At 34.9% G+C, this 126,624-nt stretch overlaps 12 protein-coding genes and 1 pseudogene across 32 annotated transcripts; 6 read left to right on the top strand and 7 right to left on the bottom strand.

Moving 5' to 3' along the window:
* The first annotated feature begins 9,514 nt into the window (after positions 1 to 9,514).
* LOC129320922 (probable serine/threonine-protein kinase At1g54610) lies at positions 9,515 to 13,975 on the top strand. 2 transcript variants are annotated; one of them, XM_054966603.1, is made up of 8 exons: positions 9,515 to 9,673; positions 9,868 to 10,207; positions 10,336 to 10,620; positions 11,449 to 11,766; positions 12,373 to 12,600; positions 12,671 to 12,771; positions 12,857 to 12,977; positions 13,440 to 13,975. In XM_054966603.1, exons 2-8 carry the CDS (start codon positions 9,881 to 9,883, stop codon positions 13,683 to 13,685), a joined length of 1,626 nt encoding a protein of 541 aa, XP_054822578.1. In that variant the 5' UTR covers positions 9,515 to 9,673; positions 9,868 to 9,880; the 3' UTR covers positions 13,686 to 13,975. The 2 variants fall into 2 exon arrangements, with proteins under 2 accessions (XP_054822578.1, XP_054822579.1); XM_054966604.1 differs by lacking the exon at positions 10,336 to 10,620 and having other exon boundaries at positions 9,518 to 10,207.
* Positions 13,976 to 20,089: 6,114 nt separating this feature from the next.
* On the top strand, positions 20,090 to 24,939 carry LOC129320879 (uncharacterized). 2 transcript variants are annotated; one of them, XM_054966539.1, is made up of 6 exons: positions 20,090 to 20,332; positions 20,751 to 22,284; positions 22,407 to 22,658; positions 23,387 to 23,467; positions 24,193 to 24,594; positions 24,708 to 24,939. In XM_054966539.1, exons 2-6 carry the CDS (start codon positions 21,043 to 21,045, stop codon positions 24,762 to 24,764), a joined length of 2,034 nt encoding a protein of 677 aa, XP_054822514.1. In that variant the 5' UTR covers positions 20,090 to 20,332; positions 20,751 to 21,042; the 3' UTR covers positions 24,765 to 24,939. The 2 variants fall into 2 exon arrangements, with proteins under 2 accessions (XP_054822514.1, XP_054822513.1); XM_054966538.1 differs by having other exon boundaries at positions 20,748 to 22,284.
* A 608-nt stretch (positions 24,940 to 25,547) lies between these two features.
* Positions 25,548 to 28,762, bottom strand: LOC129319322 (protein BASIC PENTACYSTEINE4-like). 5 transcript variants are annotated; one of them, XM_054964354.1, is made up of 4 exons: positions 28,514 to 28,762; positions 28,042 to 28,238; positions 26,889 to 27,024; positions 25,548 to 26,802 (listed from the first exon to the last, which is right to left on the bottom strand). In XM_054964354.1, the coding sequence occupies exons 3-4, from the start codon at positions 26,955 to 26,957 to the stop codon at positions 25,924 to 25,926; spliced, it is 948 nt and encodes a 315-aa protein (XP_054820329.1). In that variant the 5' UTR covers positions 26,958 to 27,024; positions 28,042 to 28,238; positions 28,514 to 28,762; the 3' UTR covers positions 25,548 to 25,923. The 5 variants fall into 5 exon arrangements, with proteins under 5 accessions (XP_054820329.1, XP_054820328.1, XP_054820325.1 ...); XM_054964353.1 differs by having other exon boundaries at positions 28,067 to 28,238; XM_054964350.1 differs by lacking the exon at positions 28,042 to 28,238.
* A 3,286-nt stretch (positions 28,763 to 32,048) lies between these two features.
* On the bottom strand, positions 32,049 to 35,395 carry LOC129320570 (uncharacterized). Its single transcript, XM_054966084.1, has 2 exons — positions 32,492 to 35,395; positions 32,049 to 32,380 (listed from the first exon to the last, which is right to left on the bottom strand). Exon 1 carries the CDS (start codon positions 35,305 to 35,307, stop codon positions 33,652 to 33,654), a length of 1,656 nt encoding a protein of 551 aa, XP_054822059.1. The 5' UTR covers positions 35,308 to 35,395; the 3' UTR covers positions 32,049 to 32,380; positions 32,492 to 33,651.
* A 5,081-nt stretch (positions 35,396 to 40,476) lies between these two features.
* Positions 40,477 to 43,081, bottom strand: LOC129319165 (uncharacterized). Of its 2 annotated transcripts, none has more exons than XM_054964149.1 (2): positions 41,369 to 43,081; positions 40,477 to 40,991 (listed from the first exon to the last, which is right to left on the bottom strand). In XM_054964149.1, exon 1 carries the CDS (start codon positions 42,837 to 42,839, stop codon positions 41,898 to 41,900), a length of 942 nt encoding a protein of 313 aa, XP_054820124.1. In that variant the 5' UTR covers positions 42,840 to 43,081; the 3' UTR covers positions 40,477 to 40,991; positions 41,369 to 41,897. The 2 variants fall into 2 exon arrangements, with proteins under 2 accessions (XP_054820124.1, XP_054820125.1); XM_054964150.1 differs by having other exon boundaries at positions 41,815 to 43,081.
* An 11,299-nt stretch (positions 43,082 to 54,380) lies between these two features.
* On the bottom strand, positions 54,381 to 57,099 carry LOC129320887 (transcription factor bHLH137-like). Its single transcript, XM_054966550.1, has 8 exons — positions 56,455 to 57,099; positions 56,138 to 56,320; positions 55,949 to 56,014; positions 55,769 to 55,837; positions 55,590 to 55,673; positions 55,323 to 55,496; positions 54,975 to 55,111; positions 54,381 to 54,881 (listed from the first exon to the last, which is right to left on the bottom strand). The coding sequence occupies exons 1-7, from the start codon at positions 56,812 to 56,814 to the stop codon at positions 55,019 to 55,021; spliced, it is 1,029 nt and encodes a 342-aa protein (XP_054822525.1). The 5' UTR covers positions 56,815 to 57,099; the 3' UTR covers positions 54,381 to 54,881; positions 54,975 to 55,018.
* Positions 57,100 to 64,781: 7,682 nt separating this feature from the next.
* Positions 64,782 to 67,537, bottom strand: LOC129319288 (mitochondrial phosphate carrier protein 3, mitochondrial-like). Its single transcript, XM_054964306.1, has 6 exons — positions 67,167 to 67,537; positions 66,450 to 66,811; positions 66,311 to 66,354; positions 65,624 to 65,838; positions 65,397 to 65,521; positions 64,782 to 65,198 (listed from the first exon to the last, which is right to left on the bottom strand). Exons 1-6 carry the CDS (start codon positions 67,464 to 67,466, stop codon positions 65,150 to 65,152), a joined length of 1,095 nt encoding a protein of 364 aa, XP_054820281.1. The 5' UTR covers positions 67,467 to 67,537; the 3' UTR covers positions 64,782 to 65,149.
* Positions 67,538 to 71,257: 3,720 nt separating this feature from the next.
* Positions 71,258 to 73,269, top strand: LOC129320633 (acyl carrier protein 1, chloroplastic). 2 transcript variants are annotated; one of them, XM_054966165.1, is made up of 4 exons: positions 71,258 to 71,415; positions 72,215 to 72,313; positions 72,425 to 72,547; positions 72,899 to 73,269. In XM_054966165.1, the coding sequence occupies exons 1-4, from the start codon at positions 71,365 to 71,367 to the stop codon at positions 73,028 to 73,030; spliced, it is 405 nt and encodes a 134-aa protein (XP_054822140.1). In that variant the 5' UTR covers positions 71,258 to 71,364; the 3' UTR covers positions 73,031 to 73,269. The 2 variants fall into 2 exon arrangements, with proteins under 2 accessions (XP_054822140.1, XP_054822143.1); XM_054966168.1 differs by having other exon boundaries at positions 72,877 to 73,017.
* A 2,476-nt stretch (positions 73,270 to 75,745) lies between these two features.
* Positions 75,746 to 83,634, top strand: LOC129320206 (coiled-coil domain-containing protein SCD2-like). 2 transcript variants are annotated; one of them, XM_054965498.1, is made up of 17 exons: positions 75,746 to 76,341; positions 76,666 to 76,838; positions 77,033 to 77,108; positions 77,257 to 77,298; positions 77,388 to 77,450; positions 77,673 to 77,722; positions 77,800 to 77,827; positions 78,204 to 78,278; positions 78,388 to 78,498; positions 78,584 to 78,644; positions 78,845 to 78,961; positions 79,047 to 79,165; positions 79,429 to 79,498; positions 80,371 to 80,412; positions 81,140 to 81,180; positions 81,625 to 81,751; positions 83,298 to 83,634. In XM_054965498.1, exons 1-17 carry the CDS (start codon positions 75,964 to 75,966, stop codon positions 83,435 to 83,437), a joined length of 1,713 nt encoding a protein of 570 aa, XP_054821473.1. In that variant the 5' UTR covers positions 75,746 to 75,963; the 3' UTR covers positions 83,438 to 83,634. The 2 variants fall into 2 exon arrangements, with proteins under 2 accessions (XP_054821473.1, XP_054821475.1); XM_054965500.1 differs by having other exon boundaries at positions 76,203 to 76,341; positions 76,670 to 76,838.
* Positions 83,635 to 88,222: 4,588 nt separating this feature from the next.
* On the top strand, positions 88,223 to 91,040 carry LOC129320256 (serine carboxypeptidase-like 45). The gene is made up of 10 exons (XM_054965604.1): positions 88,223 to 88,551; positions 88,636 to 88,737; positions 88,832 to 88,924; positions 89,250 to 89,342; positions 89,430 to 89,509; positions 89,588 to 89,875; positions 89,956 to 90,080; positions 90,167 to 90,259; positions 90,355 to 90,472; positions 90,633 to 91,040. Exons 1-10 carry the CDS (start codon positions 88,299 to 88,301, stop codon positions 90,786 to 90,788), a joined length of 1,401 nt encoding a protein of 466 aa, XP_054821579.1. The 5' UTR covers positions 88,223 to 88,298; the 3' UTR covers positions 90,789 to 91,040.
* On the top strand, positions 90,783 to 99,603 carry LOC129320255 (dual specificity protein phosphatase PHS1-like). Of its 6 annotated transcripts, XM_054965597.1 has the most exons (12): positions 90,783 to 90,920; positions 91,367 to 91,699; positions 93,135 to 93,191; positions 93,475 to 93,623; positions 94,022 to 94,214; positions 94,642 to 94,818; positions 94,899 to 95,059; positions 95,674 to 96,760; positions 97,460 to 97,606; positions 97,694 to 97,921; positions 98,283 to 98,440; positions 99,068 to 99,603. In XM_054965597.1, the coding sequence occupies exons 2-12, from the start codon at positions 91,625 to 91,627 to the stop codon at positions 99,435 to 99,437; spliced, it is 2,802 nt and encodes a 933-aa protein (XP_054821572.1). In that variant the 5' UTR covers positions 90,783 to 90,920; positions 91,367 to 91,624; the 3' UTR covers positions 99,438 to 99,603. The 6 variants fall into 6 exon arrangements, with proteins under 6 accessions (XP_054821572.1, XP_054821577.1, XP_054821578.1 ...); XM_054965602.1 differs by lacking the exon at positions 97,460 to 97,606; XM_054965603.1 differs by lacking the exon at positions 98,283 to 98,440 and having other exon boundaries at positions 99,068 to 99,236.
* Positions 99,604 to 100,105: 502 nt separating this feature from the next.
* LOC129320257 (chaperone protein ClpC, chloroplastic-like) lies at positions 100,106 to 107,773 on the bottom strand (annotated as a pseudogene).
* An 8,927-nt stretch (positions 107,774 to 116,700) lies between these two features.
* On the bottom strand, positions 116,701 to 126,362 carry LOC129319343 (ADP-ribosylation factor GTPase-activating protein AGD1-like). Of its 7 annotated transcripts, none has more exons than XM_054964377.1 (20): positions 126,107 to 126,347; positions 125,741 to 125,925; positions 124,661 to 124,761; positions 124,192 to 124,262; positions 123,653 to 123,715; positions 123,025 to 123,069; positions 122,246 to 122,311; positions 122,078 to 122,125; positions 121,829 to 121,924; positions 121,700 to 121,741; positions 120,935 to 121,147; positions 120,697 to 120,828; positions 120,359 to 120,583; positions 120,193 to 120,279; positions 119,769 to 120,104; positions 118,941 to 119,086; positions 118,779 to 118,854; positions 117,780 to 117,918; positions 117,444 to 117,690; positions 116,701 to 117,120 (listed from the first exon to the last, which is right to left on the bottom strand). In XM_054964377.1, the coding sequence occupies exons 1-20, from the start codon at positions 126,149 to 126,151 to the stop codon at positions 117,015 to 117,017; spliced, it is 2,469 nt and encodes an 822-aa protein (XP_054820352.1). In that variant the 5' UTR covers positions 126,152 to 126,347; the 3' UTR covers positions 116,701 to 117,014. The 7 variants fall into 7 exon arrangements, with proteins under 7 accessions (XP_054820352.1, XP_054820351.1, XP_054820354.1 ...); XM_054964376.1 differs by having other exon boundaries at positions 117,780 to 117,945; positions 126,107 to 126,346; XM_054964379.1 differs by having other exon boundaries at positions 117,780 to 117,945; positions 125,741 to 125,817; positions 126,107 to 126,345.
* Between the last annotated feature and the right edge of the window lie 262 nt (positions 126,363 to 126,624).

The raw sequence follows: 126,624 nt of genomic DNA, 5'->3' as shown, positions 1-126,624 counted from the left end.
AGGAGTGCAGGGAAAAATCAAAACCTCACACTATGATCACTCAATTCAATTATATTCTATTCAAAGTAATGTGTTTTCAGTTATGGCGTGTTGACTTGTACGTACTTCTTGTTTTCTCGCATATATTTCTACCTTTTATAAGTAAAACTAAACCAGAGTGCATTCATTGTGCATGTAGAATCCAAAACGAATTATGCCATTCATCATTTACAGAATATAGCTTGCTGACTTTTTCAAATCACGCTGCTGTAGTTTTCTTTGCTTTAACTAACATGTATCATTGATGGTCTGAGGATGTTATAATAACCCATTTTGTCTTTTTTTTTTTTATTTTCCATGCATCGAACTTAACGGGACGAAGAAAATGTTGAGTATTGACACCTAATTTGACCATTGATCGCGGTTTGTTAATTTTTTTGACAATTATATACTTTCTATGGTTTATAAATAATACAGTTTATTATATATATATAAGATATATGGGGTTAAAGTACAATTTTATCTCTAAATTATTATTATTAGAGGAGTAATATTACTTCTAAGCTACTCATTATAACAATGTTACTCCTAAATTAATTAAATTGAAGTAATATCGTCGCCACCGTTTAAATGTTCAATAATTGTAACTAGTGGGACTCACTTTTCATAAGTTAAGATGTAAGTTTGCCTCTAAACTATTCTCTCAAGAGTAATGTTTCTCCCTAAACTAATTAAATCTGAGCAATATTGCTCCTGCAGTTTAAAAAATCATAACTAGAGAGAAACAATAAAAAGTATTTTTTGCACAAGTGCCATTCTAGTCCATTCACATCCTTTCTAACATTCAATATTCATGTGAAAGTATTTATCTATATCATGATATTCTCCATCAACATTCTAACGAGTCGTAAACTATACATTGAGAAAAAACTCAATTTTTGTACTAATTTCCTTTAATGACAAGTATGACATTAGTTGAAGTATAAATTCACATTGACAACACTACAAGGGGAGCTCTTGATCCAACAAAAAGTATATAAACAATACTGTCAAGATAAAAATGTTGCTTCTTATCATCTTGACTGAATCAACCTACAAAATTGACTATCATAAATAATATACTCTCTCATATATATTGCAGGCAAAAAAGCCTATACATAGACCGTCATAAAGTGGTTATCCAAAATCAATTCAGCAATTGAAATGCCATAGTCTAGTTGAAATCATGACCTAATTCAATGTTAAATAGAGAGAGATAGTAAAAAGTAGGTCTCACTGGCTATAGTTAATGGACGTTTATGATTTTTAAACTGCAAGAACAATATTGCTCTTTCGAGAATAATTTAAAAATAAAATTGCACCTTAACCCATGAAAAGTAGGTCCTATTAGTACAGTTAACAAACGTTTAAACTGTGGAGGCAACATTGTTCCGATTTAAATAATTTGGGCAATATTATTGTGATAAATAATTTAAGGATAATATTACTCCTCTAAGAATAGTTCAAAAGCAAAATTACACCTTAACTCTTATATATAATATATCTATATATATATATATATAGTATATATATATATGTATGTATATATATAATCAATAAGACAACATTACTCAAAAGATCGAGTCATCGACCCTTGAGAAGTAGGATGACATTCATGTTTGGCAACTTCACAGCTCACGTATTGATTTGGAGTCTTGGATGTTAAACCTTCTTATAGAAGAATGTTATTACCAACAATGGCCTTATGATACCTCAAAGATGTCTTTGACATATTTATTTGATGTGATTACATATTTTATAACTTAAACTTGATACCTTGAAATAAATCAATTCAATTCTCTATACTAGTTGAATCAAATGCCATTGATTCTTATCCATTTGTTTTGTTTTTGGTAGTTTGATTTTAGTTGAAGTTTTTTTTAATAAAAGGCCACAAAAAATGTGAAAATATACAAAGGTTAAGTCATGTTTAATACCATTAGGTTTCTACAATCAGGAGGTGAGTTGTCAAAGATCATAATGGCAAAATTTCCTTGGCATGCATATGAGTCATAAGATTAATACATTTGTTTGCCTCTTTATAAACATGGTGAAAAGTAACCATCCAATCCTTCACAATAAAATTTTAAATTTTCTTAATAATCATTGTAAGTGAAAAATTATTAGAGTGGTTGCATTCAATAAGTGACAGAGCTTTCATGAAATTATAGTAAACATTAATTTTAGAGAACTTCTCCTCCCAGTAAAGATTAAGACCTTTTAAAATTTCTATAAATTTAGTTGTTGTGCTAAGATGATAGCTAAGGTATTTGAAAATTTTTTTAATCTAATTACCCTTATTGTTTCTAATGATGCCTCCACAGATAATAGCACTATTAATGTTGGCCGAATCATTGATGTCAATTCTAACCTCCCCAAGATTTGGAGGGCTCTATTTAGCTTCATATCTAGTGTTTATTTTACCCAACTGGTTGATTTTGGATTGAAGCTAGTGTTAGAGAATGCTATGTCACTATCTTATTTTAATTGAAGCTTTGAGATTTAGTTGGGCTTATGAGCTCATGGATTTTTTTTCATTATAAAATAAATGGTTATATATAAACTTTGTTTAATGAATACAAGTTAGGTTTTTTAGCAAACAAATTGTACGTGACACGCAAAAATTCCATTTATGCATAGAATTTAATTATCAGAATACCATTATATATGAACTTTTTTAATTAATAAAAAGTTAGGTTTTTAACAGACGAATTGTCCCTGTATGCACAAAAGCTCATTTATGCACGAGAGTGTGGTTAAAAGTAAAGCAAAATAAAATTCAAGAATTAGCTTACTAACTTAAGCTAGACGCATCAAATGGAGATATAGTTGAGGACCAAAGATGATGTACTAAAATGAGTACGCACATCATCCTGAACTGCAATAGAAGAATGCTATGTCTTTGAAAGTTGTCCTAAAGATGAGCCTCCATTGCACCTTGATGATGATCAATCCAAGAAAAAGGTCAAGATAAGAGATGAAGAGGAAAATGTTGAAGACGCTATGGATGCTGATTTTGATGTTGATTCTCACATCTCATCAACCATTTCCCCTAAAATAGTTCTTGAAACTTAAGATAACACGTCAGTTCTCATGGTCACTGATAAAGCTTAACCTACCAATGATGGTAAGCATATTGCTATTTCTCCGACATCCCAAAAAATGATGTATGGTAGGGCTAATCTTGCTATATCCCCTATGCCATCCTTCAAGGATAAGCTGCTCAATAAAAAAATTGGGATATCTAAAGATGACAATGATATCAAGCTTAGTAAAGACAATATGACTATAGAGATACAAGATGGTATTCCTTCCATTAATTTCTCCTTTTAGATTCTGGATATGCTTAATAAGAAAATAGGATTCGCTGTGGTTATCAAGCTCTTAGGAAAAACGATAGGCTACAGACAGTTAAGATTGTAACTCCAAACTGTTTGGAACCTTCGGGGCAATTCCAACTCACTAACCTTGACGAGGAGTATTTTTTAGTAAAATTTCAAGATGAGCTTGACTTTTAGAAAGTTATCTTCTCTGGACCGTGGATGATATTTAGCCATTATTTAACTGTTTAGCCATGGACGCCTACCTTTAAGCCTCAAAACCATGCCATTAATCAGGTTATTGGTTGGGTTCGTCTCCCTGGGTTACCAGCTAGGTATTATCATAAAAGTATCATTCGCTCCATTGATAGCATTTTTGGGCAAGTCATTCGTATTGATGACAACACAGAGTCAGACGAGGGTTTGCAAGATTAGCTGTTATCATTGACTTGAATAAGCCGCTCACATCATAAATTTAAGTTGATGAAGAGATCATCTATGTAAAGTATGAAGGTCTTTCACTAATTTGCTATGACTGTGGACGCTACAGCCATCTCGAAAATAGTTGCCCAGAAAAAATGGAATCCTCGACGAAGCATCAGCAGCCTTCAGTGATCTCAGATCCTCCGATCACCATAGCCATTTATAAGCAGACCAAGTATGGTGAGTGGATGCACGCGCCAAAGCCCAGGCATAGGTACATTAGGTATGATAGGTTTGATGGAGGTCAGAAACGTGACGAGGTTGTTATTAGCAATGGCATAGCAATGTCCTCAAGGTTTGAAGCACTTCATATGGCAAAAGACAGAGAGGATCAAGGGCACAAAGTGTGCGACTATCCTAAAACCGTTACTAATGGGGAGGCCTCATCTTCACGATGTAAACTAAAAGAGACAAAAGTCTATAAAAAAAGTAGACGCAGGACAACAACAAAAGGATAGCCATGGGACCATTCCTAATAAAGAATGCATTTTCAACACTGCTGCCTACAAAGCCGTTCAAGCTCCCACATCATTGGATAAAGAAAATAATCAAGTCATTATTATGTGTGACGAAAGAATTCACTTGAGAATCCAACCAGACTCAAGCCATCTTTCATATTTAGGCCATCTTGATGTAACACAAGCCCATTTAATGTTTAATGGCCAGACAAAGCCTCAGCCTAAGCCTCCTAATCCACGTACCTCAGCTAAAGGCATTCCACTCTCCTCTTGGCTTCAAATTCATAACTTCAAGGACAAGCCTAAAGGGAATTCTTCTAGCCTTTCAGTCAAATTATTGAAAGAAATCGCATGAGGTCTTCAGGAGAAAGACCCCCAGATGGTTAATGATGAAGACATAGATATGTTGGTGAAGAAGTTGATTTTAGCTCGGCTTCTGAGCACTAATTATTTGTTTTATGTCTATTTTTACATAGAATTGTCAAGCATCCTTTAATAAAAGGTTCCTATCTACCATGAAATCTTTTATTGCTTGCAATAAACCTGACATTTTTATTATTATTGAACTTAGAATCTCAGGAGTGAAAGCTGATAAAGTCATCAAAAGACTCGGTCTTCCTTTTTCCCATAGAATTGAAGCTTTGGGATTCTCTAGAGGAATTTAAATTCTTTGGACAGATAAAGTTAAAGTTAATATCATAGCTAATCACTTCCAGTTTGTACATATGGAGATTTGTTTCATAAAAGACAAAAGCAATTTTTTCTTCACAGCAATTTATGGAAGCCCAGGTACTTGTTTTTGAAAATTCCTTTGGCAAGATCTATCCAATGTTGCTCCTCCCTCTAATCTTCCTTGGCTTATGGTCGAAGATTTTAATGCCATTTTGCATAGTGATGACCGAATTGGGTCTACTAGAAGAAAAATTAATAGATAACTAGCTTTTTAAATCTTTCATATAGAACATTGGGCTCATTGACATGGGCTTTAATGGCCCAAAACATACCTGGCAAACGGGTACACTAATGATACGCTTGGATAAGGCTCTTTGCAATCAAGCCTAGCTTGGTTGCTACAATTCTAATTGGGTAGATCATCTCTTAAAATTTTGTTTAGACTATAGGTCCATTTTGATTCACTTGGGATTATGTAAGCCTATACCCCATAGCAAACACTTCAAGTTCTTAGCTTGTTGGGCTTCTCATCCAGATTTTCCTAATTTAGTTCAAAAAAATTGGGACCCAAATCATGATTCAGCTCACAATATTCAAGTCTTTGCATCTAAGGCCTTTACCTGGAATAAATCCATTTTTGGTGATATTAGTAAAAGGAAGAGGAGATCGCAAGTAAGGATTCTGGGAGTGCAGTGAAAATTAGAATCTTCTCCTTCATCACCTTTTTCTCCTTGATCTTGATATTCATTTAAAGGAAGAATTTGAGGAAGTTTGCCTTCAAGAGGAATTGCTATGGCTTCAAAAATCTTCCACGAACTGGGTTTGCTTGGGAGATCGTAATACCTCCTTATATCATACTCAAGCACTTATTCGCCAACATCAAAATAGAATCACTTAGCTTAAATCTAATGATGGGTCCTAGATCACGAATGAACTCTCACTTTTAAATATGGCTCGAAGCTATTTTAGCAATTTGTATACTATTAAGGACCCCATTTTCACGCCTTATCTAATTAAAGGTATGTTCCCAAAACTTTTGAACTCCTCCTTTTTGGATTGGCTAAAATTATCTCTTATGAGGAAGTTAAACAAGCCCTATTTGCTATGAAACCACTGAAGGCTTCTGGAGCTGATGGTCTCAACCCTTTTTTCTTTCAAAATCAATGGGATTTAGTGGGGCATAGTGTTTTCAACTTCGTTAAAGATCTTTGGCTTGGTAAACCTCTTGACCCCTGGCTAAACAAGACACTAATTGCTCTCATTCCCAAAGTAAATATACCATAACATATGAGAGACTTTTGCCCAATTAGCCTTTGTTTAGTACCATACAAAATTATCACCAAGGTTATTGCTAATCGTATAAGTAAATTATGCCTTCAAGTGTGATGCCTTATCAAACTAGTTTTGTGCAAGGTAGAAACATCATTGATAATATCATCATTACCCAAGAAGTTGTGCACTCCATGAGGAAAAAGTCAGGTCATAATGGTTGGATGGCCATTAAAGTGGATTTAGAAAAAGCTTTCGATAAGTTAAGATAGGATTTTGTTGAAGAAACTCTCAATGATGTGGGGCTGCCTGGGGTTACGGTAAACTTAATCTTGAATTGTATTTCCACCCCCTCTATGCAACTAATACAAAATGGTAAGCCTGCGAGCCCCTTTTATCCTAAGAGGGGTATTAGACAAGGGGATCCCTTATCTCCACTTATTTTTTTGCTTTGTATGGTGCGACTCTCACAAGCAATCATGACTAAAGTAAATAAAGATAATTGGCATCCTATCAAACTGGGCCAGAGAGGAGTTTCCCTCTCACATCTTTTCTTTACAAATGATTTAGTTCTCTTTAGTGAAGCTTTTGAGATTCAAGTCAAAATTATTGACAGAGTCTTACAATAATTTTGCATATCCTTAGGACAAACTATTAGTCAAGCCAAAACCCAGATTTATTTCTCAAAAAATATGGATGATCGCACTTGTAATGCAATCTGCAACAAACTAGGCTTTAAGAGAACTGATGCTTTAGATACCTTGGTGTGCCTTTAATCAATGGCAGAGTCACCACTAGAACTTACAATTATATCCTTGAGAGGCTCTACAAAAAGTTAACTAGGTGGAAAAGCAAATCATTATCACTTGCTGGTAGAATCACTCTCACCAAGTCGGTTCTCTCTTTTATACCCTTTTATACCATACAAAGTGCCAAATTACCATCTTCTAGCTGTTTAGCTATTGAAAAACTTATCAAAAAATTTGTTTGGGGTTACACTGATGATCATCATGGAGTTAATCTTGTAAGATAGAAAGAAGTATGCCAATTATTATTCAATGGTGGTATCGGACTCACTGATATTAAAGCACAGAACAAGGCTTGTCTCTCCAAATTAGCCTACCAAATAGTTGTTAAGCCTAATCTGTTTTGGGTCTAGGTCTTAAGAGGTAAATATGGCATTAAAGGCCTTACCCCCTACTTAAAGCATAAACGTAAACCTTCTTATCTCTAGAAAAATATCTCTGAAGTTTGGGGGACACAATGATGCATGTTAAGTAGAACCTAAGCAGTGGGAAACAAATTTGGTTCTGGAGCGACTTTCGGATCGACGACTCTGGGCCTCTTAACCTTCTCTCATATGTTGATATTGATCAATTTGCAAAATCGAAACCAATCTCAGATTTTATTGATGAATATAGGCAATGGAAATGAAATTTGTTTCAAGACTTCCTTCCCCAATCTATTCTATGTGAGATCAAGGATTATACTATTGACGTCAATAGTACTAATTAGCCTTCTTGCACATGGCACTTAACTTCCTAAGGTAATTTTACTGTCAAATCTGCTTATATAGCTTACCAATCTTTGAACTAGAACAATCAAGATGAAAAATGGAAACTTATTTGGAAGTTGCCTATCGCGCAACGAGTTCAAACCTTTATCTGGCTTTTGTTCAAAGGTAAACTCCTCACTAATGCAAAGAGATTTTGAAGAAAGATGACCCAAGATCAAGGATGCAATCCCTACAAGTTACCTTGTGCTATTGAAAGCATTAATCATGTCTTCAAAGATTGGTCATTTTCTGATCACGTTTGGAGGAAAATTATGCCAACGGACATTTTCAAAGAATTTTCTAAAGCTAATATTGACGTTTGGCTGCTTAACATTTTTCAGTCCCCTCTTCTTGGCAACTCTTCAAAATAGGAATCAGAAGTGTTTGCTGGAAACTTTGAAAAGCTACAAACCTTCGAATCTTCACTGATGCTGACTTCACTGTGGACTCTTTCCTTGTCCAAATCAGAGCCATTGTTAACGTCACAATTAAAGCCCTTACCACCTTTAAGTCTTTGATGTAATCTTGTTCTATCTTTGATTCTTCAATTTTGTACGGTGTTCTTTTAAGCCAATGAAATCCCCTTTTCACTCGGGGAAAAAAAATGAGTACGCACATCTTACAGCTTTTCAGTCGAAACCAATCTCAGATTTTATTGATGAATATAGGCAATGGAAATGAAATTTGTTTCAAGACTTCCTTCCCCAATCTATTCTATGTGAGATCAAGGATTATACTATTGACGTCAATAGTACTAATTAGCCTTCTTACACATGGCACTTAACTTCCTAAGGTAATTTTACTGTCAAATCTGCTTATATAGCTTACCAATCTTTGAACTAGAACAATCAAGATGAAAAATGGAAACTTATTTGGAAGTTGCCTATCGCGCAACGAGTTCAAACCTTTATCTGGCTTTTGTTCAAAGGTAAACTCTCACTAATGCAAAGAGATTTTGAAGAAAGATGACCCAAGATCAAGGATGCAATCCCTACAAGTTACCTTGTGCTATTGAAAGCATTAATCATGTCTTCAAAGATTGGTCATTTTCTGATCACGTTTGGAGGAAAATTATGCCAACGGACATTTTCAAAGAATTTTCTAAAGCTAATATTGACGTTTGGCTGCTTAACATTTTTCAGTCCCCTCTTCTTGGCAACTCTTCAAAAATAGGAATCAGAAGTGTTTGCTGGAAACTTTGAAAAGCTACAAACCTTCGGATCTTCACTGATGCTGACTTCACTGTGGACTCTTTCCTTGTCCAAATCAGAGCCATTGTTAACGTCACAATTAAAGCCCTTACCACCTTTAAGTCTTTGATGTAATCTTGTTCTATCTTTGATTCTTCAATTTTGTACGGTGTTCTTTCAAGCCAATGAAATCCCCTTTTCACTCGGGGAAAAAAAATGAGTACGCACATCTTACAGCTTTTCAGTCATTACATCATTTATTGCGAGGGGCTGGTTGGTGGAAGTCACTTTGATTTCCCTCCAATATTTTAATGCCCCTCTCTCATGGTCACAAACCCAAGCCACTGTAGCATTTTCATTTTGGGAAGTCAATTAGTTATATCTAGTTAATCAATGAGCTCAAAGGCGAATTAATGTAATTAGAGACTTGCAATGTGATTAACTATTCTTTTGGGTCATTTTGTGGCAGAGGAACTCAGCTTGACTTTTTTTTTTTTTTTTTTCGGCCTCCAAGATCTATGACCTTATCATGCTGTGTCGTTTTGGATTTTTGTAGCTCTGCAGTCTCCAGTCTTCCCCGTTTCGGTTTCACTGACAGCTCCATCTCGGACTTTCGGAAACAGAGAGTGGCAATTCCGTTATTGTTTCCGAAGCTATGGCTGGTTTCCTCATGTTCCTCTCGTAGTAGAGAATCAGAACCCCACTCCGGTGAGTCCTTCCTTTTGTTCCTTCTAAGTGAACTTGTCCTTACCTTCCCCATTCGCGGGCTTTTCCAATCCCCACCTTTGCCTACCCAGTCGGCGATCGCTGGCAATTTCTGTCCTCCTTGCTTTATCGGAATCTGCCGCCTGCGAGACTCCTCATTTTTTGATTCCCATGTGATCTCGATTCCCTGCTACCAGACGAAGCTGACGGATGGGTTGCGTGCTCGGAGTGGCAAGGGACGATGCAGGCCGCAGGGCGGGCTCCGGAGCTCGGAACCGTCGTGAGCAAAACTGTGCTGCTGACGGAGGTAATGCTGTTAGGGTTGGGAGCGAAGGGACAGCGAAGGAGAAGCAAAGGACTGGGCAGCACGGCGGCGAATTTGTTGATCAGTTCCCGGGACCGGAACGACGGAAACCTAGTCTTGATCCTTGCGCTCAAACCCAACAGGGGTGGCCATCTTGGTTGATGGCTGTGGCTGGCGACGCAATTCGAGATTGGGCTCCTCGGCGCGCCAACACGTTCGAGAAACTCGCGAAGGTGATCAGAGAGATTGACTTTATTTCTGTGATTGCCGAATCTCTTTTCCTTCTTCTTCTTCTTCTTCTTTTTCGCAAATTGAAAGTTTAAGAGTGTTAGAATGCATTTTTTGTGTCTTGGGTTTTCAGATTGGACAAGGGACGTATAGCAATGTATATAAAGCGAGAGACCTTCTTACCGGAAAGACAGTAGCTCTAAAGAAAGTTAGGTTTGATAATCTGGAGCCAGAGAGTGTGAAGTTCATGGCGAGAGAGATTCTTGTTTTGAGGCGGCTTGATCACCCAAATATCGTGAAACTCGAGGGCTTGGTTACTTCTAGAATGTCATGCAGCCTTTACTTAATATTCGAGTATATGGAACATGATCTTGCTGGGCTTGCTGCTGGGCAAGGTGTTAAGTTCACTGAGCCTCAAGTACGACAATTTTAAGCTCAAGTTTGTTCGCTGTGATAGTATTTCCCATCTGATTGGGTTTTTTTTTTTTTTTTTGTGCCTTTTAGTTTGGGCATACTAGCTATAGTTGAGCTTTCATCCTTCGGTGGTGTTGTGATTTTATAGTGTTTTAGGTTAACATTTTGTTTCCTTGCTAAGTTTAGACTCGACTCCTATATTATTTTCAGTGATTATCAGTATGGGGTGTAGGTGTTTGATGTTGCTCTGAGATTTCTGGGTTGTATTGGGTCCCATGCATTGTTCTATACATGTTTTGTTTAGGTATTTTTCATATCCATATGATGCGTAAAGATTTTGGTATGATGCTTTTTAGTTACATTCCTCCTTAATGCAACTGTATTGAAAGTTCCTCTGACATATGCCTCCATAAAGCAAGGTCATTTAACTTTTACTTTATTTATTAGGATGTGAGTACTGAGTACTGAAATGAAGGAACTTTCCTCCTCTTTGTCAAGAACGTCTGCAGTTCTATATCTACAAATACTGATACAAGGTGCCTAATTGGATATTGAATTGTGATGCAACCGTGGTTATGTTATATCTCCCCCCTTGAAGTGTTTTTTTTTTTTTAATCAAGTAGTGTTAATGGCTAACAAATCGGGATCCATTATTTGCTTCGTGAAATTTTTATTCTTGATATGATTATTTGAGGAGTTTTGAAATCATTGATGCCTGATGAAGTGTCAAAGAGGTTCTTCTCATTTGTTCATCTAAAGGAGGGGGGGGGGGGAGATAGAGGGAAGTCATAGTAAAAGGCTGATTTGTTTCTCAGTATTTTCTCTTTGGCAGGTGAAATGCTATATGAAGCAATTACTCTCTGGCCTTGAGCATTGCCACAGCAAAGGTGTCTTGCATCGTGATATCAAGGGTTCCAATCTGCTTATTGATGATGAAGGAATCCTTAAAATTGCAGATTTTGGACTGGCAGCTTTCTATGATCCTGAGCACAAGCAGCCCATGACAAGTAGAGTTGTTACGCTTTGGTATCGTGCTCCTGAGCTTCTTCTTGGGGCTACATACTACGGTGTTGGTATTGACCTTTGGAGTGCTGGCTGCATCTTGGGAGAGTTGCTTAATGGGAAGCCAATCATGCCTGGTCGAACAGAGGTCTTGCTTTTCGTATTGATCCTGTTTTCTAGCTTTTAATACTATCATATCTATTGCCTTCTAAACTGCCTTTAAATATGTTATGTGTATAGTGCCAGTTTGATACCCATTTTATCTTATCATTTTGTTCTATTGTGTGTGTCTGGGGAGAAGGTTGACTTCTTACTGTTTTATTTGATACTTTTTAGTTGGTGGGAAAGCTATGGGCTCATGTTGAGCTGTTTCATCAACCTGATTAGTTATTTTCTTGATGTCACTGAGTTGTCATTTTAATGGATTAGATGAGATTCATCAAACGTAAGATGACTAGATTAAAGACCAAGACAATAGAAGGAAAAAGTTAACTGAAGCTGAGAACCTTTTTAAATATTTTTGGAGAGTGAACTGCAAATTAGTTTATGAATGTTTTCACTGTAAACACTGTACCCACTAGTGGCTTGTGTATGGCTAAGTTTCTATAACTCCTGAATGTAAACTTTGATATTTCTGTTTTACAATTAATTAGCAAATCATTTCTGCAATCAATTCATTATCATGTACTTTTTGCTCTTCAATTGCATTTTTCAGGTTGACGTTTGACTGATTTTGAATCTTTTTTCTTGATAGGTTGAACAACTGCACAAAATATTTAAATTATGTGGCTCTCCATCTGAAGATTACTGGAAGAAATTTAAATTGCCAAATGCTACGCTCTTCAGGCCACAGCAGCCATATAAACGATGCATTTTGGAAACCTTCAAGGATTTCCCTCCTTCTTCCGTACATCTAATATCTACTCTTCTTTCAATAGATCCTGATGATCGTGGCCGTGCCTTGGCTGCTCTAAATAGTGATGTGAGTGGTGACTGTGGGATTAACTTTATGTTTGAGATGTAATACATTTACAAGCTTTTTCTCTCTGCAGTTTTTTACCACCGAGCCCTATGCTTGTGAACCATCAAGTTTGCCAAAGTATCCTCCCAGCAAAGAATTGGATATAAAACTGAGAGATGAAGAAGCTAGAAGGTTCAAATTCTTTTCTTGTGTTTGATAACTTCTGGTACTGATTTCGTCTAGGTGCTGACAATGATAGGATTTGTTTCACTTTCAGACAAAAAGCTCTAAATGGGAAACATAATGCTATTGATGGTGCCAAAAGAGTCAGAGTACGTGATCGTGGTCGGGCAATTCCAGCCCCAGAAGCCAATGCAGAGATCCAATCAAACTTAGATGTACGTTAGATGTGTTCATTATTATTTTATTTTTGAGTTTCCCTTAAACTGGCCTCAGCTCACTTAGATATGCAGTTATGAAGTTTTTAAGTCCTCTGCCTTCAACCAGTAACTCATGCCTATGCCGTATGCTTTTATGATTGCGGGCCCGGGCTTCCCTTTGACTGCATTGATTTTCGTGAATCCTTGTCTTTCTGGGCAATCAATTATAATACTGATCAAGATGTTAGACACAGTTTCTTCAGCATGCTTTGGATTCTCTGATCTTAGGTTAGCCTGACAGTTTAAATGTATATTGTTTTCAACGAGTCTTTATTTTATTTCAACCTAAGTCATAAAACTTCGCGAGTCACGTTATTTTATCGGATCACTCATGGTAAATTGAGCTTTGGACTTGAGCATATTTTCCAATTTGCTGCCTGGAACAACATCACATGTCACGTGTTTCTCACTGAATTGCAGAGGTGGAGAGTGGTGACACATGCAAACGCAAAAAGCAAGAGTGAGAAATTCCCACCACCTCATCAAGATGGGGCCGTTGGATATCCATTGGGTGCATCTCACAAGGGACCTGTCTCATTTGGTGCCACTGAAACGGATGCTTCCTTTAGCTCCGCAATATTTAATTCAAAACCTGCAGGACCTTGCAGGGGTAAGAAGACAAAGAAAACAGATTCATCATGGAAACTCATGCGTCCATTCAAATAATCAATTCATCAAGTAGGCCTGTAAATGGATTTTTTGTTACTTTTGGGGCAAATAAGTCTCTGCCGTTCTTGGCATTTCGAGGTGGGGCCTGAATTCTTTTCCCCCACTTTCATATTGCTACCATTTTAATTTTGTTTTTGGTTCATTTGATATATATAGTTTTTGCTGTATAATGTACGACGGGATCCTTAGTTTTGTATATTTAGGTTAGGATGGAATCATGGAATCCCTTTGCTGTACAGTTCCCAGGAACTGCCTCATCTCCGTTTTGACCCGCCAGTGTTCTTGAAGTTGGAAAGCAGCCCCCCCCCCCCCACCCCCAAAAAAAAGTAAGCAATAAATTTATTTCCATTTGTCATTTTTGATATTTTCAACTTAGAAGTCTCCTGTTCCATGCAAGATTAACGATAAGCACCAATTTACATGCAAGATTTTTAAACCGTAAATTGTTTTGAAAAAGTTAAATGATGAATTCATCTTTTAGGAGGGATAGTTACAAAATTATTGTTATTTTATATTACATTTATATTAAAATAGAACTTATTTAAAATATAAAAATCGAACTTGACATATTTACTCACCCTCAACCAAGTAACCTCTCATTTTTACAAAATTTGATTCTTAGAAGTGCCTGTTTGATTTCTGTTCTCAAAATCTGTTTTTTTATTTTTAAAAATAAAAAAACTTATTTAGATAAGTATTTTAGATTTAATTATTTTAAAAATGTTTTCATTTTTTGTTTTTAAAAACAAAAAAAACATGTTAAATATGTTTTCATTTTATTTTTCTTGCTTTAAAATATATTGTTGGTTTAATCAATTTTTATCATAAACAATCACTATGAATCACCTGCAATTATCGCTATTAATATATATTTTCTTTTGTTAATTGCTTTTGAATTAATATAATTAAATATATTTTCGTTTTTTATTTTTAAAAATAATTCCAAAAATTTAATTACAAAACAGTTCTTAAAAACACAAAATGAGAAAAGGTCCTTAATTTTTTTTTTTTAAGTTTTAACTTCTCAAAAAATTATGCTTTACATTTTTCTCATAACTAATAAGAAAGTAATACGCTTGCACCCGCTTTTACTTTCCTAATATTAATGATATTTGATATAACATTTTTGTGTTATTAATTTTATTTCCAGTTTACATCTGGAAAATTAAGAAAGTAATACACGAGTGGTGGGATTTTTATAAATTTTATATTATAAAATAATAATAATTTGTATTAGGCATAGTTTATAAATATTATGTTGTACAAATGCACTCCTTCTAGTTTCATTTTTAATAAAGTTGGAGGAGAATGGTTTTTCTTATCTTATTTATAAGTTACATTATTAAATTTTTATTATACAATTTTTTTTTTACTCTCATTAAATATTTGTTATAGGAAGTACTCTATATTACTAAAGTATGTATTTTTTATGAATTAAAATATGTATATTTAATATGAATAAAATCATAAACTTATTAAATTTTTAGATAGAATTAATAAGTTAAAGTTTTGTTAGTTTTAGTGAAATATATTAAAAGTGACTTACAAATAAGATTAAATGAAATATTTATTTCTTTTTATACAAATGCATTTGGAAAGAATTACAATCTAGTTTTAAATAAAAAAATTAATTATTTCTTCAGTGTATTTATAAATCAAATATTTTTATTTATATTTTAAATTCCAATATATAAATTATTAATTTTTTATTTGAACCAATATATAATTTTCCTGATGCATTAACATTGCCCCCGTCAAGTTACGTAATACGTAGGCTGCTAAAGAAGGCATTTCCTTTTTTTTTTTTGGACCAACAAAGAAGGTGCTTCCTTAAACAAAATGTCGTTATCTGTCCCCTTGGGTGATGTTTGGGGTGAGGTAGCGCCCGGGGGGGTGGAGTGGGAATGAGATTGGCTTTTTTTCCATATTTGGTACATGTCAATCCCATTCCTAAGGAGAGCTCTATTTCCTCAAATGAGGGAATGGCCAAACTTACCTTACACCATGGAAATGGATTTTTTATGACAAAACCATCCTTCTTTAATAGTTTTTTAGAACAAAAACATCTCTTTAGTTTTTGCTCTCCCCTTTCCTCCTCTTGAATTTTCTTTTAAAATTCCCACTCTCATTCATTCGTCGACTCTCTTTAATCTTCTTCATCTTAAATTTTATAGTTGTCGACCTATCATAGTTGACTCCCTTTGATCTACATCCTCAGTCATCCAATCTCACATATCTGCCTAAACTTAATCTTGTAGAGTCCATCCACCGTCCAATCTCTCTTTCAAATATCATAGGTCAAGTCATCTAGATCGTTTCATTAACCAACAAATGGGTGGGTGACCCTTCTTGCTTGCTTGGCCATCAAAGAAAGGATAGATGTGAATTGGTTTCAATATTAGAGTTGCTAGTTGATTGAATTTGGAGAGAAGTGAAATCGTCAATCTCATTCTGATACTCATCTCAACTTTATCGTCGAGCCCCCCTCTTATCATTCTCATCTTTACTATTCAGCTTCAATTTTCATTTGAGGAGGAAGCTTCATCATTCTTATCATCCTCTTCTTCCTTTATTGTTGGATTTCCTCAAATTTGATTTAGGGTTATGTTTATTGTCTTCTGCTGACTACAAAAAGTCTAGAACCTTCTTCATGATGACAAGGGAAGTGAAAGAGAGAGGAGACTTGGAAGTAGGGGTGTTCATGGGACGAGACGAGTTCAAGATACTCCTGTCTCATGTCCCATCCTGAAAATAGATTGAAACTGAATTTTTATCTTGTGTCCCGTCCCATCCTATTAGTAGAGTTGGTAAACGGGCGGGCTTAGCCCATATGGGCTCGGCCCTTATGGGCCCAGGCCCTAAAGCTTGGTTACCCCAATTTTATCCTAAAATTAAAGCCCGGCCCTTATTCATAGGGTTCAAGGTCGGGCCCGTAAATTCGGATAAGAATAAAATAAAATTTAACATTAAAATTTATTTAGAATATTTTAAAATTTAACATATATCAAGCCAAAGTCTCATATAATCTAAAAAATGAACAAAAAATTTAAAAGTCTAAATAAGATGAAGGCAAACATCATCATCAATCCTAATCAAAATCTCCCACATTGTCATCTATAAATAAAATATTAAAACTCAGATGTAGGTCCACTTGTGAAAGATAGAGGCGGAGACTCAATATTAATTATTTCTGCAGCTTCTTCATCATCACCTACAATAATTATTAATTAAATTATTTTATTATCAAATATATATCTATACATATATCACAAGATAAAATATAAAAATTACTATAACATGTGACAAAACAATTCAACCAATTGCTGGTACAAACTACAAATCAATATTTGTACATTATCTGGAAAGAGGTGAAAACAATACTTTGTGAATAGTAAAACGGGTTTCACGGGCCGCTCAGGCCCGAGCCCGTTTTTCTAGGGCTTAAAAAGGTCAGGCTTCAAAGCCCAATTACCCTAAAAAATGCCAAATTTTTAAGCCCAAACCTTTATTAAAACGGGCTTAAACGGGCGGCCCATCAAACCCGACCCTTATTCCTAACTCTACCTATTAGGAATCGGGATGAGATCAGGAAGTCCCATCATCTCGATAAATCAAATAATATAAAAAAATTAAATAATAACATTTATTAAAATTTTAAATTATATAATTTATTAAGTTTAAAATTAAAACAATACAAGTATATAAATCACAACAATTTAAAGTCAATTATTGAATTACATTAATCACAACTACACATTATAATAGTAAATACAAATAATCTCTAGGCTATAAGAGTAGCAACAACTGACAACCCAAGCACAACATCAAATTATTGTTCTTTTACTTTAGTTAAGATGTGCTAAACTAATTATTTTTTTAAAAATAAAGCAAGAAATATGATATACATAAAAGTTATTAAATAGATAGATATAAGAATAAATTATATTAATATAATTTATATATTATACAAAAAGATATCATCTTGTTTACTCTATGTCAATGAAATTATTAATATAAAAAACTTTATTTTTATATAAGCATTGAAACTATAATTAATATAAGTGTAAATTATATTAATATAGTTAATACTTAATGTATATTTTTAAAATAATAAATAACATATATAATATTCGAGATGGGACAGGACGTCTTGGTAGTAATCCTCTATCCCATCTCATCCCGTTTCGAACTCTTTTCTTATCCCGTCCCTCAAAATCTCATTTTGATATCATTGGGACGATATTGAGCCAATCGAAAAGGATACAAGTTGAATACCCCTGGCTAAAAGGAGACATGGGTTCTTTTTTTTTTCTTTTTCTTTTTTCCATTTAACAATGAAAGCGCATTATGGTATTTTGGCAATATAATTATAGATATCAAATAAAAATAATATCATTATTTCATTGATATATCAAACATATTTTTAAATTTCATTTTCACCCTCATTTCTACTCCTACTTCATCATTCTTAATCCCACTTGATCAAAAATCCTTCCACATACCTTCCATAAAAAAAAAATGACTCCACATACCAAACAAGGCCTTAAGTCTTTTGATTGTGATTTATTTATTAGGTTAAATTTCATTTTTGCTCTTGATTTATATCTTTAGAGCATTTAGTATCCTATACTTTATTTTGGTCCAAATAACCTCTTAAACTATCAAAAATAAATCATCTAATATCCTACCATTAAATGATGCTAACAGATGTTAAGTTTGCATAATTGATAGCCTATATCTCAGCCATGTGTCATTGGGTTGACTGTTTGTCACACATGGCATACATGTGGCATGCCACATCCGTTATTCTTATTATGAAAACTTGAATGTCCATATTCTCTGTAAACATTTGCCTAATCTCTTTTTATTCTTTGATGGAGTTTATCTTAAGCCATACATCGCATTCAACAACCACTTGCAGAACAAAGTGAAACCAATCAACAAAAACAAATTGAAAACCCATAAATTAAAGGTAGAACAAAATGAAACCAATGCAAAAATTGAAAACAAAAGGCAAAATCACTTGCACAAATTGGACCCAAATAAAAAGCCAAGAAACTCATAAATCTATAAAGGAACCCAAATCTCTAAAAGAATGAGAGGAATATAGAAACTCACATAGAAAACACAACATTATATTTAATCAAAACTAAAAATCAAGCCATATTTAAATAATCAAAATTAAAAATAGAACTAATTGAAGGCACGTCATAGTCAAGCTTCTTAAAAGTCAAGACTCGTGGATAAATCAAATCCAAAACCATTAATGAGAAAATATAGGAATCAAGCCATATTTTTAATTTATCCCATATACCAAGGGGAAAAAAAAACAAAGATCAGAGTTTCAATTGAACAAAACCGGTAGTGATTGTTTGGATGCCATAGTCAAGTGTCACATGCAACAAAAGAAAACCCATATTTGAAACCCATATTTGCTTCGTTGTTGGATAGTTGTACAGGTACTCCACGACGGTGCTAGGGAGGATGTTGACAGTTTTCATGATGGCATTGTCCGCTTAGAATTCATGAGATCCATTAGATCTAAAGCGTGAATGCAAAACCATGAGATCCCCCAAATCTAAACCACGACGAACACGGATCCATCACTAAGAAGAGGTCTTGTGACGACAAACATGATTCCCAGAGCTCGGCAAATGCAAATCCCTCTTCAATTAGGGAGCCGTAGAACTCGTTGATGATTAGGGAGCCAAAGGGGATGTTCCCATTAGTTTCAACTTCCCCCATTGGATGCATTGAAATTGTTAGGTTGGATGGGTTTCATTCTTAGCCCGGGGGATTTGTTGGAGACAAGGGAGAAAGAGGATATTTTTTTTTTTAAGAAAAAAATTACGACCAAGCTTGCCATGTGGATGCCGCATATATCATATGTGGGCCTTACATCTTTGAGATAACTGACGTTGGCCTTGGTTTAGCAGTAAGGTGTTTGATGAACATTTTTTTAAAGTGTAATGTGAAGAATGACCTAAAGTAGAATATAGGACAATGAATACTTCTAAAAAAATAGTTTAAAAATAAAAAATGGACTTTATTCCTTTTTTATTTGATAATTGTTTTGTAGACAATTGAGACGTTTGCATGTACATTTACACGAAATGCAATTTTTTTTATTCGATACCCGAAACGTAAGTTAAACATTTTTTAACAAAGAATTATCATAAACAAAATGTTAATTTTTATGACCTATATTTTAGTAATTCCATAATGTGCATGCCTAACATGCAAATAAACATAGTCAAAATTTCAAGATATTGAATCAATAAATAAATGGCAGAGACATGGATGGATGGATACGTAAAGATGAAAGTGGGGTGCAAATTGGAAGCACACGGAGAAGATGTGGTTTCCTTTTTACAAGCAGTGGTTTTCTAAGGTACAAGCGCAGACAACCAGAAAATTGTGGCTGAGCCATGCCCCACATTCCCTTCCTTTCTTCTTCTTCCCACGCTTCCTACAAATCATTCCTCCCTCCCACGTTTTACGTCAGCCATGGAAAATCCCTACACTCCTCAATCCTACCAACATCGTTTTCGTCTTCATCCTCTTTGATTCCATTTCCCTGTGACTTCCCGATTCCAGATTCTGCCCCATTTTTCTGGATTCTTGTTTCATTTGCGTTTCCTCTGGTGCGTCTTCTTATCGCGCCCCTGGCCCCTTTCTTACTTTCCTCTTTGCTCTTTGTTCGAGTTTCGAGTAACAGGAAGCCATTATCACTGATCCATCTTTTGGATACACGGCTAGGATGATGGAATAAACCCATTTTTCCCCAACAACGAATCGGAATACTTTGTAGTGTCTATTTAGTTTTCCTTGTGATTGCTGTTTAAGTTTTCATATGGTTGAACTTAGGCAGCTAATTCCGAGGTTCTCAACTTATGTCTAACTTCTTGATATCCACTACTTGCCAATATATGATAAAGTGGAGGGCGGAATTTTTAAGCTTTCTGATTTTTCTTATAAATAATATTTTGGTACCTAACTACTACACCAGCAAAAAAGCTGATGAATAAACATGTTTTTTTTTTTTTTGCAATAATTCAGCAGGAGATCGCATCTGGTTTGATAATGCTGTCCATAAGGCTTCACTATTTGCATTTTGACATGGAATGAGGATGTCTGGGTCTGCTCAGTAAGAGTGACCTGTTTCACAAGAGGGTGTAAGGTCATATTCCGCTGCACAGGAGTTGGGCTGCTTGGTTTTCCTGGTACAGTTGGTAAATGAAATTACCAATTCATGTGCATCAATGTGCTTGAAACAAGGCGTTGATTAAAGAGGGTGAGTGAAGAAAGAAAGTTCAACTTGAAATTTTTGAAGAACTGTGTTCTCAAAACAGAAATGGGGTTACCGCATATACCTTCAGGCTGTGTTGCCGAAGAGGTGGCATCATCACTGGGCACTCTTGTGCAAACCCCGCCAAGAATTGCCAACTTTAGCAGCTATAATTTGAATGCATTGCCTGGAGAAGACCTAAGTAATTGCATGCATCTTGATAAGCTCATCACTGAGAGGAAAACAGTTACAGACCTTTCAAAGGAATCATGTTTTTCAAAAACGCCTAATGATGGTAGCTCCAACCCGCAAAAATTGAAGCTCAACTCCATGGAACGAATTGGCAGGTTGTCTGCCAAGGCTGGGCATCAGACTACACATGTACCTGCTTCAAGGACTGTAGGTTTCCAACTAAGGGCATTATCTCCCTCTGTTAATGATTGTGGTGGAAATGGATATCCCTCAACCCTTCGTAATGTTAACAGAGACGCAAGTGAGGCTACTAATGTCAGAAAGCGATTATTGTCGCCCTTGAATGGGATGCTTTCTGCAGACCATTTTAAAGCAGATCCTCTGGACATTGACAGTGGCACATATAGTGCTTGTCCAAACAGTGGTGATGACAATTATAAGGCTCCTGTTCTGCAAGAATATAAGAAGGTTCATATTTCGAACTCTGACTATCTCCAGACTCCTATATGGTCTCAATCTTGCTTTCTGGGTACGGCAAATTCATCCAGTACTGACACTGGAGAAAACCATGTCCTACCCATTTGTGATCTTTCGCTTTGCAAAGATGAGAAGCCATGTTCTTATATTAAACTTGATAGTCCTGAAGAGACAACTAACATAAGTTCCGAAACGGCAGCATTGTCTATACCTCACAAAAAAGTGTCGACGCCAACTTCCTTCCCTTTATCTCCTCTAGGTCCAAAATTTTCTGAAATAACGAAGTTGAGAGGAGAACGCAGGGATGTTACAATTATGTTGGATGATGACAATGTCAATTTAAAGGACATGGAACTGTCACTTGGTAGAACTCTTACAGGCCTTTTATCTGCCCAGAAGGAGGACAACTTTAGCATGCCAAGTAATTTACTGCAAGAGTCTAACCATTTGCAGCAGACGCTCAACATGATCACTTTTGATGATACCAGAGGCATGGAAGAATGTTCTCATGGTGCAAGTTTTCCTCCTCGGCATGCCAAGTTCAGAACTTTAAGTGGACTGCCTATAAGAAGGTCCTTAGTTGGTTCATTTGAGGAATCCCTGTTGTCTGGTCGTTTACTCTCCGGGAAAGTTAGCCAGGTTGACATTATTTTTATTTACGATCTTTCTTTTTCTTCTCTGCATTTATTTATAATGTAGTTGGCATTTTTTGAGTTATGTTCTTTTTATTTTAGCCTTAAATGTTAACCACCAATTTGCAGAGAATTGACGGCTTTCTTGCTGTGCTGAATTTAACTGGAGGAAACTTCTCGCCACAATCACAGAAAATTCCATTTGCAGTAACAAGTGTGGATGGAGATAAATACCTGTTGTATTATTCATCCATTAATATTTCAGGAAAGCTGATGTCGAGTAATTATAGAGTAAGCAAAGTTCAGAGAACCCTTAAAATGGATGAATCCCGAGCTGAGAAGAGCCGCATACGTATCCCTATGAAAGGACGCATTCAGCTGGTACTTCACTAGTAAACCTTCCAGTTGCTTAATTACTGAGAAATGAAAGCATAATGAGTTTTTACCAAATATTGTTATCAGCATGACAAGCAGCATGATAAAGTGTGAATTTAGATTACGGAGGTAAATGAGTATAGTTTATGCTGGTCTGTAGGGTAATTTCTCTGAAATTTCAGCATCAATAATGGCAGCATTAGTTTCTACTTTCTAGTATGCTATATTTACCATAAATATTGGAGTAATGTTACCAACTCTGGTAGTGAATTATAATTTTGTCCTCTGCTACCTATGATTCCATAAAAAATTATCGCTGAGGTTTCTGGGCTAATGAAATGAAACTGTGAACGACATATCTTCATGAAAAAGGAAATGTGACCCTTGGTATCTTCTATAATGAAAAGATAACTGACTTTACTAGTTACGTAGTACCATTACCCATCTCCACTTACTGGAAAAAATGCTGAGGACTAAAACGAGGTTACACTCCCAGTAATTTATTCCTATAGTGATGGATGGTTTCAAATGATGTCACGCAAGATGCATTCAGGATCATTACCACTGGGGAAACAAGTTATGCAGATAGATCATTGGTTATTTTTAACATATGCAATTCTGGACAGGAACACTCAAAATTTCACCAGTAGCTTCTTGGATATATGTTTTCATGGTGGAACTGTGCATGTTGTGCAGGAGTTGTGTGTGAAAAATGACTGACCTTCTAACTGTAGGTCCTCAGCAATCCAGAGAAGACTCCCATTCACACCTTCTTTTGCAATTATGATTTGTGCGACATGCCCGCTGGTACTAAGGTGAGGAATTTTATATTCAAATCTTTTAACAGCGTGCACTAATCCATTTTGCGATAATTTGCTTTACATGAAAATTGCAAAATTTAAGCCGAGGGACATGTGAAGATATTGATGTCTATGTATAGCAATCATTGTCTTCAATCTTCATATATTGAATGCAGATGTTCAACTTCTCATGTTAAATGATTAAATCCCACATATCATAGTCAGGCATGATGATGTTTTTTATGTAAAGGGGGATTCCCTATCCTTCTACAACAACAAGAAGCCTTATACCACTAGATGGGGTCGACTATATGAATTATACGATGCCATTGTGCTCTATCATTTATCAAGCTTATAGAAATGTTGTTACTTAAGAAGTCTCGATCAACAACTTTCGAAAGTATTTTTTTTAGCTTTCCTTGACCTCTCTTGACAGGGTTCAAAGTTATCTATTTCACTCTCCTCACAAGTGTTTCTTGTGGTTTTTTTTGTACATGTTTAAACCATCTCAAATGATTTTCTATCATTTTTCTTTCAATAGACGTGATGCCCACTTTTTCCTGTATATGCTCATTTTGAATTCTGTTTTTACGTATATATCCATACATTCATATCAACATTCTCATCTCTGTTACTCCAACTTTATGCTCTTACTGTCCCGTTAAAGGCCAACGTTTACTACTAAGGTGAAATTTTAGTACCATAGTTTGATTTGTTTTTTATGTGAATATCTGAACTAGACATTCTTGCGGCAAAAGATCAGTTTGATGTCATCTGGTTTGAATTCTACTACTGGGAAAGAAAGCCAAGGAGATTCTGACATAAGAGTGGGTGCTAAGTCCTCAACGATCTCAAATGCTAGCTGTAGAGATAAAGATGTTCTGAACTTAGAATGCGGTGGATATGGTCGTTGCAAACATACAAGTGAGTGCAACAATGGAGTTCTGCTTTACGCCCTTCACCTCCGCTTCTTATGCCCTTTGCCTAGGAAACGTTCAAGGGCAGTTCATAAGTGCCAATCTGATCCTGTGTCAGCAGAAGTGAGCCATATTACAGACGTTGAAGATGAAAGGCGTTTCTACTTGTATGACGATATGAGGGTAGTGTTTCCTCAACGTCATTCAGATGAAGATGAGGGCAAGGTATGTGAGAGTTTTTAAGAGGAACGTAAAAGCTTTCTGCACTAAATTTTGATTCTTCCAAATTTTATTTAATGTCTCATCTAATCATAGTCTTCTCTTGTTTTACGTTGCAGTTACATGTGGAATATCATTTTCCTTCTAATCCAAAATACTTTGACGTCAGCAGCTGAAATGACATTGTTTTTCTCTCGAAGTGGTTATTGTATATGCAGTTGTAAATATTTGTACATATCCAATTCATTTCCTCTCGGGCACTTGGTGGCCAATTCCCCCATTCAACTTGTAAATTACACAGTTAACGTTCATATTGATTCAAAATTTTAGATAGCAGAATCTGTACAAGAAGACTTGGAGATGAAGGTGGAGATTGGTAGGCCACGGAAATTAGCATAATTTTATAGAGGAAAATCAAAACTACAAATAGTAACGAATTGGATATAGTTATACATTCAGAGAGAGCGAGAGATGTAAAAAGTTCTCTCTAATTTTCTTAACACATCTTTCTTTTCTTTTATTTTAAATTGATTATATTATATAATAATTATGAAAAAATATAATTTTAAACCCCTGCACTTTAATTAAGTTTTATTATAGATTTTTACAATTTTTTTATGTTCTAAATTTTTATACTTTTATTTTTTAATATTTTAGGTCCTTTTATGTTTTTCCAATAACTTTTATTATTTAAAAAATCTGCACTAAGAAACTGATGCACGTTTTTCAATTAGAGAAAGGCAAAGATGAATGAAGTTGATGGAGCTTTTCAAGTAAGAAATCACTTCAGTTTGCACAGAGACCAACGGAAAGAAGAAAAAACTAATTGGGAGAATGAAGCTAAAAGTAAAACGCATATTAAATTAGCAATGAGCGAGTAATACCATTTCTTGACAGATAGCTGCTCCCAAACAATAATCTCCTGGCCACCAAAAAAAAAAGGGAAAGAAAAAAGAATCTTTGACAGTAATCCATAAGATTAAAGATAGAACGTCTAAGAAAAGGAAGACGAGTGTTTTCTAAGCAATGAATTTATAACAAACTGGCAAGGCAGCAAAAAGGCTCACACTACGTAGTTTTGGCCATTTAAACTACTACATTTACAGAGAGGGTATCTTACGGATATCCACAATTTAGGAATAGATGTTGGGTCTAGCCATATACCAGTAATTTAAAATTAAGCTAGAGGACCAGCCTTATACTGAAAAATTCCCTTGCTTCAACAAACATTCAAGCATATCGTATCGTACGTGTCAAGACACAATTTCAATTGAAGGCCAGGAAGAGGAGATAGAAATGGAACACGAAACTCCATGTGGAAGGAAATTTTACAGGTTACTTGATCGTGATATAGCGATTTGTTCCATGTCTTGCCCAGTAGTCCTTGAGATCCAATGGCATGGATAAATCCCGGCCTTGCGCGGCCACCCTGCTAAGAAGTCTTGTAAAGACACTTCCACTCATCTTTCGCCCCCCAACTCGCGCATGTCGCTTATTAGGAAGCTGTGGTAGTGGATACATGGATAAGGTGGTGGTACAACAAGATGACTGCCACCCACCGTTCCCCCATTTGTAGCATTGCCGTGGAACTCCGGTACATGTGCAAACGGGGGCTGGCATGGTATTCTCATCAAATTGAATCAAATTCAAACCAACATCCTGTTTATCCCACTCAGATTTGATTTTTGTCACTTCAGAAGAAGCCCTCCTGTTTAAGTCCTTACTCACTTTTTTACCTTTGCCTGACGGTTTTGACACCTTAGAAGAATCTGTTTTGTCATCCCTTGTTCTCTTAGCCTGGTCATACTTGCCTGCTTCAGAAGCTACAATAGTTACTGGGAAAGCATCAGTTGTGGTCAAGTCCTTTGTTCTATAAGCAGTTTCTGCCATTTGACTGAAATGATTGGAGGAATGGTGCAACCTCTTTGATCCACGTTGAGTGCCACAACCCAATGAGAAGTTGGTAGCATTATCCTGGATTTGTAGGGCAGCAAGAGCATTATCCCGTTCCATCAAGGCACTATCCCTCTGCAGGAGTGCTTCATCCCTCTGCCGAAGGGCTTCATCTCGAGCAGCCAATGCTTCATTCTTTTCAGATAAAGCTGCATTCCGTTCTCGAATTGCCGCTTCTCTCTCAGCAATAACAGACATAATCTTCTTATTCATAACCAAGGCATTCGGTTCCTTTACCTGATGTTGGGGAGCCATACTCCACTGCACAATTAAACTTCAGTCCAATGAAACAATTCCAGTAGAGCATGCTTAAGAAAAACATAGCAAAATTTAAGCATTCTATTTACCAGGGAATGAGCTCCTCTGTAGTAGTCCACCTTCTGCCTACCATTTTCACGCTGGTGGCCATCATCCATCTTGCATCCAGGGGATTTAGCCACAGATGGAGAAGTTCGTGCAAGCAGTCCAAATCAAAATTTACAGCTAACAAATATGAACAGCAACAGCATGACGTACAGTCAATCAACAACAAATTTGGTTAGACAATTTTTGGGGAGGATGAAAGGCGCAACCTTGTAAAGCAGGCTAGCATAACAACCAAACCCTTAGGTAGTGCCAGAGTGAAACATTCCCAAACATCGGTCTAGACTTCTAGTATAATTTTTCAAAGGTTATCAACATTATAAAAATATAAAAGCAGTTATTTATTTGACCTCATGTACTACATATAAAAGCAGAAATAATGATACAATTTTGTTAGACAAGAATATTTCCTTTAACAAATCATTGAGCTCATGAATTTAAAATGCTACTACAAAGCATAGTTTGAAGAGCTCTCTCTTCTCTTGGATGAACCAAAAAGATAACAAAAGAGAAAAGAAGAAAGAAAAAGGGCATGAAATTTTATAGAAATAAAACTCCAGTAAAATATAAATAGAGCAGAAACCTTCAAATTAGACCTTTCACCAAGAATCCAAGATTACTAAAGCTAACCTATTTTTTAATTTAAAGCAAAAGGTCACTTTCCCCCCTTAGCCACGTATCTTAATAAATTCCAGTGAGTGATAGAAAACCTGAACTCTCTATTATGAAAATACTCTAGAGTAAGAGTCAAAAGCAACCTAAAGACACGGGCAAATGATGATTACAGTAATATTCTTAGAAAAACTGCAAAACTTCAGTTCTCTACCGTGGTTGTCTATTCTTACAAGAGGACAAAGAGTTGCAATCAATACAATTATCTATCACCATTCAGTTGTGACCACTTATATATCAATATATGATAATAAAACCCAGTTTGGGGATTTTAAAAACATTTATAAATTGAGTTGAAAGTTTCATACATGGTTATACAAGATTTTGGCCCAAGTTTCAACTTCTCCACAATAGATATTAGCATTCTATCAGAAAATTCAAACTCCAGAAAATTGAGTTTTCAGTTTTAAACTCTCAAACACTCGGCATAAGGGAAGAAAATATATACATGAACGACAATCATACAAATAATATTTGAATTTGTAGTCACATTTCTGTGCTAGTCACTGGACTTATGGCGTAATGGGATTCTGGGAAAGCTTCAAATCATTCACTAAAGCCTTATCCTAGCTCTCCAGCACTGTTGCACAGCAGTATATTCCTAGCAAACCATGTAACATGCGTAGCTCGAAAATTTTGCAATTAACAAACTCCTGCACAAGCTAAAACAAAAATGCATGCAATCTACATGTCAAAATCTAATACTGAAATGCTAGCTTTCCCCAATTGGAACTGAAATGAATGTCGTGCTACAAGTAAGAATTAATAAAGCATAATCATACGTAACTTGCACTAAAGTTAGGGCGCTAAAGCCAGGGTCAAAAGCAGACAAATAATATACCTAGAAAGCTAGGAATACGTACAATCTGATAATTACGAAACGAGGGTGGAGAAGAAAAAAAGTCAAGTTACAAATGTAACCTGAGAGAAGACTTACAGGTAACCCACCAGTTACACCGTAGGCAGCGCGGCAGGACTCGAGTCCGAAAAGGGATGGCTCAATTCTCCAACTTGACAGTGAGAGGAAGGAGAGGGAGAAGATTTTGCAGATTGCATTTGATGTCTAGCAGGAACAAGCAAGAAACGACTTGTCGCTTGGTCCTATAAAGTATAAACGTTTCGCTTATTCATCAAATTCAACACAGCCTTTTTACTTTTCAGCTTTCCCCCACGGACGGGGATCGGCCCTCCAGTTCCCCTTTGTGAAGCCACGCCATATGGAATTTTTATTATTTTATAAAGCGACAATGAATTAATTTTAAATTTTAAATCAAGAAATTATTGTTTAAAAAAAAATTCCATGAATGATAAAAAATTTTGATACAGTATCTAGTATCCGATAATACTCAGTTAAATTTAAACATTATCAAATCAAAAAACAATTGGAAAAGATTATGAGAAAAAAAGAAGAAGAAAATGACTCATGAGCATTCTCACTTCATATTATTTCCTTTTCATTTGATGGATGCTTTATTATCTAATCGGCTGAAATTTAAACCTTGAAATTTTTTCTAAAAATCATTGAAATTGAATACAACACCTGTCCTGTAGCCATGTACAGGAATTAGATTAGCTAGTATACTTGAGCGCTTGGCAGATCCAAGGCCATGTATAATAAGATTTATGATATTTTAATTGAATATTGAACCTGGTCCTGGTTAATCATGTTAAGATAGCGCATTGTCGACAATGGACCCTGCGCCATCTTCATTCAACTGGTTAGAAGAGGCCTCCTCGTCAACGTGATTGTCGTCGACGGGGTATCGTGTGTTTAATTTTAGTATTTTACAAACCAAATTTTGATGGTTTCTAACATGAAACTCTGAATATATACCCAGACTTTCATGAATCTTGATCTAAAAATGGCCACGATATCATCACTCTATCCCATGTTATGAACTTATAATCGCCGTAGCTTGCAAATGACATGGCTTATTGTTGGTTCAAGGGAGTTTCTCATGTGGGGGAAGAACACAATGATTTCAAGATAATACATATAAGTGAATATACCAACGTATCTTAACCTAAAATCTTAAAGTATTAAGAGCTCTTCTTCTTCTTTTTTTCATTCACTGAAAGATAATTTGTTAAGTTCACTTAGCAAAAATTAATTTAATAAAAATCAGTTATTATAATAAAATTTATATTTGAATGCATTTTTTTAAATGTCAATGATTATATAATATGAAATTTTTGTTATAAAGTACAATTTGGAAAATACATGTAATTAAAATTTTAAATAACATAAAATTTAATATATTGAATAATAAAACTAAGATTAAATAAATAAAATAAAATTTGATAGGTTAACCAGGACGCTGAATGTTCCTAATCTCGCAAAACAGTACTTTCCTTTATTTGTCTGTCTGACCAATTGAATACAAAGCAATACTGGGTAATTACTTCTCTTGAGCTAATGAAATTTTAGTTTAATGTCAATAGTAGCTTTCCATATCACGTTTTACCTTGTCTCTGCAATTTGTGGTTCGTGAAAAATTACAAGCTTAACAATATAAGAAAAACTTTGGTAAGTAATAAAGGTAGAATGGTAAAATAAAAGTAAGTCACTCCCTCCCAACTCCCAACTTCAAATGGAAACTTAAGTGAAAGGAGTTTTGAGGAAATGGATCTCCAGTGGCTTTTTCAATGCACTTCGAACAAAATTTTGTAAACCAAGTAACTTAGCATTTGAATATCCATGGAAATACTCTACAAATGTTGAAAGTGGATTATACAAACACATAATAAATTTATGAGTCTTTCACACACACGCACTGACACACGAATCTTTTTCAGGTCAATTCCAGTCCACCTAAAGGCTTTTCCCGTGTTAAGTCAACTCAACTCATATTTGACGTATCAACACTTATAATAAATACCTAAAGGCTTTTCCCGTGTTAAGTCAACTCAACTCATATTTGACGTATCAACACTTATAATAAATTTTATACATACATACATACATACATACATATAGGTATATGTAAATTTAACAAAACAAAATTGCAAAAAAACATGAAATTGTATTAATATTAAAAAAATTTACAACTTTTTAAAAATATAATATTTTTAAAAGGAGAAAGTAGCAGAAATAGATAGAGGTGTTTTTATTATTATTTCTTATATTAAAATATGTAAGGTATTTTTAATCGACTTTTACTCCTCAATTAAGTAATTACATATGCTAAATTAACATCATTTTTTATATTTATCTTTACTTAATAGATTGTTTTACTTTAAAATAAATATAAATTAATTTATTTATTATGATCACTTTTAAAAAAATATAATGATTACATCTTAAAATATTAAATACATCTTATATTTTTAAATATTTAGGCTCTCAAAATATTTTACATTTTTAAATAAGAGAATAATAAACATGAGCAACAAGATCATGAAGTGTGACTATCTGGACTTGCGAAAGATGGCAATAGCAATACGTCGGTGAAAAAACGAATTGAAAAGGTTTTGAGAGTCATTTGAGAAGATTAGAAAGGGTGAATTGCTAGAGCGAGAGTGAATTTGGCGCAGTGCAATGAAATGAAGACAACGCTAAATGTTACTGAAAACCTTATCAACAAAACAAATAAACAGTGATGACTGACAGGAATCTTCAAGTACAGTATTCCCTGAGAATGCGTACAGACCTAGCAATGCTAGCAGCACAAGTTTCCCTCTCAATATTTTTAATTACTTTGTCCTCTCCTCCGGAAAATATATACTATATATCAGCAATACTCGTGACATTGTTATGAAAAGTGATAGTTTTCCGTCGCCGATGATAAAATATAAATCGCTCCACGATTCAAATCCAAACAATTCAATCTCTTGCCTGGTTTAACCTCTTTGTAATCTGAGTAAACAACTTTTATTATTATATTAAAAAATATATTTTAATTTCCTGCACTTTACTGCCATTTTATTATAAATTTTTATACTTTTTTAGAGTGTTATGGATCCGTACCTTTTTATTTTTTAGTGTTTTAAAAATTTAGAACACCAACAAATAAAAAGTGTAGAGTTTTGAAACATAAAAAAAAAATAAGAATTTATAGTAAAATACTAACAAAATATAGGGGCATAAAATTATGTTTTTTATTATTATATTCATGTAACTTTAGCTTTGAGATGGTTTAGCAGAGAGGGATCACACTTTTCATAATAAAAATCCTATTAAAAATAGAATTATATATTTTTCTAATCGCCTACCGACATAATTTTCAGGTCCTAAAAAATTTACTTATTAATCATGAAAACAAAGACAAACATGCATGTTTTAAAACACCAAAAAATAATAACTCAAACTTTTCTGAGACAGGCAAAGTTCATAGGTTGAATAATTGAAGCATATGCTTCTCGCCAAACAAAAATTTCATTTTTCCTCCGTTAAGATATGTAGACAAAGCGTGAACAAGTTTGGGGCATAAACTTATGAAAAAAAAAAAAAAAGTAGCTTTTGACACTGCCTCGAAGTCCAATGGGCATAAATAAAATTATGATTGTCATGGGGAGGAAATAGTGAGAAGCAAGAGGGTGAGCAAAAATAAATAGTTCATAATGGAGAGCAACATCTATTATTTGGTATTTGGTACAGTAATCCTGTGAACTTACCAAACTGGGACACCTTGGCCCCATCCTCGTAGGCATGTTTCTTTCATCATATAGGGGAATTCAGATTGTAATTATTAAGCTTCCCACTGATTTTTCTTGCTTTTGCAGCCAAGAATGCCATGATCTGATCCTTCCCCGTTCTCAAGTACTTTCTATATCAGACTGTAAGCGATCTTTCGCATATGACAGTCTACGTTTTAAGAATTTACCAGGCATTAGAAATATGTATAAGCATGTGATTCTTAAACATTTTAAAAATGAGTTAATTCTAAAACTGGAAAGAAAAAGATGTATTACTAACCTTCAACCAAGAAGTCAAGGGTCTTTTTCTAATTTCTCCTTCGCCTTCTTTCACATGATTTGCGCGCAAAAAACACTGAAAATCTCGGAATACACGCTGAATTGATAAAGATTCGCCGGCTACAGTTGTCATAGGCATATCAATTTCGATTGGGATCACGACAACGGAAAATTTGGTTCAGTATTCCGGTGAGGCAGTAGAGCAGAGAATTTCAACAGATGATCTTTCAAAATAATAATAATAATAATAACAATGATAACGATAATGATAATGATAATCTTCTTTTTTTTTTTTTTCCCTGAAGCTATAGCATTCAAGACTCGAGAGCAAAACGGGTTTAGGTAGGTCCTTGTTAAGGCAACAGCCAACAGAAATGCAATTTTGGGCAACCCATAGACAAGATGCACATGATCGCGAACAAATGCACATGGTGCTCACAGAAAATTGAGTGGAGGTCGTTCGGAACACTTTAATGAAATTTCCACTGACCAACCCTCTAATAATCAAATCAAATACCAGATTACCAATTAAGGTAAAGCCGGAAAAAGGACACCCCAAGGCAATCTGTCACGATGATTAGGGTCAAGTGGCCTTTGGGGTAAGTATCTACTCAAGGAAGCAACATCCTAAGATTATCAATGTTCAAGATACAGAATGGGGTTTGTAACTCAAGGTAAGCACTAATAGGCAAACATCGATCATCCGAATCAGTCATACGGACATAAGATATGCCATTTTTTCTTCTGGCAACCTAGTTTGTGGGAAACTGCGTTCTTTTCAGAACCAACCCTATATCATGTGATAGAAGCAAAAGCATTTAAAGCAGGCTGCAGAGCATATCAGAATTTAGAGAGATCAAGGTATCACGACTGAGCTCTGCTTACAAGGCGGACTCACTAGGTAGTTGGTACTCCATTGTAATTGTCAAATCAATAACAAACTATCCAGAATGTAAGTGGATATTCCCATGTATACAAATTAACTCAATTTCGACTAGGTCACATTCTACATCAAGTCCCTAAACAAAAGAGAAGTGATCACAAATTATTAACATGAAAAGAAAAAAAGGAAGAAAGAAAAACTGAATAAATTATCATAAATGCAGATCAATAAATCAACTCCTGCTCCTTTATCCATTGTTTGGAATTTGAAGGAAAGTTTCATCTTAAGGATCTTGCAAATGCTCCCCATATCTTTGCACGACCAAGGCTATCCAAGAGTTTCTTAGACCCCTCAACATCCATCCCTACAAGTTTTCGTGTATATTCACTGGCACCAGCTGCTGCAATTTGCTTTTTACAATTCTTAGAATGCACAAGTGATAACAGAATGGAAACTGGGAATTTCTTGTCCAAATTCTGTATTGACGGATCCAAAAGCTGAACCGCACTCATTATACCCCTCTCATCCTTCAGGAAAATCCTTCTATTGCCCGTATATAACATGAGTGTTGACAAAGCCATTGCAGCTGCTTCTTTCTCTTCTACGGCTTTGCCATCCAACATCTGGATCAATGGAGTAATGCATCCACATTCGCCCATCTCCTTCTTCGCCTTTGTGGTGCTGGACCCCAGAGCATAAACAGCTCGAGCGGCCGCAATTCTCACCCTCAATACACCACAATGTAACGCGCCCACGAGTCTCTGGATGAACCCATCTGAGATAAGAAGTTCAGCAATCGATGGGCTTGATGCCATGCACCTCAATAACTCAATCGCAACTTCAAGACTCTGAACGGACGGAATTGAGTCCCAGAAATTCTTCAAACACTCAATCCCTCCTTCCTTAGCACACATTAATTTCAGAGTTTCGTCATCAGAAATTAGGTTAGACAAACAACCAATTGCATTTTCTTGGGCTATTGCAGTACCCGAAGAAGCGAGCTCTAGCAGAACAACAACCGCATTCTCCTCGACGAAGTTTTCTCTGACTTCAGGGAAAACGGCAAGATTTCTCAGAACTCCAGCTGCGGAAGCTTGGGAACCCGGCGTGCCTACTTGGCAAATGTCCAATAGGGAAGAAATACCACCTCTAGACCCGATTGCCCTAGCGTTCTCTTTAGAGAACGTTAGAGCTTGGAGGGCAATACAGGCTTTCTCTTTAGCAAACCCACTTCCATGGTCAAGAACTCGAAGAAGATTATTCAAAAGCACTAAACCCTCGGCGATTAATGCATATGTACTGCTATCCACCGTTGAAACTCTGGATATCGCGGCGACGATCTTCTCCTTCATTTCTGAAGAGCTCGAATCCAGTAAGCGAACGAGCACGGGAACCACGCCCTGTGCCACAGCTATCATCACATTCTTATCATCCTCATGTAGTAAACCCAGAAAGGAGCCCATAGCCGAAATCCTAGAATCCGACGACCCAATTTGCAAACGAGTGATCAAATTTCTGGATTCAGATCGAGCAGAGTCCCTGTTAGAGGCAGTTGAAACGGCGTCGTCCAGGAGGACGCCGCTTTTGAAGAGAACGTCGCAGTCTGCGAGATGGCGATCGAGGCTGGCAAGGAGGGAGTCAATGAGGCTCTGGGTCTTGAGTTTTCCGCTTGACAAGGTGGGGAACTGGCAATCCTTGACGAGGGAAACGGCATCGTTGAGGGTGTGGGATACGGAGAGAAGAAGGTCTAGAGAGAGAGAGTTCGAGGAGGAGGAGAAATCGGCAAGTCGAGAGTGAAGAAGGTGAAGTTTCGAAGTGATGAGGGACCACTTGCCTTTGAAGTGAAGGACGGTGGGGGTTTCGGCGAGAAGAAAGGAAAGAAGGTGATCGGAGACAGTGATAGGATCGGAGTCGGAGGGGTCGGTTGTTGTCATACTGTTCCAGGGGAAGCCCGAGAAAGAGCTAAAAGAGAAAACAACTTTACGGTTGAGAAATAGACGCAGCTATTTGAGGCACTGTTCTGTTAACACCGAAAATCTATCGGACTTGATTCCCGCCATTTTGTATTTTTAATGCAAGTTATGTTGATTTGATCAGTTTATCAGATCACGTTACGGCTATCAATTTCTTTTTTTTTTTTTAATGAAGGATTTACAGTTTCATGATTCTTGCTGATTTCCAATTAATATAAAATATTTACTTTTCTAAACTAAGAGCGAATTTTAATTAGATATAATTAATTATAAAAATAATTTATTAATACAATTAATTTTTATTATAATTAATTATATTATAACACAATTTATTTGAATATTTTTAAATTAACTTTAATAGAATTGAATATGATTAAATATTTTAATCAGAATTAATTTTAACTATATAAATTATCATAAAAACCTTACTTTTTAAAATTAAATTATTGATAGATTTATGCATAATATTATTAAATTTGTTAAATTTTATTTAAGAAGTAAAATATATTATTTAAATTATATATTTGATTAATTATAAAAAATTAAATTATATTAATATTAATAATTTAATTTATGTAAATAAATAACTTAATATATTTTAATTTAAATAAATTTAATAAAATAAAAATATTTAATTTTAAAATATCAAACATCAAATTTTATAATAATTAATAAAAATAGTAATATATAAATTAATTTCTATATAAATGAATATAAATCATATTGGATGAAAATGTTTCGTTTTATGTGGGCACCTTTGAAATACATTGAACATAAACTGAAAAATAAAAGAAAGAAAGAATACGCCTTCATTTACATTCAACAGATATAGCAGTATAGCACTAGCACAGGTCTTGACAAGAGTTTTTTTTTTTTTTTACCAACACGTTGATCAAACGCCAGCATTATTGACCACGTAGCTAAGATGTATACTTCTTTTATTTTTATTTATAAAAAAAACTATCATTTTAATTTATTTTTTATAAAAATAAAATTATATTTTTTAATAAGCATTTATTACAAACTTCTTAAATTATCTATCATAATTTTATCATTCAGAGTCAGATGAGACAATTAATTAAGATTTAATTAACACAATTAATGAAGAATATTGTAATTCAATCCTTTTATTTACAAACATAATTAACTAATTTTTTTAAATTATATAATACAGTTTTTTTTTTATAAATAAGATCGGAAGGAGTACCATTTAAAGCTGCCGTCAACTTTGCTATTTATTATCTAAGGTGAAAATTTATTTCAAAAGCTCAGTGAGACAGCTCAATTAAAAAAAAAATATTCTTCCTCTCAATAATCGATTACCTATTTAAACTTGTGTTTGGATAATTTTTTGAAAAATCAAATTTTTAACACACAAAATTGATTATTTAGCTAATCCAACCACACAGTAAAACTGTACAACAGCTATTTTTAAAGGAAACGAAATTTAGATGTTAATTTATACGAATATTATATTATTTACTCTTAACAAGTCTTTTAATACATGTTAAAATTATAGCCATTTTTTTACCCAAAAAAATAAAATTATGGCCATTTTATTTTACTTCTTGACCTATATCTATCGCTCCTGCTGTGATAAAAAAAATAATTAAAAGATTATGTAGATAAAAATATGTTAATATGTTATTAAAAAAATTAAAAAAAGTCAGTAGTTACAGTCAAACATCCTTTAACTGTTTTAACAAAATGGAAAAAATGAAACCTTGTTATATTTAACAACTTATTAATTATGCAATGATTAAACGCTAATTTAAAAATTATATAAAAAAATATGTCTATGATACTATAAAAATAGTTTTTAGATATTAATATCATTAGTTTCGCCAAGTATTTTTTTTTATATGCACGTCTGATTAATTAATTGGGCATTTTTGAACTTAATGGGAGGGAATGACCTGTGCATGTGTTTAATCTGTTTTTCTCAACAAATTTAATTAATCCAGATCTGACCTACATCGCACCCCTATCTATGGTGGGTAGGTTTTCTAATAGGAGAAGAGTTTTTTGCATACACAAAATTTAAACTTGAGATTTTGTTTAAATAAAATTGAGTTACTTATCACTTAGACCAACCTAATTGGTTATTCATATTATGTTGATTGTTGAGTTAGCAAACCAAAAAAAGAGAACTGGTCAAAAAAATAAAATGAAAGAAGAAGCAGAAAACGGTTTACTGTATGTGAGATGGTTGTGGGGTTCGAAAAGCCTAATGGGCTTTGGGGCTTCTCCTTCACCGATCCACGATGCGTTTAGATCTCACTGTTTTTGGCACATAAGAAGGATAGACATCGTAAAGTGGAGAGCAAGCCGGGAGTCGATCCCTTCAAATATACTTTCTTACCGGGGAAGCTTGGAACAATGTATTTTGTTCCTCATTATGGCCCTCTGCTTCCTTCCCTCCTATCCTTCTTAACTTTTTTGCCTGTGACCACAAATTTTAAGTCAACCATAGTAACACCCCCCCTTTTTCCAAAACAAAAAATCTCTCATTTTCGCCCCTTAATTAATACTTTGATCCTATTGTTAACATATACATCTACCCAAGTGATGGATGTCAAAAACAGCTCACTACTTTGAAGTCACCCTCGTGATTGTATTTGATTTATTTCAACTCCAATTTTTTTTTTGTGGAATTCAAATTAATTCATTTATAAAGAGTGGTTTGTTGGGTTGATTAAAAGTCTGTTATAGATATCCATATTCTGGCTAAAAAAATAAAGACATTGGTATTCATGTGCAACGTGGTTTAAGAGTATATGATATGATTTGGAATAAGAATAATTAATGAGCGCATAAAGTGAGGAAAGAGAAGGAGTTCCAGCCCATTTGATGTCTCTGTTACTCCTTTTTGTAACTGATTTGATTGATTCTTGAAAACTCAATGCCCATGTGAAAGAATGTATAGAAGGATAAAAATAACATGTCCAGCTAGAATATCAAGGCAAGGCATGAAGGATACCCCTTAAAATGAACTCATCCGCCACATTAATTCGACATTTATGCTTGGTTAGAATGGGGGGGGGGAAGAAAAATATAGAGTATAGAATATTAGAAGAGAAAATTAAAAAAAACTAATAAAAAATTATTTTAAAGAACTTTACGTTCTAATATTCTTTCTTCTTTAAAATCTTCTTCTCATCCGAGCTAAGGATTAATTTTTTCATAGAATATAACAATATCCCTCCTGACATGTACCTAGGGAGTACAAGGAATGTGATAAACAGTGATTAATTTGGTATAATAAGTTTTAGAATCATACATGGCAAGCGGATTAATTGTTTCCAAGAAGACAAGGAATCTCACTTAGTCGTGGATAAGAGGGGTTATGCTTGCAATTTGTAAGCTTGAATTTTACACATGAAATTGATAGATAGAGTGAAAAAGGTAGGCATCATAAATAGGGATGATAATGTAATGAAGGAGAAATGTGATAGGGATGGAGTGAATGTCAAAACGAACAATATGGTTCACTCTCCCATTCATCCATGTGGTTGGTCCCTCTTTCCTGCGGAACATATTCATTGACATTGTAATGTAATGAACAATGGAAGGCAATTAAGATGGTATAAATATGGGGGTGTGCTCATGCAGGCTGGGGCATCAAATTAATCTACTCACTCAAATGTCTTCGATGAAGAGGAAGAGAGGGTGTTGCATGGAAACACAGAGTCATGTGTGGTAGCCAAGGATGGCTTGCCTAGCAATACATGTCCATTCAAGGAGTCCTTGTCCTCTTGTCTGGTTCTGTTTATGCTGGCAGGCATCCTCGGCTACTCCAATGATCCTTGTTTTTCATGTCACGCCCTCCATTCTTCCCACATTCTCTTCTTCTCTCACAATCATGATATACATTTTTTCCCCTCAAAGAAACAAGTCCTGGGAGGAGAAGAATTTGTTGTGGATTGCCATCCAATCAAACAAGAGCTGTTGAAGGAGGATGGAGGAACAGGTATGCATTAGATAAGATTCCGCCGACGGACATAAATCAATGTTTGAATGAGCCCGTATTCAAAGAGGCCTTCAACTTGCTGCTGTCCGTGTCTCTAAGTATATAAAATTTAATTATAACAAGTTGCGCGTTCATAAGTCATTAACAGTGTAACTTACTCCGAATTCTATACGAAATTTAGTTCCAAGTGAAAAGGTGGAACTTAATGGGGTTCAATTAAGTCTTTTATGAAAAGGGTATATGACGGGATTTATATTGTACTGTATATATTCCCTTGGAACTCGGAAGTTGGAAGCACATTCTACTATTATATATCGGTTTTTGATATATCAGACAACTATGTTCCGACTTCCGAGTATTATAAGTTGAATCCCAGAGAGAGGAAGGATTTATTCTTGTGTTGCGCTATTCTTTTACCGAAAAGAAAAAATTGAGTAATTCAGATAAGCTAGAGTTTATATTAAATTTCATAAATAAAAATTATTTTTACCCTGTATTCTAAATGTAAAATACAATCTAAACCATTTATGTTTTTCTTTTGTAGCATGTAAGGTGTTTAATTCTGAGTAGTTGAGTGCAGTCATGTCTATTCTTCGCAGAACAAAGCCAAGCCAGTACTAGCCTATTAGGCGTGCTTGGTGTCAACAGTTCCTACGTGCCAATGATTTTAACACAACGTAAAATCCATTTCTTTCAATCCGGTTACTCATCTTATCCTCGATAACCAAGCTGTTAAAAGTTCAATCCCTATCGCTGCAATTTATTACAATTAAAATGAAAATTCTGAGAAGTTGGGTTAGAGAGATGAACTATTGAGTTTCCACCCCTCTCGCATGAATGGGCATGTGGGGATTAAATTCAACAACCTGTTGTTTGTCAGCGACTTGGAATCATTCGTTTGCTCATTTTGATTTGCAAGTTCACAGAGATAATGATTCTCCCCTAGAAGCCAAGTCATTTTATACTTCTGCCAAATTACTTGACAACACTAGCAAGAAATATTGACCAAAGCAGTTACCCTCTTCAATTTCGTGATCCTAAATAACTCGACATATTCTTAATACATGGTATAAAGTTTGAAAAATAAATAAACAAATATACAAATAGAACGATATTTTCCTGTTGATTGTGATTTGAATCGTGACAGTTACCCCGAGAGAGAGACATAATTTGTTGGTTTTTATTCCAAGACATGAGAAAATTTCGTAGTTTATATTTGCCAACGGGAGGGAACCTCGATAAATTAGCACTTCGTTTATCTGTACAATCTTTGCTCTAAAAATATCTACCCTTTGTTGGAATCAAATCACTCTTATATATCGAATTAGCAACTTGAACCAGCCCAAAGCATCGCGCATACAGTACCAGCCTCCATACATGTTGCAAGATGATGAACACATGCAAAGAGTCGGATTTAAAAATCAAAAAACAAAAAAGAAAAAAAGATCTCCGAGGCAGTAAATTAAATGTTAGATCATTCATTTTCGAGGCTCATTAATGGATGTTTATAGAATCCGGAAGTTACCGCTTAGGTTGCTTCATTGCCGCTATGCAATCGAATTCCTCCCACCAAGACACACAGCTCCCCGTCTACTAGCTAGCAGGTGCTTGGTTTCCAATGATGCAATCATTTGACAGTTTACATTGTTGACCTTTGTCGTCATCACCTCACCACCTGAGTGCTCTATGATTAGCATACCAACAAATAAATGGCCAAGAGCGTGAGAAAATATTCAGTCCTCTTGGCAATTAGGAGGGCCCACATTGCTTTGAAGGAGAAAGAGGCACATGGGAAGGCTTACAGAATCAACTATTACAGACTAAACACATCACCAGGAAGACCTGAAAGGCAAGCAGTCAGAAACATTGCCTACTTGGATACAAAGAAAGCTAGTTTCGTCTCTCTCGTTGTCCAACAGTCAAACACCAGATTCTCAACAGCAGCAGAGAATAGAAAGTTGCCAGTGCAGAAATTGCAAGCAACAAGAGATTTAAAATATACTGGCTCCAACAAATCAGACAAAAATATGCAAGAAATTATAGCTAAATTACCCGAAGAATAACACTTCATATGACATGTGAAGCGAAACGAATTTGGCTTTTTACTTTTATTGCATCTCGTGGCTTGGGAACTCTTCCAAAAAATTATAGGCATCTATAAATACAAACAGGCCAAGAGCTCCAGAGGCACCCACAGAAAATGATATGAAGATTTATCCGTGTCCCCAATGGATGCAGACTACAGAGACGAAGTCATACAGCATTTCATTTCCTTTCTCGTTCAGAAAAATATTCTCTCCCATAATGGTAGCCTTTTGTACTTATGAATGATATAATTAGAATTAGTTCATTGGAACAAAAACAAAAACAAAACTACTTCAACAAAATTAACATCCATGTATGTACTTGCACTGGATTGAAAAAGATGTTTGGAAGTAAGAACATGTGAGGGACTAAGATTAGCCATTCTAAGCCAAACAGGTTATGGAAGAACATACTAGAGCTGGGTTCAGATGTCCATCTTAATTTGCTATGGCTGAGAATCCTCCAGTGCTACATTAGGCAAGAAAGGTAAAGAAGCTTATGAAAACCCCTTCCCGAGCTTCTGAATAGCACAGTACATTTTTCTTCTTGATCCAACAGCGTTTATTCCCATATCTTTAAGATCCTCCAGTGTCAACATGGGCAAAACCTCATCATCGACCTCGTGTATTTCGAATACAGGAGCATAACGACCAAGTCCCAGTCCATTAAGCCAAATCCTAACCCCATCTTCTCCACAACTCCCTCTTCCAGCATTCCCATTCCTATCCCCACATTTCCAGTCCCTCACATCAGTATCAGATGGGCCAGATAGCTCAATGCCATCATGATGTTCCCTACCCTCTGAAATCCTCGCCCTAATTGATCTCCTATTACCGTGATAATGCACCTCTCTGTCATTTCCATGACCTTCAACACCCAGATTCTCCAACGAATGAATTGGGCTTTGGTCTTTCAAGGGGCTATCCGAATTTTCTTTATCAAAATCCCTATATCCATCATCAATGTCTTCGCCGGCGCTATATTTTTCCTCCCCTTCCCCTCCGATGACTCCTCCTCCTCCTTCGTCGATTCTGGAAACCCAATTTGATCTGACCCGCTTGGTGGCCGTGGTACCTCTCTTTTTCGATTCTTTCACTTTCCAGCTACCAATCGCCACGCAATCCAAATTACTTTCTTTCTCGTCACCCTCTAGGGTTTCGCTAAAATCCACAAAACCGCTTCCAGAACTTAAATTTGTCAAAGGTCGAGTCTTGGAGGCTTTACCTGAGGCATTAGAGTCCTTCCTGTGATCGAGACCGAGCTTCCATGGCTTATTGCTCCGACGTACATGCGAATCGTACTGCTGGTCTCCGATGTCGCCTAATCTGACACTCGGCCTCCTTTGACGCTTGGATGGAGGGACGGGTTCGCAAGAGTTAACCATCAGCGTTCCTGCACCATTATTCATCTGCCCCTCTGGAGGCTGAATCTCCGCCATTTCTACCTGCTGGAGAAGAAACCTTGCGATTGAAAAATGCACAAGATTCGCTAATGCTTCTAGAACGGGTTCCTAAGGAATATGAAGACAAATTATGATGGAGATTTCGGGGAGCGAGATGGATTAGATTAGAACAGAGAGAGACAATAGTAACTACGGAGAGTCGAGTAGATGAAGAAGCGATACGAGTGCGTGTGACTATGTGCAGCGGAAGACCGCGACGCTTGGCCTCGGAAGTTTGATGAAATGGCTCGATTTACCCTTGATAATCTACAGTCCACAATATATAGCGACGCGTGTAAACACTATCGCTCGCCTAAATTATTGCCAATTTTTAAATTTAATTTAATCATAATCATTTGTGAGAATATGTTCATGTGTAATGCGTTGAAGGACAGGACATAATATTTTTTATTTCCTTCTAAATATACTATTGTTAGTTTGGAAAATTTTCTATTAAAAATCTGTCCCATAATATTGAGATGTAAATATTTTAAATTTCTTCTAAGGTAAATGGCCTGTTTAAAAAAGTTAAGGATTGTACTTTAGCTGCTGGGGTGGGGGTTGGCAGGGGAGGTTCATGTACACACGCATGCAGGAATTAATATATATGCATATGACATGTTTCCCCGGTTCTTCTAATTCTAAATATAAACTATTTCTAACCAATTTGCGAGTGTAAAAAATAACTAAAGTATTAAAGTTGTTATAAAATTGAATTCATATTCAATACTACTTTTATTAATTATGCTAAACTATATCATCATACTAATTGTTACTCTCTCTCGGTACTCTAGTATCACTGTAAGATACTTTTTGAGAGAGAGTCCTGAGAAGAGAGCATGTGTACATATAAATGATGGTTAAATGTTGGTCAGAAATGAAAGCAGTGGAGTTTGAAGGGAGATAAGGTTTGCCTGTTTTGTTTGTGGAAAAGTTTTATTTATTTATTTATTTGGTCATATTCTTTATAGAAAAGTTAAATCAATGAAGCATCAACCATTGCCAAATGGGCCGTCTTCCCCGCTACTTCCCATCAAGATCCAGGGAGGCTATTTCTAAATTTACGCTGATATTAACTTATATTCTGCAATGGTTCACAAAAAAGCGCACAATATTGTTGGCCCGTTTCCCAAAAAACCTCTTACAAAGTTCATTCTATTGTTATTCCAACTCTATTTCAAACCCAAATAGGGTTTCGGAACCACACGTATCCACATTCTGTCTCTTTGGACATTTTATGTTCCGCATCGTCTTTGTTTCCCTGCGGCACAGCCCAGCCCGATTATGTCAATAGTATATTGGGCCCAACCCAATATTTTATACCGTGTTTGGTGGCTGACCCATTCTTAAACAAGTCTAATCTATTCAATCAGGCATAAAGAATAAATAAATAAATAAATTCCAAGCGTTTTTCCTTTGATGACTAAAAAAAAAAGCTGAGTGCAAATGGGCCGAGTGAATGAGAATTAATATTTTCTTAATTGATGTTATGTACCGTGTTGGAGTAAGGTGAATACGAGAGAAAGAATAGTGGGTGGTATATTTAATATTAAAAAAAAAAAAACTAAAGGGAGTGGGTGGCTTGGCTAGTTAGATGAAGGGGGACATGGGAGGTGAGGACAAAAAGGGACAAAGGCAGTTGAATGGGCAGGGAGGCCATACCTTACGCATGCGTGTTTGCTCCTCGGTCTGCCCCTCCCATGTAGGGCCATATCGTGGGCCCCATTGGCCCATTGGGCCCTTGTGGTCCCTCCCCTTGCGATATGAATTGAATAGTGCCACCTCGCGTCCTTTTCTTTCTCTCCACCAAACACCCTCCCGCACATTGTTTTCTCTGCTCTTTCTTCTGTTCCCTCTTCCCCTATTTCATGGTCTCTACTCTCCCTCTCTTCAATTCAGCGTTCTCTTTCTCCACACATTTCAACGCTTCTCTCTTGGCCATCTGGGTCCCGACAAATATTATTTTTGTTTTCAATTTTTCGTTTGCACTTTTTTTCCCACCAAAACTAGCTCTTCGCATTTTTATATTTTTAACTTCACGTGGTTTTTTCATCATTTTTAAAATCATTGAGATGCAATGGTACTGTTTCATTCTATTTTTAATGGAAGTTTGATATCAAACTTGTGAGCTGTTGATCTCCTTGTTATTTGGTGCCAACTATCCTCAAAATTAATAAACTGTTAGTGTTGGGTTTATCATTATTAAAAATGAGGGTCGAGAGAGATATGGATTGACAGTTTAGCTCCTACTTAGGGATTAGGGATCCAAAATATTTTTTCTTAAAAAGTATTTTATAGTAATTTTTAAAGACTAAAAGAGGCGTTAAATATTTTTTATCAAGTTTCAAGGATAAAATTTAAAAGGGTCCAAAAGGACCATTGCAAGAATTTAAAACTTAAAAGGACAATTTTAAAAAAATTTGCGTCACATGCTGTGGTATACATGCATTGCCATGACATCCAACATACAAAGAGAAATTCACCCTCTATGACACGTGTCACAACATAAGCAATATGTGTCCTGATGCATGGTGCCACATTAATAAGATGACAATATGAACAATCATGGAAACTTTAAATTGGCATGACTTTATCTACAAATATTTAAATTAAGTTATTCAAACACTTACATGAAACTTATGAAATAATATAGCTAATAGTTTTGGTTTTGTACAAAAATTCATCAATATGAGAGTTTTATTCACCAATTCTCATTTTGAGTCAAAATACACTTTTTCAAAACAACTACCCTCTCAAGACCAACACCAAAGTCAAAGTCAAAGTGTGAACAATTTGACCACACATGAAACATGTTGGACAACACATAAAATACAAATATTTACTTAATCACATGCAAACTTTTATATTTAAGTTATAGCCACTCAATATGATTAATATAGTGAAAACAACATAAATTATCATAAGTTAATAATTTACTCCGAACTCATTGTAAAGCATTTAGTCACATCAAAATATGAACATGAAAGTCAAAAACTATCTCATGGCAACTAGATATGAGTTTAATCAACAATATAGAGTTACATGTTCATCACATAAATTATGCCCTGAAAATTAACAAATATACATAATCCAAACAAAAAGAGAACATCCCAATCTAATGGTGTCCATACACACCAATTACACCTTAGGTACTTCATCGATTAAATTATTTCCTGTAAAAATATTAATCAAAGTGAATGAGACACTAAAGTCCTAATAATCAAAATTAACATGCAAGGATGCATGTGATACAGCCAAACATGTGATTGCTAAGTGAACATATAAGATTATTTTTCAAACATGTGTCATTCAAACAACCTGGCAAAAATAATTTGCATAACTACACTTTATATCCCTCAATACACTATGCCTAAAACCAAGCCACCTAATAAAAAATGAGTTAGTCCAAGCTAATAGTTATTTATTGGATCCAGTGTGAGCTTAACATGTAGTAGGTAGTCTTTGAACAAAATCTCCAACAACACATATTTCAAAAAAAAAAAAAACCCAAAAAGTCATATTTCAAACATTTCCATACAAAAATGTATTAAACAAAAAAAACTTTTAAAAAATGTTTATGCCATACATAGTACTCATGCACAGTTCAACTCACTTGGCAGTTAATTTTCCAAATAAAAACATTCTTTCTATGCAGAACATATTTTCCAAATATAATGAAATGACACGTAATCAATCACACATACACCCTATCACACATTAACAATGGTTACCAGAGACGGGTCCATAGGGGGGCAAGCAGGGGTGCATGCCCCCTAAGGTACAAAAAATGCTTAAATTTACTTGGTTTTTTTTTGTAAAAAATGTTAAAATTAATTTTAGCCCTCCCATAAAGTTGGTTATAGATTCATCCCTAATGTCACCTTTACTCCTTATTGATAAAGCTCCCCAAACGAGTGGATTGTCACCTCCAATGGTATTAATATCATGATATACAAACAATGTGATACTAACTATTGTTAATGTAATGCTAATTATAGCTAATCGAAGCGCCTACACACTAGTCACACTCTAATCCAGGGTTAAATTAATTAATCTAATTAACTAACAACTACCACACTCATATCAACCCTTGAATACACTCATGATCATTATTATTACACTTATTAATTCCTTAAATGGCATCTACAATGCTAAAACAACACTTGTTCAACCTCAAAACCACCTTAGCAACTCATTGACTAAATGCCCACAAATATGAACACCCGAGCTTAACCCAAATATAAATTAGCTTAAAAAAATGTTTATAAGGTAAAAATGAGATTAGGGAAGCTACCTTGAGTGATTGGAGGCATAAAATCATGTTCTGTGAGTGCTTGCCTCAAAACCTTATTAGAGCTCTCTCAAATCACTACCTAAGGCTTTTATTTCTCGCTCTACATTTATGTTTTTCAAATAGAAATATAAGTTTTGCAAATGTGCTACATGCCACAGTATATGTGCCATGTGCTGCAACATATGGTATGTGCCGGAAAATATCACTTAAGCCTAATAATTTGGGCCTAATATGGTCCAATATCCATTATGAACCTAAGTAATCACAATACACAATCTTAAGTCAAATTTAAATCATAATTAATCACCTAAATATTTGATTAACCTCTATAAACCTTAATGGACATAAATCCTCAAAATAATTTGGGTCCAATCTAGTCCATTGACCATTTTGGACCATAAATAACCATAATACGTTTTTAGGCCCAATTTTGCCCATAATTAAGCACCTAAATATTTGATTAATCTTTATAAACCTCAATCAACGTAAATTCTCAATTAAATAATTAAAATACATGTTTCTTCAATTAAATTCTCAATTACGCACATTTTTCTCAATTAAGTCACTGTGTACATGTATTTCCTCATTTAAAAATAACACCTCAAATTAAATTCCTCTAATCATTGATAGCTTTCACAATTAAATCTCTGAATAGAACTTAGGATGCTATATAGGTCAGAGGTAGTATATTACAAATACATAATTTTGTTATGAAAAAAACTTAAATACTTAATCTTACATGTATAGTTTTTCATGTTCAAAATGTTTGTGTCCAATTAAATAATATAAAAATTCATTAATATTATTGCTTCCCGTGTTTTTGTTGTGGGTGTGTCAAAGGAGTATGTCCTCGAAGGTGCGATGTTCCAAACTTTTAAATTCAAACGATGAGTTCTTAAGGGTCTTCATGACAATTTCCTCAAATACAAATTCTTAAAAATAAAAGGAATAGAGAAATAAATATGGAAGAACGTGTGAGACTTGCAAGGCAATAGGAGACATTATATTGATAATGATAAAAAAATTATAGAAAATAAAAAATAAAAAATAAAAAAGAAAAGTGATGGCATTCATTATTGATGTTTTGTTAGGAGCTAGTGCTCTACTAGTTAAGGGTGAGCAAAATTGAATCAAATTTTTGTCAGTTGCTTTGGTTTATTTAGTTTTTTTGTTCAGTTCAATTTTTTTTAATATTTTTGTTGGTCAGTTCAATTCGGTTTATAAAATTTAAAATCGAATAGACTAAACTAACCAAATTATCATCTGTATATATAATTCATTGATTTATAAATTATATTTAATTTATTAATTACTTTATTTTATTCTATTTTTTTAACCTTATACCTAAATAAAAGTTAATATATAATTTGATAAATTAAAACCCTAACCTTGTCTATCTTAGTAGAAAAAAATAACAAAATTGGTTTAAGTCCAAATGGCCTAATATAAAGCTCAAAATTAAATTAACTGATTAAACTGAATTATCAAATTTTAGTTTGATTTGATTCATATTTTTAGCATTGTTTAATCGATCAGTTTTACAAATTTTGGCACCGAATCAATCGATGCTCACCCATACTACTAGTTGCTAGAGAATTTTAGTACTTTCTGCTGAATGCTCGACACATTAAGGACACTGTGTCAAATTTGCCGAAGGATAAAAGAAGTAGCGCTTGGCAAAGTAAAATATGGTACAAGGTTAAGATTTTTGTACTAGGCAAGTAGATTTTGGGGTTAAATTGTTGAAGTGTTTAGAGTTGTTGAAAAGATGTGTTTGTAGAGTTAAAGAGTTGAAAGCCCCTATATGTGTGTGGCTTCTTTCTTTTATAGGCACTAAATCAAAGTTTTTTTCACAGTTCATGCTCCACTTTTTTATGGCCATTAATTTTAATTTTTCTCACATTTCTTTACTTCTGTTTCTTTATCGAAGTGATGCCTGAGTGATTAAGTCTTTACATACCTTCCTTCATTCTAGAAGATTTTGGTGAACTTGGGCTAAAATTAGTTTTTTTAGTCCAAATAATTGGATTTGGGCTAAAAATGATTTTTAGCCCAAACAATTATTAACAATTTAAAATATAGAAAAAGCATAGCTTTTAATCATTATATTTTTTTAGTATTTTAGATTCTTATACTTTTATTTTTTATTATTTTTAGTCTCTCTATGAACAAGGTGTAGAAACCTTGAAGGGACCAAAAATAATAAAAAATAAAAATATAGGGATCTAAAATACTAAAAAAAATATAGGGATCAAAAGCTAAATAAGAGCAAAATACAGAGATCAAAAGCAAAATAAGAGCAAAGTACAAAGATCAAAATTATATTTTCTATAAAACCTAGTACTCTATCTTTTTTGAATATAACATAAAGTAGGATGTGTTTTTTTTTTTATTTACAGGTACAATTACAAATTTTAAGGAGTATTTATCACATTTTCTCTATATTGTCCCACGCAAAGCCGATATTCATTTTCACTAGACAAATTTGTTTCCTTAACTACAAGAATAATTTAGTACAATTTTTTTTAAATTTGATACATAATTATCATAATTAACTAACTTTTTTAAATTATTTGAATTTATTATTTTCTTTTATATTTGAAAATGAAAGAAGTACTTTGGTACTTAATTTGAGACAAAGTTTGAAAACTTTTATGCTCTAATTTGAGTCAAAGTAATTATTTTTTTAATTTTTCCCATTATTTATTTATTGTTATTTAAATTCTTAAAAAATAATTTATTATGATTATTAATCACGAATGCATGCTTTTTCTTACAATTTTAAAAGTATAATTAACATTTTTTAATGAATGAAAAAATTGTTAACTTTGTTTTACTTCATACTATGGATTGGAGGGAGTATTTTTCATTTAGCCGGACAAAATTAGACGTAGTAATTGCCATTTTCCAGTCACGTCCGTGAAATCTCAAATCTGGGCAGCCGCTGTAACGAGTCAGACTGAGTATGTGATCGGCCAAGAAGCATGCCCGACAGATTAACTGTAGGTACCGACAATTAGATCCTTAATTGATGATGCATTCATCTTCTCACTAATCACCATCACATGACAGACAGACACAAAGGCAGTGTGCATAAATTACAGACAGGTGGAATTGGAAATGAAGACGAATAGTTACAATCAATTCATGATTATTGGAACCATGAGGATTTTGTGGTGCTCATGATTAATTGGCATTTAATCCCACACGTTCCATTCACAGCAATAGCCTCTGAACCATAATATAAATAATAATTAACTAATTTATAATTTAAAAATAATATTAATTAAAAAATTAAATTTTTAAAAATATTTACATCTTTATATTTATATTTTAATTAAATATTATATATAAGAATCTTGATAATAATAATTAAAATTTTAATATATATTTTAAATAAAAATAATAAATAAAGTTGTGGCATAATTGAAAAAAATATAAAAATTATTTAATATTTTATATTTTGTATCAGATAATGTTTGTAAAATATGACTTATGTTTTACTACACGAGAGACTAGGTTTTCTAATTGCTTGATTATTTAAGGTTGTAATTAGGCCTCCAATCATGATTAAGTAGCTCGCAGATAATGATGATAAGACAGATCATGCTTCAGTAGTCAACATTTAATCCAAGTTGAAGATTGCCTCAAAAGCAAATATCTGGGTGCACCGACGCCACACACATCGTCGGCCAAGTAACAAGACAAACAATCTGATTAAGCTCAACAGTCTCCTGTCATATGCATGTTTGCTTGATTCAATTATACCAGTTTCTAAAATTAATTTTTTTTTAATATGCAAGTCTGATAGAGTAGCACAACCTTTTTCTGAAAGTGTATTTTTTTTAAAAAGATAATTTTATTCAAGATATAGTAAATTACTAAATATGAAGAGCAACTATTCACTTATTATTATAAAAAAAAATTGCATTGATGTTCCTTTTTTTTTTTTGGCCAAAGCATTGCTATTCTTGATTTTAATTACTATACTTTCCCTCTACTTGTAAAATACTAAAATTTACATATGCATATCTTTCTTGTACTTTTGTAAGAAAAGTTCGTTTATGTTTTAAAAAGCGTCAGAAAAATTTTGTGTAATTTTACAAAATTTATATATTATTAACAACATTAAAAAAAATAAAAAATAGGCACATAAATAAAATAAATTTAAAATATATATATTTCAACCCCTTTGTTCCCTTCGAAAACTGCAATACTGCATCAGAACAACGTCACCAGATGGTGACTCAGCAGCACATCTTTAAATTCACGCTGATTCTGTACATATAACGGTAAAACTTTATTGCTTGCACTAACTCCTAGCTCCTATTAACCTGTGCGACTTTTTACATGCTCTTGCTGAAGCCACCAGCACCAATCCATGTCAGATCATGGGCTTCTCAATGACGTGGTGGTTTTCCGATCATAAGCATATCGACACGAGCCTCGCAAATTAGTGCACAGGCCTACAGTAACAGCTAAAGCAAAGCTTATTAAAAACAAAGAAGGAAAGAAAGAAAAAAGTAAAAAAAAAAAAAATTCCGTGAGAGCAATTGAGTAACAATAAAGCAGTCGTGGTAATGAAAGTTATAAAAGTCCGAGAAGGGAGATGGGACTTTCCATTTTTCCCCTTACTTTTCTTTCCATTTTCTCAAACCATTGATAATGAAAGGTGAAGGCGGGGAAAATGGAGAGAAAAGCAGAGACACTTCATCCGAAAAGTTTCAGGTTCAATTGACCTATGTGGACACGAACTGATTCCAGAGAGGAACATTCATTCCATTACACACACTCATACTCAAAATCCTTTTTTTTTTTTATTGCCACGATCATTTTTCCACTCTCGAACGTCATAAGACAGTGCGACAAGTGTCATATGTTTTTATTTATATTTTCAAAAGCGAGTCGGGGGTTTGGACGATGACTTGTCATATGGATCAGTACGCGAAGACTAGAGATCTGCAATATTAATTATGTTGCTTGTGATATTGGAAGACAATTCCACAGCAAAACTGTAAATGTTGCTGTCACAAATAAGATTCCTTTCAAACCCAGTTTCCAGATAACTGATAATAACAACGACGATGGATTGTGAAGGAAAGATTTTGCAGGGAGCCAGAGCTGCCCCACAAGAAAACATTATGAAAGCTCAACAATTAATATTATTATTTTTATTACAATAAAACATTGAATAAGCAATGATCATAACATGCTAGGGAGATGTACTGCCAGAAAACAATGTCATTACTACATTACCAGTCAGTTCAGGGGAGGAGGGTCCTAGTCCATATCATGAAATGTTTAGGAGCACCGGGGGTCCCTTCTGTTGCATAGGGACGTGTTGGTGACCAACAAATATGATACACCACTTACTTCTTTAGATCCTAAAAATTCTTAAATATTATTAAGCAATTCATAATCTGGTAGTTTTTTGTGGTCTCTTGGAACAACTTTTTTTGGTTGGCAAGTGTTCTTTCCTTCCTTCCTTCAATTTCAGCTTTCATGTCACTGCTTTTTCTTGACTTAAACTCACAGAGGCCAAGTGGCTGGTTAGCTATCTACCAAGAGAACACAACAAAATTCGTTGTCTTGTCCAAATCCTGCACATCGATTGGTCATGGTTTCAAAATTTTATGGTACTCTCGACACATTGCTATCCCTCACCTTTAATCGACCTGTGTGTGGTGGACACCAAATAATCTGATCTTTTTTCAAGCATGACCGAGTAGGTTCTAGGGCAGACTAGTTTCAAACCAGCCGTGGCTGAACTAACAATTTTTACAAGAAATAATCAAACGTGATAAAAGATATTGCAAGTATATTAAGAGCAAGTGCATTTGTATCTTTATAATTTACTATGTCTATGTATAAATCAAATTTATCTTAACATCAGACACGCACAAGAGGACGGCGTATATGATTGGTAAGGAAAAGGAAACATGTGGGTCGACAGAGGGAACAGGTGGAACACCAAATCCACATGGATTGTCTAAAACCATAACATTCAAAGCTTAATGTGAGAGAAAAATTCAAGTTGCTTAGGGGACTGAATTATGTTTTCATCTTCTGTTCAATATTCATTGATTTCTTTTGGCTACTAAACCATGGTTGTCTCTCTTCCTCAATCCATTTTTTTTCCTTGTTTCTCATTGGATACTTTTCAAGTTTTATTTAACCAAGTTCATCCCCGCTTACAAATTTTAACTGCACAGGTCTGTAGAAGAAAGCATCTTGTAAGGATGAAGGTGATGAATATTGTTCTTTTACACCCTTGAATATGCGGGCCATTTGAAAAGCCGGACACAGTGATATAAGGGGAAAAAACGGAAAACGAAATCCCAAAAAGAAAGGCTTTAATGCTCTTGGTCATTTTCGGTTGACAAAGATTGTCATTTCAATTTCAAGGAGACATCCGCAAGGCATATCTATGTTTACGCTCCAGCATCTTCCGAAATTATTGATAGAAATTTTGTTCTGATAAGGCAAATTTGAAACCGACCTTCTGGAATTAAGACGAAGCTGTTAAAAGCCTAATTTGAGTAGATATGGTTTGAATTTAGTCAATCCCGAGCCTGAATAAAAGAAAAGTGTTGTGTTAGGCTCAATAAACGATATTATTGTTGACATGTCGTATGGCTTGGACTTTATCAATATTAAATATAAAAAATACCAAGAGTATTGATAAAATGGAATTTCTTATGTTCTTAGTAACTAGACATTCATAAAAATCCAAGTCCTATGAGTTTTGAATACTTTAGTTTGAGTAAAACTTTCAAGAGAACCCTTTAACTATTGAAGCGCATCCTTATAAGCTATTGGTAAGAAGTGTGTAATGCAGAACTTTGACATTTCTAGCCTGGACATGACAAGTTTTGGCAGAAGTTCAATTCACACAGTTTGGTAGTTCTGTCCCACGTACAGAGAGACAAGAGCTGCCCTGCTTACAGAGAAAAATTGTCCCTCCTTGTTTGTTTCAGTTTTATTGTCTTTTACTGGGCAAGGGAGGATTGAATTGTAATTTCACACAAAGGAGCTCGGTTGGGAAAAAACGAAGCCACTGTCACAAGTTTTGATGCATATTAAAATTGAGTCAAAAGGAAAACGTAGATGCTCTGTCCATGGCTGATCCACTCCATGATAGTAATAATTTAAGGAAAAAAATATAATAATTCCAAACCTCTGAAGATTCTGCAGATAACATTTACATAAAGCAAACTGAACAAAAACTGCGTAGCTTGTCGTGTCAAGAACATGATAATAGGTCAGCCTCTCATTTCCCAATAACGGTGAAATTAACTGTTGCAACGGAAAAACTGCCACCACAAGAATCTTTTATGTATATATATAATGTAATTTACATGATTGAAGTAATCTATTCAAAGTCTGATGTCTTTATGATTGACCCAGAGCATCTTGGAATATGTGCAACATATCACTTGGAGAGTTAAAAATAACAGGAACAGAACAATGAATCTAGAAAAGATATGGTCATGTTTGGTCGGTAGTATATGTCCTCTGGGTTCTTCATCCATTAATTTTGCTTCCCTTTATTCATGTCCAAAGGCCACTTTTATCGGATGGACTAGGAACCAAGCCAGAGTATTATGGCAACTAATTTTAATTTCTTCTCCAACTGATAACGCTGGTTCCAAGCGTGGCTCTGGTTTTTCGAGCATAAGAACTTCTTTTTCGATGATTCTCGTGGCTGTCTGCAATTCCCGTACCTACTGGAATAGATAAATCCTCTGAAATAAAGAAAAAATATATATAAGCGAAAAGATTATAACAGATACGCAAATCTTGTATTGTTGTTTATTAGGCAGGATTTGAGATCTTACAACATGTTTGTTGCCTTGCAGGGCAGCTGGATATAAATTTATTGTTAATGAAAGAAACATAAGCTGTTGTTGATCCCATATGGATGAAGAAACTTTTGGCGTGGGTCTTCTATGTCCCAGAATTGACTACTCGTGTCCTGAAAATGATGTATTTATCAGAATCAGGAAAAGGGGCCAAAAAATAAAAACATTTTCTTTATCATAAAATCTAAATATTGGACCCGTATGTTTCATGGAACATGAAAAATGAGCGGCACTAAAAGATGACTTTTAAACAGTACAGCTTGATATAAATTTTATGTTATTTTGATATTGATATTTTTCTTTGGTCATTTCTAAAATATATACCTCAGATAAGACATTAGACCTCTGTCCTTGAAGAGAAAAAGAAGCCGAATTGTCCGAAGGATAGTCATTAGCAGTAGGAAAGCCCATGGGAGTGGTGGTGGTGATGCTTGTATCAGCAAAAGTTGTCGCCTGGTTGAGGCTGCATTGTGGCACAGATGGCACGAAATTTGATTTCTGAATAATACAAGGACAAAAATTTGAGTCAGGGTCATAACTTTTATATTTAAGGAACACAAGCAAATCAGAAACCACTATGTTCTACTTCACCTCTGGTCTGACCATGAGGGAGTCTAGGTCCATTGTGAAGTCATAGTACACGGGGTTCACAGAAGCAAGTTTCATTGACAAGAACTGCAGAACATAGGCATAGCTAGCTTGTTAGTTTTACTCATTGCAGGTAATCAACAATGCGGAATCACCAGAAAAGAAACTTGAGTTCATGGTACCTCCACTTGATTCTGTAGGGACTGAACATAATTGATTATTTCATCCAACATGAGGGCTTTTCCAGTCACCTACGCGCGCGCGCGCGCAAAACCCACATAGAGGTGTCAGAAGATCTGAGAGAAACAAACTTTTGAACCAGGATACATATCAAGAGAAAGAAACGAACTCCATCAAATTACCTTATCACAGCCTGGAACGAGTCGCTGCAACATCTTCATCCTCTCACTTATCTTCTCTCTTCTTACCTAAAACATCCGCAACGAGACATGAAGTTTTGGCCGTTTCAGGAATTTTCATGTCCAAATAGCTCAATCTAACTTCTAAGGGGACCCAGAGTTGAAAGATGTTAAGAGTGTATATCTATTTACCCTTTCAGCTAGGCTGTGGCTATCGGTTGCCTGACCTCTTCTTGCTCTCACGTGGATATAACCTGTTGGAGGTTCTTCAGGACTCTTCTTCTGATTCTTCTTCTCATCTTTTGGCTTATCTCCTTCTTTCGCCTCTCCGTTGTTGCTCTTCTTCTGTTTCTTCTTTCTTTCCCCGGTAGCTTCCTATTGAAGAAAAGCACGAAGCAATCAAACAAGGATAATCAGTTTTTGGAGGCAAAATCTTGAGAATTAAGCTCACCCCTCACCATAAAGCCATAGCAAAGAACCATGAAAGCTCAAATTTAAAGTTAATCTACCTTAGATTGAGGATGACTCGAACGATTCCTGTTTCTCTTCTTCTCCATAGGAGTCACCTTCTGAGTGACCTGCTCACCAGGTTCAAGCTTATCCAACACCACAGAGGTCTCAGGACTCTGGTTTTTGGTGACAGAAGGAGGCTCATTATCACTCATGTTAAACTTGGAGTTCTGATCAACAAAGCTATTCTCCTGATTTGTGATGTGAAAAGATGTCTCGTGAAACTGAGGAGCAGGGTTCGTATGAGGCTGAGGCTGAACCTGAGCCTGGTCAGTGAAAGCTGTCGTCTTAATGGGAGCACTAGAGAAAAGTGGAGAGTCAACAAGAAAAGGGTGGCATTGGAATGAAAAGGCTGCCATGGACAGAGGTGGGGAGGATTTGCAAATGGAAGTTATGAAGATAGTGATAGGGAAGGAAGCAGAGTGGTAATGGAGAATGGGTCTGCGACAGAACTAAGAGGGAAGGTCTCAATATATAAAGACGCTGCCACATATAATTGCCCAGATCTTTAAAGGTAACTCATTCAGTTATTCCCATGCAAGGCCAGTCCAGTTCAGTTCATTTGACCGGTCCAATCCGATCAACTTGAATTACCGATGCTGATAACAAGTTTTGTTCAGCATTCAAGATTTCTTTTTTTATTTTTTAAGGAACAAAAAAAAAAAATGAGATGCCGAAAAGGATAAGTTGATTTTTTTTGACTTGTTTGCTGGTGGCCTTGATGCGTCATTTTTACAAGCACCTTCTGTGCATGAAGTATCAGGGTTACGGTACTGTCCTCGCCCGAAAAACGCGGAGTTATTATGTAAATAAAAAAAAATTGAATTTACAAGCAGAATGTAAATTATCACACAGAAATTAACAATATCAGAATTTTTCAAAGAAAATAATGGAACAATGAAAGATTCACTCCACTGGAGGGAATATGATGTTGTTTGGATTTTTGTGGAGAAAATGATAAATACGTTCAGAAATAAACAATGAACTCACTCAAATTGAGATGAGCGGTAAAGAAGGGACTTTTGTAGGACATAAATCTAGTTGGAAAGTATCTTTCTTGTGCTCTCGTTGTGTGAAAAAGATTAATCTTCATTTCTAATAAAAAAATATCTGAAAAAAATAATGGCACGAGAAAATGAACAAATAAACGAAATGAAAAAAAGAAAGAAAGAACGGTCGCCGTGACATTGCGAGCAGAAAACAACAGAATTATTTAATGAGGCATCAGAGATGGAGCGATGCTATACAAAACAGGTTAGAATCGAATAGAAGAAAATATATATATATATATATATATGTATATATGTATGTAGATATGTATGTATGTATGTACACGGAATATGGAGTTATGGTCACGGACAATGACGAATAAAAATATTAAAAAATAGAAAACAGTGGCGTTAATTCGTAATAGCAGAATGACCTAGTATTAATTAATTAATTAATATGTTAATTTTAACCTCTCTCTCTGTTTTTTTTTTTTTTTGTTTTTTTACGCGGAGAGTTAAATTTTGTGAGGTTGCGTGGCGAGCGCCAGCGAAAGGGAGCACATGCATGAAGCTGGTCTTTTTTTTTTCCTTTTTGTTTTTTTTAGTGGAAAAAAGCTGGGACTAAATAATAACTTATATTTTGAAAATTGAAAACTATAGAATTTAAATTGGAAAAACAATGTCTGTGAGGTGAAAATCCTAAAAGTTCAGTTGCAATAATTTTTAATGGGATACTTTAAGAACATATAATAATTTTGGTATACTTGAAAAACGTAAAATACTCAAATTTTTAAAATAAAAAATTTGTGGACCTTAAATTTTAAAAATCAAGATCAAAATATTATTTTAAGATATTTTAAGTTGAGAGTTTTTCAAAACTTCTTGTTAGCCTTTTTTTTAATTTAATGTAGCTTTCTTTTAAAATTTATTTTACTTATTAAAAAGTCTAATTTGACACTCATTTAACATATCAGTATAAATTTAACAGTGTTCGTGTACATATCAACAATCTTAACATCATTTATACTATATCAACATCTCTCTAAATTTATAAGAACTAACGTAATAGAAAAAAAAAACTTGAAACACTGGAAAGATATAGGAATTTATAACAAATTTTGAGTAAAATATAGAAATAAAAAGTAGCGCTGCGCTTTCAAAATTTTAAAATTTGAACGGCGTTACGTTGTTCTTCCAGTCTGATCAAAATGTGTCCTTTTCCCTCTTTATTAAGCTGCATGATGGGCTGGAGATGTTTGATCGATTTCTTCCGCGTTCGTCAGCCCACGCAGCATCTACCTTTTAATTTTGTTTGCCTGAAACCTAAAATCATCACATCGGGTACCAGATTTTTTAATTAGAGGGCCAAACATTATTTGCATGAGATTACAAGTAGGATTGATCCAATGATTTTTTACTTATAAAAAAACTTACATGTCTATGCCATAAGGTCATTGATCACATCATGTACCATATTGAAATTACAGTATACGTACAGCACTCAGCTACTCATTATATACACATACATTTATTTGCACATCCCAAACAATATGTGTGTGTGTGTCTATAGATAAATTATATATTCTTTAAAAAATTTTAAAATAATAAGAACATGTTTTTTAAAAAATAAATGTTATTAATTATGAAATTGTTAGTTAAAACATATATATGATGAACAAAATAGGTAAGAATATTTTAGATAAAAAACTAGGTCCCATTTGATTACTAAAAATAAATAGAATGAAATAGATTAAAAAAATAAAAATAAAATGATTAAAAAAATAAATAAGTACATATTTATAAAGAGGATGAATAATTTAATCCATAAAATTAAAAATTTATAAACTTTTTATTTAAACTTGTGATTCTAGTCACCCATCATATGAAAGGTAAATGATCAAGTGAAGTGCTGCAGGTGGCTCTCAAACAGGAGTAGCCCTGTGGCACGTGCTATGAGTCCTGGCTCTCCTTTGTCTGTGATCGTAACACTGTATCAGTTATTTCATGAGTCAATACTGAGGTTAGACTCAGCGGTATAATCCACCAAGTAAGTACTGCATGGTCAAAGCAAGTTATAAATTCAAAGAGAAGTGTAATTGGTGGGCAAGCGAAGACTTGGGCTTGGAAAAGTTAGAGCAGAGGGCATGATTCACATTGAGAGACTAAGACTCAAATCGCAATGAGACGAAGAATAGGTTCGTGAACGAATTCATTTCCAAGTGTTAAATGGCCCAAACTCCCAAAAGAAGAGAAAAGGACGCTTTAAACTTTAAACACTGTAGAAATCACCCACCTCACTTTACTGTTCATTCACACGTACTTTATCTTTATGTCTCTCGCCTTCATTACCTGCATGTCCTCCCTCTCGCTATCTACCACTTGCCGTCCCACTCTCTCCGTCTCTGCGCTAGCGTGTCTGCATGTATATGTATACACATACAGGTCACGTATATAAACACACACACACAGTGGCTTTCCTCGGAGTTCACAACCAGATCCAGAGGCTTTTCCCAGATTCCACCAATCCTTCACGCTCTGAATTCCACGGATCATGTTACATATCAACCTAGCCACCTCCTTAATCGCTGCCTCATCAGCAGCTGTGTACATCATTGTCCCCCAGCTATACATTCATCAGTATATATACACGTTCTTTTAGCATGTAAAGTCTCTACTTTAATGTGGGGAAAAAAAAATAGAATGTACGCCTTCAAAACTGTTACGTTGCAGGTTATCCAATATGCATGTGCCTGCGTTAATATGATGCATTTTATATGCATGATTGGAGGAGCCCCGTTTCCATTAGATCTGACTGGCCTTGCTTATCAATTAGGCTGCTATTTATTTATATATATCATCATCCATCTGGATTCTTCTTTTCCATTTCGTTGCTGCTGTCGCTGTCTGATTCTTTTTTCCATTTTGACCTTTACACACACGCACACCTTGCCTCTTATTGCAATCAAAAGCTGTATATCAATCACGTTTTCTATATATTTGGTGGTTTTATGGCTCAGTCAGCAGTGTGGCCGCGTGATTAGTGAGTACTCTTGGATGTGCATTATACCGCACGTGAATATTTAATCTGGTGGAATCTTCAAAGTTTGCTGATTGAGAATATGCATTGTTCAAAGAACAACTTGTATGACCGGTGTTAACTATAAAAAAACAAAAATCATTCATCCAGTTCTTTGACCTTTTCATTATTATAATATTTATAACAATGATTTAAAAACTACACTCCTGCCATTTAAAAACGTGAAATCATATCCTGTGTTAGCTTCAACTTAGTCCGTGTTCCAGATTATCCCTTTTTAATTGATATTTCAAGTAATTTTTCCAAAAGACAACAAATAATATTGAAATAAATACATCCAAGAAAATTTATTATTATACTTTAGTTCAATTATTAATGTATCTTGTGATAATTAATTTTTTGTTTGAGATTTCAATATAATTCTTCCATAATATTTTGGTGTTTATAATATATATATATGCCAGCTGACATTGACTGGTGGAGTGTTTTCAAAACGATATTTTAAGGACATATAGACGATCTCTATGACTGCCATGGCTCAATTTACCTCTTCTTTCAAAACAACATGCAATTTTTGACCATCGAGTTAATGTTAAAGATAAAAAAATTCATCATCTCGTATCTAATTCATTATTGTGTATATCGAGTGATTTGAACGTGCCTTTTTGTATCCCAAAAAAAAAAAAAAGGGACATGCCTTGCAGGCTACAGCTTATTGTGCGTGCGTGTATATTTGGCAACAATTTTAGCGGAATTTGAGGCGAGTTTTGTTATGTATTAATTATAAGATTCTTGCAGTAACTTGATTGTAACATGTAAAAATATGAATGGCATAGACTAATTTATAAAACAAATTAATAAAGAATCTTTCAGTAATTAGAGTTAAGAATAATAGTCAAATTTAAAGACCTTATTTAAATAAAAATTTAAACTTTAAAATTTAAGGTTTTTTGAAAAACTATGCTTTAGAAATAGGCCCTTGAAAAAAGGGCTTGAGATTGGACGACCTTTTAAATTTTATTTCTTGTTTTGTCCTTCCCCCATTTCAAATGTACCATTTGGCTTGGCATTTAAAAGAAAAGCTTAAGCACACTTATGCCACATACTTTTCGACACTGCAAATTTGTTCTCTCTCTTAGCTCTCAATCTCAGTAAAGGACTCTGGACTCATATTGCTCTCACATCTCATCTCACGATCTTTGATTCTTGACTTCAAGTGATGTCATGAGTGCTCGATTACAGTGCTCTCTCCTACACAATCTTGTAATTTATTCTCCCTCTTGGCCTCTTCTCACAATCTCAGCCTTTGTCTTGATCTTGCATTTGTCATGGTGTTGAGGTACCTCTACCTTGTATCATTGCGACTCAAAATAGAAAAATGAATTCAAATTTGTTGTGAGCAATCATCATTTTCTTTCCACACCTTTCATTCTTCATCTTTTGCTTCCATTTTATCTTCTTTCTTTTTGTTTCTTTATTTTCTTCGAAGTTGCCATTTTTTTCTCAGTTAATAAATTTCTAAAACTAGAAAGGAGTGTGGAACTAAAAATGAATCAACTCAAGTATTGTGTTATCAAAATGACTTATGTTTATTTTTTTGCCATTTATTTAAATATGATGTTGATAGATTTTTTACTAAATTCTTAAACATGATTACTTTGTTGGGCCTATTTCTTTGTTTTGAATAATATTATACTTTGTGATACACAAGCTTGTATAATTTTCAGATTTGATAATTTATTACTTTGCTCTCTCCTACACAATCTTGTAATTTATTCTCCCTCTTGGCCTCTTCTCACAATCTCAGCCTTTGTCTTGATCTTGCATTTGTCATGGTATTGAGGTACCTCTACCTTGTATCATTGGGACTCAAAATAGAAAAATGAATTCAAATTTGTTGTGAGCAATCATCATTTTCTTTCCACACCTTTCATTCTTCATCTTTTGCTTCCATTTTATCTTCTTTCTTTTTGTTTCTTTATTTTCTTCGAAGTTGCCATTTTTTTCTCAGTTAATAAATTTCTAAAACTAGAAAGGAGTGTGGAACTAAAAATGAATCAACTCAAGTATTGTGTTATCAAAATGACTTATGTTTATTTTTTTGCCATTTATTTAAATATGATGTTGATAGATTTTTTACTAAATTCTTAAACATGATTACTTTGTTGGGCCTATTTCTTTGTTTTGAATAATATTATACTTTGTGATACACAAGCTTGTATAATTTTCAGATTTGATAAGGTTGATGTGTATTGAAATTTTTTATCTTCATTCTAAGATTTGATCAAAATTTTATATTTGTATTTGTTTATTTTATTGAAATTTTTATTTTTAATTTTTTTAAAAATAAAACGAGCTTATAAACCAGGCCTTGAGCCTTTCAAATAAGGGCTCGACTTCAAAAATCAACCATTTTTAAAAAAACCAAGTTAGAGGGGTTGAGCTCTTAAAGGTCGGATCCAAACAAGTCAAGCTTGCTTGTTTCCCACTTTTACCTATAATACCTAGTTTTGTCATATTATATTGTCACACTTAATGTCCTTAATTGCATCTTACATCCTATCACCTTCAGCTTTGACAGTTTTTAAGTTGTTTTTAATTCAATACACCTCATCTCCATCTCATCCTATGTTGAGATTAACAGTAGCTTGCTGGCATGAGAATAATATAACAAATATAATGAAAGAACAAGACTTAGAGATTTATTAGAAGATTTTAATATTCAGAAATATTTCATTGTAATTATTGTAATATTGTATTTATTATTGTTGTCTTTTCAAGATATTGTCCATGAAATATTTACCTTTAATTTTAACATCTTTAGAATATTCTCACATTATAACACATACAAGCGTTGCTTAGAACGGGAATTGAATAAAAGCTCTCTCTTCTCTACAACCCTCTCATTATCTCCTCTGTTTTAAACGTAGATTCAATGACTGCCCAAGTCCATTTACTCTATAAGAGTCTCGTATTATACAATAATTTTCAAGTATTAATAAAATTAATTAATATAACAATTGTAATCGAGACTCATCTTCTTTCCCTATTTTCTCCTCCCTCTCCCCATTTTGCATTACTTTCCTATAATATATTTTAATTGCATATGTGCATGAATAGATTTGTTCTTCAACATTATACACTCGCCGTATCACCACAGACAAACATTTGCGCGTATAACTTCTGACTCTCCCATGTGAAGTTCCCTCTGATCGCGACACCCCTAATTTATCAATATTCTCAATCTCACTTTTATCTGTCATCTTCCCCCGACAAAGACCCAAAAAACGATTTTTGGTTTTTTTTTTTTGAGTCCGAGTGATTATAGTCAGATTAAAAAAATAAAGATTTATCTTCTTGAACTGTTTAATCCCAGTTTTCAAGTGGTCGCAGGAATTACCTTTTTTTTTGTCAAATTTTAAGGGCAAGCATTATGCTTAATGAGCCAAGGATCCAACCCATGACTTAATGCACAGAGGCACGACACGGTACCACTAGACTTCAAACTGGAGTTACCTTTTTCCCACTCATGTGCATTGCACAAGTCAAAGCAACTAGAGGTTACTGGGCGAGCACAAGTCAACATATATATTTCATAAACTTATATCAGGTTCTTCTCATTGATATTCTGCCAAATATAAAATAAAATCTGCGGGCCAGATTGAATTCCCACAAAATCGATAATTTGGAATTATTTAATTCCCACACCAAAATGAAATTATTTAATTTGTAAGCTGGACAGTGAAGTGACTAGTAGTTTTTCTGTTCAGTTATCGTTTTCCTGGAAACCTTATACTCTTCAATAGTAACTTTTTCCTATGAAATGAATGGAAGACGGGGTTTTCAAAATTTTCTTTAACCGCGAAATAAGAAATTATTTAATGTTATTACTCTTTCAATAAACACACATTATTATCGTGATCATTAATTAATAACTACTTAAGATGTTATTGATTTCCAGTTAATAATTAAATTTTTTGTTATTCACATATATCCTTCTATTAAAAATAATCTTGTTTGAGGGCCGCAAAAATATAACATGAACATACAATATCACATTTTCTGTTTTTTTTTTTTTTAAGGATTAGGATTAACGTAGGAAAGGACCAAACTGAAACGTGAGACTCGTGAAACAAAAAATTGGGCCGGTAGAACCCAGCCCAGTAAATGTTGTCCCAAGGCCTGAGGAGTCAATTTATTGATTGTTCAAAACTTGAGAGAAGATAAAAAATTCAATTTCCCTCAACATTTTTATTCCATTAATCCGGCACAAAAATTAAAAAAGGCTATCCACCGGTAATTCTGTAATACTTTTTTTCAGAGGAATAATGCAGCTACTCGTTTCCGAACATTGACCAGAGAAAGGAATGCCTTGAACCTGAAGGTTCAACAGATTGTAATAGTAAATACAACATGTAGGATGTATCATCCGACTGCCGAGACAACATAATCAAACAACAATTCACAGGGAAGTTTAAAAAAACAAAATACCTAAACCGCCACCTCAAAACAAGAAGTATGGCTCTCACACTATATATATACATATATGTGTGTATGTATGTATATATTTGGTGTGCACCGGCAACAATAAAACAGTTACTAGCATCCTAACATTATTGGCATCTCCAAAAAAAATTGCTTGGGTGTTAAAATTATCTACTTCAATTTCTAAGCCTTTGCAATATGTGCTGTAGGAGCACCTCCTCCAGTCGTAGGCCTGAAAGAACAAACAACAGATTCATAGTAACTGCAGTGTGCTAAAAAGTACAGATTGTAATATGAAGTTATAGATCACAGTATTAAGTTGAAGAATTACAGTATGTTTCACGTTACGTTTCACACATGTGAATAAACCATATTGTTTTAGATGTCCAAGTTGTAAAAGCACTTTCCTAAAAGCAAAGAAGCTACTTACAGTCCGACAAATACTTTGAAAGCATCGTAGATTCCCCACTGAGCTCCAGTGAGGGTTCCAATCATAACAATACGAAGTGGAAGGCCACGAGTGAAAAGCCCCCACAGCCCCAACTTCCTGACAGCCTGCAAAATCCAACAACTTAAAGACCTCGGTGAGCATCATCCAGATTGAAGATGGATGTTAGTGTTACATTAGTTTGTTCCTAAATACATAGTTCCACTCACATCGCCAGCAGTGGCTCCCTTGGCATTGTTGAGGAATGAAACAAGGTTATCAGCGGGGTGAGAGACAATAGCACAGAACACGCCAGCCACATATCCTGCTGCAAAACTTACTCCCAGCTGAACATTTTTGTTGCACTGCTCTTTGGGTGTAGGAATGACGTATTTGTAAAACATCTCCACAACGGTCTCAAAAGATGCAAATTTCATCATTGTGTCTGAAAGCAATGAAAAATAGGTAAGGGCGAATGAGCAGGAAAAGAGGTTGACAAACAATCTTGGCTGAAATCAGGTTTTACAATAACATGAAAACGTGGTTATAACTAAACAATTGCGTGTGTAGATCTAAAATTGCAAACTCAATGGGGTGAAAAAAAGTTGCTTCAATGGTTATTTATCTTCGTCCTAAAGCCTTTTGAAATTGAAGGGTCAACATAACACTCTTGTTTGCCATATTTTGTACTACTAAGCTGTCAAAACTAAGAAATGGGATAAGAAATATCTAGTTCTTAGTAAATTGGTTATTGGTATTTTTTGTATGTCAATAATCAAGGATCTCTCTAACTGAAAAGCTTTAATGGATAGCATAACACCAATAGAAGCTACGCTTTGTCATTTTCTAGGGATGTTATATGGATTATAGATTTTCCTCATGCCTAAAAAGACCCAAATTCAATTTTTTTGGCTTACATGGAATCTGACGACCCCAGAGAGGGACAAGTCCTTTGTACAACCTGCACATTAAAATTGGAAATAATTAGAAACACACACTGCTAATAATTATACCTAAAATTGATTATTAAAAGTAAAAAAAAAAAAGCTTGCATACCCAAGAGCTCCCTCTGCCTTGACAAACTTGGGGAACCCATCTGACAAACCTCGAGCAAAGCCAGGCTGAGTTTGAACACGAACTTTGACAGCTTCCATGGGGCAAAGAGCAACATCTGCAATCAGCTCCGCTGAAGCAGAACCAGCCAAATATATTAACGTTTTGTACTTCGCTGCATATTCTGGCCTTGCAATGTCTGAGTAATACTTCTTGAAGAACTCATAAAATCCAAATTTGCACGCCCCTTGAGCACTATATCCAAGCAGAGTAGGCACCCACCCTCGAAAAAAGCCTTTCATTCCCTGCTCCCTCATTAAAACTCCAAATCCCGATGAGATGCTCTTATATTTAGTTGAGTCAATCTAAAAATAGCAGAGATGGCACAACAATTAAAGAAAATACTTTATAGTATACAGGAGACGTGCACATTGATTTTTTTTTGGGAAAAAATTAACAGTTCATGCTCAGGAGAAAAAATGAAAAAGTGTAACGCTAATCCTGGATTGGTGAAAGGAATCGAGGAGTGAGATGTTCCTCGCCATGAGAGCCATTATCATCAATATAGAATTCACGAAATTCAATAACTATTTATCAAAATGCGGAGAACAAAACCAAAGTTGAATTATAGATGAAGTAATATCTAATCATGATATGTTGTAATTAATTTGACAGCAAATGTTTTAAAACTTTTTAAGTTGTGTCCAAACAAGAAAGGACCTGCATGTTACACTTGACGAGATCAAGAGGAGTGACGGTCATATGAGTAAGGCCACAGCTGAGGATCCCACCGACTGTACACGCACCGTAGTAAGCCGGAGAAAACATCGCTATCTTCTCGGACGGTGCTGGGATCAAGAAACTGCTTCTCGACGGTGCTGCCTTATGAACAAAGGACGACGTTGCTCGCGGCGATCCAAGATTCATCCTTGTCAATGTATCAAAAGGGGAGAATGCTTTTGATGAGTATAGAAACTCGGGGACTAGAGAACGACGTGATTCATAGGCTAGAGGAGCCATTGGTGATAAGGATGAAGGTAGCTAGATATCAAAGAGCTTTAGAAGAAAGGGCTGTTATTATTATTCTTTATAATTATTCTCTTTTACAGGAATTTTTGAAGAAGGGGGGAAAATGTGGGAAGGAGGAGGAGAGTTTAATTGAGTTTCAGAAGGTAAAGCGTGAAAATTGGAGGATTTGCGGTTGGGAAAGGAAACGTGTTATGGGCATGCGAGGAAGAGAATTTGCGCGCGCTTCGACAAGACCTTCCCTTTGGGAACGGTCCTCCAATTTTCATGTTAATTGGCGGCGTTGACTCTAGACTATTCAAACTCGCTCCCTTTTTTTTTCATTTGTCTTTTTTGCTTAAGTGCAATTCTGCAAATTAAATTACTAAGCGTCAGTTAAGATTTGAGCTGTATATGACTAATTATAAAAAAATTAATTAATATAATTAATTTTAATTATAATTGATTATATTATAACATGATTATGTTTGAATATTATTTATCTAAAATTAATTTTAATAAAATTGAATATGTTTGGATAATTTTAATTATAATCAGTTTTAAATGTACAAATTACCATAAATGACATTATTTTTTAAAATATAAATATTGATAAAATTGTAAATAATATTATTAAATTTGTTGAACTCTATTTAACAAGTAAAATATGTATAATAATGATCCCTTTATTATTTATATAATTATTTAAAATATAGTTGTATACTAATTAATTAGAATTTTAAATTATATTATACTATGATATTAATAATTTAATTTATGTAAAAACTTAATCATTAATAGAACATTATATGTTTGGCAAGGGGAGGAGATGGATGGACAAGACGCAATGCACGGGCAGAGAGAAAGAGAGTATATATGGCACATGAGAAAGGTTGACGTGGCAGGTGAAAGTTCAGGCATCCAATCGATGCAAGTAACAGTAATAATTGAAATTGATAAGCATTTCCTCACAACTTCAACCAACACGAAGTTTTTAATGCACAATCGATTTTTTAAAAAAAATAAAAGAAGAAGGGTGTTTAGCCGTTTTTCCCCAAAAGCATGGCTCGAGAGGGTAGAATTGATTAACATAGCTTATCCAAATAGGCACTACATTCAATGACCCAAATTTTTATTTTATTCCATTTAGAAAGATTTGTTATCCTAAAGTATAAAATATTTTAATAAAAATAAATTTTTATTAAAAAATGTTTTTAATAGTATATTTTATTGTATTCTCTCTTTAATTTTTTTCACAAAAAAAAGTATTAAATGACAGGTATTTTTATAAGATTATATTTTTATTTTTTAAAAATAAAATTATAAAGTATATTTAATAAATTTTATTAATATATATGATTTTTTAAAATTTCTTATTAATTGAGAGGGAGAGTATTATTTAAGAACTGTGGCAGTTTGATATCTGGCCCTGCTTTTGGACCAAGGAAGCTGTGCTGCGTCTTACTACGACCAACAACGCGCCTGAATAATAGAGCTTTTTTTTTTTTTTTTTGTGGGTAGAAATAATGGAGCTAGTTCGTTAAACATAACATGAGCTTTGAAAAGTACTGGTCTATGATTAGTGGGCCGGTCCATTTTAATGGATCCGGTTCACTTTCAAGCTCTCCTGTGGCCTAAGTTTAGCACTCAGAGAAATCATGGCTGAAATCATGAGTAGTGCTGGTAAGTTATAATCTCTTGTTAACAAAAAAGAAAGTCATATGTATTGAAGAAAAGTTATAGACTCTTAGGTTTCCTGAATTTTTAGATTATTGTAAGTTATGTTTGAATTATGTTTGGTTAATTTTTTGGTCAAAACTTATCTTGGTCGATAAGAAAATAAGAAATACATGGGTTATACTTACCATTCAAGATAGCAAGTAAATAAAGTGGCAATTATGAGCCTTATGAATTCAGGGATGACAATTGAGAACTTTAAATTATTGAAATATTATAAAATGACGATAATTTTTATTTATAATTAAAAGACCTGTAAGTATAAGATAGTCAATAAAAGTTACTCATGAACCTAAATAAAGTTGACGGTAGACTAAGGCCATGTTTGGTATGATGGAAGAGTTTTTAATGGAATCGGAATCGGAATTGAATTGGAATAGAATTGAATTTAAAAGTGTGTTTGGTATAATGATGGAATCCTGATATAATTTTAATAAATATAAGTATTTAAAATAAGAAAAGACTAAAGTGTCCTTTTTAAAATTAAAAAAAATTATATTGGAGGAGAGAGAAGGGGCAAATTGGAGAAAAGAATCCATGGAATTGGATTCCATGATGCATATGATGGAATTGGATTCCATCAAATTTCTTGAATCCTGATTCCAAAAATCATAATTATTGCATACCAAACACACATGTTAACAGATTCCATGTCCAATTTCATTTCTTTCTCCATGATTCCAAACTACCAAACGGGGCCTAAGAAAAAGTCCCTTATAAACTCATAGAAAGTTAATTATGAGAAGATAAACAGTATAGTGAACTTATATGTTGTCACTTATAAATTTTGAAAAATGAACTCATAAAAATCATATATTTATAATTAATCATGACTAATGTTTCTTAGGTTCATAAGTAGTTATACTTAATTTACAATCAAGAGCCTCCAGGATTTTGTTTGATGGGAGAGAAAATTTTAACAAACCTTCCATTCTTTTATTTGGTTGGAAGTAACTCCGATGTTCACAGTGGGTTAAAACAAAGCAGAGAGGAATTTTTTCCTTTTATAAACACACCCCGTTCCTCCTCTGATGTTTTTTCTATTAAATTCTCTTCCCACTCCTCCCCTACATTTAATTAAATAAATTGTAAACTATGAGTATGAATTTTCACGAGTTAGGTCACGTTTGTTTTTCATACTCACATTTGATTTATGAAAAAGAAGGTATTATAAAGAAATAAAATGATCATGATTATAGATTTTTCAGTGGAATACTTAAGTAGATGAGAATGGAGTTTATTTACATTATTTGTTTAAATATAAATAACAATATAAAGACCATAATGCCTTTATTAATATGAGGCAACAACCACATTTTTCTTATCTCAATACATTTACCTTTTTTTTTCTTTCAAAAGTTTTTCAAATGTTTATATACACTTACATGCATACATATATCAAAGTGCTTCAATAAAATTATTTTAAATTTAAACTTTACCTTGTAAAAGTAAAATTAAGAAAGATATATAAATATGATACACAGGATATTAAATTTAAAATTTGAATGACTTCAAAAACTTCTTTAAAAAATACTTTCCATGAGATTAAAAATATTATAAGGAGAAAATAATAAATAAAATTAAACCTAAAAAGGGGGTGTGAGATATAAAAAGTTAATAAAAATATCTTTGTTGACATGATTCCTCTCACTTTTTTAAGACTTCCACATTCCTAAAAATATAATACTTCATATTTTTTAAAAAAATTATTTCATATCTCTTACAAATAATCAAATATTGGTGAGATCGAAATGGAGATATGATTATCATTTAATGAGCTAAAATTTATATAATTAAACGGGACCTTAATCTGTTCATTTACGGCCATCTTTTTCTATCATTCTTGCACCCACTAAATATACTCATCTGTGTCTTTGCATGGTCAATCGAGTCCAATAGGGTCAACTTAAATTGAAGGAGGACCCACTGAAAAGCTTCCACGTAAGTTTTAGATAGGCATCGACATTCCGTAGAGCAACGTGCACCACTCGTGATCTCATCTTTCCAATGCCCGATCGACTTTGGGGTCTTGGTGGGACATGCCTCCCTTTTACAACCCTCGCTGCTTCTGTATTTCACACTTTCCGGTTCATAAACCCTATCCATATCCATCTCTTACACTTAACACTTCCTTTCTCCTTATTTCACTTCTGGCGTTTTCTCTGTGCTCCCTTCAATGGCCTCTGTTTCAGCCACTTCTCTCAAGCTTTTCAGCAGCACTAGCCAGGTTCATTATCCCTTCTCTGTTTTCCATTCTTAACTCTCAACTCATCCCTTTTTATTGGACCATTTTTGTGCCCCACTCTTGCGCCTTGTATAGTCATTCTTAAATGTGTCATTGCTGGGTTTTGTTTTCCCACTTCTGAAATGTTTGACCTTTTTGGTAGAACGCGTTCCGTTATATTGCAGTAGTGTGACTTTGAACTGACCATAATTTGGAGATTTTACGCTTGTATGAATCTGTTTGCTGTTACAATTGCATGGAACCGCATAAAACTTCATCTTCCCAAGGTGTTCGCGAAATTTCCCCAAACAGAGCTTGGGAACCACTAAATTCCCATTCGTTTTTTTAATGTCAGAATCACGTATATATCTTTAGACTTGCCGCTAGGACGCACTTTTTAATCTGGTACATTATATATTTTACTTACAAAACAATTATAATCAATGTTGTTACTGAGAGGTGTTTTCCTAATTCTATTACCCGAATTCCTCTGGGTTAGTTCTCTATCTTTTAGTTGTTCTGCATTTGTAGCAGCACCCTGCCACTGGTAAGATTTTCTATGTACATATTGTGGTTCGCAGATGTTCTTTCCTGATAGACCCAGACAACAGAACCTTTTGCTCAAATCAAGAAAAGGGTATTGGCCATGAATTAGAACTACTAAGTAGAAAGCTTGATTAGGGCACTAGAGCGTGTGATTCGTTGATTCTCTTTTGCGCATAGGCTGATAAGAAGAAGGGTATTGACCATGAAATAGAGCTGATTAAGTAGAAAACTTTATTTGGATGCTTCAATCACGCAGGCTTCTTGGAGAAGTTCAAGTTTGAGGGCTCTGTCAGTGAGATGGACAAATACTAGCTTCCCTTCCTTGAGAACTTCCCGTTTCCGCATATCTTGCGCTGTGAGTTTGGTTTCCTGATTTAGATATATACTATTCACACGTTTGTGTGTCCTTTCCAAGTCAATATTAGGAAATGAAAAGGAACTCATGACATTTTGTAAAACGATACAGGCAAAACCCGAGACAGTGCAGAAAGTCTGCGAGATTGTGAGGAAACAACTTGCTCTGCCTCCCGAATCTGAGCTCACTCCAGAAACCAAGTTCTCTGCCCTCGGTGCTGATTCCCTTGACACTGTAGGTTTCAAATCGTTAATAAGCATTCTTGGTGCGAAAATCCTAATTATATAAAATTTTATTTTTATGGTTAGATTCACCAATAAATATGTGAGATGCATATAAAAGCCTTTTAATTGATCTAATCGTGTCATATTGAACTGTACTGGGTTGGATACGAATATATATATATATATATATCATATTTTTACTGGATATATAGATTGATAGTAATACAGCCTTTAAAGACCAAAAAAGCATCTTGCCTGATATATATGTTAGCAGTGAGCAATTAAGCATGAGATATTGTTTAGTTGATCAAGTTGGGAGGTTTAATTTTGGTAAAATAGATTGGGTTGGTGGTTATGGCAGGTGGAAATAGTGATGGGTTTGGAGGAAGAGTTTGACATCAGCGTGGAGGAAGAGAGCTCTGAGAACATCACAACAGTGCAGGAAGCTGCTGATTTAATTGAGAAACTTGTCCAGAAGAAAGCTGCTGCTTAGTCATTCAAACCCACCCTATGCATGGCCTAAACCTCGACTCAAAGTGTAGTAATGAAGTGATCGAGTGAGCGTAAAGTGTGATCGTGTTGATTGAATTCGCCTATTCTTTCCCCTTTTTGTTCCCCTTCACTAGGAGGCACTTTAGCATAATTGTTACTAGTGCAGCTATTATTTTTATGACCCATCAATTGGTTTAACTCGCCTTTTGCTTCAAGATATGAGTACAAGCTTTCCTCGAATGTTCTCTTCCCCTCAAGATAGGCATCGAGTTTCTTTATCTTGAGCTTCACTTTACTGTTTTTTGTTACTCCTGGCTAGAGGTTGCAATTTGAACTGTGATTTTGCCGACTTTCTCATAAAAGGGTAGTCTTCATTTTGTGATCGTTTAATTTATAAGTAATTGTGGGCTAGTCTTCGTATCGTTTCTTACACAGAATGAGTCGTAATATCTAGATTAATTTATTTTTAATGATAATGATAACAATTTATATTTATAGTTCTTAAAATTTGAATTTGGAGGTTTAGTTTTTCATATTGGGAAAAGAAAGTGGTGGTTTACGTTCTCAACACTTGAGTGAACAAACAAGGAACTAGGGCATGCCGTTTGAAATGCGGTAATATGGGCGTGCAGCGCCTTAGGGTTTTGGAGGTATAAGGATGTGTTTGGTTTCTATTCCTGTTTATTCTTTGTAAAAATTGCTTTATAATACATTTTCTAAGATTAATTTTCAAAGCAAAATAAAATGAGAATATGTTTGGTTAAATCCATTAAAAAATGGATTGATAGTGAGGTTACAAGCAATTAATGATAGTGATTAATAATAAAAATTAGTTAAAATAATTATAATTTTTAATAATCAAATGTAGTGTATTTTAAAAATAATAAAAAATAAAATAATATGTTTTTATTTTTTTAAAGATAAAAAGAAAGCAATTTTAAAAATAATTAAATGAAAAACATTTATCCAAACAAATTTTTAATTTTTTTATTTTTAAAAAATAATTTTTTTAAAACATATAGGCTCTAAGCATCTGAAGCTAGGTGAAATTTTAGGGGACAATTGTTTAAATATTACTTGATATAAAATGTATTTGTAATTGTCCTCAATAGTGAAATTATTGAGACATTTTGAGAAGATTATAATAATAAGAAAAATTACATAATGTCCCTTTTAAAAAAATTGATAACTTTAAATCTTAAAAATAAATACAATTTTTAAAATTCTTTTAAATTAATTTTATTTAACTAAACTATAGGGCATTCACACCACAGAACCAAAATAACCTTGTCCCATGTTCCATTTCAAAAAATGAATAGAATTAAATTTTTGTTTCGCGTTTTTATCCATCTTATTTTGTTTGAAATTGGAATGTTTCGGTAAAGTGGGCAAAATGTAAAAGAGAGATATGAATAAAAATGTTTATCACATTACACAACTTTTTAAGTCCAAAATTAAAATAACACAAATATATAAATTTAATCATCGAGTTAACAAACTATAATTTTATATGAAAAACACAATTATAGATTAAAATTAAGTACACAACAATCACAAATAACTTTTAAGCTACAAGTGCAATAACAACAAAATTATTGAGTTACATAACTTAAATAAATTAGTTAGACACGACATCAAATTATTGGCTCTTTCTTTTTAACTGAGATATTTAAAACTACTACATATAAATGAAATATATATGTATATTATCAATGAAGAATATATACACAAGATTAATAAACTATTTCATGTTAATATAAAATAATATCAATATGTACTCCATCCGTTAAAAAGCATTTTTTAAGGAGTAGATGTTAAAAATTATAAGATATTTTTAATCTTTTAAAGTATAATTATTATCTTTTTTAAAAATATCCATATTAATAATGAATTTATATTTATTGTGGAGTGTTTATTAAGAAAATATGAAAAAATAAAGTTAATTAAAAAATAAATAATTATTTTATTAAAAGATAAAATTTAATTAAAAATATTTTATATTTTTAAATAAAGAGAGTATATTATATTTAGGCGGGATATCCTAAAAGTGATCCTAGCCTTGTGCCGTCTTGAACTTTTCTTGTGGTGACATTTTTTAAGGTATTGGAATAAACTTGTAGTGACATGGAGATGAGAACGTACATGAGCACTCTTAAATCAGAGTCCTAAAACAGTTTTTTCTGACAAAAATTGTTACAGAGATGTTTATTGATTAGATTGTTAAAATTTTCATATAAGATAAAGGTAAATTAAAAGGTAAAATGTCATTTTAATTTGATGGTGTTTCTTTTGGTATCCGAATCTCCATCATTTTCTTGATAAGTGAGTACATCCCATGTGACTTTTGCCCGACACGCAAGTAATTAATGTAACTTCCATTCCACTCATCGATCATTAACTAGCTGAATTAAAACTTTAAACTTTCACCATTTCAGCATGATAGTAGGAAATAGGAATGATGCTCAGGCAACGAAAGAAGAAAGAAGAAGAAGACATCACTGGGAATGAGTGACGGAGTTGGACTAAATTGCGGCATTTTATTGCAAAAGCATTAATTGCATTGTCGAGTCAAGGAATTTGATCTCGATTCTGCTTTGGTGCTCCACGTCACCAAAAGCGAAGCTCGGCAACCACGACGCCGTTTTTTCCCGCCGCCAAATTATAGTTGTCCATTTGAGGTAGAAAAACAAGTCAGGACAGTTGTCAGTTTAACATATACTCCAGGATTCCGCAAGCGGTGTCGTTTTGACGAGGTCTTCCCCGCTGACCACCCCGCGACTCGAAAGAGCTCCCCGTTTCTCCCTCCTCCCGCAGTTGGTCCTATTTTTCTTCGATTTTCTCGAGAAAATATAGCGTCGAGGAAATCTCGGTCTTTCTCCACGCTGTTACGCAGAGTAAAGGGCGTTTTCACTTGTATATACATAGCATAAAGTGATGGATCGGAAGAGAACTGCAAGTCCGGTGTACACGAGGCAGTGGAGCGGTGGTTCCAGTAGCACCGGCTCATCATCTCCGGCTATGTCGCCGGCTCATCCTCAGTCACGTCTTGGTCCATCTTCCACCGGCCTCTCGACCATCAAGCGGACGCAGAACGTAGCCGCCAAAGCAGCTGCACAGCGTCTGGCTCAGGTCATGGCGTCTCAGACGGCCGATGAGGACGAAGAAGATGATGATCTCGGGTTTCGGTACAGTGCTCCGACGCCTCCAGCCGTTACTTCTTACTCTAGCAACTTAAATAATAACAAGAATGGTGTTATCCCTGCTATCCCTCCGATTTCGCTCGCAAGACCTAACAGATCTCCCTCCCCTGCGGTAATTCTGGCAACAAATGTTTCTCGAGGCGTCGTTTCCGATGCGTTGATGATTTTATTTTGCTGAATTCGGTCTTTGCATTATGGATAACGAAATTGGACGAGGGCGATTTCTTTAAATTTGTTTGTTGGACTCTGGAAAGCGAAACTGGGCGGGGAAATTTTTATTTTGACTATTTGGCTTACTGATGCATGACCTGAATATATTCTTTCTTCTCCCCCCCCCCCCCGAATTATACATATTGAAAATTGGCAGTGTGTGGCTTTCTTCACTAGGTGTCATGGTGCTCCTAATTAGCTAATAAGAGTTTTATCTTTTTATTAGTTAGGTCGGAACTTTGTAGAGCATGCTCAGTCAGTTCGTTCAACTTCAGCTGGCAGACCAGCAGTGTCTGCTCGCACGACAACGTTGGTACCTCCCAGCAAATCCACAATTAGAACGCCAATGGCCATACCTCCTATCGATCCTCCGTCCAATCGAAATAGAGATCACAAAAGGTAGAGATATGTCCGCTGTTTATAATGAGTTATATAATTTTTTGAGATTTGAATGCTTGTTGGGAATGAGTTAAAACTATTCAACAAAAGCATCATAAATATGAAGGACAAATCATGTGATTCTCGTGCATGTTTGTTATTCTGTGGATGACGTGTGCCTCTATGAACTTTTTATCCTTGGACAATGATTTTAGGTTATCATCGGATATTGGGCAACTTAACCCAAAAGGCATCGGAGATACGCGTGAAGCTTCTGCACTCCGTGATGAAGTACAGTATACATGCAATAACTTAGTCTCCATGGTTAACTTTGATGATTCTTATATAGGCAAATATGGCTCTTGAACTGTATTTTTGGTAGATTGTTTATTACAATCTTTAAACGATTGATGCTGAAGCTGTTTCATTGATACTACAGCTTGATATGCTACAAGAAGAAAATGAGGTTATGTTGGACAAGGTTTGCTCCTTCATTCCAGAAAATACTTGGCTTTCTAGTTTATATTCGTGTCACGAGGTGTTGAAGTATGTGCCTTACTATATTTACAGCTAAGACGTGCAGAAGAAAGGCGTGAAGAAGCAGAGGCAAGAGCTAGGGAACTTGAAAAACAGGTGACTTATTCTAGATGCTAACTAAATATTGAAAAGTAGCTTAATGCTATACTATCAATATCCGATTTTGAATATTTACTCTACTTCACAAGGAACACTGTGCATCTAGACAAGGAATGAAGTTTGAACTAGTTAAAAGTATGCTTAATACATATTGTTTTTCCGCATGCTGATTCTTAAGTGTTCTATTGTCTTTGTCCTATTTGATTTTAATCTTGGTAGGTTGCCTCTCTTGGAGAAGGTGTATCTCTGGAAGCCAAGTTGCTGAGCAGGTAAATTTTTTTTTCAAATCTCTTTATTCTTTGTTGGCTCCACTTGAGATTTTAATTTCTGTGAGGTGAATATGCAGGAAGGAAGCTGCTCTGCGACAAAGAGAGGTATTCTTAATGAATAAAATTTAAATATGCAAGAAATGATTATTATTATTATTTGCTTTGATCAAAGCTGCTTCATAAGCCACTTTGTGAGCTCTCCTTTGTTCTGATCTTGCATTATCTGGTAGCACTTTTATGCAATTTATGTGAAGGGGCCAGAGTCATATTCAGTTATGCAGATAGTTTTGTAATGTTAATTTTATAGCAAGTGCTATTTCCAATTTGAGTTTTTTGTTCATATTGTGGAATTTGAATAAGAAGGTCATCGATGCATGCAATTTAGACCCTCCCAAAAAGAGTCAAAAACGAGAAGATTCATCAGTGGCTCAGTGAGCTTCTTTCAAACAATTTACTTGAGTAACCAATATTTTTGCCCCAGGCTGCTCTCAAGGCTGCACAGCAAACAAGGGATGGAAAAGATGGTGAAATTGCTGCCCTTCGTGTGGAAATTAAGGTATTTTTTTACTGGCTGTGCACTGTTTCTTGTTAAAATTGTAATATACTTGCTGTAGTCAAGTGTTTTCTGGTCTAGAAGACTGTAATCTCTTTATTGTCTTTATCAGAATCTAAAAGATGATGCTGCAACAGCTGTCGAGCAACAGCGAGAAGCAGAATCTGAAGCAAAGGCTCTTCGTACGATGACTCAGAGAATGATTTTGACCCAGGAAGAAATGGTTTGTATTTTTCTCTATGAAAGGAGTATTAGTGACTTATTCACTTTTGTTTATCTGTCTTCCTACATTTCCTGTCTTTTTTTAGGAGGAAGTTGTGTTGAAGAGGTGTTGGCTTGCTCGCTATTGGGGTCTTGCTGTAAAATATGGTAATGAAATTCTTATGTTATTGCATTCTCTTGTCTGCTTTACAACCAAAAAAAAAAAAAACTTAAATCAAGGGTTCAATCCTTTTATCTGAGATTGTTTATTTACAAAATCTTGATGATCAATGTTTTGAAAAATTCCTTGTGCCTGTTGGTATTAAAGTACTAGTGATTCTAAGGGATGTTTCTTCCTCACTTTGTAGGAATTTGTGCTGATGTAGCACAGTCCAAGCATGAACATTGGTCTTCTGTTGCTCCTCTTCCTTTTGAAGTTGTCATTTCTGCCGGACAAAAGGCTAAGGAGGAATCTTGGAACAAAAGTGAGTAGACTCTTAAAATTTTAATTCGACTTGTTTTCTCTCCTATATTAGCTAAATTGAAGTCTAATTAAATTGCATCATCCAGGTGCTGATGATCCAGATAGGAGCAAAGTTGTTCGTGACTTGAGTGATCTCACAGGGGAAGGAAATATTGAGAGCATGCTTTCAGTCGAAATGGGTTTAAGAGAACTTGCTTCTCTAAAGGTTCTCTGATAACATCATTGAAGTCAATGCTTAGTTCGTTTTTTTTTTTAATATTTAAAACTATCATTTGGATATCTTAGATACTATGCATATTTTTAAGCCAATTACTTTCTCAAAACATGGATTCTAAGTAACCATAAATTTCTATCGTGTTCTGTTTGGTTGAAATTTGATTTCCTTTCTGTCTTTCAGATTTTTTTGGGGCGTACTAGTCTTCCTTTTCCTTTTCATTGAATTCATTTTGATAAAAATCTTTACTTTAGGTTGAGGATGCTGTTGTGCTTGCATTAGCCCAGCACAGACGCCCAAATTTGGTTCGGCATTCCATTTTAGGTATCTTAATTTATTCATCCTCTTATTTAATTGTCAATTTTTTTAATATTTAATTTAATTTGGTTTCCGAGATCTATTCAGTTATTCATTATCTCAGGCAATCCTGTGCCATATTCTACTGTTCTTTTTTCCATTTTCTGTTCATTCTTTGTTCTGCATTTTCTCTGAGTTTAGGCTTTACTGTAGTTTTATTAACTACTAATGTTTAGATCTTGATTGTAAGCTGGTAACCATGATCCTTTAATGATTCTAAATCTTCTGGGATTGAAAGATGAACACGTCAACACGGTCAAGACTGTAATAATCTAAGACGTAAAGATTCTACTAGGACTTGTGGAGACGTTAGGCTATGCGTGTTGGAATGACACACAACCAGTCCAAACCCTATCAATAAAATAAAATGTGTATAGAACCTCCTTAAGTTGTTTAGACCTACCAACTATGCTTAAATCAGTTATTTTTCTAAAGAAAAACGTGGATATTAGAGATGAATATGGTGACACGGTACAACAGCGACTACAACAAGAACCCTTGTGTTGCTAAATGAGGTTGGCTGTATTGATTGTATGACATTATACAGTCACTATCAACAACTAATTCTAAAAGCTTGGTGGGGTCGGCTACATAAATTGCACGATGCTATTATACTTTATTATCAGCCAAGCTTTTTAAAAATATTATTAATTGAGAGATCTCATTGTTGTTGTTGTTGTATCAACAACTAATTCATCAAGTATATCATGACATACTGAGGGTATGAAAGAAAGAAATGTTGATAAAAAGGGACAGAAAAAATGTGGTTGAATAACGTGTATATTTACCTGATCATAATATGGTTGGATAATGTGTATATTTCTTATTTTTCTTTCCAGATTCCAAATCACCTGGTGACCCCAAATTTGTGGAAGCATTTGGTAAGAAATAAGTTGTCAGTCCTCACCTTAGTGTTTAATTTGACGGGCTTTTACTTTTCTAAAAGTTAAAGAGAATATATTAGACATCTGTGCTTTTATCATCTATGGTTCATACGTCATATGTCAATTAGATATTCTATTGCAGAGGAAATTACTATCCCTTCCTTTGGGCAAATTACACAACTCTCTTCTCTATTTATAAGAATGCTAGTGAATAGTGATTATGAATATATATTTAACACAATGTCATTATTGAAATTAAGCACTATTAATTATAATCTTTAAATTGGTTCACCTTAGAATATTATTTTGTGAGATGGTTTTTGTTTTTAATAATTATTTAATTAATTTAATTTCATTGTCAAATGATTTTACAGTTGGTTAAATTTAGAAAAGTAACTTCTATATTAGTCAAATATATATTTAATACTTCTTATTTGATATTGGTAATAGATGAGGCCATTTTTGTCAAAAATAAATATAATTGTTGCTTATGGGGTTGATGTGGGTGAGGCAAGTGTTACTGTTACACAGTTTCAGGTTTGTTGAGAAAGGTACGTGTATAAAAAAACAAAGGAGAGGGACATGTAATTTGGACATCTTTTGAGGGAGGGGAGAGTAATTTAACCCTTTCTGATCTTTACATAAAGTTTCTTGTTCTTTTAGTTGCATGCCTGGCAGATGATTCAGTCAGTCTGATGATTTTCTGTCATGCTGTTTCGTACAGAATTATGCAAAGAGGAGGCAGAAGATGTTCTTTTTAAAGAGGTCAGTTCCTTGCTCTTGGCCCAAGTTCTGTGGAATTGTTACTTGCGCACCCATACAATGTTATAGCACATTCCCCTCGTCCCATTCCCATATTTAGTATATAGAAAGGATGAGAATGTCCAGTATTACAGCCTACAGGGGCATACGCATTGATATGACAAAATTTGCAATAATTTATTTTGAGATATCAGTTTTTATTTTTTTATTTTTTCCCCCCTTCTTTTCAAGACAGATCTATCGATTAAGAAATTCAGTTTATTGTTTCGTTGTGTGTTTATCCATTAAAATTGATCCTGTGAAACGAATACTTAAAATGGAGGTTCCCACGGAAGCTCTGGTTTTGGCCTGATTTCATGGTGGAGTTAGATTCAAAGAATTGTTTGTGAAATATGGCTTGCGCGTATAACTTATTACATCCAATTTATAAATTCTAAATATTTGCAGGCATGGCTAACTTATTTTTGGAGAAGAGCCTTAGTTCATGGTGTAGAAGAGGATATTGCTGAAGAGCGGCTTCAGTTTTGGATTACCCGCAGTGGTCAGTCAACAACTTCACATGATGCTGTTGATGGTAAGCCTTATCAATATTATCATCTAGTTGTGAAGAGAGCAAATTGTGAGTGGAATTAAAAGGAAGTAGTTCTGTGACTTTGTCCTTTTTTAAATCGTGTGAATTGGCCAAATGTTGTGGAATGAAGGCCCTGCACATATTACAGTGTGGTACTAGAAAGTCATGCTGGATTATGTTTAAATTAAAATTTTTGCTCAGGTTCTTAAACTGGTTTATAAAAGGCATGCCTAGCAAATCTGATATGGTTGTTAGGTTAGGCATGCACTTATGAATTGTCTGCTGTTCATCGCCTTTTACATTCTTGCCTTTTCATTGCATATTGTAGTTAATGAGTGAAAAAGCATGCTGTATCATTCTTGCAGAAAATGCTATCAGGCAACTACTTCCTTTGCTGGTTTGACCTAAACCTGGAGTACACTTTAAAATGTATTGATCGTTTTCTTTCCCCTGGTGCTAGACACTAAAATTGGTAGCTATACCTTTTTTTTTTTGGGAGAATTTCAGTTAAGGATTATGGTAGTTACCTAATTACTGTTGAGTCCAAAAAAATTTTGAAATTTCAGTTTAGTTCAAAGGGAAAAAAGTTAAAAGAATTTTAACAGTGAAAAGGTTAAAATACCTTTCATTTGTCACATAGAATCACTGGTTAATTTTCTCACTTCATCTGTTAATTTACCAATCTCACTTCACATCTGTTTATTAATAAATTAGTGATATTAGTTGTTAATTTACTAACTTTACTTATTAATTTATTAACATTAGCTGTAAATTACAAGACTTGTTAGCAATATATAAATGATGTTAGTAAATTATAAAACTTGTTAATAATTTATAACTGATGTTTGTAAATTAATAAGTAAAGATAACAATTTAATAATTAATGTTGCTGTTATGATTGGATAATTGATGTCAAATCTTATATAATTATTGACATGCCAATGGATGTAATTTGTAATTCGTATTAGTAAATTAATAAGTAGAATAAAAAAAATTAACAACCAGTAATTCTTAATAAGTGAAAAATATTTTGGTCTTTTTATTGTCGAAATTCTTTTGATTTCTTTTCCCAGGACTGAACTAAAATTTCATGATTTTTTTAGACCCACTTGTAATTAAATAGCTATCGTGATCCTTAATTGAAATTCTCCTTTTTTTTTGTCCTTTAAAGAAATTGAACTGGTGTTAGCAAAATTTTTTTTGCATTTATTACAAGTTATCACACTTGATACTGATCGATCAATGGAAAGGACCATCACGCCAGTACCATCTGGAAACACATGCATAGCTTGGGTATTATTTAGATTTCCCTGTATTAAAATATATCGGGGACCATAATTTATCCTACTTGTGCAACGGAGTCCAACGAAAAAACATAACTGCTGATATTGGTTGCTGGATTGCTGACTATTTATGAAATCTACGGGCAGTGGAATTTTACTTATTTTGGCTACGTTTGTCATGCTCCAATTTAAACTCAAATGGATGGGTTAAAGATGTTCTTATATTTGTTTATGAACTTGTAAGTTCACTTCATTGTTTATGACAGTCGAGCGAGGCTTGTTTGAGCTGAGAAAGCTGGGGATAGAACAGCAGCTCTGGGAAGCATCTCGAAAAGAAATTGATCAGCTTCCAGGATCCACAGTTGCTAATCATAAGCCTGCTGCGGAGCCGGAAGCCTCATGGTGATTTTGGTAGCTTTTATTTGTTGATTGATTCTTTTTTCCATATGTATATGCGTTTTGCCACCTGCTTCCTGCACACTGTTGTCACTCACCTTTATATTTGGATCGCATACAAAGAAAGCAAGAACGGGTACATTACAAGAGAGACGTTGCTGATTGTATTTTTGAAACTGAATATATATTATGATTCTTTTTGTTTAATTTTGCGCTTCTAGAAGTCCAATCAGTTTGTTGTGCGATGAAAATTTCACAAGTTTGTTGTATATTGAAAAAAAAAATCACAAGTATGGCAGCCGGCGGCCGGCGGCCATTATTGTTTTTCCGGTTTAATGTATTTGTGTGTTCCGTTAGTCTAAGTTATCTTGGTATCAACTTCCTACCTGGACAGATTTTTTTTTTTTTTTTCCAACCTAGAAATGAAACAGCAAATTGGACAATATAATCACAATTTTTCACTTAAAGTGCTTTATGGTGCTGAACTGCAATCGCTGCGTTTCCTAAATAATAACCTTTGAAAAACTAAAATTTCCTTGCAATTTTTAATTTGAGCTGGAAAGTACCAACAAATATAATCATGAAAGGACATTTTTGGCTATTCGAAGGAGGGGGGCTCGCGCGTTTTTTTCTTTTGATCGAGAGAAAAGGGAAGAAACCTACGTAGGGTTTTGAACGTGAATTTGAATAGCGTGTAATTCTCTGGCCTAAGGATGCTCAGACCTGGATCCTACTCCAGAATCATGGATCACGCATGTAATGGAACGGTCCTACGCTAGTTGTGAATGGTGAGCTGCAGTGAACTGGTGACCCTGCAGTCTAGCCCCGTCTTCCTTTTATAGCTTTTTTATGCTCCCAATCTTATAGGTTGACGAATTAGATTTGTTTGTCGCCAGGGAAAAAAAGCCGAATTACACACACACACACACACACACATCCCTTCTCATTTCCAGCTCTACACTCTCTTTCTTTTGTCGAAAGAAAAACCCATTCATTGAGAACAAAAAAAAAAAAAAATTTGGCACATTTATTCGTATTTCTCAATTAAAATATTTAAGTAGGTAATTTTTATTAAGCACTACAAGGTAGATCTAACATTTAATTAGAAGGCAGCCATATACTTGTAGTGATGTCAGAATCGTGCATCGCAAAGCACGAACCGTCTCAGCATTCATACTGTGCTTCACAAGTGGATATATTATGGAACCCTCTCCCAGGCACTAGCAATAACAATTAACAATAATGATGATGAAATGCCAATTAATTAATAGAAGAACCCATGCCTTTAGGCCTCAAAATTCATAAGGAGCGTGACTGTGGGCGCTGCAGAAAATCTGGATATATACTCAGTTGGTAATGGTATGGTATGGTATGGTGCTGAATCACGCGCGGTTTTGTTTATGTTAAAAGTTAAGCCCTTTTAGCAAGCCAACCAACCCCATTGAAATGGACATCACACTACTGTTAGTGGCTACTCGCATTGCAACCCCTTGATCATGAAAAGCAGGGATGCTTCCTTATTTTATTACTAAAAGCGGATCACCTTTTCTCCACTCTCCTTTTTCTAATTCGTCTATCTTGAACGAGGCCCTCTCCGCATAAAAGATGGTTTGCAAAAGAAACCAAAAAGGCATCCCCTCTGCTCCTCTCACAAGCTTCCAAAAGCAAGCTTAGTATACGCTTCTCTATCACTCTCCCTCACATTTTCCAACCCTGATGCTCTCTCTTTCTCTAAACTTAAAACCGCTCGTCCCTTTTGTCATCATGGGGTAAATAAGATCTTTACCTTCAGAAATTATTTCATGCTCTAATCTTTCGTTTTTTATTATCATAATTATTTCTTCTTCTTCTTCTCTCTCTGTTTTTTTTTTTTTTGCAAATTTGTTTCCTTGCACATTAACTCTTGAATGACTACTATGTTTGCATCAACGGATAGTATTTAGTAGTAAATCCTAGGCACAGGATACTGACGTCGGCAATGGATTTTATTTTGTTTGTTTTCCTTTATTACATGATTTTTTGAAAAATTGGCTAGAGCAAAACAAAACATCTTGTCAGACGAAGAAGAATGCCAAGAAGGAAAAAAAAAAAAAAAAAGAGAAGATGCCTATTCGTCGTTCCAGAATTGAAATTTGGGTACAAGGGGGCAATATCATATGGAAGAGAATAAAGAGGGATACCAAGAAATCAGTGAGAGTAGTGCAGCTAATGATGAAAAACCTGAAGCCCTTTTGAAAAAGCTTGCAGCGTAGGGTCCATTCATCTGCTTTCCCACTCCTTTGAGCAGCACATACAACAACAGAACCCACCATACAATATCCTCAGATTTGTCCTCTTCTTGTTTGTTTGTTGGTTGGTTTATCCGCACTCTTTCATCTCAAACTTTTCCTTCTCATCCTCAAGCCACGAAAAAAATCACACCCTACCTACACTTTTATATACAAATCTATCTTCATACGGTTAGACACAGGGTGGTCCATTTACAATAGTAAATGAATGATATGAGAATGACGTCTGGTTTTCTTCAGATTGGGTCCATGGGAATGAAAGCCCGAACATAAGCATCCATAAATTGGGGTATTTGGTGACAAGAACAGAGTTAAATACAGCTATTATGTGGAAGGTGTGAACTGTAAAAGTGATGATCAGTGAGTGGCGTGGAGGGGCTTGAAGGCACTGTGGGGAACATGTGCCTCCATTCGCATCTCCATGTGGTTCTGATGTGAGTTTGTCCGCTAAAGCAAATTGAGTTTTGTTGCGTACTCTCTGGTGGCTGTGTTCAACATTTTAAGTCCTCGCCCCATCAATTATTGACGTCAATGCACTTGTCTATCATTCACCCTAGCCTTGTAATTTGATTTATAAGCATTGAATATTGAATAATGCGGTTAATCTTCATGCAAATGTTATATTTCCAGATATATATTTAATTTTTACACTGATTATATACATACACGCATATTTACAGGAAAAAAAGCTTAGGTTAATATGAATTTTTATTTTTAAAGTTTACATGGTTTTTGAAGAAAAGTTTATGGAAATCCATAGTATTGTGAATTTTACTACGGTTACATAACATTTTATTCTCTTTTGTTAAAAAAAATTGAATTAATTTTAAGTGCATGTAAAACAACAAGCACTGTGAAAATTATGTTTAGTCCTCCTTAGCCGATGGATTTGTATATATTTTAAAATAGAAATAATATTATTATAATTTATTTTTTTTTGTTTCAGAAAAAATATAAATTTGGAAATAAAAAAATATATGTAAGTTTTACATGTATATTCCTTGAAAATAAAAGGAAGAGTAATGTTTGTATGAATTATCCCAACAAAATTCAAATATGAAAAATATTAAAGCACACAGAAAGAGCCGGCCACCTTGAAAATACTAATATACTTTTTAATAAGATTAGATAGATCCTAAAGTTATAAGCTTTTTTGTATCATGGGACAAAAGGGTTTTCTTAGAAGAAAAGAAGCAAAGGTGTCACACCATAATTATTGAAATAGAAAAGGCTTTTCACAAGTGGTCAAAGAGAAGAAGTCCATCCCAACATAAGAACGGAAAGAAAAGTCTTTAACCACCACGAGCAAAAAGTTAATTAAGAGGTGGGAACTAAATTTTCACTAAAAGCCTCCGCATTTGGTTCTTTTAGAAGCACTATGTTGTGGTCCTACAGAAAACCTTGACCACATATCATATTCAATTCTCAGGCATTAAAGATTCTTTGAATGAAAGTAAATAAAAGAAGGGAAACTGGGAAGGTCTTTTATATATAAATGAACAATAAAAATTTCCTAAGGTCAATGAAGCAATTGAGTAACCTTTAGATTTGTCAAGCGTACCTGACAAGTCACTAATGTATTTCAATTTTTAAAATACAGGGAAGTAGGATCGCTCTATTTTGCTTGGAATCTTCACACTGAACCCACTGTCAGTAAGCAGATCTTACTCGTACTTGTAGAACAAGAAAAGTTGATCAATCAAACAAATTTTTTGGAAAATCGCAAATATAACTGTCCATCTCTCTTTACACCCTCCATTCCGAGATCCTATCAAGTATCAAGTACTCTTTCTCTCTCTCACAGGCGCAGTGTTTTTAATACAACATCCAGCTTCACATTTTAAAAATCCTTTTAAGTAGCCATTTTGAGTTTTGACACATTTTCTGAGGAAAGAAAAGCTAATGCTGTAAAGCCATTTTCAAAGGAAGACATATTCCCCCCTGTTTTGTGTAGTCAAAGGGGATACAAGGTATTTGCTTATAAAAAAAGGGGGATACAAGGTAACTGTGGTTGGTGCATCAGCAGGGGAAAAAAGCACATATGAAAAAAAATGGATCTATGCTCCGTAATTCTGAGAATATTTTCAGGATCCTTCAGTGGCAGCGGCAGCTTATACCTCATTTCGTTTTCATATCACCAACTTGCATGCTGACTCAGCCTGCCTTCCTCAGTATATTTTTTTAAAAAAATTGCATAAAAAAGTATAGAGTTAAACACTAAATAATTACTATGTTTAATGAAATTCAGGGACAATTTTGCTATAATCAAGAAAAAATAATGATGGATGTGGACAAACAGAGTAACAGACCCAGCACACGGGACATACCTCTCTCACATCTCTTTCCACACCAATTTCACCATTTTCAGGCCTGCAACCAAAAAGCTAAAACTATAATGATAATCAGAATAGAGAAGGTCCAGCCACCTAGAACTGGCCCCCACACTCTCACTGCTATTTTAAATACTTCAAGTCAAGTCTCAACCCAATGCCCCTGCTTCTCGCTGCTATTTTAAATACTTCGTCTGATCTCTTGCTTTGTCGCCTATTTCCCTCACTTTCTCCTCTCTTCTTTCGTGAAACAATGGACTTCACAGCATCGAATACCATAGCTATGGCTCTAGTGTTGCTTCATTTGAGCTTAAGTATGCCCGTCTTCTCTCTCTCGTCTCACCCAGATAGGATTCTACGGCTTCCCGGACAACCCCACGTACGTTTCCAACATTACTCAGGATATGTCACGGTTGATGACAAGAAACATAAAGCTTTGTTCTACTACTTTGTTGAATCCGAAACTTATCCTGCTTCTAAGCCTCTTGTTCTTTGGCTCAATGGAGGTCGGGAATCTCTCAGATGACCAGAATTTTTAATTGAAAAATGTTCAGACAATGTGTGAGTGAGCTGATTCCTCTTTTACGCAGGACCTGGCTGCTCTTCACTTGGGGTTGGAGCATTCTCTGAAAATGGACCCTTTAGACCAAATGGTGAAGTTCTGATTGAGAATGATTACAGCTGGAACAAAGGTACTCTGTTATGGTATCCCATTTTTCATTTTGACGGAAAGATGGGCCAAAATTATTTCATTTTCTCATCGGGTTGCTTTATTTGGTGTTTTAGAGGCAAACATGCTATATTTGGAGACACCAATTGGTGTGGGATTTTCTTATGCTAAAGACGGATCTTACATGACAGTGGACGATAAGGAAACTGGTATCTTCTTCAGCTAATGTTAATTACTTTAGAAACCTTTTCCCGTCTTTTGGCACAATTAAGGTTTCTCTGTAGAAAAGCTCCTTTTCTAATCTTAGCATCTGTGGACAAAGGCACATTCAGTATGAAAAGTTAGAGAGACAAGACAGTGTTTAATGACGAAATTCCTCTCAACTTTTTCTTTGGCGCTTTCCATTATTATTTTTCCTGTTAATCCCAATGGTAGCATTAGAAATTATGTACTATTTATTTCAAGAATACAGTCCTAGTGTACTCGAAACAGTCATTATTTTGTCATCTGAAGCAGTGTTCTTGATTTCTTTAGCCAGGGACAATCTCATGTTTCTGAAGCTCTGGCTCAACAAGTTCCCTCAATACAGGCAGAGAGATTTGTTTCTTACTGGGGAAAGTTACGCAGGTACCTCTGTTACTTCCAACGATCATTTTTGGAATTCTAATTCCAATTTCCAAATGTTTTCTTAACATTTTTCTTTCTCAATATTAGGGCATTATGTTCCTCAACTTGCAAAACTCATGATTGACCTTAACAAGAAGGAAAAGATATTTAACCTTAAAGGCATAGCTGTAAGTAACATAGGCTTGAACTATTTGGACTTGAAACTTGGACAACGCTAATGCGAAAATGGTTATTTGTTTTTGCAGTTGGGTAATCCGGTTCTAGAATACGCCACAGACTTCAACTCAAGGGCCGAATTCTTCTGGTCTCATGGATTGATATCAGATTCAACGTACAAAATGTTCACCAGAGAGTGTAATTATTCTCGGTACGTTAGCGAGTACTACAGAGACTCAGTCTCGCCTCTTTGTTCAAAGGTCATGAGCCAAGTAAGCACAGAAACGAGTAAATTCGTGGACAAATACGATGTGACGCTTGATGTCTGCATTTCCTCAGTTCTATCACAGACCAAGGTCATCTGTCCTCAAACACAAGTGAGTCTTCTCTCCCACACTTTCTCTGCAAACTGGCTTGTTCACTATGATTTAAGATTTAGCCTTTTTTGTTTTCACAGCAAACAAGTGAGAGGATAGACGTATGCGTTGATGATAAAGTTACAAATTACTTGAACCGAAGGGATGTTCAGGAGGCACTTCATGCCAAACTTGTTGGAGTTCGAAAGTGGGATGTCTGCAGCAAGTAATCTCTTTAATTTCTCAGCTAAAAATCTTGCCTTGGTTTTCACTTTTCTAATAAATACATGATTCAATATGCTCATTCAACAGCATCCTGGACTACGATATGCTCAACCTGGAAGTAGCTACACTCCCTCTTGTTGGGTCACTGGTCAAAGCTGGAGTTCAGGTCTTAATTTACAGGTAACTAAAAATAACTGCTCTTTCTTTTCTTCTTACAGATCTTGTCGTACGCTTTACAGCTAAACATGATCATGTCTTTCATTTTGTGACTACAGTGGAGATCAAGATTCTGTAATTCCACTAACTGGTAGCCGTACCTTGGTTCAGAAACTAGCAAGGCAATTGGCACTGAATACTACTGTTCCTTACAGAGTATGGTTCGAAGGTCAACAGGTACATACTTGAGTTTCAATCAAGAGACGTTTGGTTCATTGTTATCCCACATTTTATGATACTATAAACTGATATTATGATTCCACTATGCTCTTTATTACGCACATTTTGTACTCAACACAAAGCAAAACTAATGCATAAGTTAACACTATGGGGTTAGGTTGGAGGGTGGACTCAAGTTTATGGGGATAATAAGCTGGCATTTGCAACCATAAGAGGTGCTTCCCATGAAGCTCCTTTTTCGCAGCCTGAGAGATCGCTGACGCTGTTCAAGTCATTCTTGGAAGGCAGGCCTCTACCTGCTGATATTTTGTGACACTCTGTTAATGTTTAAGTGTTTCTCTGATCTTAAGCTTGAGATTGTAATTAAGGCAGTCGTTTCATAGTTATTAATTATTACCAAGTAATGTGTTAACTGTGCAGTATGTCAAAGCAAGAATGTAAAGAAGTGAGTTTTTCTTCTTCACTTTCCTCCTCCAATAGGCGTTATGTGTTGTTACAAGGGCTTGCTTGTTTGCTTGTTGGGCTGTCACATGTAATAATGCATCGTTCAGACAAAATAACGTGATATCATTTTCTCCCTTCCGCGCACATAATCAATCAAATTGTTGTAAATTCATTTGAAACTTGTATGATTTAGAAGTTGGAAATTTACAAATTTTCTAGGCAGAATATTAGTATCTCTTAAAGAATTTAATATTTAACAAGAATTTAGAGAGATTGGATATTTATTAAAACAAGAACTTCACTTGTTAATTGTTAATATTTACTTATTAGAAATTTTTTTATTAAATTGCTTCCAGATCCTTTACTGCTATTCTCCCAATTTTTTATAACTACGATGCTTGAAGTTTGATGGTAGTAATCCTTTGCTTTTGTGAATGTATATACAAGACTTCGGCTTTTATCAGGACGATCATGAAGCTGAACTGTGCATTAGTCATTGTATATCTACGTCAGTATCAGTAGAAGATTGGTATGAAGCTTCAAGTCAGACCTCAGAATCTCCAAGCACAATCAGTGTCAAATGCAAAGGGAATAACGTGCCATCCATGACAGAACATGGAGGGGACTAGTTATATCATTTGGAATATGAAACATGTTATAACACTTGTCCTCCATCAAGCACGCTCCCAAGAAATAGTATAAAACATGCTCTGGATTCTGATCTCTGAACACTCCAAAAGTGAAGAACCTCACTCATCTTCATCCAAGAGTCACCTTCAGGTGACTATTTCTGGCTTTCATATGTATCGTACGCACACGAGCTCTCTGCTTCCAGCCACACCTTTGATTGTGCTTTCCCTTTCTGCCATCAACTGTTACATACAACATTTTTCTGTTTTCTTCAATCTTTTTGAAAGACATCTCACTTTCACTTTGTAGAACTGTCCATCAGCTTATCCCTTTTAGCCTTCGTACTCTGTTCGCGTCTAATATTACACATGCGTTGTTGCTTAAAGTTGGTGATGAAATGCTAGAGAATAGATAATTGAATGAAGACAATTTTTTCCAAGATAATGCATATGCATACATTGTTATTGGCTTACCATTATTACCTTACTTTGGGATACAATTTTTTTTTTTATTTTGCACTATAGGAAGCAATCATATTAGAGATACCATCAAGCATTAAAATTCAAATATATCTTTCAATGAAAATTCAAATTTTGATTATTTTTGGCTAGACTCAATTCCCATTAATTTTGGCAAACAAATTTTGAATCTATGCCATCCCACTCCAAAGGCTTAACCCAAAATACAAACTTCCCCATCTATTCACCACCCACCGACTTTTTTGGCCAACCCACCCACCGACTTTGCATCCTTTCCCTGCAGAAAGAAGCATTAACATTAGCTCAACATATTACCTAAGATAAGGAAGCTACAAACTCCTGTGAAAATTTAAATTAATTCATGCAATTAAAAATATTATTTAATTCTAATACTTATATATGAAGTTAAAAAATTTAGATTAAAATATTTTCACCATTAATCCTTACTCCATTTTTTCTCTAATTTAATAATGTTATCATTTATTTAAGGGCAACTTAAAAAATATATCATAAATATTTTTTGAAATTTATTATTTTGTTTATAAAAAACAAGACATCGTATAAAGTTCTGTTTATATTAATATTTCGAATTTGATTGCTATTCATAATACAAAGCTTAGATATACATCATTTGAGATCGTCATCGTCCTAGACGAAATTAAAAGCTTTTAATTAGTTCAGCCCTGAACTTCAGGGTGTTACTGCTAAATCCAAACCTTGCATTGTGAATAGTGGACGTATTCATTTCGGAGGAGCGAAAATCTTACCGATTCTTGCTCTACCTCGTGGTCTCTAAATTTAAATTGAGCCAACTTTTTTGGCTTCTATTCCGTGCAATATTCTCATCTCTCACCATCAAATCGACTGTGTGTGCAGCAAATGCCAAAAAGAGCAAAAGCAGGTTTACACCGGCCACCTTAACCTTCCCTTTCATCTATGACTGGCTATACAAAGATACGTAAAGAGAAGCAACAATGACGACGCCAATGATATATATAATCACATGAATGTAGCTTGAGCATATCACATCGATCAATTAAATACCATCATCCTGCCTGTAATGTGATTCTGTATCGTCTTTTGCTTATCATGTGCGGGATTTGCAGGGCAGTGACGAAGAAGAGGAGCCTAAGATCACATTTCCTCTTGACGCTTCCGATCGGGTCTGCATCTCACTCAGCTGACTTCGATTCTCCAACATCTACGGCCCCCCTTCCTTTTCTTTTTTGGGCTTATACGAAGCATCCCACTCCAATGGACACATCAGATACAACACGAAAGTTTAAATCAATTTGAATACACTGTATTTTGTTGCTTTGTTGAATTCGTGACGTGTCTTGTCACGTATCTGTGCTTTTGCACGTCTACGCTTCTTTAAATTTGGAGCTCACATGGTTTTTTTTTTTTTGGGGTGGGGGGGGGGTGGTTTGTGTTGGGGCAATGCAGGTGCTGTTTATGTTGGGAGATATCACGTCAGGGCCTGCCATTAGCTTCACCGAATGGCTGGACTTGGTCCGCAAAAGAACCGCCATGTATCGCTCCTCTGGCTCGCCCCACCGCCATACGAGGCCACTTGACACTATGCCTGCTTCTAGGTTACTCTCTTTCTTCCTAATTCCCCTCCCCTTGCTCATTACATATTTTCTGTAGTGTTATATTGTGAGTTTCTGTTTCTTTAATATACATTTTATCAGGTAATCGTGATCATAAAATTTGTTTTCACTGATACATGGAAGTAAACAGAACTACTTGATAATGCCTTCTATTTTGTATTGTTTCTTTCGACAAACAAATCAGCTTCCAGCTACTACTTTCGAATGGAGTGATTTTTTTTTTTTTTTTTTTTTGGGGGGGGGTGTGGTGAGGTGCATGCAGCCAAGGTACTGTCTCCAGGCCTATTTATAAAAAACAAGTTATTATAAATAGGCCCTGAGGCAGTACAAGTGTAATGTTTTTTCAAAAGTGACCTTGTTATGCTAATCTCTTTGCTCAGCCCTGGAGAAGCAAAATGTGATACCCTTCATGAGGAAACAACAGAAATCAATTTGTCAGAAAGGCTTGGTAAAGCTGCCATGCTGGATGTTGAATCAAGCTCCTCTTCCTGGGATAGGCTATCTTCAGTGCATCATGTTGAATACAGCAGCAGCAATGACTATTCTGAGGACGACATGAACAAACCTCTTGAGGTTCGTCATCTTCTATACTGGTTTATGTGCAAAACTAGGTATATAGAGGCCAAAATGCGTGCTTCATATCGATATCCTTTTCCAACCTTTCATTCAGCTTCATTTATTCAAGTATAACTCGATCCTACTATTTTTACCTTAACCCAGCGTGACATATATTGGGAGAGTATGATTCTGAACATGTTCGTAACTGTTCAAATTATAATAGAAGCTTTGTTCAATATTTCCACCAGGTGCTTAAGTGTTTGGCATTAATGCCTACCCTTTTATTTATCCACGTGTCAGCAGCATTTTCAATAAATATGATTACGTTTTGGGAAAATATCATATTGACCTTTTTTCGAAATTCCAAATTAGAGAAAAAAATGTGTGAACTTTTTAATATCTTAATTTCTACCTCAATTTCTCCTCAGTTGCGTGCGCGTAGGTAACTGTACATTCTGGGGGAGTTGTCTTCTTCGCCTTTTTCCGTCACTTTGGAAATGATGATACTCTTCCAAAGGAGGCAGCAGCTGTTATAAAGATATCATCAACAAGAATGGCAACACAATCTGAACGTCTTGATTGTGAATTTGCCAAGTGGTTGGGAGTTCGAACCCCACAGGTGTGCCCTTGACTTCATCAGCACACCTCAGCTATCAGGCCATACCAGATTCATTCTCTTCTATTACTTGGAAAATGCAGGGTAGAGTGATTCATAATACTAGTCTTGAATGGCTCCAAATAAAGGATGCAGCAGAAAATGCAAGAGCTGCAGCTGATTCTGAAGGAGATGAAGCTGGTAACATGACATGCACAGAGCTTTTGGAAGCACTTGAGCTGAGCCGATGCCTCTTTTTTATGGGGTATGATCCAAATCTGGGTACAGTTAGGTCTCATAATGTAACCATGTAAATATTTTTGCTTACTTTGCCTATTTCATTCATTCTAGCATAAAGGGAGTAGGCGTGGCTAATTTGTCACTTGCAGAGTTTTTCACTTAATTTCAATACACCCGATGTACAGGAATGTTTTACAGAGTATTGGCGTGCCTACTGTTAATCTTTGATATAGATGGATTCTTCTCATTTAGAAAAATCTTATTTATTTGTCTGATGGAGAAAATTTCTTTCTTGGTAGTTGTGTTTGCCCCTCTTGTTCAGATATGAGTTGATATTGAATGACAACGTTTTCTGGGAATCACCAAGAAATAATTAACTGTTTCTTCTGCACTCTTCTGCGTGTCCGTGTGAAATATAGGTGGAGATTAGTTTACAGGACTACAGTTAGTGAAACGAAACTGTTTTGTTGATAGGATGTTCTTGTGCTGACATTACAATTCATGAAGTTCACATAGCTAAACCAAATCCACCATGGCTATTTCCTGGGAAATCAATACTGAGCTAACATGATGTCCTTTAATCTCTTCTTCAAGATAACTTTAAACTGGTTGTTCTAAGGATTCAGCATCTTCTTGCAGCTATGTGCATGGGTCACCTTTACTTGAAAGTTCTAGTGCATTCGAGTACCAAGAGTCAGTAGAAAGAACATCAGCAGCTCTTGGCAAGGTGTTGATGCTAGACCTTGTTATCCGAAATGAAGATAGGCTCCCCTGCCGTGAGCTTAGATGGCGTGGGAATTCTGCAAATTTGTTGTTGACTGAAAAGGTTATCTCTGCGAATACTGATACACTAGAGGAAGCTTTTGATTCTGCAATGCATCTATATAGACCAAGGGTGATCAGGACACTTCAAAAAGAAAGAAGGTCAACTTCATCAGATAGCAGATTGAGTTCTCATAACCCTGGACTGGTATCACAGGTTTCTGATATTTCAGAGATGGCCGAATCACCAAGATTGTCTAACATAAGCCTTCAAAGCTACACATCAAGTGAAGCACTCTTTACTGACTTAAACATTGTGGCTATTGATTCTGGTGTTCCCCGCCGACCCCCTGCTGGTAAACGTGCAATAGATCAAGCTATTTATCCTAAACTGGTTGAGTTAGTGCTCAATAGTTCTGAGTTTGCCTCCAACCTCTTGCATGATATAACTGGAGGTAAATTAGGATCTCCTTTGCCAGAAGTCCCAAATTCAACAACTGATGTTCATTCAAATGACATGACATCAGCAGTTCATGCATTCCGTACTGGTTTTCGTGCCGCTCTTAGGGATCTGCAGGGATTTCATATCTTCCTATTAACACTTCACCAGAAGCTTGATAGCTCGTTAAGATCATTTATGAACATTATGAGCAAATTATCAACGGGGGAATTTGACAAATATGATTCATTGGTTTCACCTGACACCACTTCACAGGCAGCTGGAGGTGGTAACTGTTCCTCTCCATCAAGTAAAGAGAGATCTGTTAATGATAACCTTCCAGATTGTGATTCAGAACTACAGAAAACATATCAAAGGGCATCCTGTTCTGGCAGTAGAGATGATTCTGAATTTTCTGCCTTGACGAGAGAGGGTTGGCATGGAAAGTTTTGTAAAGGAAGCGGGGAACCACTACGAAGTCTCCGCTTGACGGCGAAGCTCCGTGACTTCCATAAGTTTGCAAAGGTTGGTATTGTTAGTATCAACCTTGTATGCTAGTCCCATGGTTGTGGTATTGCTGGAAGAATTGTCTAAATGTTTGGTTTGATGGTATTTTTCAGTATATCGTAAACAAGCGGTCAAATTTTTACCCAAAAAATGGAAGAAGCAAGCAGTCAATGGCGTATTTGTTTCTCTATTCATTATGAGACTTTTTTATTTCAATTCTATTAACACAAAATTGACTCCAGCGGACAATGCTTATGATTCTGACCAGGAAATGCTTTCATTGGTTTCTTAAGAAAAAGTACGGATTTTGATGAATCAGATGAAGTGGTTTTTTTTTTTTTTTTTGTTTTGTTTTGTTTTGTTTAGGAAACAAGTGGATTAACCCATTCAGTTTATGTCTGATTTCTCGTTGTTCATATGTTGTACTTATGTTATACTGGAAGGTCTCCAATGATTAAAACATTGGGAAATGTGGAAACGTAGGCTTGAAAGCCAGCAGCAAGCAAACGCTCCAAAGCTGCAGACAGCTTGAAAGCAAAAGGGCCCAACTGTTTTCAGTTAAATTTTTGCCAGCAATTTCTTCTCCTGTTGCTTGTGTTCAACCATCCTTTGTCTCAGTAATTGGTTGATAAGAAAGTAACATTGTAAACTAGCTCTGTATTTTCCATATGGAACATCGTTTTTACCTTGTATTTTACACCCTATCATAATTTCCAGGTCGATGCAGAGTCTAACAGAGAATTAGAACAGTGGAATGAAATGCTTAAAAATGATGCTGTCAGGCTGTGCCAGGAAAACAATTTCAATACAGGATTTTTTGAGGGTAGTGATAATTACTGTGTCATTGATGCTTACGAACTGAAGGTTTCTATCTTCCACTTTGACCCTACCTAACAAAATATTTTGGGATTCTTTTCATTCACACAAAGGATCTGCCCCTGTTACATTCAGGTCAGACTTGAGCATATTCTTGAGCGAATTGCATTGATATCTGAGGCTGCAAATTCAGAGAAGCCATCCCGTGTTGCAAATAATCTGTTCATAGGTGGAGCACTCGCTGCAAGGTCTTTGTACACACTTCAACAATTGGGAATCACACATATTATGTGTTTGTGCACGAATGAAATAGGACAATCAGATTCTCAATTTCCTGATCTATTTGCATACAAAAATTTCTTCGTAAGTCATGTTATTTTCTCTTTTCTTTTCCAACTATTCTCTCTTTCTTATTTGCGTAAGCTTAGCCTAATTTCTCTCAGTAGTCACAATCATTCTAAATTTTGATTCCCATGTCTGATAAAGTACCTGGACTCCAAGTCTTTGGCATAGCTATATGCTAAAAAATTTTCTACTTGCTAAGGCCAGCTTCGGCATTTTTTTTTTGGCTTAATCATGGGATATATGTACTTCTCAATTTGGTTTACTACTTTGTTTTTCATGTCTGTAAAATCCTATTCTGTTTAATGAGATATCCAACATACAGTATTTTTTCCAGGAATATGTATTCATATAATTTCTGTTTGCTCTCCCACTTGAACAGGTATGCGATGACGAAGATTCTAACATTAATAGCATATTTGAAGAAGCTTGTGATCTAATAAGTTATGTTGAGGAAGCAGGTCATAGAATTTTAGTCCATTGCTTTGAAGGGAAAAGCAGAAGCGTTACATTGGTCCTTGCTTACTTAATGCTCAGGAAGTAAGTCAGAATATAGATTCTACATCGTTTATTAAAAACTGATACTAACATTGCTATGGCCTATGGAGCCAGCAGTTAGGTACTGATTTTTAAAGATGAGTTAAATAATTTTTTTATTAGACGAAATTAGTGCCAGAATCAGAAAATACCAACATTAATAAACCAAAGCAGAATCTCCAATACAAAGGCAAAAGGAATTCAAGTATTCTGACTGAGACTTCCCTACATCTATCTATGAAGCAAACTGCATAACTGATCAAATAAACGCCTGACCACCATTGGAAAATGACTACATGCTGAAAGCAATCCTGGTTAAGGGGTAAGACCTAAGACCTCACTCTCCCGTTGTTTTGATCAAGCGCTGTTGGTCACATGGGTCCTATCACCAATCCATTAAAACCAATTAAATCGGTGCCTTTGTTGTTAAAAGTAACCGGACTAAGCTTACTAAAGGACCAAGTATATTACCAGGTAGAAATTTTTTTTTTTTTTTTTGCCACTGAATTTTATTGAGATGAAAGGAATTGATAATTATCTTATTTATAGTCATCAATAATCAATAATTGTGAGAGAAGTACAGGTAGTGACTTCTGGTGGAGTTTTGAAACTGAAGCCTTTGTGATGCAGGAAATGCACCTTACTTGAAGCATGGAATGCAATGAAACGGGTCCACCGGCGAGCTCAGCCGAACGATGGTTTTGCGAAGATCTTAATGGAACTGGATCAGAAACTGCATGGAAAAATGTCCATGGTGTGGCAGCAAAGGAAACCGACGATGAAAATTTGCCCTATCTGTGGAAAGAATGTAGGACTAAGCAGCAGTTCTCTTAAGCTGCATCTGCAGAAATCGCACAGAAGACTATCATCAGGGAGTGTAGATAGTGGCATGAAAATGGAGATTGAGAAAGCTTTGGCAGCTTTGAAGATTAGTCGTGGTGGAAGCGTCAGCCCTAAACAGAGGCAGTCTCATTCAATTATGGATGAACGGAGACCGTAGCTTCTATCTTTTCACTGTTTTTCCGGCTCATTCAGTTGTCAATCAACGATAATTGATACCCCCATGTTGTGACATAATTTGATGCTCTCTCTTCGTATTCTTCTTTGTAAGATGCAGGAAAATGGGAAATAAAAAGCTTCTCCAAATGAGTTTGATATTTCCTGAACCTTTCGTGCATTAACCGAGTAGAATGTTTATCCTAGGTCAATCTCTTATCCTTAGAAAATTTTCCTCCACTAACAAGTTTTTCCGAAAAACTTCATTGTTTTTCATTTATTCTGGTGTGGATGGCAGGCTTATATTTTTGATTTCATTCAGTCATTAATAACTTAATTATTTTTAAATAATAGTAAATAGAAATAACGCTAGTAAGGAATGGGGCATCAATATTTTTGTCACGAAACATTCCTTGTTCCTGTCCTCTCTTCAAAAGAGAGCTGTCTGATGAATCATGTAGAAACACGGTACAAGATGGTTGGCAGTTTTGGTGTCCTATTGTGATCAGAACGTTTTGCATTAATTAGTTATTAATCATGCTTGAGGTCAGATCTTCAATTTGTCGAAAGTGTACGACAGTGGAGATTGTGACTGACTTTCTATAAAACAGACTATATTTATGGTAACTAACTCCGGTATTATGTAAACTAATCACATGACACAGTCCCGGCTGAAGATCGAAAGCATGCCCTCGTGTATTTATAACTAAAAATAATAAAATTTCACAATGATTTTAACTCTTAAACCAAGAATAACTTAATGAGGAACTAGAGGACTAACCAAATAAAAACTACGAGCCCTAACAATGGCATGCAACAGCTTTTCCCCTGCTTTCCTTGATTGGCTATGCTCAGACTCCCCTCAACAGCCAGAAGAAAATAAATAGCTCTTAGTTGAGTGACAAATAAAACTGTCTAGGGTTATGAAACAAATACAGACATCTTGGCAAAGGCAGCATTAAGAAGCCCATGTAATTTATATTTATACGGGAACAGCCTCAGGTAAGGGTTCTGGGGCACCACTGCTACCGTTGAGGACAATAACATTACCATCAGAATCGACATCCACTATAACGGAGTCGCCTTCTTTAATTTCTCTAGCAAGCATCTTCTCTGCCATGCTGTCCTCCAAAAGCCGCATTATAGCTCTCCTTAATGGCCTGGCTCCATAACTAGGATTGTAACCTTCCTCAACCACTCTGTCCCTAAATCTTTCTGTCACTTGGAGCTCAATATCTTTGGCCTTCAGTCTGTCAAACACCTCCTTCAGCATTATGTCAGCTATCTCCTTCACTTCCAGCTTCGTGAGTTGCCTGAAAACAATCATTTCATCCAATCTATTCAAAAACTCTGGTCTAAAGTACTGTTTTAGCTCCTCAGTCACCAAGCTCTTGATACGATTATAACTACTATCCTTCTCATCATAATCTAGGTCAAATCCTATTCTGCGGCCTCCTTTCTCAATCACGCTGCTTCCAACATTTGATGTCATTATAAGAAGCGTGTTCTTGAAGTCCACAGTTCTGCCCTTACTGTCTGTTAATCTTCCATCTTCCAGAATTTGAAGCATCATGTTGAATACATCTGGGTGAGCTTTCTCAATCTCATCGAAGAGTACAACAGTGTATGGCCGACGACGAACTGCCTCAGTCAGCTGACCACCTTCAGTGTAACCAACATAACCGGGAGGTGAACCAATAAGCTTGGAGACAGTGTGCCGTTCCATAAATTCACTCATATCAAGTCGAATCATTGCTTCTTCAGAGCCAAAGTAGTATGCAGCCAATGCTTTTGCTAACTCGGACTTCCCCACACCTGTTGGACCAGAAAAGATGAAGCTGGCAATGGGACGATTGGGATTCTTCAATCCAACACGGGCTCGGCGAATAGCACGACTAATGGCTTTTACTGCTTCATCCTGACCAATGACTCGCTTGTGTAGGGTCTCTTCCATCTTGAGAAGGCGATCAGATTCATCTGTCGAGACTTTCTCAACAGGAATACCAGTCCAGGAGGATACAATGTGTTGGATGTCAACTTCAGTCACAACTGGACCTTCATCTCCTGCCTCGCTCTCTGCCTTGCTCATCTCCTTACCTTTCTCTACAAGTGCTGATATCTGGGCCTTGAGATCCATTTCTCTATCCCGTAGCTCTCCAGCCTGTACAGACATTCATGTATCATCAGCTCACTTAGTTTGGTTAAAAATCCTATAAATTTGATTGGGTAAAAAGTACATTGAGAGAAGATACAAACTGGAACACTGTCCTCTAAATTATTAAGAAACTCATAAAAAATAAACTCCCATACTATCTGACAGTGAAACTAAGTCTCTTACTTTCATTGCTTAGATTAAAAATATAACATCTCATCAGATCAAGGCAATGCTGAAAATTTATTTCGTGACAGAACTACACAATTTAAGTACATTACCTTTTCAAAATCTTGGTTGCGAACAGCTTCTTCTTTCTCTTTCACAATTTGTCTGACCTCCTTGTCCAGCTCTCTTGCTTCTTCAGGTAACTGAAGGTACATATATCAAGGTCAGTTAGCTTAATCATTGAATAGAATAAGCTATGGTGGAGTTTGGAAAGATGGGTTTAGCTTTGGATTTTACATTTAAAATCCTTTATTTGAGTAGCATAAAAAATTCCACACCGATAAGAACGAGTTATCCTACTTGTGTGACTTGTCCACGTGTTTGGATAGTATTGAAAGATGATAGTTGAGATTTGAAATAATTAGGGTAGATTATGCAGTTGAAATTCTAAAGGAATTGTAATCAAAAAAATTTCTAATCCAAATTTATGTATCCGAAGAATGGAAATGGGCCAGATCCAAATCCCCACTAATCCAAACATAACACAAGGGTAGGTGCACAATATACCTGTGCATGTTGAAGCCGGACCCGGGAACCAGCTTCATCAATCAAATCTATCGCTTTGTCAGGCAGAAACCGATCACTGTAGGCAATGGCATTGTTTTAGTTATTAAAAAAAAAAATACTTGGGTAAGAATAAAGCAAAAGGAATCTAAAAAGGACCATCTGTTCATCTAGGGATACAAAACAACTTATTTAGAACTCCAAATAAACAATGCAAAACAAATCAAAGTGGTTTACCACTGCTGTTCCAAAAGGCTGATAAAAACCCAATTAATTTGGGGGGAAACTTCAAACATGACACATTGAACAGAGAATCTTGTCCGATTGATCATTTCAGCATAAATGAAAAGGCAAAATGAGCAGATCAGATGTAGAAAAATGGCCTATGAAATACCTGATATACTGGTATGACAGCTGTGCAGCTGCTACAAGGGCTTCATCAGTATAGCGGAGCTTATGATGAATTTCATATCGTTCTCTAAGTCCTTTCAAAATTTGTATAGTCTCATCAACTGTTGGTTTGGGACTTTAACTGGCTGGAATCGCCTCTCCAAGGCTGGATCTTTTTCAATGTGTTTCCTATATTCATCCAATGTTGTGGCTCCAATACACTGCAGAAATAATAAGCAGACAATTTTTTCAGTACATCTCCACTATAGACAACAGTAACAGAATTTTTTACCACATCTGTTTGATTTGAAGGGAAAAAGCGCAACAAAAACTCTACCACAGTAGGCATATCATCATTCTGCGGTCTAACATTCAAACTGTCTAAAATTACAACAGCAATTGATTACATACAACAACAACAACAACAACAAGCCTTATCCCACTAGGTGGGGTCGGCTACATGGATGCAAGACGCCATTGTGCTCTATCATTTATTAAGCTTTTAGAATATTATTAATTAAGAGATCACGTTCAACAACTTCCAAGAGTTTTTCTTAGGCCTTCCTCTACCTCTCTAATCGGACTCAAAGTTATATGTTCCACTCTTCTCACTGGTGCCTCCCTTGGTCTTCTTTGTACATGCCCAAACATCTCAACCGATTTTCTACCATTTTTTCCTCAATAGGTGCCACCCTCACTTTTTCACGTATGTTGCTCATTTCGAATTTTATCTTTACGTGTATGTCCGCACATCCATCGTAACATTCTCATCTCTGCTACTCCAACTTTATGCTCTGCTGTCCCGTTAGAGTCCAGCATTCACTACTATATAACATTGCCGGTTAATAGCAGTACGATAAAACTTTCCTTTAAGTTTATTAGGCACCTTACGGTCACAAATAACTCCTTTAGCTTTTCTCCAATTAAACCACCCAGCTTGAATTCTATGTGAAATATCTCCACTGATTTCGCCATCATTTTGAATAATGGCTCCCAAATATCTAATTTTTTCACTTGAGGTATAATTTGATCTCCCAATTTCACTTCCAAATTATTTTCGAATAGTCCTTTACCAAATTACAATAAAATATTCCGTCTTACTTCTACTCAGACGAAAACCTTTCGACTCCAATGTCCTCCTCCATAATCAATTGCAATTAACAGCAATTGATTACATACCAATTATCTAAACCTGGCCACATAGTAGTGACAATTGTTGGCCGCACAACTGAATTATAATTGATATCCAGCCCCTACCAATGCTACTTATATCTCACTGGTTTAACTGAGTAGTACACAAATGGCACAACCAATAGAAAGACAAGAGCTAATTTACCTGCAGTTCACCTCTTGCAAGTGCTGGTTTCAATATATTTGCAGCATCAATTGCTCCTTCAGCTGCTCCTGCTCCAATTAGAGTGTGTACTCATCATAAAAAAAGTATTATCTCGTCACTTTTTTGATTTCCTCCATCAATTTCTTCAATCTCTCCTCAAATTCCCCACGATATTTCGTGCCAGCTACAAGTAGACCCATATCAAGGGTTTATAACCTGTATAATGCAGAACAAAGTAGTATATTAGGAAAAAAAGAATGGGAAAGATACCAAAATGTAAACTACCTAAAAAAGTCTACATAATAAACGAGAAGACACGTGCAGTGAGTATTGTTCTTCTCAACATATTTCACAATCATAGCCCATGACTTTGATATAATGATAACAAAAGGACTGAGAGACATGAAATTGCCAAGTCGTAGCACATCTCAACCAGAAAACCAAATGAGAAGAAAATATGAGAACAGAAAGCTTTCACATGATTCAGGCCTGATCAAAAAGTACGTTAAACATAAAAACACCAAGAATATGAAGCAACACTCATCGTAAACAGCAGTAGAATTAGACAATTGAAAATAAGAAAGTGAATTCAAATTTCCTTTACAGACACCCAGCTAGCTTAATATGTCAAATCTTACAGATAAAGAGAACATCAATTGCCCTCAATTGAACAAAAACAAAAGTTAAAAAAAAATGTACTGACAGAGATAAACCTACTTATACTAACCTTCTTTCCTTCAATGGTTTCAGGTACATCACCATTGGCAATCCTCTGAGCAAGACCCTCAGCTATAGCTGTCTTCCCCACACCAGGTTCTCCAATAAGACAAGGATTATTTTTAGTACGACGACCTAGAATTTGAGTAACACGTTCAATTTGTGGCTGCCTTCCCACAACTGGGTCCAATTTTCCCTGGAAGGGGCCAAGGGAAAATTAATGATTTTACATAGTGAAGTATCATATAGCATCCATCATGAAAGAAACTAGGAACTGTCATATACCTCCTCTGCTAACTTGGTCAAATTGGTACCATACTCCTCCAGAGTTGGCATCTTGTTGCTACTGCTTCCAGGGCCAACAGTAGCAGTTACACTGTCTGCACTTTCACCAACCATGCGAATAACCTGGGCTAAGCCAGAGGACATTTAGATGATTGGCACAAAATTTCAAATAACTTGAGGATTTGTGTAAAATATACCCAGCTGGTTAAAAGAAGAATAAATGAAAGACTTGGTACTGACCTGTGTGCGAATATTAGTAGGTTCAGCACCCAGGTTCTCAAGAACACGTGCTGCCACACCTTCACCCTCACGAAGGAGACCCAGAAGCAAGTGCTCAGATCCAATATAATTGTGACCTGAAATTTACAAGTATCAGATGTTCTGCAAGCTAAGTCAAAATACTAATCTAGACTATAATTTCAATCAATATAATGGTCATCCATGTCAACAGCGACTCATAGATTGCCTCCTCACTCAAGTTTAAACAATAAATCAGCTTAATGCAAGACTAGTCAAAAGATAAATATGAACAACAATAAGACACATTTGGAAGCAGATGCATAGAGAAAAAAATGATTTTCCATTTAAATCATTACAAGTTTATAATTATCCAATAATGTACATATCCTTTACAGGCACACTATATGGTTCACCAATTAAATGATACACTTGTCATATTATTATTGAAAAATTATACACTTCATATTTTGATAGCGACAACTGAGCAAGAGTGTAAGAAACCGAATTTAAGTCTAGTTCACAGGTAAATTAAATAAATGCACAGGACCAAATATAAATAAATTTTATACCATTATGATTAAATAAGGAAAATGGGGCTAAGTTAAATAGATGAGCAAAAGGAAGAAAATTCCAAGTCAAAGATAAAAAATTCCATTTGTAACATATATCATGATTCATGAAAATATAAAACGTATCACAATGTAAGCAAAATGTTTACCAAGTTGGCGAGCTTCCTCAAGTGAAAGTTCCAAAACACGCTTTGCCCGAGGAGTAAATGGAATCTCAACTGCAACAAATCCACTACCCCTTCCAATTATCTTCTCCACTTCCACACGTGCATCTTTAAGGTTGATTCCCATGGACTTTAGAACCTTAGCAGCAATACCAGTGCCTTCACCGATGAGACCCAATAGAATCTGCTCAGTTCCAACAAAATTGTGACCAAGCCGTCTTGCTTCCTCTTGTGCCAGCATAATTACTTTAATAGCTTTCTCTGTGAAACGCTCAAACATGGCCTTGGGTACACATCTTCTAGCCTTTGCTCGCCGTGAAGAAGTTGCAATTGACACCTTTGAATGAAAATCATGCTGAGGTCTCAACATAGTATCCAAAGGATTAAGAGTACGTAGTCCAGAGAAACTTGAAATTCTTAGCCCAGGCAACATTGCAGCACTCATCATTTTAACTGATCTTCTTGATTTCCCCGATCCCTTATGTTGACCCTGCCTTTGCCCAGCCACCATACCAGGAAAATTAACTGACTGAGCCAAAACCCTGCCCATGATTCTTGAATAGCTGGCTGCAGTAGTTGGTGAAATGAGTTAGCTGACAATTGACATGCTTGAAAGCTGACGTATCAAAATGCACTAAGAAACAGATAAGAATGAAAGCCACAGAGTTTAACAAACAAATAATTATAACCATGTTCGCATTCGCAATAAAGATAAGTGACAGAAATTAAGTTTAAAATGAACGAAGGTGTTCCTGATGGAGGATTCAAGAGTTAGTTCTTATTTCTCTCTAAAAGATATCTTTAAGATTATCGCAACAGAATAAAAGTATACAGGACCGTGTCAAGTATGTGGTGGTGGGAGAGAAGAGGGGGACTTGTGTTCTACTTATTAATCTTCGAAATCATTCCATATAACGTATTTTTCTCTCTTAAGCAAGCTACAAATCAAGAAGCAGAAAACCATAGAAAATATCTACTTGAATACGAGTCTGATTTCAGAATCTCTATTGCATAGAAGAATTCAAGTCCAGCAGCTGGGGAACAGAGGGCTTGCAATTTAACACAATCAATGACGGAAGAAAAGAAAATAACAACATATTTCAGCTTTGTCAAAGTGTGTGAGGACGAACCGATCAAAGCCGGAAGAAAAAATAACTAGTCAAAGAATAAGATATCTAGAATGCAGACTCTAGAGAGAGGTTCGATTAATCAGTAACCATAATCGTACAAATCACAGTATATGTAATAAGACCAAACACCAGGCGCACCAATCCAGTAAAAATGACAAGCTAGAGGAAGATAGTCAAATTCAAGCGATAAGAGACACGAATCAGACAACCAAAAGCAAGCTCGAAAACCTAATTTAAGCAAGCTTGTGCCCCAACCACGAAACACCACGAGCAGGATAAAAGCAACATGACTTTCAAAACAAACTCACCAGAAGCCGACCCCAAATTATCCGATCAATTAATCCAACGAAAAAGAAAAACGAACAAGAAATCGTGAGAGAGAGAAAAGATAAAGATAGAAATGAGAGATAGAGTTTCACCGAAAAAGAATTGAGGGAAGGGGAGGACCAGAGGTGGTAGGTTACTTCGTTTAAATGGTCGACCGAAGAGAAAGGAATGTCAGATGAATGGATGGGTCGCGCTCTAGTCCGCCCCCTCTGCACTTCTCTATCTCTTTCCCTTCTCAGCGTGACCCCTCTATGATATACCATAACACCCTACCCTGTCCCATCATTTCTTCACGAGCGATCGTCACCGTTGATACTAGATATCAACATCGCTGAACTTTTACAGCCGTCGACTCGCTTGCCTCTCGATGTTCATTTCTGGAGAGTGTCTCAAAATGGGACACGTTTTCCTTTTTAAGGAGTGAATTTTGTTTTAATCTCAACACTAACCCTAAATATTCTAGGTGGATGACCATTTTGCCCTTTGTTTATGCCCCCTTACTCGCCATCATCCTTTAACCATTGATATTTTAAGTTGGTTTACATATATCTGTATCGGTTCTTCAATATGTATATATAAAGTATTGAAATCTAATTTTTCAAAAAAAAATATTTTTAGTTTCAATACATGCTTTTAAACTATGATTTGATACTTTGAAGCTGATAACCTAAAGTATGTTTTGAGACAATTTTTTAAGAAATTAAATTTTGTTAGAGTTTGTCACATTAATCTTTTTATTTTTATTATATTTTAATTTTTTTAAAAATAAAATATTAAAATTTCTATGAAAATAGGTTTCTCATGTCTTGAAAAAAATATTATATTTATTTGTTATTCTATTTTTCATATTAATATACAATATAAATTTAATATATACACGCACATATGAATGCATATATTTTTGTGTGTTTTATAAGTTACATATATGCATGTATCCTAAACATATTATATTCAATATTTTTAAAAGTTAAAGTATCAATGGATCATATACATATCGTGTCCAAATATCATATGCCGTCATCACGTTTCATTTCTTTTTTTATTTTGTTTAATAGCCATCATAGCATTGAGGCAACGTGATTTTTAAATGAACGCAACATTATTTATTTTTTTATTATTAATTTTCATATAATCTTTATGTTGGAATATAATTTTCATAATGTTCGTTAAATTATTAATATGAAAACGTATATAAATTTCAATAATATAATCGATGAATGGCTAAATTCTTCAAACGGATAGATATTTTTCTAATGAAAATTTTTTCTATGAACTCATTATTGTATTTATTTTATCATGACAACAAATTTAAATTCTAGACTTTCATCCACGCCACTCAGTTTCATCTCACCCTTCACTTTTATCCTTCGAACAATTATTGGGTAATTTAACTCTATGTTTTTAATTCTGGTAAAAAAAAAAAAAAAACTCTCTGTTTTTAACTATGATGAGACAAAGTTTGTAAAATATAAAAACAATATAATAAACATTCGCCCAAAAAATAATATAATAAACATGAATTTTAAAATACTTTTGTTTTTAATTAAATTATGCATTTATTTGCTATGATTAAAAGTTAGAATTTATTACATTTTAATTAAAACTTGCTAATACATGTATTGAAATTATATTAAACAAACACTTCGCTCATCCGATTTTTATTGTCTTTTTATAACAATCATCTTTACATTTTAAGATCGTTGTGGTTAACTTTTAAATTAAAATCACCCTATTTCTTTCTCAAAAATCATAACAAAGATATAACATTTTTAAGCTGAGTCTCTTTTCTGAACGAGGGAGGGACAGAAGTTTAAACAGAGAAGGAGGAGGGTGGAGGGGTGGCTAAAACGATTTTTTTTCCCCTTTTGACCATAAAAAATAATGAATTTGAAACGAAAACAAAGATAAAATTCATCAGCGGAATGGAAATATCTACGTCGTTGTAGCAGAGGCGTGGACGATAACTCTTTTCATTGCGAATTTTGCTAAGTCATGTTTGTTTCTTTGTTTGTTTCTTAAATCGTTGATATTTGATAAACAAGTTGGTTGACGAATCAGGCGCCGTTGTGGAAAACTCGTATGTGCCACGTATGACCATTTTAAAAAATCTCCGTTTCACATTTTATATAAGCTACTTGTGTATGTTTGGTGTTTTCTCCAATCAAATACGATAATATGAAAATTTCACAAACACGTTTTTATCAGATAATGTTTAATTTATCTATACTGTCATATAAGTGATCAAGTAACACAAGAATGTTAAAAAAAAAAAAAACATGAAAGTTGTATTCTATACTACTTCACCTCAGTTTTTTTTTTTTTTTTGAGTTAGTATGAATATTGTCAATGAAAAGTCTCTAAAATAATTTAATATAAAATAAGGACTTGTAGCTAACAAACGTAATCAGTTGATGAATTAAAAGTTCAAGTTTTGACATACATCCATTCCATCCAAATCCTTTTTTAACATTAAATAATTTTAACAGTTCTTTATTGATATCCTCACATTTATTTATTATTTATTTGCAAATGAATCTTTTACCTTCATTTTAGTCTCCGTAATATTTCAACCTTTATAATAATCCGTACCTTTCCATGTGATTTCCATAGCAGGAAGGTGAAGCTTGCATGACAAGTGATGATGAACAACATGGCAAACAACAGACATGCTAATAGAATTTCAGTAAAAAAAAAAATATATTTAATTATTGATAATTTTATTAAAATTCAAGTATAGGCAAACTAATAAGCAATGACATCTCCCTCCTTTGGAAGTGGTATTAGCTTGGATCCTAACGTTGACATGGTTTGTGTTTTATATGTGGGCGCGCATATATATATTTTCTTTTTTTATGAGGATTTTTTTTTTTTGAAATGAGTGATGAATTAGAGTCCCTGCAGGCCTAACATCTGATGGGCTTTCATCCAGCGGTAAATGCACACATGTTAATTAGAGTCACCTAGCAACAGGCCCCGCCCATGATACACAAATATGAACGAACCCGCCAACTCACCGAGCCCAAATCCATGTTTCCTACCTCTGTCTATCTATATATCACGTGCATCCACTGAAAAAAAAACAAAAGAAATAATATTAATGTAGTCTTGTAATTTAAGCCAATAACAATTAAATTCATAAACTTTAACTTATAATTTAATCTTTATAATTTTAAATTTGACTGTAACTCAATACTTAAATTTTAAATTGGTGTAATTTAATCCTTATTTTTGATCATTTAAAATATTGATATTTATACTTTTATTTTCTAGAACATATGGATCAATATTTTAAAAGGTTAAAATCATAAGAATTAAATTATGCTGAGTCACAGTTTAGATAATATGTTATAGCTGAATTAAATTATAAGAATTAAATAATTATTTTTTTCCAAAAAATTAATCTTCCAAAAAAAAATTTATTACTATCTATGAATCATGAATAGAATATTTTACTTTAAAGTTTTACAATTTACAAATAGAAAAAACTCAATTCAATTTGATTAATCTCAGTGCAACCAATCATGCAATCATTATCAACACAAATTTCCCTCCCTCTCATTTTATGAAAAAATTTAGGGGGTTAAGATTTGATTGGGGATTTGGTTGTAATCAATAATATAATTAAATGGACACAATTTTTGCCCACTAAAAATTTATTTTGGTTCTATATTCTCAAATTGATCTTCAAATATTAATAAGATTATCATGCCGACAATATCAATAGTATTGTGTATAGTTAATAATTGCATGTTGATAATCTGATTCATTCTAAAGATTCAATGCTTGATACAAGATCTTTAGTGCATATAAGGATTTTGTTCAATCATTTTCTATTCCTCTTCTTTTTCCTTTTGTATAGTAATGCTAACCTTACATTTGTTGTCTTCCATTCAAAGCAAACACAAAAGAGAGAGAGAGAGAATATCACCGAGTACTTGGTCAACTTATAATGACTGACCTCAAGCAATTACAAGGTCTATGCTAGTCATTACAGCACGTAGATTAAGTGCTTATCTATGCTAATAATTATTCCGGGCTTTATTACTTGACCCCATGCCATAAGATGGGCCTCTTAACAACATAACCATTATGGACAATTCATTAATCAAGTTCCCATTCTCTAATTAAAATCAACCATCCACTGCTCACAAGGCTGCCAAAGTAAAGAGTAAAAATTTATAGCATTTGAGCCACAAAATATAAGCATGTTAATATTGGCACTACAAATTATATTTTATCATGCACCGGTGCAAATAGATATCATTACATTTTCATCTTATCTTATCTTTCCTTACTCGCCCTAATTATGAATGAACAATCAAATTTAAAATAAATGAATTGTAAGCCCATTATAAGGTAAGGCAGCCTTGTGTAAGAACTTAGTTACATTAAGAGGGATAGGGGAGACAAACTATGTACAAAATACGATTGTTGGGGGAAAAATTAAAGGCTAATATCACCTTGCTCTGCATATGATTAACATGCATGCTATACTAGGACTCTAGGAGTAAATATATGGGCAGAATATAATAATTCTAGGGTAGGTCTAAAATTGTATAAATGATAAACATGCACCAGCAATATTATGCTTTGAGTCGCTTCATTAGCCATTAGGAATCACAACTCGTCTTGGTCATATTTCCCAATTGGGAGGCCTTATAAGGAGTCTCTTGCTTCTCTAAAGCGGAGTGAGTTATGAATAAGATGAAACATCATTTAAAAATTAGACATTTAAAGAGAACTAACTACTATTCTCTTTAGTCAGATGGAGGATTCAATTTCAAAAACAACATAATAAAATTGACTGTTATTTTCAATAACCATTGATTGAAATGGGAGTCAACGAAGTCACCTAAAAGCTATGGCATCAAATTTAATCATCATAAAGCTAAATTAGACTTCTTTGACGCTTTTGCTAGTTGATAGATTATCTTTGACCACAGACCTTATTGCTATCGGGCTCATTTTCTAAATTTCTCTTCAGGGTGATATATATTTTGCGAACCATGGCACAAAACTCTTAATTTAGATATAAAATGAGTTATATCTATTGCCAAGATATATTTATCTCTTTTTCTGTTTTCTCGATCAGAAGCTGGATTCTTTTGTCATCTCTATACAACAATATAATATCGTCATAAATTTATATGCATTTTTGGCTATCCACTATCTAAATAGACATACAAGACGCCATTGAAGGATGTTGCTATCCATAAAGTTGATTGCTAAAGTGGGCAAAATATACTTACATTACATGCAACCCCTCATAGTTTGATCTTACTATATACTCTAGGATCCTATATGTAGGACACTTTTTAAAAATAATTTTTAGTTTAAAATGCATGATATTTTATAATAATTAAACCATTTTCAATTTTATCCTTTTATTGATTGGCATGAAGGCGTATAATGCAGTTGTATTATTATTTAAAATTAAATGTAAAAATGAAAGTATATCTCATTTTTTATAATATAAAAAAAACAAATTTTTTTAAAATGCATGAAACAATTAAAAATGTCTTATAATAAATACAAGAGGGAATACAATATATGCATTTGTTCACTTTACACTTTAATTAAATAGTTGAAATGTGATTATGACAGAAAATTGCTATTGGATTACGACAATACCAGCATAATATTGAATTATCGATGTAAGATTGGACTTAGGGATTGAGGTCTTCTTTCTCGTCTACTGTAATTCAGCCGCTTTTCTCGTTTAATGTAGGGACATCGCGCATAAGTGCTCCTAACTTTCTCATGAACAATGACAAGAAAGAAAGAAAGAAGTTATTTGACGGGATACCTTTTGGACAAGTGAGAAATATTTTGAAAAAAAATATTTTTCTTAATTTTCAATAGACATCTAATACTTTTAAAACCTTGATCGATGAAGATTAAAACATCAAGGTATTATTTTTAGAAATTAAATTATGTTAAAAATTGTGATATTAAAGCCCTCATTGCTCTCACCCAAAAAGAAAGGGCTCTCATTGTTAGAGTTTGTTATCCCTCTAGATTGCTTTTTAATCTTGCTAGAAATCCTTATAAAGGAGATGCTAATAGGTACACTAACGATGATGAATAGGTTTATTTTGATCGTATTAGAATTTTAAGAGTGACAAACTTATTTTTATATATAAATCATAATAATTATGGTTATATATATTTTTTAATATTTATTACTATCAAAGCACGATATAGTCCTGCTCTTGGTTTGATTTTTTTTAATTACAATTATATTTTTAATTTGTTTTGCTAATTTTATATGCACACACATCCTAGAAGTCCTATATTTTTTAAAAATAAAAACATCCACACAATATTTTATCTGATTTGCGTATCATATGTGGAGAAAGACCATAGGTCAAAACCACTATAACAAGGCCTGCCAGCTCAAGAAATCACGGTTCAGGAGCTTCTATTGGAGACTGGCTTACTCCTGTCTCATGAGCTTGGTGCTTCGGCAGAACCTGAAACAGTGGGCATGAGTTCTAGCCGGTTGGTCCTTTGAAAATATCATTCTCCCAAGAAATCAATTCTATTACTCACTGGTGTGCATATTTCCCGTCTTTGTCACGTACCAAAGTGAATTTTTCAGCAAGTGAAACGATAAACATGCTGCTAAGTCACACTCCTCCTTACGATACATGCTGATTTGCAATTAATCAATAGATTAAAGATTATTTTTACATCTTAACTATACCCAAAAGATTATTGAGTATCTTAAACTCCACATGAGTAATTTTTGTCCCTGAATCTTTAAAATTTAAATTCCCGTACTCTTAAAGTTTAAGTACCCTGATGTATTATTATTGGATCTCACCAACTACCATTTTTTATATTATTTTTATTAAAGAATATTTTTAATTATTTAATTTTATATAAAATTTTATTTTAATTTCTTAATTTTATAAATTTCATTTTTAATCTTTCAGATCTAATACTTATAGTTTCATCACAAAAAATTTTTATATTAAATTTTAAAATATTAATAAAATATTTTTAAGTATTATTTTATTAAATTTATATTTTGTAAAATAATAATAATTATCATAAAAATAATTATTTAAAATTAATAATATTAAATTTAAAAAAACTAAAATTAAAAGATAAAATTTAATCGTTATATACAATTAAAGGATAAAAAAGTATGTTGTTTTTATTATTATTCTTTTAACCAGCTCTCTCTGACCACTCTCTATCCGTCCGCACCGCCTCTCACTTCCCCCCCCCCCCCCGGCTCACTTCTTTCATGGCAACTTTGGTTGAAAGCGTTCTGGTGAGAGGAGAAGGAGCGCGAGAAGGTTGTGGAGGAAGCCATGGAAGCTCTGAAGATAGTGGAGAATGAAATCAGCGACAAGACATTCTTCTGGGGACACGACGTTGGACCTGTTGAGATTCTTCGAATGAAATCACCTCTCTTCTCTTCCCTTTAGACATCGGTAGCCATTCTCGCTCCTCCATGTACATTAAACGTCTCGGAAACCGAGCCACACTGTTGGCTGATGTTCTTGTCAATCATCTCTCCTCTATGGCTGTCGACCACGAAGGCTTCAACTCCAACTACTGCTGCAGCGTCTCCGTGAAGATAAAGTGTGAAGTGACTGATGAGGTTGAAGCTCCCGGTGAGCCATTTCCCCGGCGGAACGTACAGTTGAGCCCCTCCATCCGATGCGTACTTGCTCAGTTCGCTTATGGCACTCTCAAACGCCTTCTTGTTCAACGTCTTCCGATCTCCCACCTCTCCATAGTCGCTCAGGAAGATAAACCAAGAGAAACCAAGTACAGAGGAGTACGGAGGGGGCCGTGAGGAAAGTTCGTAGCGGAGATTCGAGATTCAAACAGGCACGGAACTCTTGTTTCAGAATATAGTTAGGAGCAATAACGTAATTTCACAGTGACAAGTAATCGTGGCTAGGACCTATCTGGTAAATCATAATTGATTGGTCCTTCACTCTGAATATGTTTCTCTAATGTTCTTGATCACAATTTTCCTTAAATTGTTAGAGGACCTTCTTGATCATGCCACGAAGAAGGAAGAGTAAAAGGCATGGTTCATTGTTGGCGAGGGCACACGCGTCGTCTTCGTGGTTCATTGTTGGGAGAGAGGGGGGGGGGGGGAGGGTGAAAGTTAGAGTTGGGAATTGGACGAGTGAAACCGATTCTAAATAGGCCGAATCGAAATAAACCAACTATCTAAAAAGCCAGAATAGCTAACTTGAAAATGCTCAAATTTTATTTTAAAAATTATTTTTAATTAATTTTTTATTTTAAAATTAAACATTTTATTTTATAATTTTTATACTTAAATAATATATGAGACTCAAATATATATTATTTTAATATAAAATGACTTAAAATTTAGACAATTAATTAATATTTATGATATTTTATATATTTTTTAAAAATAATTTTTTTATTTAAGTATTTAAGTTTAGCCTTAATTTTTAAATCTCGAACATAAAAAAAGTATTTCTTTTCAAGCCTGACTTTAAATTTTTTCTGACAAATTAGGGGGGAGCATGGTAATCACTAATCAGATGGTGTCGAATTAGAAAATTTGGGGTGGGAATGTGGGACTAATTTTTATAATATTTTATTATAAAAAAATTAAAAAAGAGACATGAGATGGACCGAGGACATGGAAGATGAGATAAGAGACGAGTGAGGTGTTAAAAAAAAATTAGAAAAATATGGGAGAGGGGTTCCGCCCTTTCTTTTCCCTCCCTTTCTCAATCCCCACCATTCATTTTATTTTATTAAATAAATTTATTTTAATTATAAATTTAATGAATGGTGGGGATTGAGAAAGGTAGAGAAAAGAAGAGAAAAGAAAGAGAGAAACCTTTTTTTTTGAAAAATATACCTTTAAGTCTCAACACTTTTTTTTTGAAATTATAAATCTCTCCATCTTCTTTTTTTGTTCTAAATTTCTATAACTTCATTCATAAAGGACTTAAAATATTAAAAAAATATAAAAATCTATAATCAAACTTAAATAAAATACAGGAACTCAAATGTATATTTCCTTAAAAATATTAAAAAAATAAAAAGAGGCCCACAATTTATTTTATTATTAAAAAACCAAGTGAAGCAAAAAGCGGGACCACTAACAGATTTTTTCAGCCACATTAGCATCAGGGCATGGAGCAGTAAATTTTTAATATTTCATTCATATTTAAATTTAGGTTGCTGAATAACTTTTTCGATAAAATTAAAAGATAAAAATAACTTTTAACTTTTAATTAATTAATAAATTAATGCAGTCCCAAAATTTAAAGAGGATGGAACTGTTCTCCAACTAACAACCCATCACATCCGTCAATCCAGGTGACAATATCATGTAATATACACTATGCACACATTGCCCGGAAGGCCAACTGATCAATTCTTGCCCCTTTACATGTCAAAGGCTGCTTCTTTCTCCTCAAGATCATTGGGCAGTCTCGAGTGCAATGGCACTAACGTCTGATAGGTTCGATTCAGCGACATCCATTTTGTGTCTATATAAATATTATATGCTCTCAGTAGGGATGTCATCTTGTAATGAGGGCGAGAACATCATTGCTAATAGAAGCGGATTCTGATGCAAGTTTAAGAGGAGTATTGCCTTCATCATCTGCCGCATGTGGATTCGCCCCTCTGCAAATAATTGGCAAACACTTCGATTGGATAAGAAATTCTTAAGTAAATTTAGTCTATAAAAATGATTGATAGATTGAACCTACTGCGGATGGACTTATAAGCATGTTATGAGTACATGCTAGTGGGAAAAAAAAAATATCAATATGTTTGCATGTTTAGTTACTTGTTTGGCAACCAGAATAAACAGCATGCATTCGACTGTTCAGCACATCAAACTAAGAAAAACAATAACTGCCGGAGTGGTAGTGAAAGGAGGCAGCTAGATCTTATTGGGCATGATGCCGCATTGAAGTCATACATATAACAGATTATACTATTACCTTATCAGAAGCAATTTTGCAGTTGCATTCTTCCCTCTGATAATACAGTAATGCAGTGGTGTGCGACCTCTTGAATCGGATGCATTAATGTCTGCGCCATATTGTAAGAGCAGCTCCACCATGGCAATGTCAGCAGTCAGGCATGCCAGGTGAAGCACAGTAGAACCATCAAGTATATCCTCTATTGGTTGGTTTTCACTCTTGGCTGAAGATTTTGAATTGCTTGAAGGCATGTCAAAAGCGTCATCTGCAAAGTCACTTATTAACAACCATGGGCACACTAAGTTGCCAGCATTAAAGCCTTACCTAGAGTTGAGAGGTGAGATTAAGACATACCAAAATATTCTTGCCCACAGACAGCATTGACATCCAGATCAGACTTCACAATATACTGGTACACTGCTTTCTTATCATTGGCGCAAACACTTTCCCACAGTTGTTGCGCCACTGAAAGGAGATGGTTGTTATCCTTTATCTGATCGACAAAGATTTTCTCAGAATACTGCATTAAGGGAAAGCATCTAGTTACATCTCTCAGACAAGATATTACATCATACGATAACATTCCTATCTCCCAACTACCAGAAGCTTTTTCATCAAAGCAGAAAAAGTAACAAACATCTAAGTTTAAATAAGCGAAGCATACAAGGAAGACAGTGTCAGCAATTACTACTATTTTCGCAGTAGAAGGAACAAAGAGTGGAAGTGCACACTCTCACATATCTAAAATGTGTAGATAAAGAATGGATGCCCAATTTTTCGGCTGTTCACATGTGATAGACTGAAATAACATGTAAAAATCACATTAAACTCCATGAAATAAGGTTGAGAAATTAAGAGAAAACTAGAGCACATCACTCAAAACGCCTAAACAAGTTGGCAAAAATCTACACTAAAAACAAACCCAGACAATTTGGCCACTGATTTACTTGTAAAATTGTATGCCAATTTTTTCTTGGTCTAAGGTTATTTACCTTGGTCAAGAAGGTTAATGCTCTAACAAACCAATTAGCTAACTCATAATATATTTTTATATAGGTCACAACATAAGCAACCAGCAAATCATACAGGATGCAGGGACCAGTATATAGAGTACCAAAGATAAGTTTGTATGTGATACCTCAGAAAGCAGATGATCAAGAGTGGACTATTTAATCACCTGGCTACTCGTTGGGAAATCTTTATGCATGCCAAACTAGAAAGATACGATGACATAATGCTTCCTTAAGCTAACAACAGAGCTAGGAATTGTTTGCATGATGGCTTTGTAAACTTCATCAATTTCTTTTAGCATCAACATGATATAGATAGAAACCTATAGTTCCTTAATATTACCTTTGCATGAATGAACCTCTCTTTTAATGAGATAGAATCATCATGTTCTGGTTTCCTCACGCGGAATAATCTGTTTCTGTCGATGTTGGATGAAGTACATTACTATAGCCCTTATAAACACAAGTCCAAACAATTAAACCCATAAATTTTGGAAACACTTACTCAACATTTGCATCATCAGCTTGCATTTCACTTGCTGAATTCAATGTTTCTTCCCAAACTGAGTTTGCAAAATGATTGCCCAGTGACTGAAACATAGTTAGGACAGAAGGGTCCCAGACTTTCACATCAAGAGTCAGTGATCTTACCTGCAAAAATATCTTTTCCACTTCAGCTGCAAAAATGAGGATCAACTAGAGAAAAAAAATTTCCTTTTAATAATAATAAAATCCTCGTACAAAATTTTAAACAGAATTGTTGGGTTTTGGGGAGGGGAGCAAAAATAAAGGTATTACTTCACATTAAGAGCCCTTTTGCATGGCTTGAAGACAACTGGTAAGCGATTATTTCTTCAATCTACTGCATTTTATTTTATGCAAACATTTATTTATAGTCACACAATATTACTGTTATTCCCAACCTGGATATAAAGTTCCTAGAATTTAAAAGATTGTGTTAAGCAGAGTTGTGTAGTTTGGACCTATTAATTGCAGTCGTTTTTTCTTCACATTTTGCAGTGTTTGGCCCTTGCCAATCTTAAAAGTCATGTTACGTAATTTTACTTTCTCCTTATTTCAGAAAGGATTTTCCTTTTAGCATAATGAATGGCCGCCATGATCTGTCTCCCATGCAAAATGTAAATAGAAAATTTTGAAATAGGCAGTTACATATAATATTTGGTCAGTTGTTATCTTATAGTGAGTGCTTTCAGATAACAAATCAAAGGTCCTTGTGCCTATCTTTAGCTTTTATTTAGTAAATGTTAGTATGACACGAGACATAAACATCACTGCTAAGAATAAACTTAGATGTGCAACCTGAACTACTTACTTTTGATATATGTACACCAAGATTACGATGAATGCCAGAACACTCTATGCATATGAGAATACCGAGGTTTAAGGATGCCCAGTCTGGTTCAGGTTTACCACAATCAGCACATCTCTCATTTCCACCTACCCTTCTAAGAACATCAATTGGTTTTTCACCTCTAATACTCTGTTTATGCAACTGAAAACTTTTATATTCACGCAAATGATTATTTGAAGTGATGTTCTTGGATGCACACTCCTTACTCATTGGTTGATCATCGTCTTGAAAGTTTTCCAGCATATCAATCTTACTTGAAGAGGAACAGCCACCACTTTCAGAGTCAGCTGTGAGAGGCTGTCATATAATTATTTTCGTGATTATAGCAATCACAAATAACACCGGTATCAAGGGATACATTTTAAGAGAGAAATCTACTACGTACCATTTCTACCGACTGAACACTCAACAAGGAAGCAATTACTCCTGTCATTTTTTCAATCCAATCCATCTGGTCCACTGCATTTTCTGCCTGCATTCTCTCACTTTAGTACGTCTGAAGTAGTAATAAAACTCTAAACTATTTCTGAACTTATTTTTGGAACCAATACCTGCAATGTATAGTTCTTTACTGGTGAAATAATCCGGAAGCAAAATCTTAGATCTGTCTGATCAGCATCAACCTTAATTGTTGATGTAAGCAGGTTCACTGCATGACGTGCCACAGATCGTTCATCATGGACACCCCCATGATAATGAGAAGAAAGCCACCGGCTCAGAATTCCAGAGCCATTTTCAGTGGCATTATTTCTCTGTACAGATGGTAGATTGCTGCTCTGAAAAGGCATGTCCAAAATTTGCTAAGAAAAGAAGCTGATGAAAAATGAGCATTACCTAGCCTGAAATATGATGGAGACTTATTACAATTTAACTTTAGTTGGTGACTTACATGAGACCAGTTCCATGGTTTGCGATAATAGAACAGCATTCCTCGACTATCAAGAACAAAATACCTTCTCTTCCAGTCACCCCTCAGATTGGATGAGCGTTTTGAAAGAAATCCTTGCCGAATAATTTGAACCTAAAATTGTGAATTTTAGATGAACAATAGCCAATGAAATGGTCTCAAATGAAAATATGTAGAGTAAGTACAAGTTTGTTTGAGAGAGAGGGAAAACATTAAATACCTTCCCATTTGCAGCAGATTCTTTTACTGCATCTACCACTTCATTTGATATCCTAGAAAAAGGCTGTACACAGTCTCCAGGAGAACCATTGGGACCATTTAAAGACAATCTACTTTCTTGATGAATTTGTCTTTTGTACTCTTGCATTTTTTCATTTAGAGAGATCTGATCCGTATTGTAACTTTCTCTTGACTGCTGTGCATAAGCCAAAACCTGAAACCCAGCCAAGTTATATTTGGAATTCAAACCCTCCCATTATTAAGTTGAGAAAAACGTGGTTAAGAGAGTTGCATCATTGTTGGTGTTGTGAAGCCTGACTCTGCAACAATAACTAGCATCTCACGGAGAACAATTACATTTAACGGTTTCTCACTTTTGCAACAACTAACAGAATTTGTTTTGTTCTTACTCTTCTATATGAACCTCACCTGCAGGGAAAGAAGTCTCCCATTCTGCAAATAAATCAGGCACACTAATAATAATTTCCATCCATACTCAATACATTTCACTGTGGCATAAGATCATGGATCACATCAAGCATGATCCAGTCAATCATTCAAGGGAGAAAATTTTCAGGAATACACTGCACTTGTAATTTTTAACATGTTATCTTTTATAACCACATGCCATGCTGTTTCAGCTGTTAGGTTTATGTTTTAAGGGGGAAAACGATATGCAAAATACATCTACTTTTCAGATTAAATAACTATATGTACAATCAGCGTCAAGTTATAAGCAAAAGAACGAATGAACTGGTGGTAAAACCTCAGTAATGAAAGGTTCCATCTGATGCAATAGCTGATATCCCTGCAAGAGAAAGACGTTTCATTTTCAAGAAGCAGCATAAGTGCAGTACTGACAAGAAAAGGCGCCAAACATATCACTGTCATATACCTGTTGAAAGTATCGAAGATGAGCATCCATAATTCCACTGACAGCCTCCAAAAATTCAAATCTCTTCTTGGCCTCAACATTATTTAGAGCACTAACCTGTACGATGACACACACACACACACACACACACACAATGCTGTTAAGACTCAAACACACACACACACACACACACACAATGCTGTTAAGACTCAAACACACACATCTGATACTCATTCATACTTTCATAGCAACGTTTTGGAATGAAATTACCAGATTGCAACGGGCTTCCTCAAATGAATCTCTTGCAATGTGCCATTCCTGGAATGTCTCACTACCACATTAGATTTACAAGGAACATGATAACCCATGACAAGCTGTTGAGTTAATTATTGCACAAAATTTTAACTAAGCTTCATGTCACAGATAAACTGGACATACCTCTTCGATGGCACTAGCAATATCCATCCTAGTGCTCTTTCTCAATGACAGAAATTTATCACGTGCCTGAAGCATAAAATGCACACCTTATGCTTGTTATAAATTATCTCCTTTAAGAACATTAAATTTAAAACTTGCATCTTTCTTTTACGAAATTCTGACATGACATTTTCTATCATTTCTCAACAGTTGAAATTAGGAGCGCCAACAAACATAATTCAACAAGTGACTAGGATATTGGTACAGACTTGCCAATAATTCCTTCTTATTATTCCCAGATGCACATAAGTGCCAATTCCTCCCTTGTATACTCAAGAGGAAGGCTAACAGATTTTTATGGCTTACAAGTAAGATCGTTGACTGTTAGTTACAAGCCTACCCTTTTATTCTAACATTTATCTCTTCTATCTCACTTGTCTCATATCAGAGATGTTGTAAACCGACACATGTAGATATTTCACTTGTACACACGTTCCTTCAAGAAATTTGAGGCGCCCTTAAAATATTTAACTCTCAACAATGCAGAAATTGGCTGTACGTGATTTATGAAACAAAAATTATATTAATATTCCGGCTCTTGTTATAAATGATCAAGAGAGAGTTTCAATCAATTCAATAAGGAAAGATAAAAAAAAGAATAAATGAAAATAAGTACATATATTTCTTTCATTGTAAATCGCACAGCTCAAGAATCATACACAAATCATAGAAGAAAAAATCACTGCATGTATTGTGCAAATGCTGTGCTAGTGCTACATTTAGAGGAAAATGAGAAATACCTGATCATATACAAGAGAAGCTTTGTCAAATCGCTTTCGAGCTTCCTACAAGCATCACTAAAGCATTAAAAGAGATACTAGTTATATGAAGACATAATAATCTGGAAATTTTGTTGCAGACAAAAACCAACTTCAGGAGCATTAATTGTTATAAAAGAGTAGCTCCATTTGAAACTAAAATCAGTCAAAGTCAGTCCCCATGGTCTAAATTGATAGATGAAATTATTTTAGTATAGTGTTTACTGATTAGAATAGTCATGATTGCCAATCATCATTAATTTTGAACTATTAAAACCTATGTTATCATAACAATAAATAAACTCTTTTGGCAAAAAAAATAAAATAAAATGAAATTGACTCTTCTCTCCATTAAATTTTCAATTGAGATAAGATTGCTTGAAGCAACCACTCAATATGGGATGAGATCTTTCAAAGAACGTGATAGCAAAAGAAAAAGGACACCTTTTAGTCATTTAAAAACTTTTAACTGATAAAATCCAGTGACTTCACCTCATAAGCCTATAAAGTAAAGTATATACATTCAGTTGCCCAAAACAAAAAGTATATGCATTCAATTTTTTTTTTGGGCATAATGTACACAGACTATGAAAACGTGTTACGCTTCTACCTTAACATCTTGGATGTCAACATTGAGAATGTGTAGCAACCGGTCATTAAGCATGTGCTCAACCTAAACAGTCATATTAAGTATAGTTAGCACAGCAATATCAGTTGGAATAAACACCTCAAATCAACATCAACTAGGGAGAAAAAAGAGAAAAGAAACAGTGCTTGTAAAACTATGGAGCTATCTGGCACACTATCATTTTCATCCTGGCTCTTAGATCTCAAAGGCATCCAAAATGCCTGTGCTTGGTGCCCTGGCATCCAAGAGCATAGGTCAACTCCTTAGCAGTACTATCAGGGTAGGCGTTGGGTAGTCAAAAGACTAGATAGCCAAAAGTTTTAACAAAGGTCGTGTATATGTACAAGTACAATCACTGGTCAAAACAACTTGTCACAAGCCATGAACAAAACTGGAGGATTTGTGTGTGGAAAAGAGGCCATAAAGGAAGTATATAGCTTAGTTTAGAAAAAAGTATTAGCCTTAGTAAATGAAAAGCAACAAAATGGCAAAATGATTGACAAAACTAAACTAGTTATAACCTGAGACCGTAAAACTTCTTTATAGGTGCCGATTTCTCTCAAAGCAATGGTGAATTTGGTCATAACAGGTCCTGGGAATTCCGAAGATCAATTAATCAAAATTAACAACAAGATACACATCATATGGATTCATATTTATTAAAACAGTTACACTATATTAGAAGGAAGCATGTTAATTAGAAAAGCTAGATGGAGAGATAAGTGGGAAATGCTTTAGAATAACTCAACCATGACCACATTTCCTAAATATATCATGCTCAAAAATAGAAAAACCTTCAGCAGCAATACATTGTATTCTTCAACCTAAATTTTCATGTCAGTTCAGGGCTAACATGTAATCGTAGGTAAAACCTCAAGCATGAGCATCTCCAGTTATCATCTCATCAAAGCGTACCACAAGCAAAGTCATTCTAATTCTAGCTATTAAAAGTAAAAGTGCAGGATGAGGAAGGAGAGCAACGAGACTTACCTCCCAAAGCAACAAAGAGTGGATCACAGTGCCCTCCCCCAAAAGTTTCGAGGGCACTTGCAAAAGCAATGTCCCCATCATATCCCTCTCCAAGACCTTCCCTAAAAAACATTAAACAAATCTAGATATAAGATTCTTTTACAGAACATGAGAAATGTGACTAGACATTAGTTTAGTCAACTGCGATGATCAAAATCATGCCTCATTGAACCAAAAATGTTGATCTAAACTCTTCAGGCATAATATAAGCAATACATGTAATCAGTGTACTCCTATGAAAAGTCCCCCCTCCCAATATTGCTTGTTTCTGATGTGATAATTGAAAAAACTCAAGACCTCAAGCACTCTCCTCTTCGGAAATATCTTTCCTCTTGCATCCAAATTTTCAAAAATTTACAAAGAGAGGTGAGCAAAAGGCTATCTTGGTGGATTTATGTTATCTCAAGTTTGAATGTTGGCAAGAAAAATGCACTGAAACCACCAAGCAGTTTCTGTCTCTGTGTGTGTGTGTGTGTGTGTGTAGAGAGAGAGAGAGAGAGACTGAGAATTTTTCAGCTTCTTGATTTATTCACAGACTTAGTTCGGAAGATGAGTTTAGTAGAGGACTTTAAAGAGTCCTTGAACTATCTCATTCCTCAATGCAGAACTCAAGGTTTGCTCGCAAAACTTAAATTATTTCTGACTAGTAGCGGCTTTCTTAATTAGGACAAGAGAAATTTAAATAGTTCGTAACAGTTTGGCTTCAATGACAGACTCAGACATCATACGGTGCCTCCTTCTTGCTTGCGTAACAAAGATTAGGGTCTCCCTTGGGTTGAAAGAAGTCCTTCTTACAACTCCTTGGTGGGTGGGATAAGTATTGGGGGTCTCCTTCCACTAATATCAACTTCACGTGCTTCTAAACCTTTATTCCAAGTTATTCACATAATAATCTTTCTGAGACTAAGTAATAATACATGAAAATTCACAACACGTGCAAGAGAATGTAAAAGCAACACATCCAAATGGTAACAAAACAAGGGAAATGTAGGGTGAGTGCGAAGTTCAATAAATAAGACCATTTGCACGAGCAAAACCTACGTGTACTTCCGACATCCTTTGTAGAACTTTTGGCATCTCGCCCGTAATGAATCTACACCTTCTTCCAAGCATTGCAGCTGCATCCATAGCCATTCAAAATAAGCGTTCCATAAGTGCGCAGCTCTCCCATAAGACACATTTTCGAGGTGTTTGACATTCAAAAGCACCCCTTCGCAACGAGTTAACTTGCAAATAACACCAATTAAGAGATTCATAAATAGAAATACACAATATATGCATAAAACCACTATCTCACACTCATAACAATACGAGATTGGAAGAACCGCAATTACATGAATGCTTTATCCGTACTTAATCGTTCCATTGAAAAATAAAAGCGCAATATCGAGAATAATGGCAGAGAACCTGTTGCCGGAACATTGGCGAATCATCAAGTTTAGCGAAATGCATTTGCGAAAAATGAATAAATATTCGTCGTCGTCGTCTTCTTCTTCGACCTCGTCGTCTTCTTTTTGTTCTTGGCAAAGAAAAAGAATTGCTATGAAGATAATTTTTCTATAGAGAGAGGGGTCATTTGGATGTAGTTGAGTTAAAATTAATATTATTTAGAGCGCATTTGAAGGGAAAGGGAGGGAGAGAGAGAGTGTGTAATGCAGATGAAAGTTGATGACTAAGTAAGGGGGAGCGAATTTTCGTGTCTGTCGCTCGAAATCTCTCACCCGCCTTTTTGTTTTTCTCTTTCTAACTGCTTTGCTCTTTCTCTCTCTTGATCGTGCCACGACATGCCGTCTTACGTGCAAACACAACGAAATGGTGTTGTCCAAAAAGAAACCAGAACGAAATGGTGGTCCGCCTCTTGTCTTGCTGCTACGACTCTATATAACTCATTGATTTTGTTGGACGTCAGATCTATTTATGGGATT

The sequence above is a fragment of the Prosopis cineraria genome, unplaced genomic scaffold (genome assembly GCF_029017545.1).
Source record: "Prosopis cineraria cultivar Desert tree isolate PC_DT_omini unplaced genomic scaffold, ASM2901754v1 PC9, whole genome shotgun sequence".
In the NCBI taxonomy this organism is placed as follows: Eukaryota; Viridiplantae; Streptophyta; class Magnoliopsida; order Fabales; family Fabaceae; genus Prosopis; species Prosopis cineraria.
The sequence above is the reverse complement of the archived record's forward strand: the minus strand, read 5'-3'. Positions and strand labels throughout refer to the sequence as shown.

Excerpts from the sequence above, each read along its gene's own strand:
- LOC129319322 (XM_054964354.1), bottom strand. The coding sequence starts at position 26,957 with ATGGATGATGGCCACCAGCGTGAAAATGGTAGGCAGAAGGTGGACTAC. Across the intron at positions 26,803-26,888 it reads ACAGAGGAGCTCATTCCCTG|TGGAGTATGGCTCCCCAACA; the intron begins GTAAATAGAATG and ends TTAATTGTGCAG.
- LOC129320256 (XM_054965604.1), top strand. The coding sequence starts at position 88,299 with ATGGACTTCACAGCATCGAATACCATAGCTATGGCTCTAGTGTTGCTT. Across the intron at positions 89,343-89,429 it reads TACTGGGGAAAGTTACGCAG|GGCATTATGTTCCTCAACTT; the intron begins GTACCTCTGTTA and ends TCTCAATATTAG. Across the intron at positions 90,081-90,166 it reads AAGTGGGATGTCTGCAGCAA|CATCCTGGACTACGATATGC; the intron begins GTAATCTCTTTA and ends CTCATTCAACAG.
- LOC129320570 (XM_054966084.1), bottom strand. The coding sequence starts at position 35,307 with ATGACAACAACCGACCCCTCCGACTCCGATCCTATCACTGTCTCCGAT.
- LOC129320887 (XM_054966550.1), bottom strand. The coding sequence starts at position 56,814 with ATGGCAGCCTTTTCATTCCAATGCCACCCTTTTCTTGTTGACTCTCCA. Across the intron at positions 56,321-56,454 it reads CGAGTCATCCTCAATCTAAG|GAAGCTACCGGGGAAAGAAA; the intron begins GTAGATTAACTT and ends TTTCTTCAATAG. Across the intron at positions 56,015-56,137 it reads GCCACAGCCTAGCTGAAAGG|GTAAGAAGAGAGAAGATAAG; the intron begins GTAAATAGATAT and ends CGGATGTTTTAG.
- LOC129320255 (XM_054965597.1), top strand. The coding sequence starts at position 91,625 with ATGCTCTGGATTCTGATCTCTGAACACTCCAAAAGTGAAGAACCTCAC. Across the intron at positions 94,215-94,641 it reads ACATGAACAAACCTCTTGAG|GTAACTGTACATTCTGGGGG; the intron begins GTTCGTCATCTT and ends GCGTGCGCGTAG. Across the intron at positions 96,761-97,459 it reads ACTTCCATAAGTTTGCAAAG|GTCGATGCAGAGTCTAACAG; the intron begins GTTGGTATTGTT and ends CATAATTTCCAG.
- LOC129319343 (XM_054964376.1), bottom strand. The coding sequence starts at position 126,151 with ATGCATTTCGCTAAACTTGATGATTCGCCAATGTTCCGGCAACAG. Across the intron at positions 123,716-124,191 it reads AAGAAGTTTTACGGTCTCAG|GTTGAGCACATGCTTAATGA; the intron begins GTTATAACTAGT and ends ATGACTGTTTAG. Across the intron at positions 120,584-120,696 it reads AACCATGGAACTGGTCTCAT|AGCAGCAATCTACCATCTGT; the intron begins GTAAGTCACCAA and ends ATGCCTTTTCAG.
- LOC129319165 (XM_054964149.1), bottom strand. The coding sequence starts at position 42,839 with ATGGCGGAGATTCAGCCTCCAGAGGGGCAGATGAATAATGGTGCAGGA.
- LOC129320922 (XM_054966603.1), top strand. The coding sequence starts at position 9,881 with ATGGGTTGCGTGCTCGGAGTGGCAAGGGACGATGCAGGCCGCAGGGCG. Across the intron at positions 10,208-10,335 it reads CGTTCGAGAAACTCGCGAAG|ATTGGACAAGGGACGTATAG; the intron begins GTGATCAGAGAG and ends TTGGGTTTTCAG. Across the intron at positions 12,601-12,670 it reads TGGCTGCTCTAAATAGTGAT|TTTTTTACCACCGAGCCCTA; the intron begins GTGAGTGGTGAC and ends TTCTCTCTGCAG.
- LOC129319288 (XM_054964306.1), bottom strand. The coding sequence starts at position 67,466 with ATGGCTCCTCTAGCCTATGAATCACGTCGTTCTCTAGTCCCCGAGTTT. Across the intron at positions 66,812-67,166 it reads TCGTCAAGTGTAACATGCAG|ATTGACTCAACTAAATATAA; the intron begins GTCCTTTCTTGT and ends TGCTATTTTTAG. Across the intron at positions 65,839-66,310 it reads CTGGGGTCGTCAGATTCCAT|ACACAATGATGAAATTTGCA; the intron begins GTAAGCCAAAAA and ends CATTGCTTTCAG.
- LOC129320206 (XM_054965498.1), top strand. The coding sequence starts at position 75,964 with ATGGATCGGAAGAGAACTGCAAGTCCGGTGTACACGAGGCAGTGGAGC. Across the intron at positions 78,962-79,046 it reads GGAGGAATCTTGGAACAAAA|GTGCTGATGATCCAGATAGG; the intron begins GTGAGTAGACTC and ends TGCATCATCCAG. Across the intron at positions 81,181-81,624 it reads AAGATGTTCTTTTTAAAGAG|GCATGGCTAACTTATTTTTG; the intron begins GTCAGTTCCTTG and ends AAATATTTGCAG.
- LOC129320879 (XM_054966539.1), top strand. The coding sequence starts at position 21,043 with ATGGGGTTACCGCATATACCTTCAGGCTGTGTTGCCGAAGAGGTGGCA. Across the intron at positions 22,285-22,406 it reads TCTCCGGGAAAGTTAGCCAG|AGAATTGACGGCTTTCTTGC; the intron begins GTTGACATTATT and ends ACCAATTTGCAG. Across the intron at positions 24,595-24,707 it reads CAGATGAAGATGAGGGCAAG|TTACATGTGGAATATCATTT; the intron begins GTATGTGAGAGT and ends TTTACGTTGCAG.
- LOC129320633 (XM_054966165.1), top strand. The coding sequence starts at position 71,365 with ATGGCCTCTGTTTCAGCCACTTCTCTCAAGCTTTTCAGCAGCACTAGC. Across the intron at positions 72,314-72,424 it reads GTTTCCGCATATCTTGCGCT|GCAAAACCCGAGACAGTGCA; the intron begins GTGAGTTTGGTT and ends AAAACGATACAG. Across the intron at positions 72,548-72,898 it reads GTGCTGATTCCCTTGACACT|GTGGAAATAGTGATGGGTTT; the intron begins GTAGGTTTCAAA and ends TGGTTATGGCAG.